We start from the raw sequence: 144,179 nt of genomic DNA on the forward strand, positions 1-144,179 counted from the left end.
AAATTACAGTACCATAATAATGACTGTGTGTGATCCATCTGGTTATTACAGGGGCAGTGTAGTCTATATATGATAAGATTATATTATACCTACTACATATAGTTGAAATTCATTAAAGGATTGTGGCCCACCTTTATGAAGAAAACTCAACAAGCCCTTTGCAGGCAGGAATTGCAAAGGAAATTGTTTTACATTTACTTTCAAACTGGACTATTTATGAGAGCATTGCTGAAAAACTCCACCTGCCTGTGTGATTGCTGATATAAAGCTTAGCCAAAGAAGAATCTTCTCCTGATGTTTGGTCATTGTTTTCTTGGAGTAACAAAAGTCTGTCCACAGTGGTAGATTGACTTTTCAATTAAATGTTACTTACTAGAAGCCACTTGCAACTTAGAGTGATTAAGGCAGATGCCACTGAGTTGGAAAGGCTAGCTGTAACTTTCCCAGAAACTCAGGACATGTCTATTGATTACACAACTCCACAAGTTATCCATATTATTGTATTTTGTGGGTAAATACACATTTATCTACAAGACAGCATTAGAAAAGCTAGTTATTGCTAGCAGCAAAGATGTTTAATGACAGAAGAGTTTGACTTGTGTAGACTCAGCATTACATATTCATTTGCAGATGTTAATGATGTGGAAAATTAAAAAAGACAACAGCATGTGGGACTTGCTAATTCCAAGAATTCAAGTAACTTATTTAACTTGTCTAGGTCTGAGATTTTCTTGGCCAAAGATCACCATGATCCTGAATTAAATCAAGCAAAGTGTGAAAGTGTAAATTATTGAATTTTGCTTTTACTTGGGGCTATATGAGTCTTCTGTGAAGATGTACAAGTTAATTATTTTTATTCAGTTAGAACAATATTGTTAATGAGATGTAAACAGACTGGAGAAGTGACACACAGCTGAAGTTAGTGTCAGATTCCCTGCTGGTAGTGCTATTTAAACTCTTCTTGAGTATAAAACAACAAATAAATACATATCAGTTAAGAAGTCAAATTACAGTTTTCCTCAGCCTGCTTCACATAAAAAATGTTTGCCATAAAGTCCTAAACTACATATTAAAAATAGCAACAAATCTGTGTTAACTGAGTACCTGCAACAAAAGAAATTATATGTATATTTGCATCTTGGTCCTATGTTCACTTTCAACATAATTTATAGAACTAATTTATGAAATTGAGGCCTTGGCTGAGCAGTTATTAGCTCAGTGAGATGAGAGGCACACACTCTGTCACTAGTTAAGTGGCTGAGAAAGTAGTACCATACACAGCCCTATGCTCCAGATTCTGAGTTCCAGTCCTGAGCCCAACACAAAATCGAGACAAGTCAAGAAAATTACATTTAACCACTCTCATGGACTCAGCTGCTTTATTTCAAGGCAGCTGAAAGGGGCTAGTGAAAAAAGTTATGTTTTACAGGTAGGATGAGCACGGCTATCAGTAGACAACGCCTTCATTCTTAAAAGCATATTATCTTCCATCATAAATAAAAGAGGAAAAAAAAAAAAGTATAACAAATCCTAATCCATTTATAGCTTATTCATGTTATCCCATGAAGCTAAAAATGAAGAAAGTTTTTATCTGGTCATATTCCATAAGATAAGTAAAATAAATGTCAGAAATTGGGGGGGTGGGGGAGGGAAGACCACACTTAACAAAATCAATACATTTTGCAGAATGAAAAAAATCTTTGTTAGCCACTAATCATTAATCAGTCAATTATTTTCCAAAGACGTTGTAAATCTATTATTTCCTGTGTAAGAAGTGGGAGTGTCTGGTGGTATAGTATCTATTGTTTTACATTCTTGTATTATTATTTTTTTTTTGTATGTTTGTGGTTTGTGTTTTTTTTTGTTTGTTTGTTTGTTTTTCCAAATGTATGTAGGTCATATGCAGCTCAGCAGTTGCTATTGGTGTAGGCACTGGGTCACAAGAACAGAACTGAAGGAGCTAAACAGGATCCAAAAAGTTACATTCACTCTTTATGTACATATTCATTTTTTAATATTTTTTTCATTTAAAAAAAATAATAAAGAAAGAAGAAATGTATGTGATTTTTTCCAGAGTCACTGTAGTCTTTCAAGTCCTACATAAGTGACACAGTTGCTATTTTTTGTCTTCCAAGCAATTGTGATCTCAATGGAAGTGACAGTAAGAGATGCTCCCACTGGGACTGTGTCTCAGGAAATAGAGCTTTAATGGAACAAATTCAACACACCTTTGACACAATGAAAACACTATTAACAGTAACTAAACTGTTCATTAAAAAAAGTTTATTTTCAAACATTAAATCCATGGTATTTACAATTTTAAAGAAAGAAAATAACACCTGTAATACTTTAAATTGACATTGTGTTCCCCTCCATGAAGCCTTGGAAGATACAATGTGACTTCAATGACACAGCTCCTATTTTGTCTCTTCTAAGCAATCTTGATCTCAGTGGAAGTGACAGTAGGAAGAGCTCTCACTGAAATCACATCTCTGAGGATGGAGATTTCATGGAACTGGTGAAAATGCTACTAAGGGTAACTCAAGCATATTCGTAGCAGTGGCTGCTTTTCAAAGGTAAAGTCTTCAATAGCTGCAACTTCAAAACAAGGATGACAAATAGCACAGCTAGAACACAGCCCTAACAAATTTTGCAAAATCACGGGTGAGCAAATAGGCTCGCCATCAGTAAGCTCATTTCATATTTTCACGGGAAAAAATATTTGGAAAATATTTCCAAAACTCAATGAAGAAGAACAAAAAAATCATTCCATTCCTAGTCTTTTTACCTGTTGCAGGACAGGTTTCAATAAACTACCTCTAATAAAAAGAAAATGTTTTTACTTTAACTTCAGAAAACAGAGGCAAAAATGTTGCAAAATGCAGCAGATGTGAGGCAGAGCCACAGAATAACAACTTGTAACTGCCTGAATCAACCACCAAGATCACACTCTGTGGTCTTAACCTCCTAGTTCAAAGATTGCTTCATGCAACCAACATAAGGGGAATGAGGGGGGAAGGACAAGACAGGCAGTAGCATTCATTTTTGTTCGTTTTGTTTCCTGCAGATAAACTGTTTAAAAGCTTAAGCAGCAATCAGCTAATGATTTTTACTGCACAGGCAGTAATGGAAATTCTGTCATGCTTATAAGAGCATCCTGAAGGATTTTCATGAAAAGATCAAAAAAAAATTGTAGTCCACAACATTATTTCTTCTGTCAAATCTCAAAATTCTGACTCAAATTTCTGTCAAATATCAACAATCTACAAACTCTTGACAGTAAACTGTATTCCTGTAATAATGTAATAATCTGGGACAACTGTCAAACAACCTTTTTCTCCCTTACTAGATGCATAAAATTTGGAATCACTTGATGAAACTTTAAACAAAATAATAATTTAAAAACTCAAGATTACTGTCAATAAAGATGAATTCAAATAATTTCAATCTGAAATGTTACAACTCAAAAACATAAAAACATCTGAAAAATACATATTAAATTAGAACTGTCAGGCAAACTTACATGGCTATTTTCACAACCCATCCTCATTCTACAATACGTGAATTTACATAAATCAGTGTGTCATATTTCTTGGGAATAAATAAATAAATAAACAAACAAACAAAAGCAATTTAACAGAAATGACATGATGTATGTTACAGACATTTTTTAGAATTATGAGTGGAACCAATCTAACTGCATTAACAATAATAAAACAAAACTAGTAAAAATTGAGTACTTAAAAAACTGTCATTACCAGCATGCAAGTAATAACTCAGAAAACAAAAGCTTACTCTCTTAAAAAAAAAAAAAAAAAAAAAAAAAAAAGAGAGAGAGAAAAAGAGTTAACTGTTGACTTTTATGTGAATGGTATTTCGTGCAGAGTAATAAACATGTATTTTCTTGAGCATTTGAGACTGACAGAAGCAGCAAAGGTTCTCAGTGGCATCTCTTCAGTATTAGTTATCAAATAAGTATGAAGAGCAAGAAAAAAAATGCTGATGACAGAAAGATAATAGACAGTAGTTATTGTTACTGATTTTCTGATTTTTATATTCATTGAAAATGATTACTGTTCTCATGTGTGAGTGACATTTCTAATCTCCAATAACTCACACTATTTGCTTTCAGTTAAACAAACAAAAAAACAACAACAATACAAAACAACAAACAAAATAAAACCAAAAACAAAACCAATCAAACACACAAAACCAGGTTCCAAACAGGAAAGGATCAGGGAATTAAATCCCTTGCCCTTAACCCTTCCAAATGCACTTAAATGCAGATCTGATAGGAACAGATGTGTTGCTACATAGGACTGTATGATGATCTTCTAAACTCTAAGGCCAGGAAGACAGTGGGGCACTCGCGGATGTTGCTCTGCTCTCAGCCTGACTGCACACAGCCCCAGCAGGCAGTTCTTATGAAAAGGCTTGGTTCACTGCACTCACCCTTTCCCCGTCACTTCCCTTCCCATTTTCTGACATGCTGATTGCTAGAATGATAATCAAGATCTTCATATTTTTCCATGTGTAAAATTCCTTGGTATATCATTTTCAAAGAGGCTTCAGAGTGATTGCTTATTTCATCAGCAGCCTTCATGTCTGAAACTCTGTACACACAAAAAAAATCATGTATTTGTACAGATCAAAAAAGCTTGCATCAATTGAGCAGTAAAGGCACTCTCTGTACTGTATACTACAGCATCATGGTTTGAAGTCCACAAAAGACCTGTTTTATGTTCGTTGTTGTAGAGTACTGAGGGGGAATTCATTGTTCTCTACTTTTTCATGCAAAGGTTTGATAGAAAAAACTGTAAAAATACAGTTTGCAGAGTACTGAAAAGTTTTATTGCTAACAGATCTGAAACAAAGATGAGTTCATATTTGCATTTCTTTTTCCTTACCTTTAAACCTCCTTCTACCCTATTTACTAAAATGCATTTTTGCATTTACATTTGACAATTGTCTTTTGGTACTGTCTAGTAACTGATTTTATGAATAAAAACAAATAGTGTGCTAGGAAGGATTTCATTAATATATATCATTACAAGTTTTGTTAATATATTTCAAAGTCTTTACCTAGTTTTTACTTTTTGACCATGAAGGGAGGGGAACAGGGGGTGGAAGCTGTACATGCACAGCAAGCATTTAGTACCTCCAAAAATGGTTGCAAGGTATTCTGCGTATGAACAAATTATCAGGCTCATGATCAGCAATGAAGCAGACAAAACCTACTGAAGTCATACTCTAACTCATTAGTCTTAGGGAATAAATAAATAAATAAATAAAATCTTTCGTGACTTTTTCACTCAATGTAGAGGATAAGATTTCTTTTGCTTGCCACAGGCTAAAGTTGTTTCCAACAAAGCAAAGTGGCCCTGAGGGTCTGTCTGTCATTAAACAGATTGACACCTCACTCGGGACTAGATCCAACAAAGCATTCAGCAGCTGTTAAACTTCAAATGTAATCTTAAATATTTGTCATACTGAGCCATGTGCAAATATTCCTAATAAAGTCAATAGAGCTGGTAGACAAGTAAGGAATTACCTACCCATTAGACTCAGAAGTATCAGAAACTGGCCAAGAAGCATTTCATGTTAAATAAACATTTTTTCACTAACTCTTTAACGTAATTTAGAAAATGTTTCCCGGTATTACCAGTGAAGAAGAAAGTTACTGAGGCCTAGGAGAAATAAATCAGAAAGTACTTAACTTCTCTTTTCTGACTTCCATACCAAGCACTTGCACCACAAGATTACCTTAATGAAATTTCCAGCTATACTTGCTACCAGTGTAGACACACCGTGTGAGCTTTATCCACAGCAAAGAGCCTCCCTCAGAGTCTGGCAGCCATGAATTTTTGTGTGCTCCTGTCTTTCAAATCAGATTGGTTTATCTATGCTTTTATTGCATCTCACATGTATATACACACATTCTACTGCTGGTGGTTTATTGAATTTATGAAATTTCTTTACCCTGATGGGCTGGCTGATGCATTTTCTACTGATAGCAAGTTTCATCCATCATTTCCTTATTTATCTCTGGGAGAGAAAGTAATAGTGATGGGGTCCTTGAAAAAAAAAAGTTTGTGACGTGACTAAAGCCTTCAATGTAAACTAATAATGAGATGATAATAATAGGCTTTTGCTTAGGAGTATGAGACCTGTCATAATGTGGGCTGGAAAGAAAGCTCTATTAAATAGCTTGCCAATGGTACAATATTGGTTGAGCTGATTATTTATCCTGCAGGAGTTATAAATCAACAGCACATGCCCAGATTCATAAAGTTCAAGGCTTTTTCTTTAAAGATGGATTATAGAAAAGCTTTTTGTTGCTGTTGAGTTTTAATTCATTATTTAATCATTTGATTTACATTAATTCTTATCATCAAGGACTGAGGAATTCCAAATCATTGCCTTTTGCATTGCAACCTGTACAGTCACATAACAAAAAGATAGATGCAGAAAGAAACAAACAGAAATTGTGGCTATCCTCAGAGAATATCACAGAGAATAATATCTAGACACAAATATACGCCATTTTAGTTGACTGCAGAAATTAACTGTAGTTTAAAAATTTCCTATGACATTTTTCATGATGAGTTTTCAAAAGGCATATTGGGTTTCTATTTTACATACATGCAAGTGTTCACCTTTTGCTAACAATGAAAAATAACTTCAAAATAATGCAAGATTAATTATCAACGAATGAATCACATGGAATGGCATGCATAAAACAGTATTTTCTGGGATATCAGAATCTTATTCTGAATGCAAGGAAAAACATTGAAATGGACTGTCCCTGCAGCATGACACTGGTCCTTCAGAACAATCTCAGCCTTCAAAAAGTTGACTACGAATAAAAATGTTTCTTCAAATCTACTTAAACAAATAAACAAACAAAGAGGTAAAACTTTGAAAAGCCTCAAACAAAGCAATGATCACAATAAGGTCTATAAAACATGAAAGAGAACAAACTAATTAAGATGTAACTAAATTACTTTTTTGATATTAGGCCAACATTTAGCCCCTGCCTTGGGGGACTGACCTATTCTGACTTCATGTTTCAGGTTAATCAGTAACCTGCAGGCAAAAGAATGCAGAATGTAGATATAGGCTCAATTCCAATCTTTCCTAATACTGAAAGTTGTAATTTCTTAAAATCCCATTTGGAGCAATCACAATTATATAATGTCTCTCTTGAGACAGGACTTGTTGATTTAATTGCACTGTTAATATTAGTCAGCTGGTCCAGAACTGATGAATTCATATAATTTCCTGTATAATGTTATATTTATTCATTAGTAATTCATACAGAGCTTTGCCTGTGTAAGATGCTGTCTTTCAATTTAAAGAGTTCTGTCTCCTTCTTGATGTTTTGCCTGTTCACCACTTCTCTTATCCTCTTAAATGAATTCTAATTGAATTTGTTTACATAAATAAATTTAGGTTATTAATTTAAATGTCCTTTAAAAAGATCAGATATAGCTTAAATGTGCTCTTCTGTTCTATTGCACTAAAATAAACAAAGCTTTTCTAGTTCCATAATAATCTTTCCACACTTACCTTATAGCATTTTCCTGAATCTCAGTTTCAATGTATCTTCCTTCATCATGACGAACAGGAAATGAACTAAATTTTTGCAGTTAAAGCAAGAGTATTACTTAGACAATGACACTACTGCTTTCCTGTCACCCTGGTGAACTCACACTGCTTGGAAGTCCATGGCACAGTCCATGACTGTGTGAGCTTGAATGAGCACAACCAAGTATGTAACAAGGTGAACTTTTAATAGAGCAATATTGACAATACTGAACATTAGAAAAAAAGAGTTTGAAGTGAAAAAGAGTTATAACTGCATGGTTGCTCTCTGTATATGGAGAACATCTTACAAACAAAGGAAGAAAAAGCTACTTATGTTTAAGGAAATGTTCCAAACAAAAAGTGCAAACAGTTTCTAAAGAGAAATTATCTTATTTTTGACTTTTCTTTTTCTGCAATCACCTTCAATTCTGCTTCAATCTGTATCATGAAGGACATGTATGAGTATGTTTGTAACTATTTGTCATTGTCTACAGATTCTCAGAAAATGTTTCTGTTTAATGTAAGCATTGCACCTTTGTGTAAAGGCATGATACTGTCTAGTTCTGAGAATTGAGAACTATTTTTGTTTTTATTTTATTCAAAACCACACAATCAGGTGTGGGTTGTTTTTTTTTGTTTGTTTTTTGTATTTTTTGTTTGTTTGCTTTTATGTTTGTTTCTGTCTTTTCCTTCCAGCATAGCAAGTAATTCTGATTTTTGTTTTGCAAACTAAGGTTTCTGCATCATTATACCCTTTTCCTGCCAAAACTTCCACACTCTCCTGCTTTGAACCAACCCATCTCTTCTGAACCCAACTTCACAGAGTTTTTTAGGGTTTTTTAGTTATTTAAGGTCTTCTGTTCCATGATAAAATCAGATTAGAAATTCAGTGAGTCTGAATGACACCTGACTTATTCTTACTCCTTTGTTTCTTGCGTAAGTTTCTCCCTTATTTTGACTTCTCCTTCAAAACTGCCTTGCTTTTTACTCCAAGAATGCATTATTCTTTATGTCTTGAAGAATGGCCTGATTTGTTTTCCAAATTTAATATAAACTGTAAAATTATCTAAGGTGTTATTCAAATCACTATTTTAAAATCATTGTTCTTATTTTAATATTTACAAAGTATCTGCTCAACCTGGGATTGCAATAAAAATCTAAAATCACACATCTTGTTGGTAATTTATTTTTTCCTGTTTGTTTCAAAACCTTTTACTTTTCTATTTCTTTCCTTCCCTCTCCCCCCACTTAATTGCTACTACTATGAGTTCTTCTTACATGGTTAAAAGCTACCCTTACACAACAGGTTTGTAGCCCTGGAGCTTAAGAGACCAGCAGCTGAGGAAGAGGTAGAAAGTCTACCCAGGAAGATGCCTAGGGTGAAGAAGTCAACTCCACGCCTCAAGACTGCCTCCACCAAGGAAGAAGAGTGATTGCTGTGGGCGACTCCCTTCTTCGGGAACAGAGGGCCCTATTTGATGGCCTGACCTTACCCGTAGGGAAGTCTGCTGCCTCCCTGGGGCCAGGGTCAGGGACATTGCCAGAAAGCTTCCCAACCTGTTTCATCCCTCTGATTATTATCCTCTTTTAATAGTCCAGGCTGGCAGTGATAACACTGAAGAGAGAAGCCTGAAGACCATCAAATGGGACTTTAGGGGACTGGGAGGGCGGGCCATTCAGGAGGACTATAAGGAGATTGCAAGGCTGTGCAGGGACAAAATCAGAAAGGCCAAAGCTCATCTGGAGCTCAATCTGGCTACTGCCGTTAAAGATAACAAAAAATCTTTTTACAAATACATCTATGCAAAACGGAGGACTAAGGAGAATCTCCATCCTTTACTAGATGCAGGGGGAAACCTTGTTACAAAAGATGAGGAAAAGGCGGAGGTGCTCAATGCCTTCTTTGCCTCAGTCTTTAGCAGCAATACCGGTTGTTCTCTGGATACTCAGTACCCTGAGCTGGTGGAAGGGGATGGGGAGCAGAATGTAGCCTTCACTATCCATGAGGAAATGGTTGGTGACCTGCTACGGCACTTGGATTTGCACAAGTCGATGGGGCCAGATGGGATCCACCCAAGGACACTGAGAGAACTGGCAGAGGAGCTGGCCAAGCCACTATCCATCATTTATCAGAAGTCCTGGTTATCGGGGGAGGTCCCAGTTGACTGGCGGCTAGCAAACGTGACGCCCATCTACAAGAAGGGCCGGAGGGCAGACCCGGGAAACTACAGGCCTGTCAGTTTGACCTCAGTGCCAAGGAAGATCATGGAGCAGATTATCTTGAGTGTCATCACACAGCACTTGCAGGGCAAGCAGGCGATCAGGCCCAATAGGCATGGGTTTATGAAAGGCAGATCCTGCTTGACGAACCTGATCTCCTTCTATGACAAAGTGACGCGCTGGGTGGATGAGGGAAAGGCTGTGGATGTGGTCTACCTTGACTTCAGCAAGGCGTTTGACACTGTTTCCCACAGCATTCTGCTCTTGGCTTGGAGTGGCGCACACTTTGTTGGGTTAAAAACTGGCTGGATAGTCGGGCCCAAAGAGTCGTGGTGAATGGAGTCAAATCTGTTGGAGGCTGGTCATTAGTGGCATTCCCCAGGGCTCAGTACTGGGGCCGGTCCTCTTTAATATCTTCATCGATGATTTGGACGAGGGCATTGAGTGCACCCTCAGTAAGTTTGCAGATGACACCAAGTTAGGTGTGTGTGTCGATCTACTTGAGGGTAGGATGTTGCCTTCAGGGGGCAGTGGCGACCTGGTTCAGGAACGGCACGGCGACCAACCCCAGGCCGCTCGGTCCATCGGCTCACAGACACCAATGTGGTGGATGGCAAATGGCGTTTATTGTCGAGTCACATGGCATTATATACCCGAGGCCCATAGCGTCACTTCCGCTTGCTTACATCACAGACCACACGCTGCTGTCCATCAAGGGACGGGCTCCACCTTTCCATACAGCACGACATCTTCCGGCCGCCAGACCCTAACTACCCACAGTAGGAAAGCTCTGCAGGAGGATCTGGATAGGCTGCACCGATGGGCTGAGGTCAACTGCATGAAGTTCAACAAGGCCAAGTGCCGGGTCCTGCACCTGGGGCGCAATAACCCCAAGTAGAGCTACAGGCTGGGAGATGAGTGGTTGGAAAGCTGCCTGGCGGAGAAGGACCTGGGAGTGATGGTGGATAGTCGGCTGAATATGAGCCAGCAGTGTGCTCAGGTAGCCAAGAAGGCCAACGGCATCCTGGCTTGTATAAGAAGCAGTGTGGCCAGCAGGGCTAGGGAAGTGATTGTCCCCCTGTACTCAGCTCTGGTGAGGCCGCACCTTGAATACTGTGTTCAGTTTTGGGCCCCTCGCTATAAGAAGGACATTGAAGTACTCAAGCAAGTCCAGAGAAGGGCGACGAAACTGGTGAGGGGTCTGGAGAACAAGTCTTACGAGGAGCGGCTGAGGGAGCTGGGCTTGTTCAGCCTGGAGAAAAGGAGGCTCGGGGGCGACCTTATCACTCTCTATAAGTACCTTAAAGGAGGCTGTAGCAAGGTGGGGGTTGGTCTGTTCTCCCACGTGCCTGGTGACAGGACGAGGGGGAATGGGCTAAAGTTGCGCCAGGGGAGTTTTAGGTTAGATATTAGGAAGAACTTCTTTACTGAGAGGGTTGTTAGGCATTGGCATGGGCTGCCCAGGGAAGTGGTGGAGTCACCATCCCTGGAGGTCTTTAAAAGACATGTAGATGTTGAACTTAGTGATATGGTTTAGTGGAGGACTGGTCAGAGGTTAAGTCAGAGGTTGGACTCGATGATCTTGAGGTCTCTTCCAACCTAGACAATTCTGTGATTCTGTGAAAAATAACCTAATAAGAATTAGGATTTCTGACACAAATTTGAGAAGAGTGCTTAATTCTACAGTAGCTAAGGACATTACAGGACAGAGCTTGAGAGAGAAGAAAGGCGCAAGCACGGTTTCATTTCAGGGCCCTTTTTCTGTACCACTGCTCCAGCCAGGCTGACTGTCTGCTCCAAGACAACTCATGACCTCTCTCACTTCCCACACATCTCCCACTACTCTGTAAATGTTCCCAATGGAAAAAAAAGGCATGCAAGAACATGCTTGCAAAAGTGCCATGCCTCCTGTGATGGCTGACTATTTACACAGAATCACAGAATTTCTAGGTTGGAAGAGACCTCAAGATCATCGAGTCCAATCTCTACCTAACGCTAACAATCCCCACTAAACTATATCCCTAAGCTCTACGTCTAAACGTCTTTTAAAGACTTCCAGGGATGGTGACTCCACCACTTCCCTGGGCAGCCCGTTCCAGTGTCCAACAACCCTTTCAGTAAAGAAGTTCTTCCTAACATCTAACCTAAAACTCCCCTGGCACAACTTAAGCCCTTTCCCCCTCGTCCTGTCACCAGGCAGGTGGGAGAACAGACCAACCCCCACCTCACTACAGCCTCCTTTAAGGTATCTGTAGAGAGCAATAAGGTCACCCCTGAGCCTCCTCTTCTCCAGGCTGAACAAGCCCAGCTCCCTCAGCTGCACCTCGTAGGACTTGTTCTCCAGGGCCCTCACCAGCTTCGTCGCCCTTCTCTGGACCCGCTCAAGCACCTCGATGTCCTTCTTGTAGCGAGGGGCCCAACACTGAACACAGTACTCGAGGTGCGGCCTCACCAGAGCTGAGTACAGGGGGACAATCACTTCCCTAGCCCTGCTGGTCACACTGTTTCTGATACAAGCCAGGATGCCGTTGGCCTTCTTGGCCACCTGAGCACACTGCTGGCTCATATTCAGCCGACTATCAACCAATACTCCCAGGTCCTTCTCCTATGGGCAGCTCTCGAACCACTCATCTCCCAGCCTGTAGCTCTGCTTGGGGTTATTGCGCCCCAGGTGCAGGACCCGGCACTCGGTCTTGTTGAACTTCATGCAGTTGACCTCAGCCCATCGGTGCAGCTTATCCAGATCCTCCTGCAGAGCTTTCCTACCCTCAAGCAGACCAACACACACGCATACCTTGGTGTCATCTGCAAACTTACTGAGGGTGCACTCAATGCCCTCATCCAAATAATCGATGAAGATATTAAAGAGGACCAGCCCCAGCACCGAGCCCTGGGGGACGCCACTAGTGACTGGCCTCCAACTGGACTTGGCTCCATTCACCATGACTCTTTGGGCCCGGCTATCCAGCCAGTTTTTAACCCAACAAAGTGTGTGCCGGTCCAAGCCAAGAGCAGCCAGTTTCTTGAGGAGAATGCTGTGGGAAACAGTGTCAAACACCTTGCTGAAGTCAAGGTAGACCACATCCACAGCCTTTCCCTCATCCACCCAGCGCGTCACTTTGTCATAGAAGGAGATCAGGTTCGTCAAGCAGGATCTGCCTTTCATAAACCCATGCCTATTGGGCCTGATCGCCTGCTTGCCCTGCAAGTGCTGTGTGATGACACTCAAGATAATCTGCTCCATGATCTTCCTTGGCACTGAGGTCAAACTGACAGGCCTGTAGTTTCCCGGGTCTGCCCTCCGGCCCTTCTTGTAGATGGGCGTCACGTTTGCTAGCCGCCAGTCAACTGGGACCTCCCCCGATAACCAGGACTTCTGATAAATGATGGATAGTGGCTTGGCCAGCTCCTCTGCCAGTTCTCTCAGTGTCCTTGGGTGGATCCCATCTGGCCCCATCGACTTGTGCAAATCCAAGTGCCGTAGCAGGTCACCAACCATTTCTTCGTGGATAGTGAAGGCCACATCCTGCTCCCCATCTCCTTCCACCAGCTCAGGGTACTGAGTATCCAGAGAACAACCGGTATTGCTGCTAAAGACTGAGGCAAAGAAGGCATTGAGCACCTCCGCCTTTTCCTCATCTCTTGTAACTAAGTTTCCCCCCGCATCCAGTAAAGGATGGAGATTCTCCTTAGTCCTCCTTTTTGTGTTGATGTATTTATAGAAACATTTTTTGTTATCTTTAACGGCAGTAGCCAGATTGAGCTCCAGATGAGCTTTGGCCTTTCTGATTTTGTCCCTGCACAGCCTCGCTACATCCTTAAAGTCCTCCCTAGTGGCCTGCCCACTTTTCCAAAGATTATAAACCCTCTTTTTTCTCCTAAGATCAAGCCACAATTCTCTGTTCAGCCAGGCTGGTCTTCTTCCCCGTCAGCTCGTCTTTGGGCACGTGGGGACAGACCGTTCCTACGCCATTAAGATTTCCCTCTTGAAGAGTGCCCGGCCTTCCTGGACCCCTCTGCCCTTCAGAACCGCCTCCCAAGGGACTCCACCAACTAGTGTCCTGAGCAGCTCAAAGTCAGCCCTCCGAAAGTCCAATACAGCGGTTTTACTGGTCCACTTCCTGGCCTCGCCAAGAATAGTGAACTCCACCATTTTGTGGTCACTCTGCCCAAGACAGCTCCCGACAATCACATCCTCCACCAGTCCTTCTCTGTTTGTGAAGAGAAGGTCTAGCGGGGCACCACCCCTGGTAGGTTCACTAACCAGCTGCGTCAGGAAGCTATCTTCCACGCTCTCCAGAAACCTCCTAGACTGCTTTCTCAGGGCTGTGTTGTGTTTCCAGGATATGTCAGGGAAGTTGAAATCCCCCACGATTACAAGAGCTGATGATTTCGCAACTTCTGCCAGCTGCCTGTAGAACTCCTCATCCGTCTCCTCATCCTCGTTTGGCGGTCTATAGCAGACCCCAACCAGGATACTAGCCTTGTTGTCCCTGCCAATCCTAACCCAAAGGGACTCGACCTTGTCATTCCCAGCCTCGAGTTCTACAACATCGAAAGACTCTCTAATATAGAGGGCTACACCACCACCCCTTCTGTGCTGCCTGTCCCTTCTGAAGAGTTTATAGCCCGTCATTGCAGCACTCCAGTCATGAGACTGGTCCCACCACGTCTCTGTGATGGCAACGAAGTTGTAGCCTGCCTGCTGCACGATGGCTTCCAGCTCCTCCTGTTTGTTACCCGTGCTGCATGCTTTGGTGTAGATGCACTTCAGCTGGGCCATTACCTTATCCCCTGGCCTTGCCATTGCTCCCCCGGCACAGCCCCAACAATCCTTGCTTCAGCCCCATCCCCCTTTCTACCTAGTTTAAAGCCCTCTACATGCAGCACAGAGGGCTAGGGGATGAAAAGGTTTATGCGAAATGAGTTCAGGGGAGTTTTACTGTCTGCTAGAGTGGAAAAACCTCTAGCAGTGGGAGAACAGTTAATAGGCACCATAGTGCAGTTATTTTGTCTCCAAAACCTATCGAAAGGGAATATTTTCAGAATAAATAAATAAATAAATAAATAAATCTTTTTCTTAGCCTGCTTGTAAAACTGTAGTGGCAAGATGTTTAATGTAACAATGCATCATGTCCCTCAGAGTCCAGGACTCTGCCAGACAAATTCAGCACAAATAACACCACAGTTAATACATTTCTCTGCTAAGGAATTTCCAGGTACCTCACTTGGGTATGTTCAACACCTTGCACTCTGAAGCCAAGCTAGTTGCCATGAACAGGCTAGTTCAAATATGTGCTCTTGGACCCATAAAAGTAGCCTGAAATGCCTGAAGAGTGTCACATAGCATACAACATACACCTTTTAGATCCAGCAAGAGTTTCTCATAACCTCCTCTTCAGCCCATTTTTTTGCCCTTTTTACAGTTCTTGTGCTCTATAACAACATTTTGCCTATTTTCTTCAGTTTATTTCAGTACTTTTTTCCATGCCCAGTAGATTTCCAGTACAGTTTACAAGTAAGCCAAACTGTTATGTACAGACCTAGAAGTCATAGAAGTCATAGAAGACTGAGGAGAAAAAAAAAAAAAAAAAAAAGAAAAAAGAAACCCATCACTATCGCAGGCTTTCTCTCCCTGTCTTTCTGTCACACCAATACCTCCTTTGTAATCCCCTCAAGCAGTACAGGGTTAATTACAGGTTTTAGACTGTATTTGGCCATGAGACAAGAGATGAAGTTTGTGCATCGTGCATAGCATACATGTCTGTGAAACTGTGACACTGCCCTAACCTCAAATGCTCTTTCCCACAGTGATCTGTTTGCTCTCTCTTGGTCTCACTAGTACCCAGCAGGCTAAGGAAGGCTGGGGTGGGTGAGCAGAGTAAGCCACATCCATGTTGGTGTGTTCATCAGCTTCAACATCAGGGGCAGAGGAGGGCTTGTTCATAGGTGGGAGCTCCAGAGCAAAGACAATCTGTCATAGGTGATGGGGGAGAGGTCAAAAGCATGGACACAAGCAGAAACCAGTATTTATTAACCATGAGTAGTAGCCTTGAGAATGACCTTTACTCCAAGGGTTCTCTCACCTAATGGGATTCAGAATTACAGGAGGTATTTACCACGTAAGGGGGATTGGTAATTCAACTCACTACACTTTCTGAAGTCTCTCTACCACTTGATATGAACTAGCAATATCCCTGGCTCCATTGTTCTTCCAACACTCTCAAGATATCCAGGGTTTCATGCTTCCATTCAAAACACTCTACACCATAACAAACTCTCTGTATTAACCTCAAATGCCCAGTTTGGGCAGGGTGCTTCTATTTGTCTAAAAAGTAATTACTACTGCATTGAGAAGTAGTCAATGTGGCCATCCACCTAGACATAGCCTTAAAATATCTGAAACCAGACATGGGAGTATCTGCCTTTGGAGAAACACAGTCCTGGGTTCCCTTCCTTGAAAGCAATGCTGTGTAAGCGCTGAAATAAGCTTTGAGTACAACCAGCTGTGGTTTGTGGAGCTTCTAGGGATCCAGCTATTTATTCTCTGCAGCATTTGGTGGACACTTTATCTGCTGTGCATCCAGAAACAGGGAAAAAGGGAAAGACACAGAAGTAGCATCTAAAGCTTACACCACAAGATCAAGTCTTTATTGGCTGCTCTTCCTGTATGCAATGCTTGGATGTCAGTCCACTTCCTCTCTAGTCTTCCTTGTTTTTTAGATTACAAAGTTTTTAAGGATCACTCCCTTGACTTGTTTGTTCAATACACAGATAGTACAGAGGGACCTTGAGAGCTTTGGGAATCTCTACATGACTGCAATTCAAACATGCAGTCATTTCAAACAGGTTTCTAAACAGCTTCTCAGCAGTCCGTGAGAGCTGCACATGGAGATGATGATGTGAGGAAAATGCACACATATGAGTGATTGCATTTCCCAGAGAGAATCCAGTTCAACAATATTGCTTAGAGACCAGCAAAGACTGAGTAGGCACAGACATAATTATACATGTGGCCTGTTGTGCATCTCTAAGATCCTGTTTATGAGCAAGGACTCATAATTATAAAAGTTAAATGCATCTTACTGCAGCACTGTCTCAGAACTTACCTTACAATTTTAAATTTAATATTCTGCCTTGTAATTAGATATGCAAATATGTTCAGAGCTGCTGCTTCCATGATTTAGGAAATGAAAACCAATAGTATACTGCTACATCACTTGCCAGACCTACCCTGGTATTCTTGCACAACACCACATTGCCAGAGAAGAGTGCCACAACCAAAGAACATTTAAGATAAGACATAGGTTGTGGAAACAGCCCTTTGTTTTCTAAGTCACTTAGCTGCTTTTAAATTTCTTGGTAACAGTGTTTAGAGGATTTTCTGCGTGACAGAGTATTTCATTTAAAGAAAACATTAGTAACGTTTATTTCAAATAATGTGGAAAAAGGCAAATGGATTATCACGAACAGAAGATGAAGAGAAAAATAAGAGGAACCATAATGGGAGGAATATGAGTTTAGCTAAGATATATTTTTAATGTAAGTCAGTAGTTATATATTTCAGAAAGTGATGCTTTTTCCTTTTTTGTTTCTTTTAAAGAAAAAGATATATGGGATATACTTGATTCTTATGGAACACCATACAGATTGTCAAGACTTAAATCTTGGGCATGAGGGATCCAGGAAAGAACTAAAAAAAAGTAACAAAATCGAGACTCCCCACAGCAGGGAGAAGGTGAGTTAGAGAACTTGTGATAAGAGGAGATGAAAAGAGAAAGCACAACTCCTGTGCAAGTCACCTCTCCTTACAAAAATAGAAGCAGCAAAAGGAACAAATTAGTGTTTTTTTTGTTTTGTTTTGTTTTGTTTTGTTTTGTTTTGTGGTGGTGGTTTTCCTCTTTAGATACAACACACAATAGTTAAAAAGAAGTATATGATATAATTGGGGTCATGGAGATTTAGCAGAAGACTGGCTAAGATAACAAACTGGGAAATAAATGAAGACACAGAAAAAGTTGAAAGAGAATGCTGGAGTAAGGGAGACTTAATACCTAAAGAAGTAAGATTCATTTTACACATTTGGTAAGAAACCAAGAACACATATTATCATTCTAATTAGAGGGCTGTGGAAATGAAAGAATGAAAGGCAGAATTATTATATATTGGGACATCATAATAAACTTATGTCCAAAAAAAAAAACACATATAAAAATATGTTTTATACATATTTTTTATACATATGTTTTATACATATTTTAATATGGCAAAATAAAACACATAATCACATATTCTCAACTGTGGTGGAGTTTGCAGCTCTGCCTGGGAATATTAACAGACCTACTTTTGGCCTACTGGAAATGGACAGGTGAAATAGAGAGAGCAGGAGGCTGGCTGAGTTATAATAGGAAACACTCCACTGGGATCTGACACCCTGCTGTAACAGTTGTGTTTTTTGTTTGTTTGTTTTTGTTGGTTGGTTTGTTTGTTCTCCTCCTTCAAGATATACGTGGATGAGATCATTAAGTTACTTTTGCAATGATGGTAGGAAGAGAGCAATGAGATACATGTGCAGAAATGCTGCCAATTGTCCAGCAATGCCTGAAAGAAACATAAGTAGTGGGACATTTAGTTTGTGACAGACTGTTCATCCAGCAGGCTGCTGAGAAAAGACAAGCCGCTGGCAGTAATTAATGAACAGCAGAATCTGGCAGCAGTCCCCTGCTTGCAACACAAATCTGAATCCATGGCTTTGGAAAGGACTGAAATTTCTAAGGGCTGCAATTCCAGAGTTTGAAAAATATCAATATTATGATGGGCCATCAAAGGCAAAAATACCAGATCGAGGAAACTACATTTTGGAAGGCCTCTCCAAAGGCTAGAAGTGATCAACTGGGAAAGCAAAACTGCTTCAAACCTCTATAATCCCTCAGAGAGATTTCTGAGGAACTTCTGTTTCATCTAATTCCCTTCCAGTCATAATGCAGATTACAGTTTTCTACAACACGTAACTTTGAAACCAGCATGAAGGTCCAAATGCCACATTTGCATGAACTGCCTGGGAGAAAGTCACATGCATCTCTCACTCCACTTTCACAAATTCCTTCCTTCCATGTTTATTACTAATTAAAATAAAGATTCAGCATAGCTATCAAACCTCAGTCAGAGTCTCCTTAATGAACCACTAAATGCAGTATGATACAATAAACTACCAACAGTGTTCCTTTCTTGTTCCCGAGTTAAAATCTTTAGTAAATATTCATAGTTAATTCAAGTTTACTGAATTCAAGTTTACTGAAAGTACTCCTGCCATGAGGCTTTTTCAAAGGAAATATATTCCAGATAATATAGTGTTTATAAAAGTCTTCTGCTTCCATTTTTGAGGAACAGTTAAAAACTACAGCTTTTGCCACATCTTTTCATGTGCAAGCAATGACTCCTGCCAGCAATGTGGAAATTCAACACTTATATATTTTATTTAATAATAACTAATAGTAATAATAACAATAAAGTGGATAAAAATGCAGATGATTTTATTCTTTCTTCAGACTCACACTGACTTTTCTTCCTTTTCCTTAAAGTTTGTGTTCTCAGCTGCTTTGCTGATCATACTTTAGATTCAGGTTTATAAAGATTATTTCAGAGAATCACAGTCAATGCTTTTCAAATTTAGTCAATTACATTTAAAATTAAATTTCTGTTCATTTCTTCATGAGGGTTTTTTTGGCTTCAACACCACAAGGGTCTAGACCTTCTAGACCTGACAAATGTGCTTGTCAACTTATTTCTACTGATCTCCAGAGCATTTTGTCCTATTCCCATTCTTTTCAGTTTCAATTTTTGTATGTATAGCTATGTTTTAATTATGGATAATATAGAAAGCACCTTGAAATCTCCTGTCTTCAGCTAATGCTTTATCATAAAACATTTATATTCTGTCACCCATCTACTTGGCACACACAAACCACCACATCTATCACATCACATCTAACAGGATATTCTACAGCCTTTGAGGAGCTGGGTACATATTTTAGAGGGATTGTTATGCAATTCTTAATTCTTTTTTTAATTCTGTTTTAAGTCTGGGTCTTTAACAACACTAGGCCATAATAGGCTTTCATATTTATTTCATTAAAGAAAGAGATCTGTCTGATACAAGTGCACAAAATGACTACTTTAATTCCAGACCGTCTCATATAGAAGAAAAATGGTTTATTTGTTTGGATAGGATAGGGGATATGACTGTCCCATGTGTAGATAGTGGGGCTGGTGGCAAAAAAGATGAACATCAGGGAAGAAGATCACTTGAGTTAAAAATAATTCTGACATATGAAATCATTAAGACTCACAATTAAAGAAATTCTAAATTACTGGCAGGCTGTGGTTTTAAAATAATCCTTCATCTGAAGAAGAGTAAGAAACTAAATACTTTAAAATATCAGTAAATTAATGAAGAGAGACAGTCTCCTGAAGTAGAATATTGTCTGAATGAACCAAGGAGTCTCTTCCTCTAGTGATCTTTTATTTGAATTATCTCTTAGTGTTCCAAAACAGCCCATGTTACTGATTGCAATCTTTGATACCTCTGATGTTCTGTGAAGCCAAGGTCCTGTTCCAATGACAGAAACAATTTTAACCTTCTAATCTGAAGGTCCCCTGAGGGGAAAAAAAAAATATATTTATTCCCAGAATTCTTCATGTTTTATGAATTTCTTATTAAGGTTTTCTTCTTAAATGTACTGACATCTTCATGAGTAAAAAGCATAGTGCATAAAAGAGAGAGTCATATTTAGGAAAAGCTCAGCAGCAAATGTTATTATCACATGAAAATAAGTTTGTCCAGAAAAAGAGGCAATGAATTAAGACAACAGAGCATGGAAATGCAGAAATAAATTAGATGGTAGATCTTCACTATAGACTGAAGAAGAATATGACGTTGCAGCACTTTATTTCTTCAGTAGACTCAGTTAAGTATAAAAGAAGGGTAAAAGATTCTTATGGAATAACTGGTGCTCCAGAACCGCATTCCACACAAACTGTACGTCTGAATTTGATCTCAATTTTAATTTCTTACTTAAGGAGCAAGAATCTACAATAATACTATGTCTGTTAGAACTCCTTTCCCACATAAAGACTGGCCAATTGCGGACAAATTGGCACAGAAGTGTGAAGCTCCTGCAAGCATTCTGGAAATCAGCAACTGTATAGCAAAGAAACAAATTAGTGCCCTAAGAGAGGGAAATACAGACAGGATTCAGCCGCTACATACTTTTTGGCAGCTGTATGTTAACAGCAGAAAGTGTTATTTCTTGCCAGTGGGACCATCACAGGAGACTTGGGAAGGAACTGGGAATAATGCAGCTGGAAGAGAAGATTTTGGAGACAAGGAACATAAATCCATTGAAGATAGGCCTCATTAATTCTGCTGTTCACAATTAAATGATGTTCTCTTTCTTAACAACTACTTTTTGCTCTATAATTGCATTTCTGAATTATTTAATATGCTTTAATACATATTCAATACCATACAGAAATGAAGTAAAGGTACATATTTTACTTCTTATTTCCTTCATCTTCAAAGAGCTGCACCTCACAGACATGCCATATTCACAAAGGGATGTTGAAATGGAAGCCTATTCAGTAAGAGGTTCATCAAAGAAAGATTGTAACAGATAAAATAGCAGGTGAAGTATATATTGAGAAGAACACTGAGAGGTAAATATTTTTCCAGGTAGGAAGAAGTCATGTAGATTCGTTTTTTTTTTTTTTTTTAGAGTAGATAGGCAGAAGAGAGGGAAACATCAGATTTCTGATTAGTAACAATGACAAGAAAAAATGTATTGATGAATTTGGCAATTTCTACATAGAAAGAAAAAAAAGACAAAAATGTAGCTGGAGAAGTAAACTACTTGGAGAAGTGCAGAATGTTAGTAAAAAGAACTGAAGATAGTGATAGATGAACCCTGACAAAACAGACTTATTTGTCATTTTGTTTTTACTTACTCTCAGCCTCTGTGTTCTCTCTTTGGAAACCCTTAAAAAAAAAAAAAAAAAAAAAAAAAAAAAAGCGGGGAGAAGAAATGACATGTTTTCTTGTAAATTTTTTTTTCACTTATTGTTCTCCAGTTCTGGAATGCTTTTTCTCCATATGTTTTCACTGAGACACAAAGCAGAACATGGAAAAGAAAAGCAATGCTATGAGCCCAGCTACTCAGGAAAGATGTGCATACAGGTGAGAAGTGCATTTTGATAATGAACTTCTAGTTTAACAGCAAATCATTACTGTTGGCATACTCTGAATTCTATCCCAAATAAGTTAAAAGCTACTTCAGACAACAGATTATTCCAGCATCTCAAAGTACCAACAGCTCTTAGTGACAGAAAAAAAGCAAATTGTATTTTTAAACTGAAGTCAGAGGATAAGTGGTAAGTCTTTAAAGAAACTGTAGTGCAGACTGAGCTATGAAACACTGGGATAATAGTCAGTTGTAAATCTCCTTGACAGCTATGTCAGCAGTTCTAAAATTGAACTACTGAAACAGAGATACAATAATAATAATAAAAACAATGCAACATAAGTCCTGGATGTACTAGATTTATGAATAGGATATTCTTTCATGAAAAGGGCATAGAAATCCCAAATAGCTAGAAAAAAAAAAAAAAAAAAAAAAAAAAAAAAAAAAGATTAATAGAATAACTATCATGCAGACAATGAATTACACATTCCTTAAACTAATGTGATTCTCCAGTAATGCCTTGTTGTTTTTTTGTTTTTGTTTTTGTTTTGTTTTTTAAAAAGTAACCATGGTAATCTGCACTTTCTTTCTGCATTTTTATATAGTAAAGAACATCACTATTAATATTTCACAGGAGTAAGGAAGAAATAGAGAAAAATAAGACAAGCTGTCTGCAAACAGACTGATCAATAGCAAATATCAATATGGCTTGTGTTTCTGTACTACTAGCTTACCAGGACAAGAGGATATTATACTAGTTTTTCTACTTTCTTCTGTGGAACATTGTTCAGGAGGTTTTTAAGAACATTTTCCACAGGACCATATAATACCAGTAATTAGATTTTTTCTGCCAATAAAGGAAACATAAGAAGCTATAGCTTTACCTTCTAGCTTAATCACAAGGATAGTTGATTGAGTAGTATTAATACAGACCTTAACGCTGTATTATATATTTGGGCACATGAACCATCCCATTGATGTAAATCAGGTAACTTGTGCTTAAATATTTTACTAACCAGCCTGTTCATTGTTGATTTAGTAAAGCAGACCAACACAAATTTGGCAAATTTGAGTCAGAAATTGATGACCTCATCCTCTTTACATGGAGGCTTCATTATCAGGCTGCAACTGGCCAAAATACAGTCTTGTGGGCTACCTTTCAAGACATAATGAGACGGTAGTGATGCTTGTGTCAAGAGGTCTTGTTTTCACTTTATGGCCAGATCTGTGGGGAATGTGAAGCAGCAAACAACAATGTGCATATCTCATACCATGAAAATGATATTTGACATGTCTGAATATACAATTATATAGAAATCCTGTTATTTAGCATAATGATAACACAGCTTCTACGGGACTTTGCATAGACATCAGGTGTGCAAAATTATTCATACAGCTCTATCAATACGTCTCAGCTATTTCTGACAGCTGTTTCCTCATAACTTGAACTCCTGACAGAAGAGAGAGGAGACTAGTTCAGACTTCACATTGTGCTATGTATAAGGGTGATTATACAATTTGTGTCAAATGCCTGCTAAATAAATCCCAGTTCTTGCTGACTGCAATGTTGATATGTCAACATGGGTCCTACTCACAAGAGGAGTGATGTTTTTCCACTCAGCTTAAAGTCTTGGCCACATCCTTCAAAGGATGTCTCAGATGAGACAGAGCTCAGTATTTGTCAGAGAGATAGGGGAATAAATCCTTTACTTTACTGTCAGTCTCAATTATTTGGGAACATAGGTCACACTCTTACATTGCAAGTTAGTGTATTTAAAATTTTATTTTATTTTTTTAAACCTGCAGATGTTGTTTAGTCTTCCAGCATAGCCTCCTTACCGCTGTCAGTGTTAGGAGAACTGGATGGCTAAGTAAGACTGGAAGCTCCATACAGAGGAGGTTGTTCAGATAGGTGGAAGAGGGCTTCAAAGATATCAAACACTGACAATTAAGAGCAGTAACTGCACCCCAAAATGACAGTGCTGAAATGGGATAGATATTGCCCTGATTGAATGAAATTATGGTTGTACAAGATAAGCATGAATTCAATATCACACCAACATTACTTAGTAGAGAGTAAAGAACAACTTCTAAAGAATTTTGCCATTATCTTGAAGAAAAAATTGTAAGTACAAACCTACTTTCATTCACCCATTGTCAGCAAGTGACATGTTTAGAAATATTCATCAAAACCTCCAGGGAAAGTACTTGTCCCAGTACAGTGAATAGAGACCCTTCCTTTTCTCAGAGTTCATTCTTTGTAACTTGCGGTCACCTCATGAAGTTAATCAGAAACTGTATGAGGAACAGCTACTTCATTTTTGCAGCAACTGTTAAAATATCAGTCTAATAGTTTCAAAATAAAGCAAATGTAAATATCAGCTAGTACTTGAAGAATATATATTTATACATATGCATATATGTACAATAGCTGGGGGTATGGATGTTTATTTTAAGTGTTGTACTTGTGAACAACATCCAGCTCATTTCAAAAGAGCTAAAGATCTAACTGTGAATGCTACCTCCACTACACTATCAAGGATGCAGGCAATGACAGCTGATTAACATACCTGTTTTCCTAGTTGTGATAATCCATCAACACAACATTTTATTGGTATCTACTATCAAGCTTCTATTTATATTTTGATAATGTAAAAAATCTGCACCACACTGTACTGTAAAAAAAAATAAAAATGATAAATGGCAATTTCAAAACAAATTGATAATGGTTATGGTGCTAAAAACATCTCTAAGTTTCACAATGAAAGTAAGGGTTTTTGATATGAATTATGTTGCCACAGAAACCAGCATCCATATAATGAGATCATTTTCTGTAGAATTAATGTGACCTTAAATTATTGTTAATTAACAGCAATGGTATTAATTTAAAAGTGGGGAAATAATAAAAACTGTTCTGCCTTTTTCTGAGAGTTAGTAATTTTACAACTGCAGAAAAGGACTGCTCTTCTTCAATAGTGTCTTTGTAGTTTGAGCTGCACTGCTGTAAATGCTATTGGACATAGTGGTGTCTTATTAACATCACTGGAATTACTCATAATTGCAAGCACAGCTGACTCATACAGCAGTAAGATTTCAGAGGGCAAAGTTTTTAAATTAAGAGAGTTTGCAAAATAGTTTATCTTTTTTTCTTGTATTTGTCAGAAGAAAAAAAAAAAAAAAAAAAAAAAAAAACGAAAAAAAAGTCCTAATTTTAGCTGTGGCACTTCAGAAATGATTGTTAATATGCTTTGGAGTGGAAGATAGGGAGATCACTCCAGTTCTCCCTCTGTAGCTTCATATTCTCTCCGCCCTGGGGAAGCTGACAGAGATTGGTTCTACCTATGAAATTTCCATAAGTGCCAAACTAAGTGCTATTAAATCCATGGAAGAGAAACTTGATGTTAAATTGGACTCTTATGCTCTACAAATGGGAAAAATTAGGGGATAAAATGGAAATGCATAGCTGAATGGTACTCATTCAGCTATGAACACGCAATATGATATTAAAAATAAGATCTAAGGACTAATGTAAGAAATCTTTCTGCTCTGTTAAAAACAATGATATTTTACACCATAAATTAGAGGCTATAGGGAACCAGTGTCAGAACAGGTATTTTAGCGAGAGTGGTGTTTTCAAATGAAACAGTGACACTGAAGTTGGCTTCTAAATATTATACTTGTGGACATGTTCCTCACTTCCAGGTGAGCATATTCAAGCTCCTTTGCTATTTCCTAAGGAAACAAACTTCTAATAATCTTATCCTTGATGAAAGAGGAAACAATTTGTTATATAATTGGTTAAAAACACAGAACATTCATGTACTGGTTGAAAGCTGAACCATTTCTAAGCTTTCTGAAATTTGTTCCTTTTGGGGAAAAGATAGTTGTGTTCATATTTATGTGTTAATCATCTACTCTGAAAGCAACAATAATTTTGCAAATCTATACAGAATGTTAAAAAATGTTCATGTTGTTATAACTTTTCAAAGTATTATTATTCCATTTCATCTGTGCTCTTTAGTTCTCACAATAAATAAATAAATAAATAAAGCCTAAATAGCTTTCTTGTTTTGAGAAAGCAGTAAAGCTAGACTGTTAACTATGAAAAGCTTATTTTGAAGCTTGTGAAGCTCTCTCTCTAAATCTAACATTCTCATTCCTTTTAATATCTTCCTCACATAAAATTTTTTTCTAAAATTCTTACAGTTGCCATCACCCTTCCCTATCCCCATATTTCTTTCCTGTTGAAATGATCTGTAGGAGAATGTCTAGAAGCGAACAAAGATTTCTAATTCATGTAAGAGTTATTTCAGCAATATCTTGTTTATTTTTTTCTATAATTGATAAATTCTTTCTTCAATTACTCAAGTATTAGTCCCTGTTTAACAAACACACTACCTTTTTTTTTTTTGTCTGTTTTGATAGTTTAAATTTATTTTGAGAGATTTGTACTATAGTCCACAAATAGAACAAATCTCAAAGAAGTTACCTGTGAATTCAACTGTTTCCCTTTATCCTCAGTTCAGTATATTGTTAATTCTGAAGAAAGCAAGCCTAGGTCATAAGCCACTGCTTCCTGAATTGTAGAATTACACACACACAAAAGGGTAATTAAAACCCCCCTATTCAGCTGTTAAGCAAAATGTTAAATTATTTCTTCTTAAGCAGATCATTTGCAAATGTAAACATATATCCCTGTTTCTACATAATTAAAATATCTTCAAATATAGCCAGATAGTTTGTGTTATTATACAGTGGGAAATATTAAAGAATTTTACATCTTTAACTACACCTTGAAATTAATTTTATGCAAGATTTTTTTCTCTGTCTTTATTGGGCAGCATATATACATGTATGTGGGTGCTCACTAAGAACCTTTCAGAACTTGTCAACCCATTTTCTTCTCTGAATAATGTAAAACCAATTGTAATTTTCCTACCATAAATATAAAACTTAAAAAACAAAATGAAAGCTTTTTTTTTTCTCTCCCTCTTCCACCTGCCCCCCCCCCCCCCCCCCCCCCCCACACACACACAAAGAAATAGACTTATATAGAAGCAAATAAATACATTTGAATTATTTGGCCTTTTGCAAGAAGCAAAACTGTCTAAAAATGTGACTCTTACAAAATGGATAAGTTTTGATGTCTAAAAGGATGATCAATGTCTATAGAATTTCTTTAAATACTGAATAGCTCTAATGGAGGTTGGGAAAGGCAAACCTTGAAACGATTTTTCACCTTTTTACAGACTCAGATCCTCCACAAAGGTAGCCAATCTGCCCATCAAGATCAATAGGAATAGCAGCCTAGACAGTATCTCACTGATAAATAAAAATATCAGAGAAGCTGAAGGGAGTACTATTTATGTCCTTCTTTTTAAATTATTTTTCAAAAATTTACTGATCACTTAATCTTCAGCTTAAGCTGCCAGTCAGCAATGCTTGTTAAAGAACAAAGATAAAACAGAGAATCTAACTCAGATATTTTGCAAATGAGGAAGGAATGAAAGCTTGTTTAATGGATAAAACATAAGGATTCATAGCTTTGGATCAGCACATTAAATTACAAGTAAAACACTGGAATACTGAAAACTGATTTTTTCAGAGGTAACGATGTCAGTGGTATGTGGTTCTCTTATTTTTTTTTTAATTTCCTTAACATTCTTTCCTTAAGCTATGGATCGGGATTATTCCCTCTAGGTCACAAAGTCATATTTGTAGCTGAAGAACAAACCTCTGCAGTCACTTGACCACTTGGCAAAAAACTTTGTTTTCATCTATACAAATGTCATCGAGGAACAGAACTAGATAAAGGAATACTGTCATTCAAAATATTTTTGAATATATAGGATCAGAGAACATTTAAAGAATGTTTTCTTTGTATAGGCAATCAGTATAAATGGCATATAATGATATTATTTTGCAAGGATGCACAAGTGAATGTAATCAAGATAGCATTTGGTAGAATCATTAAAATTATATCTAACCCTTTAGCCGATATAAACGTTAGGCAGAATACTTTTGTTTAAGACTCTTAAACTGAGGGTTAGTGCAACATATTTTAGCTCATGACAGACATTATGTCAGTCACAAAGATAATTGGGATGTCTAAGCTAGCAGGCAACAACTTGTTATGAAGCCATAACTGAGCTGCATGTGTCCATTTTCTAAAGCTAGAGTCTAAAATAATCACCTGATCCTACCCAGGGAGTGAGCCTGAAGGCTTCTAGAAATCCTGCTATGGATTTCTTTATATTCTTAAGTGCATAAGTACATTTCAAAATCTGATTATAAGAGGGTGTCTGAAGTTGAGTATCCTCATGCGAATTTATATCAGTAAGTTCCTCTTCCTCAAATAAGAAGACTAGTAATCAAAGTAAAATAATTCTGAGGGAGAAAAAAAAAAAAAAAAAAAAAAAAGAATAATTCTGCTTTTCACTTGCAAAACCAAACCTAAAAGAATCTTAAGAACTCTACAGAAACTATTTTTTTAATCCTTATATCACCTTGGGACCATATCCACAGAGCAAAAATATGACGTTTCTTACATGTATAACTTCAACAGTTTTAGAAAGTCAGCCCCCAAACCCTCTGTAGGCAGTTTCACACCTTTACCATTATACTAGGGGAATGCATCATAGGTTAGGATAACTTTATAAAAAACAGGATCTTGGTTTGCTACATAGATACTTTGAGGCAAACAACAGTCTAATTTTGGATATGAGAAGAAATTGATAAAGAGAGAAGCTTTCACAGTTATGTGAGAAATCTCACGTTTAACTAGTAAAACTCTCTCTGAAAAAATGGTTCAGATTTCAACCATGACAAGGATCAATCAACACAGCAATGACAATAAAGGCCAGCACAATTTCTCCATGTTTGCAGGATTCAGACAACTCAGATATTTGATCCAAAAGATATTTTCTGTTACATCTCAATGAATCAGGCTCACAGCAGGAGTTCTCATTCCTGACAGTAAGCTTTCTTTACCTACCTTGCCCACAACTTACTTCTTCTCTTGGTTATCTTAATAATGTGAGGTGCATTTTTTTTCCTTGCTGACTGAGAGACTGAAATAATTAAGGTAATTTGACTGGAAAATTAACTATTTTTATTGTTTCTTAGAGGCTAAAATAAGTGTTATTCTACACTGAATGTAAGAGGAAATTGAGACACAGAAGAGATACATAGGGTGGTGAGGAGAAATCCTCTTAAAACTTTTGAGTAGAAACTGCAAAAATGTAAATGTCATCCCAACGCTTTGTTAATTCACAACATTATTTACCACAGGTTATTCTTTGTAAGGCCTTTGTCTCCATGGCCATTTTTAGTGAGACTGCTCAGAATTTAATTTTAAAAACTTAGAATTAATAAAAATTGGATTGGCATTTACCTTGGTTTGCTACTTAATCCATTCGCCTATCCCAAAATAGCTTCAGATGATCTAGGGAGAGAAGATAACACCAGCACCGTTTAATTCCAATGAATATTAACCATAAGAGCATCTAAATAACTTTAGGTCCTCAGATTATTTGATGACTGAAAGTTTAAATTTCTCATTCAGCAAATTCAGTGGAAGACAGTGACTTTGAGTCTGACCAAAGATTCACAAAATTCTGCAGAAATATATTATCAAAAAACAAACAAACAAACAAACAAAAAACAGTCTTAAATGCCATCCACTGACTCTGCTCCCAAATTCAAACCAGGACCAACTATATGGAACTGTTTCTAGCAAATCTAGTAAATCCTCCAGTGACAGAAATTCCACAATCTCCAATGGAAATTCCTCCTAGTACTCAAGTGTATTTATCACTAGCAAGTTTTCCCAATATATCCAAATTTATCCCTATTGTAATCTAGGGTCTCTATAGCCTGTATATTAGCGAGAGCGAACAAAGAGAACAGTTACTTCAAATTACATAACAGAGTAATTGCATAAATAACTATCTCATGTATTTTTACTATTAATTATTTTCATTCTAAATTTTGTTTTCAAAATATCTATTTGTTTTACTTCTTAATTATAAAATTGCAATTCATTTTAGAGATAGTTCTTTCTCTTTCAGTTCAAAAATTGATAGTCTTCCTTGTACTTAATCACCATTAAGTTGTGCCCTGGGAAGAACAATCTCTATTACAATGTTTTAAGATTTCAAACACTTATTGAGCCTCCTTAAGGAAAAGTCCAGAAAATTCTAAGAAAGAAAACAGTGTTTATCTGAAAAAACTTTACTGCATGATTCAGTTGATTATGACTAGTACGACCATAGAAAAGAATACACAAGGAACAACAGTAATGACTGTAGGGTATAAACAAATCTTTACTGTAAGAGGCTTAAACAGTTCAACATCTTTAGTTTATTAGAAAGGAATGAGAACAAGATATAACTCCATTTGCAGGAAGAAAACCCACAGTGTAAGGCCTCTATAATACAGAAAAAGAAAGAGTGATGAATGAAGGAAAGCTAAAATAAGCACAGAGGGAATTAGCCACTGCAACAGTTTATCGCTAGCAATGGTGGATTCCCATCTGTCACAACCTGAAAGCCTGTTGGAATTGCATGATTCTGGCATCAAAACTGATGTATATAATTCTGGCAATGCAAAGAAGTATAATGGGTATAATATGCTACCATGTGACAGAGCTTTCTGGCCTAACAAATCTTACTGTGCTTCTACCCAAACTGAAGAAATGTCAAACCTCTACTAGAAAGGAAGGAAGGAAGGAAGGAAGGAAGGAAGGAAGGAAGGAAGGAAGGAAGGAAGGAAGGAAGGAAGGAAGGAAGGAAGGAAGGAAGGAAGGGAGGGAGGGAGGGAGGGAGGGAGGGAGGGAGGGAGAGAAAGAGAGAAAACAAGAGAGAGAGAGAGAGAGAGAGACAGAGAGAGACAGAGAGAGAGAGACAGAGAGAAAGGGAGAAAGAGAGAAAGAGAGAGAGAAAGAAAGAGAAAGAGAAAGAGAAAGAGAAAGAGAAAGAGAGAAAGAAAGAGAGACAGAGAGACAGAAAGAAAGAGAAAGAGAGAGAGAGAAAGAGAGAAAGAGAGAAAGAGAGAAAGAGAGAAAGAGAGAAAGAGAGAAAGAGAGAAAGAGAGAAAGAGAGAAAGAAAGAAGGAAAGAAAGAAAGAAGGAAAGAAAGAACGAAAGAGAAAGAGACAGAAAGAGAAAGAGAGAAAGAAAGCAAGAGAGAAAGAAAGAAAGAGAGAGAGAGAGACAGAGAGACAAAGAAAGAAAGAAAGAAAGAAAGAAAGAAAGAAAGAAAGAAAGAAAGAAAGAAAGAAAGGAACGAACAAAAGAACGAAAGAGAAAGAGACAGAAAGAAAGAGAGAGAAAGAAAGAGAGAGAGACAGAGAGACAAAGAAAGAAAGAAAGAAAGAAAGAAAGAAAGAAAGAAAGAAAGAAAGAAAGAAAGAAAGAAAGAAAGAAAGAAGGAAAGAAGGAAAGAAAGAAGGAAAGAAAGATAGAAATCTAAGGTATTCTGTGGCAAAAGGGTTGTCAGAAAAATGTTTTTTCAGATCAATCCTCTGCAACTCTGGTTTATCTTGAGAGAGAGCAAGGGAGGAGACCATCTGTAACTTAAGGTGCTTGCCAATAGATATACATACTTCGAAGAATGTGCAAATAGTAGGAGTAATGAAATAAAAACACATGATTTGTCCATGTTTGAGGACTTGTAATACCACTGTGTGAAGGAAGGAACTGTGGCGTAAGTTTTTCATCTCTTACTTGCTGTTCACAGAGCAACTGACAAGTAAAACATGCAAACATCATAACCTTAGCCTACAATGTAAAGCCTTCTGGCAGAGGATCAAAGAAGATAGAACATAAAAGCTCCAGATAAGGCCTAAAACTATAAAGCTTGAACCAAAGGCATGAGAATTGACAAGTCTGTTTGTAGAAGAAATATCTTTAATAACAAACATTGCCTCCATGGAAACGAGGCCTCAAGTCTGGTTTGGATCCAGGGAGTGACAAAGGAGAGCAATAAAATAAAACAAAACAAAACAAAACAAAACAAAACAAAACAAAACAAAACAAAATAAAATAAAATAAAATAAAATAAAATAAAATAAAATAAAATAAAATAAATGTATTGTGGTGTGCTTTCCATTCTAGTCTCTGAATAGTCTTGTAGGGATATCAGGCAATTCAATAACAACATAGAAAAGAAGGGTAACATTAACTTGTTAAATAAGAACATAGAACTTTTAAAAAGTTATTGCACAGGCCAGCATGCTAAACAGAAATGCTGCAGAGGAGGCATCCCAACTCCACAAGTGCTCAAAAGCAATTGCCTTGGAAAAAAATTGTGAGAGCTGGCAGAGATATCTGTCATCTAGCAGCTGTCCCCCTAGTAACTCACACAAGCAACTCTGCTGTCCACTCAGCAAGAGTACTGGACCTGCTTTGATGGATTTTCATGATCATATATTGATGAAGGATCTCAGTGCCTGAGCTCTAGCTGGTATACATATTATTTATGAAGTTTCAGCATGATCACACCTTGATACATATATATTATTTTTCCTTAAAGAAGTTATATTTTTCCTTACAAAATTAAAAAACATTAAGCAACACAGTCATTCTTAGTACTTCCCACTTTAAAGCAACTTATAAATTCTGTTTCTTTATTTTGTCCATTGTTTTTTCTGATGTGTGTAATTTAGTTTAACCACCATGATGATAATTTTATTTACTCTGGTGATAAGATCAGTACTCATTATATGTAAATGAGTCATAAAACTCTAAAACACTATGTTAATAGGAAGAAGGAACTAAAAAAACGTTTGACTAAAATATTTTCTCACACTTTTACTGAGAGAAATGCTCCAACCATTAATTGACACTACCCTTACCCTGAAATTTTCCCTTACCCATAAAGCAATATGAATTAATCATCCCTAAAACAAACATCTTTTATTTAAAGTTATGGAAATAATTCTTAAAAGCTTTGTGTTGATGTGAATTTAAATTAGAGGGTATTTATAGTTGAAACCTTACCGATTTTCTTTATTCACTCATTTAGTTTATTTTTAAGTAGGAATTCCCAGCTCAGTGGCTTCCCTTTTTCTAGGTTTCCTCTCTGCAAACATAACAGCCCAGTGCTTCTGACACTGCTGTGTGCCTCTGGAAGGAAAATGCAATATCCAGACATTATATTATGATTTTTCTGCATTAATAATCCAGAATCTAATGGTTAAAGTGTATTTATTATTATTATTATTATTATTATTATTTAGCACAAATAAATAGAAAACTGAATTAGAGAGACAAACACAACAGATAAGACTAAAACTTTCATCTAAAATATACAGCCCAATATTTTGTATGACTAAACATATGATGAATGAGTTCACTGTTGGAGGGGCTTCGGAAGAGGGAAGCAACTTGTTCTTTGACTGATATTACCCTCAACTTCTCAACTTCTTCCATCCCCATCACAGCATTGCTGGTCCCCTATGAGCCCTTGTGCTCACTTGTCCAGAGGAGGAAATGGAGAAGGGAAGCAATAATTTCCTGGAATGTAGCAATTAACTTTGAACAGAGAGCTTTACGGTGGAACTGGTGAAAATGTTCTACTGAAGCTACACCACAATGAAAGCTTTGTGAGAGATGTAGTATAAGTATCATGCAAAGACAATATAAAACTGTTACTTCACATTGCAAAATTGGACTTGGGAGACAAAGACAGGTCACTGGGTCTTGTGTCCTGTAATCAAAGGGGGGGGGGAGGTGAGGGGGTGCAGCTCAGAGTCCACAGGCCATCTGATCTGAACAAAAACTTCCCAACATCTGAAACTACTACATTTGGTTCCCTCCCCAAGAAACTCAATAGAAGTATCTGTCCTGTATCAGATATCTATTTATTCTTTTGTATACACCTTACACAAGTCATATATTAAATGCATCAGTAACATCTCCCCTTATGCTACCATAAGACTTGGATTTTCCAGGGCTTCAGAGAAAGACAGATTTTACATTAGCAGCTTTTTCAGATATTATTTGAAGCACACTTTGAAACCTGTGAAAATGTTTCACTTGCACGTTGAAAGAAAAAGTGCTACAACAATGCATTTTCTATTGTGAATTTCTCATACTCCATGTAGAGTGCCAGCACAGCTTCCTCTACACATGCAGCAGTTTAATTGAATAAGCCCTCATTGAGTATCTGAATGTGGTGAAAGGGCAAGAAAATGACAGCAAGTGTTTTAACCGCAGACCGGCTAGAAACACTGCAATGTCGGCTCTATAGAGCAGCCTGCTTCCCAGTCAGGATCAAACGGGGGAAAAAAATAAACTGTATGTGTAGTTTGTGTCCCACGCTGAGCAACCCCCTACTGGCAGTACAACTTTAAAATCACACGATTTTAATTTGGTAAGTCTGGTACAGACAGAGAGATGGATCTGCTGGGCTCAAAGCTTCCCAAACCCAAACAGTGCCAGCACCTGTTGCAGCAAGCTGACCATTTTAATAGGAACAATGGTCAGGCTGAAAGAGGAGGATCGAGAGCAGCATGTGAAGAGGCTTTAATAAGAGGTAGAGGCTTTCATAAACAATGCTGGTCATGGGTTTGCTTTCCAAACCTCAGGAAAAATAAATGAATGGATGAAACAAACCGTTTAGTTGCATTGTATTGGCACTGGTCTGTATATAAATTGCCAGTAATAAGTGAATAGTCCGTTTCACATGTAATGTCGGCAATCAAAAAACAACAACAAACACCTGAGTAGATATTTCCTGTTATGTACTGTGCTTTACGGCATTATTTCTTAGCAACACGTGGATCCTTTCACTTGCAGCCAGCATTGTTTCATAGTAACACTGTGTTGGCTTCTCACTAAACTTAATTTAAAATACAGTTTGAAAGCCTAACATCAACCATTTAAAAAGTTACAGCTGATAGCTGGCCTGAACAAGATGGGGGGGGGAGGGGGGAAGGGAAGGGGGTATTATTTAGTGGTTTTGTTTTTGATTAGTGATTTATTTATTTCTTTATTTGGTATCACAAGTTGAGTCTTATACCAAATACATTGTATAGAACAAAGAATCTTACTGAAAGCTATCTTTAGGTAAGGCTGGACAAAAACTTGGAGAATACACCAATGAAATGTCCAGGCAGATTTGACTGGCCTTTACCAAACATTCTGTTTATAGGTAGTCAAGTACCTTAAAAACAGAAAGCGTGCTACTCCCTAGAAATTGAGTGCACTTTTTCCTGCATACCATTCCTCAGTCCCCTGAGAGCAGAAAACAAGGCTCATGTAAAAGTCATAATGAAAAAGCAGAAGAGGAGGAGGATCATTCTGAATGATCATTCTCTTCCCTGTGTCCCTTTTTAATGTTCTGGGGAATCTGGATATGCTGATCTCTGAGTCTCTCAGATTCTTATTCTTGTTTCTATTAATATTAAAAGCACAGGCACAATTCAGCTGATATATATTCCCAGATTCATAAACAGAACTGAGAATGTTTTGGTCAAATTATTGTTCTGGAAGCATTCCCTCCAAAGGCCAGAACCTTAGCTGTCCAGATTAACAATTCTCTTTTCACTATGAAAGAGTGGCATGGAAAACTCTGTGGTATTCTTTTAAAGAAATTCAGAGACTAATTCATAAATTAAAATGTGTCTACAGAGTTATTTAAATTGGACTTTTTGCTCCATAGCAAAACCATGCTGAGGAACAAATCTCCCAAGGACCACACATTCCCCCAAACTGCAGCATCCTCCAAATCCTCCATCTGCTAAATTGAATAGGCTTCTGCTTAGTGTTCATTTTAATTTCTTCATGAGGCCTGCATTCAGACATTTGAAGTTACACAGAGAAGAACCTACAGAACTAACTCCTCAGTAAATTCCCATTGTGATGGGATAGATGCTCTTCCTATTAATTCTTATTTCAAATATTTTATTATTGCCATTATCAATTATTCCATCAGTTTAGGAACAAAAGACTGTGATTAGGCAGAATGAATGTCATTGATTGCTATTCTATTTAAGGAAAGCTTTCAGGAAATTAGGTTTGGAGCTGTTGTCCCAACATAATCTTAATGTTTTATTTTCTCCCAAATTAAATTCTCCATCAATAGAAGAGAGTCAAATTCTTTATTATTATCAACTCAATGTCAGCTGAGATTGCCCTGATAGAAGTGAAAATAAAAGTTGGCATAAAATTCCAATATATTTTCATGTAATTTCCATATTTCCAATATATTTTAATGTAAAAATCATTCACGACATTTTTGCTCATCCTGTATTCATCTCCTGAATCAAATCAGGCCACTTCTACTAATTTCAGTGGAGATGTATATTTATTTATGGGGCATATCTTAGCCCAGGTAGCTACAGCTTTAGATTCCCAGGTAGCTACAGCTTTATTGAAATGAAAGACTAAAAGGATGTGGAAAAACCTGCAAAAGTAGAGAAAAAGGCCCCAGTCTGCTGGAGAGGATTCATTCCCACCAGCACGCTGTTTAAGTTGGTTTCTTTGTTCTGCTTTAACATTGCTCAAGTGAAAAGAACTCCAGTTCTCCCAGCATGGAGCTGAAAATAAATGTTTTAGACAAATGTTGGACAGCTCTTATTCTTCTATCCCTGTTAGATATGAATTCTCAATTTAGCCCCCAAAAGTCTGTCAGTGCTTCCTGTTTATATCATTTAAGTTTTAGACTCTGACACTCTTTTCTGTAACACTATTACACACTAGCATTAATTCAATGGAGACCATCAGGTGTAAATTATATCAAAATAATTTCTATCATTATTTTAATGCCTCTTAATGTAGATTCCCCTTGACAAGCCCAGATTTATCCTCTTCTGCAAGGAATGGGAAAAGATATCAGTTGCCTATTCTTCAATTTCCCATCACCCTTTGTAAGCACAAAAAGCAGCCAAATCTTCGAAGAATTAAAAGGGTGACAGAAACTTCCTGCCCTGCAAGACAGCACAGCAAGGGAATGTCCATTTTCATCCAAGAGGCCTGGAAACTGGAGGTCTGGCTGTGCTAAAGACCACTCAAAATAAATAAATAAATAAATAAATAAATAAAAACACTGCAAATGGCCAAGGAAGAATTTCTTTAACTGTTTTTGTCTCTGATTCCCCGCTAAGCATTTAGCTGCTGAAAATGGATATGCTAGCTACAACAAACAACTCTTACCAGCTTTTTAAGTGATTTTCCTCTAATATAAATGCTGGTTTTATTAGCCATAGTTCTTCAGGTCTGGATATTTCAACAAGCAGTAAAAGCTTTTGTTAGAAGTTTCACCAAGAGGCAGATGAGGCTGTTACAGGTTGCTTTAGGACAGTTGAAACATTTCAGCTGAGTTGTTCACACTGTTATGCAAATAAAACGAAAACAAAATCTGGCCTGATACAGATGAAAGCCTCTATGCATAAGGACGTGGCTTCAGATAAGGTGATGGATATATTTAAAACAAGTCTGAGGAGATATAAACCACCTGCTGTAAACCGGAGAAACAGGTAGCACAAAGAGAAGTGGATAATACAAGTATAGAGCAAAACACATATTAAAACAGAAAGTCCTCGCTTTCTTTTCTACATTAAATTTATTTTTTTTCCTATTTCTTATTACTTTTCTACCATGACAATGATAAAAACAAGGACACGTTTGTGAAACTTAATATTGAGTTATTCTGGGGTCAGTACAAATGGGAATGGCTTTAGCACTTTATAATATTACAAGAAAAAAATGTGGATGGTTCACCTCTGCTTTTCCTTTCATATCTAACAAGTTCTCTAGCTGAATTTTGATGTTTTATTTTAATACTTAGCTCCGACAGAACAAAAGAGAGATTTTGCTCTCCAGTGTATTGATACAGATGTTCCAATAGAAGTAATGCTGTTAACCTGTTATAGCATTGCTATAACTCACAAAAGAATTTGAACCTAGCTTTAACTCATTGCACACTGTATTGAATACATTCTGAAGAAAATACAACAGAGGACTGTATAGCTCTGTTGATTAGCATAGGAGCCTTTGAAATTCCATTTTGCTTTGTCAAGGACAAGAAGTGATACACTCATCAGCTGATGGTTGTTTCACTGAACTCAAAGGAGCTGGCATTGCTCACACAAGCTGAGCATCCAACAAGAAGACACTACAGACTGAATAGTGCAAGGATCACACTCTGCTCCTTCTCTAAAATTTGCCAACAATATTTATAAAATCGGTAAAGCCTGTCAAGACACATCCAGTCCCAGAATGCAGTTAGATGGAGAAAAGTGTAAGTTTATCAGTTCATGTGATGAAGCACCTGGGATACAGCTTGACCAAGCCCAGGGACAGAAAACACCAACAGCATTCTAACTTTAAAATGTATCCATACAGCCATAGGGCTGTTTTGGAAAAAACAAACAAACAAACAAACAAACAAAAAAACCCTCTATCCCTATGGTATAAGGTAGCTTGGCATTCACACAGCTCACTAACTTCCCCATCCCCAAGTGAAGAGCTCTACTAGATTAAAAATTTATTTGGAAAGTACTGCACTAATTGCATGGCATACCAGAACCTACCACAGGCTCCTGTACTCTGAACACTATCCCACACTTTCTAGGAGGAGATGTGAATGTCAAGTGGTGCAGGTGGGATAATAAAAGGTTGCAATGCTGTTAGAAGTGCCAATATTTCTTGTTGATTGGCCTGCTGTAGAGCTACTCTAATCCAGGTTTGTGAAGGGATGAGGGGAAATCAATCAGTTTCTTGCAGCTCTAGAGCCAACAGTTTTGATGCTCCATCTACCCTGTTAGTGTTACTGTAAGAGCCCTTGAAAGATTTGCTGGCCTCTGTTTTGATCCATGAACCGGTGTAGGAATGCAATGTTTTTGTTGCTGCTTAGTTAAATACAATGCCATCAAATTAAAATTTAAGCTTCAATTCAGCTCATTCCCCAAAGAATTCATGTGAGACCTTGTCATGCTAGCTTGTAGTGAGCTTTCCAATTTTTCACTCTTTTCCAGACTCACTTGTCACCTGGCAGATTTCTGTGAGCGCCTGTATGACCATACGGGTTTACACGCATGGGGAAGCAGGAGCTGCCAGCTGCACCTATCATGGCAAACAAACCAAAGCTTTAAACCCACTCATTGCTTACTGTTTATGTTCCCATCTGATTAGAAAAGAAAACCATTACTTCAAGGTTAATTCTATTGCCAAATCAATGAATAGAGCCCAGGTTAGGGCTGAGCTGTGTGCGCAAAAAAAAATGAGTTTACAATAAGTGAACCATTTACACTCCAGCATGTGAATGCTTTCATTGCTCCTGTTTTCAAAGCAGCATATAGCCAAGATACCTGTTCCTCAGCAAGCAGCTGGGAATATCAGCTCTTTTGGTTGCTTCACTCAGATTCAAGCTGCCCTTCCTAACCTGCTCTGGAAAACAGATAAAATCCTAGTCATTAACTGAACAATTACTCCATAAAATGTTATCAGTTTTGCCATCTGAAAGGCCAGCATAGCCAGCTGCCATTTTTTTAATGTATTGCCAAAAATAAGAACCTTTACTCAGTTACAATGTACTTTGGCTTTCCTTAATAACACAGCATTCTAATTCCTTTAATATCTTATTCAAAATAACACCCATAATTTTTTTGTAGGGGAACATAGACAATATTTAAATCAGAATCCGTCAACACTTCAGATAAACCAGCATCTGTCAAGATCTCATCAGAAGGGAAAAAAAAAAAAAAAAAAGTCCTGGACAGGGCTAAATAAATAAAGCAGTAGATGAGACAATAAATTCAGAGGGGATGCCACCTGGAATATCAACCCTTATCCTTGAATCCATGTGCCTGATGCTCAAGCCATTTCATGAATGATTACAATCAAAAGCTTTCAGAAAAGCAAAGAGCTGATGTCCAAAACAACAGCACTGGACTGCTGCTTCCACTGACTTTGATCAAAACTGACAGTGGACAAGAAAGAAAAAAGAAACAACAGTCTGTTCTTTTAGGTAATGCAGTTGTGGAAGTGCTAAACATAGAAATCTTTTTTTCCTGTACCATGAAATTCCATCAGCAGTCATTTATTTCCATTCAAAATGCCTGAACATTGGTACATATTTAAACAAAAGTATGTATTATTTGAGCAATGAAAATATAATCCAGGCTGCTGTGAAAAATTACTTGTTTTTAACACAATGTCACTTATGCTTTCCTAGCTGGTGTGAAGGTTTCCTGAAACTGCCAGCCATCAACTATATAAAATTTTGGAAAGTGACTTGATAACTATAAAAACGCCTGTGCTGAAGAGCTACTTTCATTGATGTACTAAAAACAGATTATTTTTTTATGTATACTCTAACTGCATAATAAAAGCATTAGAACAATCCATCATATTTTCCTGTTATTTGCACGTACTGTTAGAATCAAAGTATTAAATTCAAGATAAAAATCAAAGACCCTTACTTTTTTATAACATTTCTTAAGTGGTAGGGGAAAGGCATTCCCTGTAAGGAAGAGAGCAAGTTGCAAAACTACTCAAGTTGCCACACTGCGTCTTTGCATGATGGAGACAATGTGGCAGTTGTCCCTTCAGCAGGGCGGGCACCTCCCAGAGCACAGCTGGGGCCCCAGCTCTCCCAGGCATCAGTCACTCCCGTCAGTGGCATTAACCTGTTTGCTCCTTACCATCATGCTCACTGTGGGGCAACCAACCAATCCTTTCAATGAGAATATAAAAATCCACGTGAGGTTCCATATGATGGCATGAGCTCTATCCATTTTCCTTTCCAAATACACCAATGAATAACATTTCAAAACACAATTTAAAGCCAAGAGGAGCATGATGCCAATGACAGCATTAAATACAAGGAATGGCATCACTCCCTATTTCAGTATTCATCGCAATGCTTTATTCACACTGTTCATTTCATATCATACACTGACAATTTCGAAAGAGGATACTTCAGGGGTAGGCAAGGTATTTTCCTCAGGGAAATCACTCTTTCTTTTAAGTCTCAGCTTTACTTTTTGCAAAATATGGGGGATAATATTTATCTGCTTTCCTCCTTGGGTAGATTGTGAGAATTTTATCAACATTTGTATTTTTTGAACTCAAGAACATCCTTTGAATAAAAGCGATTTGATTCTAGCATGATAGGTGGTTTCTATATGTAATGCATGAGAAGATACCTTGGCATTATAATCCTGAACAAGGAGGAACAGTTTCTGATCTCATTTATGTGCCTATACAGCAGCAGTAACACTTTGCTGAAGGCACTGAAATTACTCTGACCTACACCGGTGCAACAGAGAACGGAGTCTCACTCAGCTACTTCTTGTTCACGTCACCTAACTTTCCAATAGTTTTCCATCATCTCTGCATCCCTCCCCCTAATAAATCTGACAAAAACAATGCCACTTAAAACTTTAGTGAGAGACATGAAAATAGAAATATCATTGATAGATAATTCTTCCTATTACTTATATAAATAGATTTTTCTTGCAGAGTGCTAGTCTATCTAAATCTTGAGCCTGGTGTGACAGAAAAGCAGCAACCTGGTCAGATAAAGGCAAAACTGAGGCCAGAAGTACAGAGATTTATTTATTTATTGACTGAACAAACAGACATGTTTGGCTATTCATATGGTCACAGAGGAAAAGCAACCCCTGTTAAACTAGTTTCTCTGAAACAGAAAACAACCCTACACTTGTGTGACCCACAGCTGAAGAACATGGGCAAGAACAGATGTGGAAAGACATACAAATAATCCTGGAAAAGCTGAACAGAGTGTAGATTGCCACAAAGCAAATATGTGCCTGCATCCATCCACATGCGTTTGGCACCTTGTGTCTTCAGCCAATGCAAAGAGCCAAAGCAGTGGCTCTAGAAACTGCTCTGTCTTCTCCACAAAGGGGATTGGCATCCCACACACATCTCACAGGAGCTGCAAGAAGTCTCCTCAGTCCCAGTGATCTGTCACCTTTACCAGGTTTGAGCAATTACAAGTCAATAGACAAGAGATTCCTGCTGTTAGCCCAACAGTCAGCTCTAAAGCTGCTAAGTCAGCTCTAAAAGCTAAGATCTTGTATTAGTCTTCAGCAGGATCTCTCTGGTCCTGGTGATTTCCTTTAGTGCTCTTCTTGGAGACTATTGGCCCATTGACTACGGCTGCATATTGTTATCATTATAAACGACAGGTGTATTTTGTCTTTTAAACTTGACATACCTCTAAATCTTTGGAGAATTGATTTACAGTGTAGGGACAAAACTAATGAAGAAAATCACTTGAATAGAAATAGCAATGAATTCCTCTAATAATAGGTGATATATAACTACAACACATCAATAAGACTGGACTGTTATCTTAATGAATTTGTCTATATCAGCAATTCCAGTTTTCCTCTATCATATCTTTCTTGTAACCTGTACACATCAGTTTACACACATGAAGAAACTATTGATCTCTCTGGGAAAAGTGTGCTTAGATAGCACTTTTAGGAGAAAGAAAGGGAAAAAAAAAAAAAAAAAAAAAGGAAGAATACAGCCAAGCTGCCAAAACAGATAAACCACTGCATTGCATTCCCTGCACACACACACTTGATGTGTTTTAGTACTGGTTGTTGCTATCTGAAGTGTAAACATTGTTATCAGAGTGAAGAAGCAAGCTGCAATGGCTTTGAGGCACAGAAAGAAAAATACTTCCCCTAAAATCTGCATCATGTTCTTTCAAATTAATTTTGTGAAGCAGCAGTTATAAAGCACAAGGATAGTATGTATGATTGTATTACAGCCCTGGGAAGCACAGATAGATTATCTCAAAAAGGAATCTTAGTGGATTTTTCTTATGAGTTTTAAAAACAAATGAAAAAAAAAAAAAAAAAAAAAAACAAACAAACAAAAAAATCAACTAAAACATTCCCTGAAAAAAAATAGAGTTGCTGCAACTGAAAAATGGAGTCATTCCAGTGTTCAAGCAAATTGGAATTCAGAAAATTTCATAAAAATTTTTGAATCCCTTTCCCTCCAAGTTTGGTGGGGCAACAAATACCAAACAGTTTATGCAAGTTTTCTGTGTTGCTTTAAACATCTATTATGTTTAAGCAAGTCTGAGGTCTGGTTTCTACCGCTGCAACACCTGCAGAAAGCCATGGACATCTTCCCAACTGCTGAGCCTCTAGTCCTGATGGTAAAGCAGACCTGACTATTATAACATCGTTATGCATGAAAAGGTTACACTATGCAATTTTAAGGCTTTGAGACATTTATTATGTAGTTCCTGAAACTGAGTAAATGAAAATAAGTGTAACTCCAACCTTTTCAGGCAGCAGAACCATGTTTTGTTGTTTTGTGCTTGTTTTTTTCTTTAAACTCTTGAAAATCAAATTGAAGAAAATAAAACCAAAAAGCATCATTACATGTTATAAAACTTTCAAAAAGTAGCTTTTCTCCAAAAAACTGCACAAAATGCAATTCTGAAAATCTTACTGCTGGGAGTGCTGGATATTAGTCAAATTCCAAACTTGTTCTCTTCTGCTCTGCCCCTGAGAGCTGGGGCAGAGGGCCACATGCATACATGTATCTGATTGCATGCCTATAAGCCTGTGTATAATTGTTCTATTAATTATTCTTTGCCACTAAGAGAAAGGGTTCTTAAATTGTTTTTCTTTCTAAAACTATTATTGCTTATTAATGTTCAATTATCTTATCATTGCCCATTGTTTTCTCAAGTCAATTTTCCATTAGAAAAAAAATGCATGTGCATTTTTGAAGCTCAGTCAGGCCCCTTGCATGGTTTTGTGCTAATTACTGGAGCTTCTTTCATTATCAGCCTGGACTTTAATGACAAAAGAAGACAAGTGTGGAGTCTATTTGGCTTGAGCTAATTACTAACTGTTCCCCATTCAATTTATGCTCAGAGGAGTACAATAATCATGACACAGTGCATTAGCTCTGTCCCTGGCAGTACCTGCCATGCTGACTGCTAATTGACAAGGCAGATTCTGGTCAGGAATAACAGTGTCTTAGGCATGTCTGTTCATGAGCAAGCCTCCATAGCAATTTTGTCTGTGCAATGACAGAAAGAAAACCACTTTTATGTAGAGGAATACTGGAAATTTTCCTTGCTGTTGCAAGTGGCATTGCTGTCAGTGGCTCACAGTCTTTATGATTAATATTCCAACTGTTCTTAGAATGAACAAATTAATGAACCAGAAATGAGAACCAATGAACATGACACAAACAGATTCACTTACGTGGATTTTTTTTTTCCTATGCGTGTATTTTGTAAAAATAAAGCAGCACAACTAAATGAGCAGTCTACGTTGCCCCAGAAGCATAGAGATACTAGGTCTAATCACACTACTAAGCCACCTAGTATTATTATCCAGAGCCTACTGAATTTGAAAAGGTTTCAACAGACTTAGCATTACTTCAGGGTTTTTGTGATCTTGAAATTTAAGGGATTTACAGTAATTCCTCCAAAAATCATTTCACAGGCTGTAACAAATATAGATATTTCAAAGCCATTTGTCTACCTCTATCCATCTGAAAGCACAGTGATACCACTACAAATTAAAAGCACCTGTACTATAATGGTCCAGTGCATCATCAACAAAATAACTTCAAAAAGCAAACTGCAGCCACCCAATGTCAGCTCATAAAGTTCTTCAGACCTTATGTCACACAGCAAACATACATGGAACAACCAGAGGATCATGGCAACCTAAGAAATTTCAGTTGTACTTAATCTTCCTGGCTTTCACAGTCTGTCCCTCTAATAATTTCCATAAGCCACAGCAACACAAATCCCTGTAGCTTAATCTTTTAAATGTGGTATCTCCTTGTTTGATGCAGCTGAACTATGCAAGGCAGCCCCATTTTATGGCTTTAGGTATAGCACAGCAAGGAGGAATCTGATGATTCATAACAAATGAATCATCGGAGCTCTTCCAAGTGCTGAGACATCCATTTTCCTCATTTACATTTCAAAAGGGTCTACAATTTGAAGTAGTAAAGAAATTGTTACTTTGTTAGATAAGTGCTTTTCCAAGAAAGAAAAAATGCCATTTCTGAGAAGTGTTCTGATTAAAACTTATTTCTGTATTATGACAAGCACAAAAGACTTTCAGTGCCTCTCCATTAAAACATGCCCAGTATTTCTGCAATCCGTGACCATTTAAATCTCCCATGGAACAGTGTGTCAACGTGCTCAGCTGCCTTGAGTCCTTGGCAGAAACAAGGTGTTCTTTTAATATGTGCTTGTAGGTTACAATACAATGAATAGGTTGGAATAAAAACAGCTATGAGAGTCATTGCCAGAAGCAGCATGGCCATGAAACAATTATGTAAATCCCGTCTCAAGACCCATCCCAAATAGTTTTTGAGGAGCAATACTTACTGATGTCAAGCCTAAACCTCCCCTGCCTCAGCTTAACACCATTTCCACAGGTCCTATCACTGGTGTTTACAGAGAATAGGTCACCTGCCTCTCCACTCCCCCTCGCGAGGAAGCTGTAGACCGTGATGAGGTCCCCCCTCAGCCTCCTCTTCTCCAGGCTGAACAGGCCCAGTGCCCTCAGCTGCTCCTCATACAACTTGCCCTCTAGGCCCTTCACCATCTTCATTGCCCTCCTCTGGACACTCTTCAACAGTTTCATGTCCTTTTTATACTGTGGTGCCCAGAACTGCACACAGTACTCGAGGTGAGGCCGCACCAGCGCAGAGTAGAGCGGGACAATCACCTCCCTTGACCTACTAGCGATGCCGTGCTTGATGCACCCCAGGACACGGTTGGCCCTCCTGGCTGCCAGGGCACACTGCTGGCTCATATTCAACTTGCTGTCAACCACAACCCCCGGATCCCTCTCTGCAAGACTGCTCTCATCACTTAGTCTGTCTGTATAGCCAGAGTTGCACCGTCACAGGTGCAGGACCCGGCACTTGCTCTTGTTAAACTTTATGTGGTTGGTGATCGTCCAGCTCTCCAATCTGTCCAGGTCTCTCTGCAAGGCCTTTCCACCCTCACCCCAGTCCACAACTCCTCTAAGTTTGGTGTTGTCGGCAAATTTGCTCAAAACACCTTCTAGTCCTACATCCAAATCATTTACAAAAACATGGAAGAGGACTGGCCCTAAAATGGAGCCTTGAGGGACCCCACTAGTGACCATCCACCAGCCAGATGTGGCCCCATTTACCACAACCTTTTGAGCCCTGCCCGTCAGCCAATTGCTCACCCATTGTATGATGTTTTTGATTATCTGTATGCTGGACATTTTGTCCAATAGGATACTATGGAAAACCATGTCAAAAGCTTTGCTGAAATCCAAAAAGATCACATCAGCTGGTTTCCCTTGGTCAACTAGGTGGCTGATCTCATCATAAAAGGAAATCAAATTTGTTAGGCAGGACCTACCCCTCACGAACCCATGTTGGCTGGGACCAATGACAGCATTGCCCCCCAGGTGCGCTTCAATAACTTCAAGAATCATCTTCTCCATAATTTTACCAGGCACTGATGTGAGACTGACAGGCCTGTAATTGCTAGGGTCTTCTTTCTTGCCCTTCTTGAAAATTGGCACAACATTTGCCAGCTTTCAGTCTACTGGGACCTCTCCAAATTCCCAAGATCATTGAAAAATAATTGAGAGAGGTCCTGCGATGATGTCAGCCAGCTCTTTAAGCACCCTGTGATGAATCCCATCTGAACCCATGGACTTGTATGAATCTAGGCGGAGCAGCAAATCCTGCACACATTCAGGGTCAGTTGGGAGTTTGTCATTCCCACCGTTGTGGTCCTCCAGCTCAGGGCACCCTGGGTCCTGAAGCCCATCATCAGTGTTGAAGACAGAGGCGAAGAAGGCATTAATGCTTTGCCTATGTCATTGTCTGTGAGGAGACCTTCCCCATCAAGTAGCAGGCCTATTTTTTCTTTGGTTCTCCTGTTTCTGTTCACATATCTAAAAAAAAACATCTTTATTGTCTCTCACAGACATGGCCAGCTTCAACTCTAGTTGGGCTTTGGCCACACGAATTTTCTCCCTACAAACATGAACAGCATCCCTGTATTCCTTCCTCATCTCCTGACCCTTCTTCCAGCATCTGTACATTTTCATTTTTCAGCTAAGCACCAGTAGAAGATCCCTGGTCAGCCAGGCCAGCCTTCTGCCCTGACTACCTGACTTCCGATATTTTGGAATTGCCTGTGTAGTGGGTTTACGTGGCAAGGTTTTGGTAGCAGGGGGCCATAGGGGTGGTTTCTGTGAGAAGGATCTAGAAGCTGCCCCATGTTAGGTAAGGGTCCTACTGCTGACCAGAGTTGAGCCAATAAGCAATGTTGTTTCGCGCCTCTATGAGAGCATATTTAAGACAGGGAAAAAAATGCTGCACCACACACAGCAGCTGGGAGAGTGAGAGGAGTGAGGAACAGCCTTGCAGGCACCAAGGTCAGTGAAGGAGGAGGGGGAGAGGTGCTCCAGGTGCCAGAGCAGAAGCCCCTGTGGTCTGTGGTGAGGACCATGGTGAAGCAGGCTGTCCCCCTGCAGCCCATGGAGTACCACGGTGGAGCAGGGTTCCATGCTGCAGCCCTTGGAGGAGACCACAGTGGAGCAGGTGGACCTTCACTGACGGAGGCTGCCGCCTGTGGAAGACCCCTGCCTGAGCAGATTCTGGACCGGACCTGTAGTCCGTGGAAAGGAGACCACACAGGAGCAGGTGACCTGACAGGAGCTGCTGCCCGTGGGGGACCCAGGTTGGAGCAGTTTGCTCCTGAGGCATGGACCCCGTGGTACAGACCCATATCTGGAGCAGTTCTTGAAGAGCTGCTGCCTGTGGGAAGCCCACACCAGATCAGTTCATCGAGGACTGCACCCCGTGGGAGGGACCCCACAGCACAGGGGACAAGAGTGACTGAGAAGGAGTGGCAGAGAAGAAACGCTATAGACTGACCATAACCCCCATTCCCCCGTTCCCCTGCGCTGCTCAGGGGGAGGAGGTAGAAGAAGATGGATGGGGGGGAAGGTGCTTTTGGTTTCTTTCCTTTGTTTCGCACTTCTCTAGCTTGTTAGTAATAAGCAATAAATCTTACTGTCTCTCTATGCTGAGTCTGTTTTGCCCGTTACAATAATTACTGCGTGATCTCCTTGTCCTTATCTCAACCTTTGAGCCCTTTTCATCGTATTTTCTCCCTGTTCCTCTTTGAGGAGGGGGAGTGAGAGAGCAGCTGTGATGGAGTTCGGCTGCCCACTCGAGAGGAACCACCACAGCCTGATCTTGTGCTTTTAGGAGGCTGTGCTTAAAGGTTGACCAGCACTGATGGACACCAATGCCTTCAAAAGCAGCTTCCCAGGGGACCTTGCTGACTATTTCCCTGAGCAGCCTGAACTCTGCTTTCCCCATATCCAGCGCTGAAGTTTTGGTGGCAGTTTTCCTTCTGTCACCATAAATTCTAAACTCAAACACTTCATGGTCACTATGATGGAGACAGCCACCAATTGCCACGTCTCCCACAAGACCCTCTCTGTTTTCCAGCAACAGATCAAGGAGGGCACCTTTCCTAGTTGGCTCCCTTAGCACCTGCACCAAGAAGTTATCATCTAAGTGCTTTATGAACCTCCTGGACTTGCTCGTGTCAGCCGTGTAGTGACCCCAGTTGACTTCTGGCAAGTTGGAATCTCCCAAAAGGACAAGGGGAGAAAATCTCGAGGCATCTCTTAGTTCTGCAAAGAATAATTCATCGCCTTTGTCGTCCTGGCTGGGTGGTCTGTAATAGACTCCCACTGTGACATCCCCTTTATTTGTTCGTCCCTTAATCCTTACCCAGAGGCTCTCAGCTTTGCCATCCCCAACTTGAAGTTCCACACAGTCCAGCCCATGCTTCACATACATTGCCACCCCGCCACCTTGCCTACCCTGTATGTCCCTCCTGAAGAGCCTGTAACCATCTATTGCAGCACACCAGCCACAGGACTCATCCAACCAGGTTTCGCTTATGCCGATGATGTCATAGCTGTGGGACTGGGCCAAGACTTCTGGCTCATCCATTTTATTCCTCATACTGTGTGCATTTGTGTAGAAGCACTTCAAATACACCTCCATCCACACAGCACCTTGTGGAGCTGACCGAAGGACCTCACTGGCACACAGTCCCTCTGATTCTAGCACACCATCCCTTAGCTCATCACCGGCGTGCCTGGTTTTATCCCCTTCCCCCTTCAACTCTAGTTTAAAGCCCTATCTATCACCCCTGCCAATTCCTGAGCCAAAATCCTTACCCTTCTCTGAGAGAGGCACATCCCATCTGGTGCCAGCAGGCCTGGTGTCACGTAGACCTTCCCACGATCGAAGAACCCAAAGTTCTGTCAGTTGCACCAGTCCCGAAGCCATGTGTTAATGTGGTGAGCCCACTTGTCAGCATCAATCCCCCTATTGGAAGGACAGAGGCAAACACAAGCTGTGCCCCTGATCCTTTAAAGTCGCCCCAAAGCCCTAAAGTCCCTTTTGGTCACTCTTGGACTTCTTGTTGCTACCTCATCATTACCAGCCTGAAAGACCAGTAGCGGGTAGTACTTGGTGGGCTGTACCAGGCGCTTGACTTTCTTAGTGAAGCCTCTCACCCAAGCCCCAGGGAGGCAACAGACCTCTCTGTTGGTTGGGTACGGTCGGCATATTGGGCCCTCTGTCCCTTTCAAAAGGGAGTCCCCCGTGACAATAATCCTGTCTTCCTTGATAGATGATGTAGCAATGAGGAGGGTAGGTTGCCTTGCCTTAGGCACCCTCTCCAGCTAGGACAGGCTTTCGTCTACTTCATTGTTCTGACTATGGTGTTCTAGAGCCTCGTATCTGTTACATAAGGGTAGATGGGAAGGCGAGGTGGACAGTGACAGGGCTCGCCTACCACCCCAAACAGGAACCTGCCTCCATTCTTCCCTGTGGCCTAGGTTTCCTTCTGCTGCCTGGTAGGATGAGGGAATTTTGTCTTCTGTGTGGCAGGAGGCACTTGTGCTGTGGCAGGCTCGTGAGCCTGTCTTAGAGAGGGCAGAAGATGCCTCCATCAGTCAATTTCCCTCTGACTCCCTGATGCTCCTGAGCCTGATCACCTCCTCCTAAAGCTCCACAACACTGGCACTAAAGGGAAATGGAGACAGAAGATGAACTTTATTTTTTTGTCTCATTTTCTCACACACTCCCTCTCTCTGCCTTGAACATTGTATTATCACATTTGGAATGATGGTGAAATAACAGTCACTAGGGCCATCTTCCTTATTCCTTAATTCGCAGGAAGGTGCTCCATATTTGGGCAGAACTACATGGGGATCGTCATGGGTCCCAACATGATTTATAAGATTTCTGTTTTGCATTCATCTGGATGACAGAAATTGTTAAGCCTCATAAAACTGACCTTCAAACGTTCCCTCCTTGGTATGATCACTGATGTCACGTCTTCATCACAGCATGCCAGTTTATTAATGCACTTTTTTCCTACCACTGAAGCTTTACTTAGGGGAGACAAAGATGCCAAGGATTCCCATTACAGAGCACGTGGTAGAACTTTCTACCAAACATCTGGCTTTCAGCCTGTCTGCTTGCTCCTATTACAAAGCCTGTGATGAGAATAGGTAATTGCAAAACAGAATTCATTATCATAATGCCAAGAGGGATACAAAACGATGGTGGTAAACTTTAAATTGTTGCTAGTACATGTTAAAGCTCCTGTCTTGCTTTGTTCTTCAAACATTTTACCTGCCAAAAATAAAGTTTCTCATAACTGTATCCAAGTAATTATAGACTATTTGAGATGGGGAACACATGAGAGAAAAAAAAAAGAAAAGAAAAGAAGGAAAAAAAAAAACACAAAACACTCTACAGAGGCTCTTGTGGCTAGTTTGTTCACTAATTCTGGAGAAAGAAAAATTCACAAAATGAGTTCATGTTCCTACACCCGGGTGTAACAGAAAGACATTCAAAGGAGATGGCCTCTATCTGGAGGTAACTTTAAGACTTCAGCCACATTCATGCATGTGAATTTATTCTCTCTTCACTGTTTACCTGGTTCACGTAATACCTGTAATTACTTCACAATTACATATTTGCATATAATGTACATATGATGTACATAATTTGCAATGATGTACATCATTTAGGAACTCTAATTGAAGTTACCAAATAACTCAAAAATTAAGTGCCTTGTAATATTCACAGTTTAGCTTTCAGTGCCCTGAAAGCCCTAGATACACTGTGACATTACATTACATTATGAGAATGGAAAGCAATATTAAAATATAAAATATTGAAAAAAAGCTAGAAAAGCAAATTTCTCATGAAAGCAAGTCCATATGGATAATAAATTTTACATGACATTCCAATATACAAAGGAATTATACCCACTTAATGAAATTTATCAAGACAGACCATTGCAATAGATAACAATTCCTTTAAGGTGTACGCAAGAGCTTCCCTGAGAGAAGAGACGTGTCTGTAACACAATTTTTGCACTCTTGGCGGATGCAGTACTGAATTCCAAACAGAGCAGCCTGAGTTCAGCATTCGAACACCCGTTCAGAGGTTAGGAAAACCCCTTCACACAAAGAATCCACTTGGGTGGCCTGACATGAAAGCCTGAGACAGACTGCAAGAAGAAACCCAGATAATTGCTTATAATTCATTTGGAACTGGCAAGAGATACAAGATGAAGTCTGGCTTTATGCACACTTCTTTAGGAATGTCAAAAAAATCAACATCCCATTCTGAACTTTCCTACCAAGAGACAGTCTCAGGCCTAAGCTGTGAGCTTTAATAAAATTAGGTGATGAGTTTATGCATCCAAATGTTCCTATCTCTAATCATTTACTGGGAAACAATGGCAACTCTTCAGCAATCAGCACCATGCATTATCAAACGCCATCCTGCATCCACACTTAATTTGGTGTATGTAAGCAGGAGCTCAACTTGTTCTTAGTAATTAACTTAACCACTTCAGCCTTGCATTTTCACTTCCATTTCAAGATTTATTAATTGTTTCCTTTCTGTATATTTCATATGGCAAAATTCATCTCTACATTTTCACAGCTGTGTTCTAACTAATAATCAGTATTACATTATTCCAGCATTTTTGCATTTGACTGTTATGGCACTCAGGTGGCAATACAGCAGCACAAGTCATTCAGGAGACAGTCTTCGTACGAGGGCTGCTTTGTTTCTTCACAACAAAACTGAAGCCTAAACAAGTATTCTTGGAAAACCTTGATTTACATTTTTAAAAATCACATTTGAGTTTGAGAACCAGAGATTGGCTATTCTTAATGGCAGTTAACTTAACCTATGAAAGAGTCTTAATATTATCTCCACCTCAAAGCTATTTACTTGCAGGAAATTATCTTTTCTTTTTTCTTCAACAAACCATTATTTCATTCTGAGGAAGAAGAATTAGGAGCATGACCAAATCCTGACATGAAAAGATTTAAGTGTTTGATGACTTGCCATGTCTAGAGAGACTCCAATGCTCTTTATATACCACCAACAGGAAATTACAGTGCACACTACCTACATCGAAATCTTACCACTGTACAGGCATCCAAGGTCACCATGCGAACTAGATGGCTCAACAATCACAAATAAAATCTGTTGTTGCATACATAAACAGGAAAACACATCTCATGCTACAGGAACCGGAAAGCTAACTGCAAAGTTCAAGCCTAGCTTTTGTTTTTATTCTCACTAACAGTAAAACAAGGATTTGCTCTTGATGGAAGAGCAAAGGTGGTGGCATTAGCTTGATTAATAAGCTATTGGAATAATAAGCTATTGGTCCAGCCTCAGGATAACATCTGGTGTTTAACGAAGCTGGAAGCTAGCACATAATGGCAAGTCCAGCCTTTGCTTTCTGTTCTACCTCAGTCAGTGGAAAACTGCAGAACTGCTTTATGCATGCACCATATTGTAAAATCAAATCCCATAGCAGATTAGAGCTTGAAATGATTGTATATTTTGCTCTGAATTTACAATTTTGGAAGCTTTAAATAAATCTCAGCAACCAAAATTCAGCAAGGTTACAGCTGGTAGAAATGCTTTCAAGTTATTTATATGTTTTTTTAATGTACCCATAGTTTTATGAGTATGAAGCCCCCACTGCATTCATGAGCTGTCTGGTGATCCATTCTCCTCACCACAGCAACATTGCCTTGAGACTCAAGGGAAAAATTGTACTTGGAATGACGTGCACATTAGAAACAACAAAATGTTTTTGAACGCAGTTAGTGAAATGCAAGCCTCATTTATCTAGCTCCAGTGTTTCCTTGGGTCTCTGATGTCTCTTTCTCTTAAAAAGAAGTTTAATAATTTAAAGTTGGCCTCTGACATCTGTCATGTAGTTCACAAATCTTGGATCTCTTTCATTGATGGGAAACTTAGCTCAAGGCAATTAGAGCTGACTAGGTTTAAATTCAAAGTATGAAAACAAACATACTGACTTGTTTGCATTTAGCAAAGACTAGACTTTGTTTGGAAACACAGCAGAGAAATTAAAATTTCTTGGGCTTCCCTATTTGTCAAAGCAGATAATGATACTAGAATTTCAACTGACAAATATTTTTAGTAGAAAAGTTCTAAAGAAAACACAAATAGAGTGGGTCCAAATAATTTAATCTGGAAAATCTCACCAGTGAAGATCTTTTGAAAACTACATAGTTTGTCAAAGGGAAATACACATGGATTTACACTAGAACTGGACATCCATGGCTTCCGAGCAGATCTGCCAGGTTGTGTGCTCCAGGGGCAGGGAGCTGCAAAGACTCTTGGGGCAGCTGAGCTCCTGCCTTCCTCATCCATGTCCCAGGGCTGAGAGCTGCAGCTCCCCCGTCCCCCGAAACTTCTTGAAGGCAACAAGAATACAACACCTGGGAAGCACTTTTAAGTCAGAGAGTAATTTGGCTTCATCAAAGACATCAAAATAAGAACCAAACTAAATAATAATTTTATAAAATATTATTTGCAGAAACTCCAGAGCTAAGAACGGTTGAAATGAATATTCAGGTTGGGAATCTGGGAACATAGGGGTGAAAAGACCTAGCAGCAGCCAGACCATGCACAGATCAACATGTCACCTTTCTTCCCCAGATAGCCATCAGGCAACAGGAAAGTCTTCCCCACAACTGCTCATGAAAAAGCTGGCATGAGCCTATTTTGGCCATCCTAAACTACATGCAAGTTGGTTTATCTGCCTTAGCTATACAGATCATTCTAATGTGCTTCTTTAAAGGCAAATGAGAACAAGAACACTTTCTATCTTCATCCTTTTTTCAAATTATATCTAAGAAAAGGCAGGAAAAGAAACCCATTTTACTTCTTTTTCAGCAGCACCTGACTTTTTCATAACACACAGTAGTAGGATAAATTTATCCACTAAGAAGATGCACAGCTCACAGCATGCTCCCTGGTTTAAGCCTGCATTACGATCTATAGAAAAGTGATAGCTTTCATGAATAATGTCAATTCAGTCAGAAGCTTCAGCTGAAATACAAGGGTTGTTAATGAAATGCTAGTATTGCTCTGTTTTATATTGTTTGTCAATAAAGACAAGTATTTTAGACTCTGACCAAGGAATTTGGACAGTGTGGTTAGAAAGCAGTTAAAAGATTTTCCTCACTTTCCTTCCAACTATTGTTGGAATGATAAACCCAAGCTTGCTGCAATTAGTTAGGACAGGTAAAATTCAAATGACCCAGAGCAGGATGAGGGCAAGGGAAGAGAATGATTAACTGTTCCTTAATAAACTGTTCTATAGCCTTGTAACAAATCAAAACTGTTCTCACAGAAAGAGGAAGCTTTTAGATTAAATAATGATAATTTGAGCTTCAAGAATCAAGGTCCTAGGAAAATGCAGTCTCAAATATCAGTCACAGTATCTCTGATCAAAGGCCCCAAGGATATTTCTTCTCTGCTGCTCAAGGATTCCTCAGATAGTTTGGCACAGACAGAAAAGCAACCTGGTTTTGCTCTCCAAAGTTGTATAATATAGCACTAATAAGAATTTCCCAAGTGTGACATCGAGATGTCAGTGTTTCTCCAAAAAAGCTTTTATCTTTATAGGCCACAATCCTTTTCTCCTGTACAGATAAGTAGAATAAGAGTTTCAAAAGAATTCACATTAGCATGACTCAGAGAGGTACAGTAAAATGTCTAGTGATTTCAGAAGGAAGAGGCCAATAGCTACTTCTAAAAAGGCTTCCTGTAGCCTATATATTGAACAAAAACATCAGGGATGGAGGAATTCATTAAATACAGAAAAATCTCCTTAGACAAGAAGCTTCTTGAGCTAACTAGCATGCACTGTACAAGGGCAAGTACTTGTGAGAAAAGTAGGTGAAAAGCTGTCAGGTATCATAAATATACTTACCTAATATCACTGTTAAGGTGACATCCTAACAAATACCTTACAGAAGAGAAGTACAAGAAAATAGGACTTCATTTTACACTTCAGACATTTTTTTACATTCAAATAAAAGCACCCAAGATTGTACAATGATAGTACCTTCATATTCAGAACACAGCTCTTCTGGAGGTACGTGGCATTCGCTTTCAATCTGGTCAAGTCAGAATGCACTGCAGTTTGGCTGAATTATTAAATCTAAATAAAAGTGTTCATTAATAAAGACTGAGCAATTGTTTTCTGAGGGAAACCACAACAAATTACATAGGGGAAATGGAAATTTTATACTAACTGTTAAGGACAGAGTGAGAAAGATGAAGACTGCTTCATTTCTCTCTTCTAAAATTGTTAGTCAGCTGTTAATAATATTTTTGAGGTAGAATTACTTCAGATATTAGGCAGAAATCTAAAAAACAGTAAAAGATTAGTGCTTCAAAGTGTTGCTTAGAGGCAATCTTACCTTCTAACATTACATGGTAGACTAACGTAAATAAAAAATAGGGAAAATGAATCAAAAAATAGTAACATGGATGTTTTGTTGAATTGTGTAATAACCATTACAAAACTCCTAACACATTTCAGCTATAGCTTGCTTCACAAGACTTCAGTTATCCTAGCAAAGCAATAAAGAAGATGAAAAGAATGGCCAAGTCTGGGATTGTTTCTGTGGCAGGGACACTTCAAACTTTTTCCAGTGAAATCAGAAGAAGGAAAAATAGAATCTTCCTACTTTAAAATTATTATTGAGAGAATAGTTCCTATCAAATCATACGTTCAATTAATTTCATTTTTACCTGTTCACAAATTGCCTGCAAAACACTTACAATTTTCTCAAAGGTACCACTTCAATTAATTCACTATATAATTTCAGTGAATAACTTTTAGGATGCAGACTGTGACAAGTGCTCAGTATTCGTATCTTGAAAAGTGTTGATTAGTTCTGACTCATCTGGGGACTGAATCCTTGCCAAAGATGGCTGAACAAGAGTCGGTCTCACCCATAGCCCACTACAGTTATTCCTGCTGTGCTAACTTGGCACTCACAAATTCTCCAAGGCTGAACCACATCTTCTATATATTTGCCAATAGTCCATGTCCCTCTTTACAAAGAGCACAGAATCACTTCTATCTAAACTAGATTGCAGGAAACGAACTTGCTTTGATACTACAGGTAGTTCAGTACACAGCCAGTTTATACCTTAATGCCTGTTCTTTCTGGAAGGATATGAATTCAGTAGAATGAAAAGTAAGTCTAGCAAGGTTTGCTGAAATCAGAGTAGCTGATTTCTGTAACTGACATCTCTCACCAGAAAGAGCCAACAGCCCAAGTGGATTCTGGAACACAACAAGGTTTCTGTTTTGCTTCTACTGTCAGCTACCAGAGACTAGATCACTGAAAACAATAAAACCCACCAGGAGTTTGTGTAGGAACCTCATGAGCATGCCTGACCAGAAAAACAAACAAACACAAAACAACCAGGCAAGCATTTCAAAGCTGAATCCCTCATCTTGTTTAACCCCTTTCATGTACCACCAGCCATGAGCTTACCAAACAAAGCATTTCTTATGCTGTTCTGTCAGTTGATATATTTTTCCATTTTCTAACTAGCATATAATTAAGTGTTACATTTGCAAGTTGAAAAGTAGGGGATTCCACAAAACAGGCTCCAGGGAGAAAAGCAAACCCCATTGATCTCCTGCCTGAAAAACCTGCATGGCAGCACCACCAACCCCATCTCACACAGCTGTGCAGTCACCCAGCTCCTCAGCCTTTTCCTCAATTTACCACCTGCACTGCTGAGTTACCTGCTCTGAGAGCTTCTATTAAGTATCTGTCAGGTAGCTTTGGCATATTACACACCAGCTGCAGCTTTTAACAGCTGACCTTTTGTTTCTCCTTTTTCTTTCAGCTTTAGTTTTTGGTTCCCCTGTCCTCACTTTCTGCTGTTTTATATTACTTACTTTTCCTGACAACCCATTTTTCTGCACATCTCTCATATGACAGCATCAATGCAACTATCTTCAACCCTTAGCAGTCCTCCCTTTGCTCTGCTGATCCCCTATCTTGAAATTCTCACTCCACTCTTCCACCTACCCCAAAAGGGCCTTCATCCCACTATGGCTTGGCTTCACCCTTCTGCCCATACATGCCTTCTGCCTCTCCTCCTCCACCAAACTTGCTCAGGCCCAGATGAACTAACTGTATTACAGGATCTTTATACACTCTTCTACCTCACATCTCCATATAAAAGATTTCATAGATTTTCAGGTCAGAAGGCACAGTAGGATCATTTACCTATATCCTACACACTTTCTTTATGGTTTTACCATTAATATTTTCCACATATTGAATTTCTTGCCCATATATTTGCCCAGATATTGTTACTAGGCAAAATACGGTATCAAAAGGATCAAAGGTCAGAAGCCATCAATGCAAATACTCAAATTTAAATGACAAAAACCCCTGCCTTGCTGCGAGCCTTGTGAGCAGCATGACCCTGACAGCATGAGCATGACACATCCGCCAGCCTGGAGGAGTCTGTCCCAGAGAGCACTGGCACAGCTTGCTGAGCATCTGGGGTGGCCACACATGAACACTGCAGAAGGCAGCACAAGGGAAAAAAAAAAATAGGAGGCAGTCACTGTGCTGGGGTAGCTGGGAGGGGAATTTAAAAGGATGGCTTGGTGATGTTCCTTGCATTTGCAGTCTACTAAGAAGCAGGCAGACTCACTGAATATGACTCCCCTGTTAAACATCTCTGCATGCAGCCATCCTCTCTCCATATTCCACGTGCAGATAAAATGTCTTTAGAGATATTTCCCTTTGGGTTGATATACAATACAATGTCACAGAGATGCAAGAAATACCACTTTTGCATATGACACTACAAAGATATGTCATGTTGATATGATTCAATGCTGGCAAATTCAACTGATATGAAGCAAAACGTACCATTACATGTTTTTCTTTCTTTTTTTTCCCTTCAAGACACTGTGACTTCAAGAATTATCAGCAGAAATAAAATGGTTGAGCAAAAATATTTCAGACTTAGAACTTAGTGTCCTCTGGATTCTGACAATGTGGCTCACTTGGAGTAACATTTTATTTCACTGAAATTAATGAGATTGCTTGTAGACAGAACTTAGCATCAGGGCTGGCAATGGTAAGTCATCACATAACATTCTGGCCCAAACATTCTGCTACACAAGTTCTCCAGAACATAGATTGACTTTGCAGCTACAAAGGACCAAGTAATATCATGGCAAATATTCAAATGTTTTTGGAAGCTTAATTTTAAGACTTTTAAAATATATATGTATAAATAGATTTTTTAAAAGTTTCTGGTTAATGCTTTGTGAATATTAGATGGTCTGTGACGTCTCTGACAGGACACTAGGACACATATTCAGATCAGCCTGAGAGAGGAAGAAAACCAAACTTCATGCATATGTGCATTTCTATTTCCCTTTGTTCATTAAATCCTCTGACTAATCTACAAAGGATAAGGAAGGATTTTATGTATACAGCTCCTATGAAAAGCTGTGGGGCTTGAGTAACTAAATCAACACAACTTTTTTAAGTCTTAAGTTGAGAATTTAGGGATGAAATTGGCAGTGCATTTTTATCTCTTTTCTATCTCCCTTGTTAGTTCAGTGGAAAAATGGTTTGCCTGAGATTATTTATAAGAATATTTTAGACTGTAGTTTACCCTCAGAACCAGTGATTTTCTTTAAACGTCAGTTTTGAGACTTAATAGGGATGAGCAACATTAGGGATAAGGCTCAATGGAGAGTTAAGAAATGATTTCTGCCTTAGAGATTAGGGCACTTTATATATAGTTGGGTAGACAGGAACATCACAGCTAAACTGCCCCTGCTATAGTGAAAAAGCTTCTTATATAATCAACCAGGCTACATTAATGGAAGTATTTCATCACATGCCTGGACTATTCACAAAGAAAATTTTGACAGACAGTTACATATAGCATCTTCGTTTCTTGCCTAGAATCTAAATGAAGAGTGTGATTAAGCATTTAAAACTACAGCACAAGAGATTATTTATTTTTTTTGTAACAAAGACAGTATAAGATGCACTGGCTTTGCCATGGAATATTTTATTAAAAACTCTTTTATAATTAGTTTTACAGCAAACTAAGAAAACACAAATGTAATTGCTTTAATGCAATTAGGCCATCTTATATTTCAATGATGTAAAGTCTTGTCAAGTCATAATAAGATCAAAATAGATTTCTCTCCTCGTTCCTTTTGCAGTAGTGATTTTAAATCCAGAAGTTAATATTCTTCTGATGAATTTTTCCTTTACTTTACAAACTACTTTCATAAAAGCTCTGGGTTACCATCTCTTACTATACCATACCCTAAAGTTACTATGTAGTTCTGAGAGTCTGAAAAAAAAATAAACTGAAGTCTGTTGACAGATGTTAACATTACACTTAGTTATTCAAATCTACTAGGTGGTATGACAACTGATAAGAAATGAAGCTTGCTGCCTACTTAATATACATTTTACTGTCTCTCTTTCACTTTTTTCTTTTTTTTTAATTTTGAAACACCCATAATAGGAACATTTCTGCTATGTAATGTTCTTGTCTGAGGAAATATATATGCTCAGAGGCATGGTTTCTCTTCCAGTCACCCTCCAGTCACTACTGGATGCTTTGTTGTTTTAGGCTGTGTCTAATTTCAGACATCAGTCACTCTGAATGCTACCAATTAAAAGATTCTTTAAATTACCCTGATGGTTAGGGGAGATTTGCTTAGCATTTTTCATTTATACTTGTGGAAACTTTGGAGGTTTGTTTTAAGAAATAAATCAGATAAAAAATATTAATAGCTGTGAAACTTTTAATACCACTTTCACATAAAAGGGACAATTTATGTTGCAACCTATTTTTATAACTACTACCTCTAAGAAAGTAAGTGGGAAAATTCAAGATGTGGTGAAGGGACTCTCCTTAGAGGATACTTGAGATGCCCACTTTCCAGGGGTTCTCTGACCTATTGTGTATGCTCGTGTCAAAAGAATGAATTATAAAAGATCCGTTTATTTCATAGCTTATATGTACTTCCATTTCTAGTTTTGAAAAATAAATTTATTTATAAATTAATTTTATTTTTAAAAAATAAATTTATACAATTAAATAGAAAATGTTAATATTCAAACAAAAACAAAAACCCACCAAAACCAAACAAGACAACCAAAGAAACAAAAACCACCACATCCAGAAGAGGCCTTGTGGATTACAAAAAGTATTTTGCTGAATACTTTTTTAGTCAGGATAATAATCCTGCAAGGCTTACTTTGAGAAGACTAAGACAGCAATAACAGCTCACAAACCTTACCATGCATTAAAACAGAAGGAAAAAAAAAAAAAAAAAAGTAATTGCAGCTGTATCATAGTTTATTTTCTATTTATAGTTTCTCCTGATGCTTTGCTTTGGAATCTACAGTACCTCTGAGGCTTGGAACATTACCAAAAAAAAAATAAATATAAATTATACATGGACAGCTGTTCCCTGACAGTGCCATATTCTTAGGGTTGAGGCTTTGGCAGTATCTCTAGATAAGCACGTATTCATTTATTTGCCTAGGCCAGAAAAATCGGTTTTTCTGCAAATGGGAAAAATGGGAACTAAAGCTTGATCAAAATAGATGGTACTTTATTCCTCTCAGGAATAAAACTTATTTTCCTACTTTATTTTTGCAGTTGAAAGGCAGAGTTAAAACAAAACAAACTGAAAAAAAGTAAAAGGGCTTCTATACTCCACAGCAGCAGCTAAGGTCCATCTCTGATTTCAGCAGCAACAGTAATTAAAGGTATTCAGATTATCCCCTTTAATGCAGAGTTAATAGGCCCTATCCTGCCACCAGTCACACCTGTGCAACCATCTTTAACTTTATTGATTTTGAAAGGATTTTCAATGACATAACTGGAAGTACAATTGTGGTACCTATCTCCATAACATATTCTGAGTTATTTTTCCTGTTGTCAAGTCTCTGGAACTCAGTCAAACGCAAAAACTAAAATGCATTAAGATGCAAAATTGTTTTTGTTATTCTGTGTAAGCTATAGGAAGGTGGCTCATGCACTGATTTCTCTCTCCCCAGCAAAGGCATAAAATTGATCTTGAAAGAAACAAAATAGTACTCTTTTATATAGGCTTTGTTTTCTATGTAGAATTGTAGACAAATGACTATCACAGCACAACTCTTCTCTTTTCCAAAAGGGTATATAATATCCTATCACTTAAGATAACTGTCTGAAATGACAAGAACATGATGAGTTTTTTGTTTTAATAAGAAAAAATGAATTATTTGTTCAGACTCAGCAAATGAAGAAACAAGATCTGTAATCCCACCACATACTGTGGGACCTTATGCATCCATCTCTCAGGTGCTGTAAGGTCAGCGTAACAGATCTGAATCTGATTCAACACGTTAGCACTTCATGTTAGCATATACAATTGAGATACTATGGAGATACTAAGTCCAACATGACTTTCACATAACTTCAGCCACATTGATACATGTTTGAATGTCTGAAACAATTTGTGATTCTGTCATACAAGTTCCATAAACTCCTTCATTGCCTTCCTTTTTTATTTATTTTTTCCTCGTAGTATGTGTTTCAGGTCCGCCTTTCATTTCGTAAGTTGTCCTTAACCATGCTAAAACAAATTTTGGGAGTCTTAGATGAATTGTATGCTGATATTGATAGATATCTTCACATCTCAATGCCTGCATTTTAGAAGGCAGATTAAATACACCCAAGAGCCAAACTGTGCATCTGTTTTTATCAGTGCAATTTAACCTTATTTCACATAGTTGCATGGATGTTACAGCAGACAGAATTTGGACTTTAAATCATTGGCTGATGTTCCTAGAAAGTTGTTGAACATAGGTCACTAGAATCTGAAAAAAATGATCTCTGTCTCTTTTTACTGAATTTATGGTAATGGTCTAACTTGTATATAAATAACAGACAGAGATCTGGATTAACCCAAATCCTTACAACATAATGGTTTTTGCATCCTACTTTATGATATATTTTAACAGAAAAATCTCACTGTCTCTCTTCTTCAACTTTAAAGGGAGTAAATACTGGGAATTACCTCCCAGAATGAGAGAAGAAATCTGTCCTGCTTAAGTTTAGTGCTTTATACTGTAATCCTTGCATATGTAAAGTCCCACCATCTTTCAGCATTTAAATCTTGAGATAAATTCAACTTGCATGAAGCTAGACTCTTCTAGGCTAGCAGTGAAATTGAACCAGTGGGAATTTTGTCTCTTTATAAAGATTTCACAGTGAATTCCTCAATTAATTTCTAATGAATTGCACTGTGGTCTTGCTGAGTACTTGTTGGTAATTGTGAATTTTCTTGGTTCATAGTACAGCTGTTGTGTCCCTTTGACATATACTATATATACAAAGGCATAAAGGCAAGTCTGGAAGTCTCTGGTTTAAATATGTTTAGATATGCAATAAGATTGGTTTCCTAATATTCATTATTACTGGTGCACACTTGCACCAGATATGTAATCTCAACCAAATAAAGTAAAACATAAAATTATCTCAGAGACTTTTCAAACTACATCAAAGCATTGCCCTAAGGAACTAATCATTTTCAGAGTTATAATCAAGAGAATTATAATGACTATGTTCACAATGGAAGTCACGTCAGAATTAAACCCCATTCTGCTCTCAAGAAGATGCAAAATTAATAATAATAATAAATATATATCTTAGGTCCTTGACTCATTTGAAAGCACAATTTACAAGTACTCCTTAGGAAACTACTTACTACCTAACTTCACCATTCTTAGATTGTGCTCTGACAGGACAGTGACTTTCTTAAGAGTTTTTGTAGTATGAGTTCATTTCTCTTCTGAATCCTTAAACAGCCTGTTGGTTGTAATTTGATGCTGTACTCTATAGGGGACAGCACAATCTTGTCTTTTTCCTTCCTTCCAAATACTTGCCTTTCCTAGTGCAAAATAAAAGAAACACAATTTGCTTCCAACCAGGTATCTTTACTTGCTAGAGATCCAATACTAACACCAGCACCATTGTTTGTGGTGAACTGCAGGCATGGAACCAGAACTTTACCCATTCAGTTTGAATTAACAAAATTTGGCCAATTTGCAATGCCAGCAATCCAAAAAAACTGACTCTGTCTGTGGATGCTCTATTAAATAAAAATAATTATTAAAAAAAATAAATGAAACTAACTGCCATTGAAGCTAGTATCTTAAGACCCACAATGGGGCTGTGAGCTGCAATAGTTTTGTAGCTTTGGCACTACTGTAAAGCTATGAGAAGAGGAAAGTGGTTCCAGTCTTTGACTGTTAAATGACACTGACACAGAAGATTGAAAATAACACCAGCCATTCCCATTGGTTTAAGCCATTTTATTCCTGATATGCTAGAAAAACAAAATTATTTTCATATTTCACTCATATAACAGATGAGATGTGAAATGAGCATCATGGATGATCAACACAACAATGGCTTGTAAGTCTTATGCTATGTAAACAAAAACTTCTCTGCTCGCTGCTACACAAAATTAACAATAAAAATTACTGTGGAAACTGTACATAAAAACAAGCACATCTTCAGAAAGAGAAGGGTCATTACAGAGGAGATGAGTTGGTGACAACAGCTCCCTTGCCAGCTGAAGGAAGTTACCCACTGACTTCCATAGGAAACCTAGCCTGTGCATAAAACATTGCTTCAAATACTCCTGTTCCTACCAAGTTGTTAGAGGTGATGAGACTAGTGACAGCACTATGTAAATGAAGTGATTTGGGGGGTTGTGTTTGCTTTAGCAGGCTCTCAGAAGTGCACTAGTCATGCTGTACTCCCACATGACTATAATACAGCTTGATTAGTGTGCTCAGTAAAAAGAAATAAATAATAATAATAATAATAAAGAACAATTGCAACAACAGGAGAGTGCATTGTTAACAGTGAATTCCCCTCCCAAGCCTTCCTGCTATGGAGAGCATCTGCTATGAACAAGAACTAACCTGTTAGTAACCAAATTCCAGTATTGCTTTATGCATGATTAATACATTCCCTCAAGCACAGTATTAGCCCCTTAAATGGAGCAGAAATAATAACTGAAAATGCTCAAGTATGCTCTGCAACAGGTGGATATTGTTTCAGCTTTCTCTAAAAGCAATACAGTACTGAATTACACTTCCATCTGGGCTTCACTCTCCCTAAATATTGCTACTGCATGGGTAAGTTAAATAGGGCACTCCTCAGATTATCATCAAAATCAGCCTACAGACCGCTGGGTGTTATGTGCTGGGCTCTGCAGACAATTTATGTTCAGGGTTAGGCTTGCAGAAGACAAAGCCAAATTACCTCCACTTCTGTAGGTGTTTGGGTAACCAAGCCATCCCAGAGCAGTACACTGCTCAGACAGGAAGGGTGCAGCAGCCTGACTGCTCTGGGGCTGCCTCCTAAAGGGTGCTCTGCAATGGACAGCCTGCAATGCAAAAACAAATTCTCTCAGTGCCGTAGGCCAGCATGCTATGACATGTACTTCCATAACTTTGTAAAAAGTTTCTCCGTATACAGAAGTACATCCTACAGGTTTGTTAAGCTTAGTAGCTTTATATTTACATATTCTCTAATTGAACCAGTAAGAGTATAGAAATAGTTTGCTCATAAAAAATAAAAACAAAAACATAAATACAACCTTCACTTTTTCCCTATAAATCAAACACTACAGTGACATGACTGTAGATACAGATACATGTAATGATTTAGGAGCTACAGGACCCAAACAGAACATAGAGACATTCTATAAGAAACAGAAAGAATTAAAAACAGACATCAGAAATAAGGGAAAATAAAAAGTAAAAGCTTCTGCTTGAGAAATGTGTATTTAGCAGCTCTTCAAATTTACATGCATTTTCTAAACTCTGCCATCAATTTGGGAGTGGACATTTCATGAAAACAACTCTGCAGGGTGACAGAAAATCTCCTGTTTTATCCCTGTCAAATGCAGAATTCCCATCATTCATAAACGTGAAGTAGGTCACCAGGCTGTGAGTGCAGCACGGGGAACACGTTCTATGTGCGTATGTATATATACACATACACATAGACAGTACATATTCGTGTCTACATAGAAAAGACTTTTGAAAGGTTTTGTGGTTGAATGTAAAGAAAAGTATTGAAGCAGGTGCTTTTTAAAAAACTGTGATTGAAGGACACTGCAATCAGAGAATAGTTCCCATTAAACAGTGTAGAAAGAGGTACTGCATGAAGTAATGAATGAACCATTGTTGGTTTGTGGGACGGAGATCAAGGGGCTGGTGTCAGATACTTTGTCTGCTCATTATAATGGTTTTCTACATTATATAAATGCAAAGGAAGAAGTGCCCACTGGATTAGCTTCAGGTTTTCTGTGGTTAGAAAAAAAAAAAAAAAAAAAAAAAAAAAACAGTTTTCTTAGATGTGCTTGCTGCTTGGATTTGCTGGCTTGTGCCGTCCTAAAACTTAGTTTCAAAGTACTAGAGTTTTTCTGACGAATGCACTCTTTAGGCAGCTTAAGACAGGTACTCAGTTTCTTCTGCAACATTTAAAGAATAGTCATGAAATCCTCTCCCATAAAAATGTTTTGAGATACCTTCCTTTTCAATATGTTTTCCTTTCCCTCTACTTTTAACTGTCTAAATACACACATCTTACTTATAAGCAGGAATCTACTTGTAGTATGCTCAACCTGCTGAACCTGAATTTTACAATACATAATGATGATAGGTGGATAGATTATGTAAGCAGAGTCAGGTACATTTCAATACAGCAATTTTTTTTGGTGTTCTAATGAAAACTTTTGAAGTCATGAAAAACTGGCATCAGATGACATCTCCCTTCAGTAGCAGCAGTGTTCAGTTAAGCTTGTTAATGCCGTTCATGGCAAACATTTTATTTCCTTTTCATCTTAAATTTTTCTGTGGTCAGTCAGTACCCATGAAACGACTCAGACAGGCAGTCCTGAAAATAAAACTTCCCCCTGCCTAGAAAGTGATTGGTGATGCTGTACATTGTGTCTTAACAAGGACCCCAGGAATCCCTAGTATGAGCAGAAGGATAACACAGGTCTCACAAACTTCTGAAATTTAACCTTTCCTCCAATGCTGTCAGTGAGTCAGAGTAAGAAGTCAGTCTGTCCGTTCCCAACACACCCACTTCTGTAATCAGCAGGTGATGGGCAGAAAGAAGAGGTAGCTGTGGGATTTCCAAAAGGATCTAAGCACTCAACAAACACACTTCCATGTACTTGAGTGCACCTTCAAATCTTGTGGGACCTATGGACATCTCCCTTTCAGGGTCTCCATGCTTTTGCATCTGTTGGTATCACTAATATACAGAGACAACAAGTGACCTAGGTGACACACTGAAATGGTTATTTCTTCTCTCAAGAAGCAGACCCAATTACTTGTGCCAACAGTGTGAAGTAGATTGGAAAGAGGTAATTGCCCAAACAAGCAAGAAGCCTGGTCTGGTGAATGTAAAATATAAAAAATATAAATTGTCTTCTTATGTGAGAGCTCTCTAAGTCTGCGAGTTGAAAACTGGGCATCTAAATTAGCTTTTCCAGGACACACAAAGTCATTTATAAGTCATTATTAACAATTATTCCATTGACGTCAGTAGGACTGGAGTATATAGCTCTTAAAAAAAAAAAAAAAAAGGAAATCAGGACACCGTACTCTGGTGTCTGCAAAAGTGTTTGTCACAACGTTTGGGCCCTATTAAGCCCACACAGACTACTTAGAGATAAGAGGTTCTGTATCCTATTAAGCAGTCCTTTGAGCCATGCAGTTTTACATTACTACCTTGTCATTTGCTCAGGCCCCTGAAACTGAGCTTGATAGCAAAATTCAAATACATACAGTAGCCTTTATTGGCTAATATAATACAACAATCTGTCTTTGTTTAACTGCAAATTGATTCTGGGACTGAATGGTTTGTTTCACTACGTGTAAAATAGGGAAATTCACATATGCTTCAAAAGAACTGGGCACTCCTCAAAAGATGAAAAAGCATCATCCCACCATGGTTTACCTGATCTCAACTTTTTATCTTTCCAGACTCCCTTACTTTCCCATACTTTCCCAGAGAATGGTTGATGCTGTTGCTAGACAGACAAGAGAGTCTGAGAGTTTAAATAGTTTGTTTAAAGAAACTCTATTCAGTTTTGTAGTGACATTTCCATCTGACTGCTGAGAACATGTTGTATGTGAATCAGCTGGAATTTTCAAAGTTCCTGTTGAACTAAAAGAAATAGACAAACATATCCAAAACATATTTCATATGTACCCTGAATATATTTAGATAATGTATCCCGAATATATTCAGACAAAATACATTGATACAATTTTTTTTTTTTTTCTGGGATTGTTCCATCACACCAACTACTGCATAGTTTTTCTCTTTCCCCAAGTTTGCCAAGTCAATGAAGTTAAACTTTTAATTAAATATATTTTCCATTTTGAAAGCAACTCATGCTAGCAGCTTGAATTTATCTCGGCAGGTCTTAACTGTATAACCAAGCATCAGTACTTAAATACTTTCACCTTAAATGTTCCCCTATTGATCATTTTAGCAGACACATTAAACCAGTGATTATCAAAAGCTTACACTATTATTTGACATAAGTGGAGATATTATGATAAGAGCTAATTCCATTCAGTTTTGCAGTAGTGAGACATGATAAGGTACAGCCTTTGAATTTCATTTTATAAGTGTGCCTCCCCAACAGAAGAGAGAGGGGAAATGTCTCCTCACCCACGTACTAGCACTTGCCTTTGCCACCTGCATGTCAAACATGAAACTGACGCTAAAATCCTTGTATGCCAAAAGCCTCCCCTAATGAGTCGTCGAAGCCTGCCTTCTCTCTCCCTTTCTTTTCTGCCACAACAGTTTGCATTTCACATTTGCTATGCAACTTCAGAAACAAGAAATAAAAACTTGCTAAACTATAATGGTATTGGTAGTCCTGGAAAGGCCATCTACAGGAGCAGCATGACACAATGCTGGGACACATGCAGAATTTGGCTGTTATAAGAAACATGGATCCTCTCCTTCCTTTGGAAGGTATTTGAGAAAGGTATTACCCTTCCTTCCCTGACATCCCAGTCAAGCATACTCTGTGTTCCCACATGAAGAAACACCACCCTGTCTTATGCAAGAGTGAAGAGAAAAAGCTTGATTTTTAGCACATAGGAAAAAGAACAAACATTAAATGAAACAGCCTCCAGTGACATAATTCAAGAAAGTTTTGTCAGGTGATAATCTTTCTCACCCTTTTTATGACATTCCTGCAGCACATTAGTGTTCAAAAGAGTTCAGAAACATTCAGAAATGTGAGAGCAGTAGCTGTCCTCCTGTGCAACTCTGACAAAGATTAGAATTCCCAGTATAGCTGCTAGTTGCAAAAGTGCTTTTAAGCTGCTATTTCTCTGGGTATACATCTGAGTGCCACTAATCAAATTAACTGTGATGGCTGCAGTAAGCTGTTTATAGAGATGAAAGACCTACCAAAAGATGTTTCTATTACAGCTTATGAAGCTGAATACTATTAAGCATATAAACACCTAGCACGCAGAAAATCTTGACTTTTATTCTTCCTGCAGTTCCTCACTAGAAGGTCAAGAGTACTTCAGTATTCTTTTTCAAGCATATACACAAGCCCAAAATCCCTCTTCCCATCGTAGAACTGTTTTGTTTGTTTGTTTGTTTTTTCCCTGAAAAAAAAGGGCATAGTTTACATTTGCACTCTCTCTTTAAAATAATAAATTAAATGAAAGCTAATGCAAGCAGTAAAAATAGTGATTTAATGAAATATATATTATTATAGCTTGATGGCCACCTCAAGCTGCAAGGTATTATCTATGGCACAGTTAAAAGCAGGAAAAGCAGTCAGGAGACTGCTCCAAAACAGGAAACTGCACCATCAGCACTTTTTGGCTGTCAGATCCTTGTGACTGTGAAAATGAATAGCAGGCTGTGGGCGTTTGTGGAAAGGATCACTGGGCCACAGAGGGAAAGAAAGAAAAAAAAAAGAAAAAAAAAAAAGAGTAATGGAGCAGCTACTGAGACTACACAGAAGGGCCTTCACACAGGAGGGACTACCTGGAACTAGGGGAAGGTGGGGAGGCAAGGGACATGAGCAGACAGCATTGTTGGCACCAACAGGGATGGACTCAGCTCTTTACCAGGCTCCAGAGCAAGGACCAGGGAGGCTGGTGAGCTCCCCAGCCCACGGGGAGCTCTGCACACCCATCACAGGGCATCTACAACAGAGGCCTTCCAGGAATATGGAGCTATCTCAGCTCACATTAACCCATTTATCTTACTTCCTCATAAACGCCTTCAGTGTTAGCTGAGGAAAGTAACACAAACAAAAACTGCTGAAATAAGATGTCTATTTTACACATAAATGCCTAGGAAATCTTTTTAAAAGAAAACTCTGTCTTCCACTCCATGTTCTCATTAATACATTAGAAAGTCATTAAAGCAGTTTTATTTTCAAAAATTTGTTACCAATATATCTGTTTTTCATTTGTACAGGTCAGGCTAGGTACAAATGGAGAGAATGACTCAGACCAGCATTGGATCCTGCAGCCCTTGCTAAACAAGTACAAGATGACACTGCCACCACTGAGCACCCAGCCCAGCTGCGCAGACAGGCATGGTGCTAGCAAATCCTAGAAGTCCGTCTAAATTAGTTTTGAGAACCCTCTTGACAGGAAAATTTAATTAGTAGCATTAACAATGTAATAGGTCTCTGCCTTTGAAAGTACTCCAGTTCTCCTAAACAAATACACAGCATAAGGTTCCTCAGCATTTGCAGACAAAGTCATGTTTTTAAGCCTTTTTTTTTTTCTCTTTCTCTTTAGTAACCATTTATGTACCCACCAGATGAAAGAAAACTGAGTCGTTTTGTTTGGAGAAATCTTTTAGATTTTTACAAAGTTTAGAGCACTTATACTCCCAACCAGAGAGATAGGGAAAATGGGTGGTAGGATTTTGTGCCATCATTATCCCTAATTATAACATTTTGTCAGTCAGCTAACTACCAAGTTTCACTTTTATGATCCAACAATGAAGAAAACATTTCATCTCACAACTCTGGCATCTGACATCCTGATATTGCCTCTGTTTTATTCTCTCCAGTTTTACCTTTTATGATTACTAGTGATAGATTAATTCACGTTTAAAAATGGTTCTCTGTAGACTTCACAAATGTGCAGATTTATTTGTTTAAGCTCAGCAAGAATTTCTATCAACAGATACATCTTTACCAGAAGCTTTCCCTTGATCATTTTGTTGCATAAAATAATTCTGTTCCTATCATTCATCTCAGAGCCATACCTTTCCTGTATTTCAAGGCAGCGTACTTATCTTATATTTTACTTTATGGCTTTTGGAAGAAGTAATCTGTGATTAAAATACTACAAACAGTTGCATTAGGAGATTAGGATGACTTAAATACAAGTTTCCAGCTTGTACATAACAAATACAGAAATACTAATAAGCCTTCTTTTAGCCAGCTCAACTTCTATTTTAGAATTCAAATTAGGATAAAAATGGATAGCACGAAAATATTTTCACTTCATACATTATGCACCAGACTAGTCTTCAGTGGTCAAATTATAAACATTGCAAAAGCATAAACACATAAAGAGGGACAAAATGGTATGAGAGCTTAGCATGAAACAAAAATTTTCTTGATACAGCTTCCTAGAAACTGAACATATTAATTTGGCCAGATAACTTTCAGAGGCACAATTAGTTTTATTCAGTGTAAATATTCTCTGCTGTTAAGAGAGAAAAACCTTTCTCTTAGATAAGAGCTGACTTTAAATAAAGCATACCTTAGGTATGCACTAGCGCCATTTTATAATTTGCTTTGAAATGCGGTGTGCTGGTGGCATTGAATGCATCACCCTGATGACACATCAAGACAGGGAATCCTGAAATTGTAACCAAGTTAGTAAAAACTACTTTTAAGGACCAGCATTTGCATTCATATGCAGCTGTCAAACAGCTGTCTTAATACTTGAGCCACTATTATAAGTACAGGCAAAAGACATTTTATGCATGTAAAATTAGATGTTTTGCAACAATAGTCATATCTGTACAGAAACCACAGATATTACATTTGGTGCTGTAATATTCATCCAGCTGCTGCTCTGCCCCTGGGATGTCTGTGGACCCTGTCTGGGAAAAGCCCTGTGCTGGGGGCCATGGAGGTAGATGCACACCACCCCCAGTAGAGGAGGGGTGCCGTGTGCAGGCTCATCACCCACTGAGCCACAAAAGCCTCACACTCTCTATGAAGATCAGATAACTGCAGCTACACCAGAGCTGATGGGGACTCTGCCTGCCTCATAGTGGGGACTGACATGACCTATCATGAAAAAACACTTTTGCAACTTTACCAACCAACAATGAAGTCCTACTAGAATTTTTGGGAAGTGGTGAGATCCCCACAGGTGTTAACAATAATTGATTTCTTGCCAGCAGCAAAGTGAATCTTACCAGGCAAGCCTGCAGCCATAAAGAAACCTTGTTTCCACACATCTCCTAAGGCCTATAAAAGACCCAGGGGATATTTCAAAATGCAGGGCCACCCTTGCCCTCACCTCAGCAGCCAGATGGGTCAGGTGCTTCCACTGCCCTCGGCACTGCCTTTTCTACTTACCTGGCAGTGTCCGCAGGTCTGTGACCCTTCCTGTGACAGAGGGCATTGGGGGTGCAAAGGGTGTGCTGACAGGTCCCACAGATATGGGGCAGGGAGAGGAGCTGCTCCCTCTGCTCATTCCTCACTGCCATCATACAAGGCCTGGTGGCAGACTGCACAGCTGCAGAGATATTTTACCCATCCGAGACAGGATGCTTCTCATTAAACTTGTTTGTGTTTGGGATTTGTCTGTGCATCACCAGCAATCCTGCAGCTGTTTCCAGGACATCAGCACTTGCCTGATTTTATGTCTTTGTGTATTTGTGATAGTTCCTTTCCCCACGACAGCCTCCGCACCTTTAGGATAACAGGGATTGGTCAAGGCCCTGCCAAAGCCCAGCAGCCTCCTTCCATTTCTGTGAGACTTGGTGTCTGTTTCTTAACATACAGCTGATGAACTTCATCTTTCTCTAGCTTATTCAATATAGGTTGTATTTCTTTTTATCTGTAAATATAAGTTATTGTGCTGCTTGTGGGGTTTTGGAAGTCCTTGCTGCATGTAGAAAAGCTGTTTCGTTTACCAAAAGACATGAATATTTGTCTTGCTAGGTGGACAGTCACCCATTGCCAGAGACACCAGTTCCATTTTTTTGTTAGGAATATATATATTAATAGTACTACACCAGTTTTACTACACCAGTCACACGGGAAACAAACAATATATTAATGGTCCTGCTGAGCAATGTAAATGGCACAGAGTGTTTCGATTTTCAGTGCCCTCGAGAAATGACTCTGCTATTATGCTAACGACACTCTGGTGAGTATTCATTTTCAGTTGGTAACAACCCTTGGAAATAACTCTTTCACACTAATTATACTGCCATGCAAAAGAAAGCTTTCCAGTGAAGTTTATGGGCCAGATCCTTAGTCACTGCAAACAGCTGTAACTTCACAGGTTTCAGGAGGACTAATCCGATTCATATACTGGGTCTATCCTGTAAACCTTCCGTTGATAGTTACATAATAGCCACTTGATTCAGGGAATGACTTTGTACTTACTGAAAGGAGGATGAACAGAATCAAGCTTCGTGATATTAGTTATAACTAGGAGATTAGTTTCGTGTAATAAGGCACACTTAACCTAACACGGAGAACTCTTCAATGCATCTTGGAATAATGTGCTTTAAATCTGCCAGTTGCCTCTGAAGTTCCCAATCCTGCAAAGCTCACTCATGATTTAACTTCATGTACTATAAATAATCCCACTGAAATCAATAAGACTATTCACAGTGCAGACAGGCAAGCAGAGCTTAAGTGCTGGAAAAAATAGGGACCTAGCCAGTGGAAAGTTCTGTAGCTTCCATGTCTCCTTCAGATTTGACCTATAAATAAACAAGAAAATGTTTGGCATTTTGCTGAGTAGAAATAGCCCTGTTTTTCACTGCTTTTGGGTCTGCTTCAGAGAAAATCCTCTATTCTTTCTCAAACGAATGTGATTTTCACAAGAAACCACATAAAAGTCTCATTCTCTATAGATTTATGTTTTTAATGCTTCTCCCAAATGGGAAAAAAGCTATTTACATAAAACTACACCCAAAAATGAGGAAGAATAAATATTTTTCATCAATTCTGCTATAATTTTTGCCTATGAAATTATTAGAAACCTGTATTCTAGATCAACACTAGAGAGTTAGTGCTGGATTAAGGTATGGAGTGTCACATACCAACGGGAAAAACCTATGACACGATGAAGTTGCTGCCTTGCTCCAGCAACAAAAATATTTTTCTCAGCATGAATATAGACGATTAAGAAAGGACTGGTGCTTTCAGCTGAAGTGTGTTTTAGAAGAAACACGCTAACCTCAGCCAGGGCACGAAGCTAGCAGCTACTAGTTCAAGAACGTGAAATTTACATTTAATCAACCTCAAATAGGGACAAGAAATCAATTTAACACACTGTTTGCAGAACATTTACTGTGGAATCATCTTGTATGATGCATCACTGCTAAAAATTACCCCCAGAAAAATCAGCTGTTATATGGAAAGTGCAATGGCCAAAGAAAATATGGCACAGAAGGTATATTTTAGAACAAGGAATAGATAGAACAAGGATTTTTTTTTTTTATTTTGTTTCCTAAAACTTCAAACATAACCTTTGATAAGTTGAACGTTTGATCTTTTAGCTACCAGCACAATTTCCTAGTTACTTTTATAAACCAGAGCTTCAAAACTCCTACCTCCTCCCAGTGATCTCTGCATACTGGCTTATTAAATATTCCCTCATCTTATCTCAAGTCTCAGTGCAGCAAGGCTTTTTAGTTGCTATGGCCCTAAGCATGGAACATGAAAGAAAAGGATATCTGGGAGTCTCTTTCTACATTTTTCACTTAAAAACAAGGCCTAGGAGCCTGAGGCATGTCCCCAGTCATTTTTAGTTCCTTTGGAGTTCCCTTTTATACCTGGAGCATTCCATCTTCATAGGGCACTTCTTCAGAAATATTTAGTGAGACATTCAGAAACACCAAGGCTGTATCAGATCTGTAACGGTGTTTACAGTAAGTAATAGGATGCCTCTTAGCATTTTAGTCCTTTTTCCTGTGCATGCATAAGGGGACTTGCCCAAAATCTTGTGTTCTAGTTTCCTATTAGGCATTCTGGTACTGTCTTCCTAATCCCAGTATGTGTACAAAAATATGGTGTACTTTCCACAGCCCAAATCATTTGCAGATCCCCCAATACAGCATCATTATGCTCGTTAATCTAGTTGTTGTCAGAAGCCACATAAGAGCTGATAAGCTCAGTATGTTGCAATAAGTATAATCATGCAGTATGGAGCATTACATTCAGACTGCTTGCTTTGTCATTTCTAATATAAAAAGTATATCTTCATGAGCACCCTTAAATTAACATATCTGTATTATTTTAGGTGCACAGTAAAGGTAAAATATCTTTAAGAGCTAAGAAATTTCCAGCTAGTAAAAGCCCAAAATATCTCAGAATAGCTGTTCTCATCAGTTTGTATCAACAACAGAGCCGGACTCTCAGCTCCAAAGCTGACACTAGCTTTTATATCGGAGACTGAGTTAATGCAGAAAGTTAACTAATTTACCATTTAAATACACCACCAGGTGGATCAGCAATGCAAAGCGACAAAGCCCACAGACTCACCCAGATTTGGGCATTGACAATTCTTCAGGGTGACAGAAGCTCCTGTGACAAAGACAGCAGAGGCAAATGAAGTATCCATCCTGTATCGCTCCCTGCTGCAGATAGGGTACCATCACAGCACACTCAGTTCTACAAGCTTGTACACCACGTGGTGACTGTCTGAGGCTGTGGGGCTGCTCTCGCTGATGCAACACAACCATGAGGAGAAGTTACCTTTTCCCTCTAACCATTAGGCATGTGCTAAATTTATTGTCCTTGGACTCTAGGATTTCTTGCTTGAGGCAATAGCAACACTTCAATGTCTCAGTCAGAATAACCATGTTATGATAATGTAACCACTATGTCAATAACCAATATGTTAATCATAAAAACAGTTCCGCCAACTTTGGAGGAAAAACTTCAAAACTTAAGGCTCTTAAGTTTTGAATGCCTGAAGCCTAATGTTGCTGTGCTTGAACTCCTGTTGCTATTGTTCTAATCTGGCTCACCTATGCCTAATTTACACTGCAATATACTTGAACTCAGTTTGTTCATTTGTGAACAGCTCGATGCAAGTAAATTCTTATTATCAAGGCCAAGGGCCTTTACCTAGGAAAGCAAATATTTGCTACTACCTTTTGAGGTCCTCTGACATCAGCAAGAATTTGACCCTGCATCTTTCTCTAAGTCCCCTATTCTTTGACAAAGAATGTAGTACCTATGAATCAACACCAAAAATTAAAACAGTATTTCACACACAACTTACAGAATTTTGTAGCTTTCTCTGAGAGTTTTTAAGAGAGCACTAGTTATAGAGACATGGATATGAGACCAGTGAAATCTACAAGAAATTATACATGTGATCAAGGAAAATAATCTCTACCAAGTTTACAATATGCTACAAACTTATATTTTCATTCTCTCCTTTATTGTAAAGACAGCTTGCCAAACAGGGATAGTAATATAGCAAAGAAATCAGGAGCCCTTTACTGCTGGGAGCACGCAGAGGGTGATGGATAAGGGTGGAAGTCAGCTCTCAGCCATTCACAGCTCTCCCCTTACCTTTCAAAAAATGCTGTAAATTTAGAAACACAGGAAGGCTGGCACACAAGATGGCTACGGTAAAAATCTCCAAAGAAGCAGAAAATTTGCAGTTAAAGTCTTTAAAGGTGAAGATTTATACACGGAGAAAGAAAATATGGCCTAAACAGATAATTTCCATTTCCAATTTCTAACTGCTTGAACATCTGTAAAGCTAACTGATGGTTACATAGTATGCATGAACTGTGTTGTAGAAAGCAATTGTGTTTTAAAAGATTGCTTTTTCAAGCAATTTTGTTGACATTAACATACAGAGAGAGTAATTTTGTAATCTCTTTGTAAAACCTATTTTTGTTCAGTTAGATTAAGAAAGTAAAAGCCTGTCCTCAGAACGATTTTGGATAAAAGCAGGAAAAAAAATACTATTACCATCTTTTGTAAACTCATTGTGACTTATATGTACTTGGTGTTGTTTGTTAAAGTTTCATAAAAAATAATGATTCATCAGTAGAAGATGCAGCTTTGCTACAGGGTAAATTTTTAGTTTTTCAGCTTAACTTCTCAAAGAAACTTACCTAAATAATATTGATTTTAAGTCAGCAATAACTGTGACATAGATACAAAGCATATGGCAGATATTGCTGAGTGCTGTGGAACATGATTCAAAAATAATATAGAACTTAATTCAGTAGATATTGCTAGTATGTCAAATATACTGGAAGGACTCAGGAAGCTTCAGATTCTTCTCCACTGAGAATTCCTACTAGCCATGTGCCTGAGCAATGAAATGAAATAAGTATTTTATTAATGCTGTGAGAAAGAGGAAGATTACAATGAGAAGGGAAAAGTTATAACCACCCCCAAAAGCTGTAAATTGGGTCCTGGTGCAGGGGAGTGCTATTTCCTGGAATACATTAGGGATATTTAGAGGCTTTAGTGGCACTTTAGGGGGTCCCTTTCTAATCACAGTTTCTTTCCCACAAATCCTGTGCATTTTTGACCCCAGAAGTCTGTAGACTCAAAGAGTCACTGTGATTGAATTGTGTTCACAAACCATCTATGTCAGAAAGAATGTTCTTTCTTCCTCACACCATTCTACACTAAGTACAGCAAGCATGACCATGCATACACATACTGGAAACACTCATTACTGTTATATTCCTCCATACTAACTATTGCAATAGTCTTAGAACAGAAGAATGTACAGACAGCAAGTAAAAGGAAAATCATCATAACTTGCAGCTACAAATCACCACTGCAACTCTGTGCACAAACATCACAAATTCTGCTCTGACTTTAATGAGAGTATTTCAAGATAACTGAATCTCATTTTAAAGCCTTCAAACAATGAGCTCACTTCTCCAAATAATTTGTTCCAGTGTTTTTTAAAACCAAATTTCTAAATTCTATTTCAGCATCTAGTCATCAGAATCTATAGCAACTTTGTTGGAAAAATTACCCAGTCATTAGAAGATATTCTTTCCCTTATAATATGGTACCAGTGGATAGAGCCTAAGTGTAAAGTATAGAGTATGACACCTCCAAATGGAATGCAAACTGTTGTCAATTTAAGCAGGAAGATATCTAAAGTCAGCAGGAAGCTTCCTAGAATTAATAGTGGGCAACAGTAAACACATATTATTGTTTAAGCCTCAATTTAAGATGAGAACATGCTAATCCATAAGAGTATTTCAATTAAAGTATGTTCAAACTACTTGCCCGTGCCAAGTGACGAAGATGTTGAGTGAGACACTACCAAAACCTACAGATACTATTACTGCTAATAGCTATTACTCTGCATTTGGATTATTAAAATCTTTCACCATTAGTTTATGGGGCCCCTCTTCCAAAATTAAATCAAATTTCAGAAGACGAAGCCTGTTTGCAAAGCTTCTAACACTTTTCAGTCTTTATGAGAATTCTCAGACTGAGAATACAATATGTTTGTTTTTTTCATCCTGACTGGCAAAAAAACATCCAGAGCCACCTACAGTTTCTTTGAAGAGATCATTATTTCATTTTACTAATAAAACAGTCTTCAATCTAAAAGCTGAAGCATCAAATGAATGTGTTTAATGAGCTTTGTGACCCACTTGCATCCAGTGTTTCTTACTGAGCAGCATTGCAGGCCTGCTATTCCTTAATCCCTCCACTTATTTTGTTTGTTCTGAACCTCACCCATCCTGGCTTAATCTGATACCCTCCAGTTACTGTGCTGGAGAATACAGCAACAAGTCTTCATCTATTCATTCTGTGCTTCTAATGATTTTATAGACATATTTCATATGTCTGCTTGTAGAGTTTAGAGAGCTTAACCTCCTCATTTAGACATGGAAGCTAAGCACCTTAACAGTGGTGCTTTAAATACATCATGCCTATACCTTTCCCCACTTTTTTTTTTTTTTTTTTTAAATTTGCATGTGGAAAATTGAAAAACTTTCCCACAATCTGCATTTGCCTGTTATAAAAAGACTACCATTACCTGTAAGTGAAAAATGGCAAGATCAGAGGAGGAAAAGAAAAAATAATGTAATGCCTATGCACTGTGGACAGACTTTGCAACACCTTCAGACATCTCCAACACTGATGTGGGAAACCCACTACAGGAGGCTACTTCTAGATCTGGTATGCTATTTCCTTCCTTCCCTTGCCCATCTTACGTTTATTTTCATTCCTTCTGTCACTCTTGGTTGTTGTATGTTCTCTGGAGGATATATATGATCTCTCCCTTGGTTTGATGTTTAAAAAAACTACTACTTGTTTGTTTCATAAATGGAAGGGGCAAGAGATACTGAATGTGGATATGATACACGTGGCATTACTTGGCAGGAAGACTCTTAAAACTGACAGAGGTCATAGGCAGCATGTTTGCTTATTTGACTGTATTTTGTCTTCCAGTAAAACAAATTTCAATTTGGAAATTATCTTTAGTTGCCTTTTCAAGCTCACAGTCAGGGGAAAGTCTCCATCCCAATAGCAGACTAATTATCCCCATGGCCAAAGATTTCAGAACTTGAAAGAAAAACAGGAAGAAAAAAAAAAAAAAAAAAAAGAGAGAGAGAGACTGGCTGTTCATAATTTCTATTTTCAGTGTATATTTGATTAGATGGTTTAAAAACTTTGAAGTGAAAGATCTAAATAATCACAATGGCTGTTGCAGTTAGGCTGTTTATGGTGGAGGGGGGTGTCAGAGGCACTTCTTACCCCCAGGAGAGAAATCAACTCACCTGAAAGAAATACCATCCCTTTTATTCTTATCATTACACCAACTGCTAACTCTCAGAGGTAATTGACAAAATGGTTTATAATATTTCCAAAACAAGAAACATGATTACATAGTGCAGGACATAGTCAGAATCAGAGTGACTTAAACTTGTTCTTAACATCCACAGAAAAAGACAATAAAGAAAAGGATCCTGCTAAAAGCTTCAAACGGATTCAGTTAATAATGTGAAGTCCCTCGAGTAATTCCTGATCAAATGATAAGCATAACACAAATGACAGTTTCATTGCTGCTGCTTGGCTGTATTAATTAATACATTGCAGGCATCAGCTAGATAATTGTCAGTTCCCACTTTGTGAACAATTGCTTAAATTCCCAGGACATTGTGAAAAAAAAAAAAAAAAAAAAAAAGTTATTGTTGTGTTTACCGCAGTAAGCATAGAGTTTAATGTAATTATATAATACAAAATCATTTGCATTTCTACTGATTTAGTTCTTTTATTTGTTGTTGATAATGATTTGTTGTTTTGTGTTTTGTTGTTGTTGTTCTTGTTGTTCTTGTTCTTTAGACTATCTGCAACTACATTTTTAACTATCGTGATCAGTCAGAGGATTATTTCAAAGATAAAGCAGAATGGAAAATACAAACCAACCTGAGAAACATTCATGGACAATGAGTGTCTTTCATTACGTTTGGTAGCATACAGCTCAGTGTGTTCTTTAAACCACAGTAAGAAATGCTTACATTGTGTATGTTAATCAGGCTGGGAAAAGATATAGAAAATGGATGAGTTAGGGGTTTAAACTGCATGGCTGAATAATTACATCAGAAGATGTGCCATTTACTGAGGGTTTCTGTTTTCCTAAGTGAAAAACATTAAAGAAAATACACTTTTTTTTTTTTTTCTTTTCTTGGAGGATGAAAACCTTTATACTGACATGAAAAAGGGTGGAACAGTATATCCATTCTAGTATATATAGTAGATTGATAGGCAAGGAGAACAGTATACAGTATTTCACAATACTTCACAAAAGAAGGAAAATCAAAACAATTCTGCATGTAGGTATATAGCAGCTAAGGTTTTCAAGAGACTCCTTTCTATCTTACAGGATTGAGCACAGAAAAATTCAGAGGCCTTCAAAGACAGAGAAGGCATCAGTACATAATTCCCCCTGGACGCAGAGCCCTCAGTCCTATTGATTCTGATGAGACTTATGTACTGAAATTAATGCTGTTTGATTTAATGACACTTTTTAAAGACTCAGAGTGCTCTCTTTAATTGTAATGAGTAGCATGTAGGTAAGAGAATAGTATTGGATCCTCACTCTGATTGTGTATGGAATGTATTTCCTGAGCTGCAGGACTGATCCTGATCCACCAGGGAGATGGGAGCAAGACACAGACTGCAAAACTGTAGTCATTAAATAGACAAAAGATGATTGTAACTACCATAAACAATATTTCACCTTTGCACTGATTAGACTTTGGTCTTTCTTTTCACACAAAAAAATTTGTATGTACATCTAGAAATGTTTGTATTTGTTAGAAAACATCCTCTAATGTAAGATCAGAAACATTCTTTCACATTCTACCTTTTTGTTTGTCTGTTTTTGCCTAATATTTATTGCTGAACAAAATGTGTTTCATCTATTTAAAAAAAAAAAAAATACATGCAACAGTCTTGGTGATACATCTTTTAGTTATTCCTGCAAAAGTGTTTAAACACCATTACCACCTGGCCTGAGCCCACTGAAGTTGATGAAAAAATTTAGGCTTGTGATCAAGCCTGTATGCTTTTTTTTTTTTTTTTTTTTTATCTCTACTCCCAAACCTTAGTTTGATACAAGACCATGGTAGAATTATAGCAACTTCAGGAGGAAAAAAAAAAAAAAAAAAAAAACTGAGATTAAACTGCATGATACTCTTAATGTGAATTTTAGAGGCACTGACTACTCAAAATCACAGTTGAAGTTGGCTATTTGTTTAGAATAAACAAATACACAAATGAACCTTAACAGGTATTCAAACTATAAACTCAAAAACGTACCAGTATTTAAAGCCTGTTGACCTGGGTATGAAATGGGAATGAGAACACAAATGTTAAGCAATTACCCATGGAGAACATACAAGGTATTTCCTGTCCATATGTTAGAAGTGAGAAGCAACACATGGGTAGATTGGAGGAGGTAACTCTGTGAGGATGATTCAGTAAATACTGAAAGTGTTCATTCTTCTTTCTACACCGCTACTACAATCAGCAAGTACTACTGCATATTAGCCATTTAGCCAAGGTTTTTTTAACCTTGGTGTTTAACATATCCTTCTCCATGCAAAGTAATTTCATGACATATTATTCTAACTTATACTGAAAAAAAAAATCACAGCAATATCATTATGTTAGCAGAATTCCATCAGTGTAAGAGAGCCGCTTCTATGCCTACTGTAATAGAAGTTCATTCAGTGATTTCTTCAATGACCTTCACATTTCTTGTGAAAGTGAGTTCAGATTTTCACTGCTTCTTAAAAAATAAATAAATAAATAATAAAAAAAAAATTCTCAGCACAGTTCTTAAAATATTTAGACAAAAAACATATTGGTTAATTTACTTCAATGTACTACAAATATTATGGGATCCATTCTGATATTGCATCTTAAATTGACCAAACTTGATGAAACATCTAAGGCAAACCACTAATTTTTACCATTCCTACTGGGCTTCTGCAAATGAAATACATTCTGACAGACAAATTACCATCTCAGCTTTCTACAAGCTTCTTTTGGGTGAAGCAATTGAGAGTATTAATTGCTTAAATAACCAGAGTCAAACTACTTAGTATGTAACACAACTCCAAAGTTGCAAACGACATGAAATTCAAGTTAAAAATGCATTTCCTCTCCTTCTAGAATTGTGTAAGAAATCACATATCCCATTGAGTAAAGAATACAGAATACAGTACATATGTTTTCAACAGCCACTGTATGAAGAGAATAAGTTAATAATAGATCATTTAAATTCAGGAAGACAGAATAACCCTTTTAAGCCATTACTCAGAAAGGAATTACTTGAAATGGTGAGAAGAAATGGAACTGCTTCAATTTTTTTCACTAACCAGGTGAACTCTTACAGTTAAAAGATTAATTAGGCATTTGGTGCACAACTAACTGAACTTCCTCCCAACAACAATTAACAGCAGCTGCCTGAGACAGCTTTGAGCTACTAGAATAAGGATGAACTCCCATTGCATACAGAAAGCAAACCACAAAACCAGAACCTGAAAAATCAAAAAGAAAACAGATGAGAAGTAGTGGTAGGTGTATGCTTGGGAGCTTGCTCAACAGAAAGGAAGCCTTCCAGATCTACAACATACACTTGGTCTACATTATAAGACAAAAGATTTTTACAATACCTATAATATCTGAACACCTATAACAACTGAATAGCTGAATAACTGAGTCCTCCAGGTGTCCCAAGTCCTCACTGAGCAGCACACTGTGTTCCCTAACACACTTGCAGGTACAGATCCGACACCATAGACAGATAATAGCCTAGAAGATAGGAAGCAGCAAGAGCCTTGTGGCAAAAGCCACTAACAAATGCTATCCCACCTCACAGGCCAAAAAATCCCTTCATCATCAACGGTATCTAATGGGAAGCCTCTCCCTCCTTGTCCTTTTTCTCCCAGTGCTTCTCTGACTACTTCCCCCCCCTCCTCCCCCCCCCCCCCCTCACATTTGTTATTTTGTGCAATACAGGGCAGGTAGGGCAACTTCAGTATTCCAATGCTTTGTCATTCAGAAGGACCTGTAATTGTACATCTTTCTATTCACATGAAGGATTTCATGAGTTTCCAGGAAAATTTGCTATCAAAACCACATATGCAAGCCATAAAGACAAAAAGAATGTGTTGCCTCAGCTGAACTGAGGACCTACCTGAGCTTTCATTATTATCTGACTTTTAATCTGCCTGAGAGAGCATAATACATAAAAATGAACCAATTAAAATTTAATTGTATTTGGTAAAGTCTGGTTCATCCAATCCAGACAAACTAAACTGCAGAGTACTGTGGGAACAGTACCTGATGTAGAATAAATATCCTTGATTTATGCTGAAGAAAAACAAGCGTTATAACAAAAACAATAAAAAGAGATGAAGTTCCCACCTATTTTTGTGCCATTCATTCATCTTTTTCAACTGCTTATTTGCTACCATTTTGTTTTGCCAGATAATGATCTTTCACAGTTTAGAAAGCATCACAGAAGAACATGTTTCTTTTGGGCCCAGTGAATTTTACAAAACTTGGATAAGAGGAATGACTAAGGAATGTTCTTACTAGAAGGGTAAGCAACAGGAAGCTGTGCTGTAGGAAGTCTCCAGTGCACTGCATTAACTGCTCTGATCAGAATGAGTGTTGTTTTCTCTTGGGGTGAAACTGGCAGAACAGATGATGCAGAGACATTTTCTGGCTCCTACTTAGGAAGGTTTCAACTGCAGCACAGTGAGGCAGCTGTAGTGGGCTATGGTCTATCCACTTAAGTGACAGCTAAATCACTTAGTAGCCAAATTCCCTGTAAAAGTTGAAATAAAAATGAAATGCTACTACAGGCACCCACACAACAATTAACCCCTCAGTGTGCTTTGGTGTTGAGTAGTGTCAGAATTCTGAAGCATTCCAGATGTGTAGAAAGAACAGGCTTTTCATACAAATGGGAAAATCTGGCCAGAATTAGGATCGATGCATTTTGGCAGACTACTTGGGGTCTTCTGGCTTTATGGGTTTGTATATAGCAGATATATTAATATATCTGCTAAACATTTTATCTGTCTTTCACACTAAATTACAGTACTTCAGGTAGTTTAACCTCCATCTCACCCATAAACATACCTGATAAATCTGAGGCAATCTAACCAATGACACCAGAAAAAAAAAAAATATATATATATATATATTTGCATAAGGCTACATGGAAAGAAAAATATTGCAGAACATAGTACAGTTCAATGCAGCTTGATTGTCATACTGTGACCAGGCAGCTGTGTTCTACATGGCACTATACAATCATTTCCACCCAGACATTATTCATATCCTATATGTATACACTAGCAACCTGGAAAGGCTCTTTTCTTCTTGGAGATTTACCTTTTTTAAAAAAAAACTGAGTTTGTGATGAAAGTTTAATTTTTTTTTCTCATTGCTAATATAGTTTTTAAAATAGCAATAATAATAATTAGAAGTAATCAATATTAAACAAAAAAAAAAAAGTCCTCAACTCCTAAGGGAAGCAGTATGCAAGCTACAGATGGTATCTGGTTGACCTCAAATTCTGCTTTGGTGGCTTTTCATTTATAATCACACTGTGATTTGGCATCTAAAATCAATGATTTACACTTTCTGTGTGTTATTCCTAGATTGCCTCTCTCTTGTTTTTCCATATTGCACGGAACAGAAAATAAACACATTTCAAGTTCTTCAGGATTCCAGTTTCACTGGCAGTAAAATCGATGTGATTTTATAAAGACAAATTTGACAGTTTTCCACCATTCCCAGCTTTAAGGATCTGGGATAAATATATTGGAAGGGAGTTATCACTAATGGCACAGTCTCACTTACAACCTCACAGCACTGCTGAGATGTCTAATCTGCTAAAGGCACAAATTGAAACACTTTATAAAAATCCAATGAGAGCAGACTTATTTGTCAATAAAATGAGTAATACAACACGTGCTCCTTGGAAAACATATCAATCTCACTGTACTCATTTATACCTTAGAAGACAAAAGGAAAACCTAACAATAATTTTACATGGTTAAACATTAATACCTTCGCTAATCCCAACGACACTGGTGATTTACAGTTTAAAAACTCTAGGTCATAAATATTCTTATCTAACACAGGCTGATAACTTTCAGTGTGTACAAATGACTATATCAGCCCCTTCCAGATGAGAAGGAAAGTTTTGCCACTAGTAGTCTTCCAATTATTTTTACCACAAATGAAGAAATGCCTTTTTTTTTTTCTTGTTTTGTAACATGCATACACTTCTCAGTGTTCAGGTGGACCTTTGTATTTAGGTCTTTGCAACAGGGAGACAAATTCTAAAACTGAACTTTTGGGCAGGCTCAAATGCTCCTTAAACATAAGAGAGAAAATTTCATGCATATATTATTACCTATATGAAAAACAAAACAAAACAAAACAAAACAAAAAAAACCTGCAACCAAAGTGCAGAATAGGTAACTCATTTGGGCCTTAAAACTATCAAAGACTAGGTACACATATGTCAAAATACCAAGAACTACATCCTCTGTTCCAGAAACTGAATTAATCTCTATGGGAAGTCACAAAATGGAGAAAGAAAATTTGGAAGAAAACTCTGTAATTGTCTTGCTGAAGAACCTTACCCCTTTAATCTTCAAAACTGCAAAGCTTTAGTACTACATTCCAAATTATTTTGTTTCTTCACAAAAGTATTTTTCTTATTAGCTTTTGTTCATGACTTGAGAGGATCACATGCTAAGAAAAAGAAATGGCAGAATATGCTAATTTATAAGAGCTAACACTTAGAGAGTTATTCAGCAACTCAACATGTTTTGCTTGTGTACAACTGTGGATTTATTCTAGAATATGAAGTCCCCGTACTATGCATTCTACATAGTTTTATAGAACCATGCTTCCACAAGAATGTTTTATTGTAACCATAAAGAATTATTTTTAGAATACCAGAGATAAATGATGTTGGCTGTAACTCGCTTAATAACAGCTACCTTCAATGTTCTAAATAATATATATTTATGGCCACACAGGAACTTTATAATACACAGTATACACAGCAGCACAGACATCAAAAACTGATTAAACAAATGATGTTTCATTTGCATGTAAACATAATAAACATCCTCGCATTACTAAATTTGTATGCACCTTACATCCCTCTCTAGCTCCTCAGCAGCACTTAAGTTTCTACATTCATAGGAGAATTCTAGCATTTCCTGACTCTTCAGCACTTTGCCTGTCCTCACGATTTTACTTCTCCCATACTTGCCCCATCTTATTTACTAGTATTCCTGTACCTATTCTCACTACTGTCTCTTTGGTATAACACAATCTGTTACCAGCCTTTAAGTTTGTCTAAAACCCTAGCTACAACACATATTAACTTTCTTTATCTTAGGATTAGTGAAGCCAGAAGTTTGCTTTCCATTAAAAATAGGTTCACTCACAGATTACAAATAGTTAATTAAGTTGAGATAAGGATTAAATACTTTTACAGGTGTCAGTGCAACACCGTCATTAGCAAAGGTCTTCAAATATAGGTGTACAAAGTACTGTACACAAGCACCTTACTAGGTCCAAATATTAACAGCTAATTTCTGAGTTAAAATGTAATAGGTAAGATGTTTAGCTAATGTATGTGGTTACAACTTTATAAGCTATATTTAAATACAATTCTTGTCATATGAAATATGAATTTACTTTCAATATTTACTAGTCATGGATATTTATTTTAAGTCCGAACTACATCTCTGAGATTCAACAATCTGAAAATAAAATACCTCTACTCATTCCATGTGGCTTGTACTTCATACAGGATCTCTGCACTGAAGCCACACAACCTTATTCATATTTTCAAGTCTGACTCTTACACTCACTAAAACCCATTCAGCTATCAGTCAATGATCTTACTGCTATGCTGAAAAGCAACTCTGCTTGGGGAAGATTTCACTTTTTCTCTACACCTAGATATCACATTTTTCTTCTCCACATACACCTTCTACTTAATTTACCCCATTTACAACTCTTATAGTTATTATACTTCATACTTTTATAGCTCTCTGTTCAGGAAATTCTAGTTAATTCACGAAGCTAACCTGGAGCTAGAGCCAGAGCTAAAGAACAGCTGATAGAGTTCTGACTACAAATAATCTTATAAGCTTTCAATAGAGTATCAAAGAACTTCATGTACCTTGCAAAAAAGTAATGCTACTCACTTGTAGGTGATGTTCTAAGGTCATGTTTGCACTGGGAAATTAAATGACTTTAAAGAATGGTGTAAATGCGAAGGCAGATTGCTACTCTGAACAGACTCCTTATGCAAACACTCATTCTGAAAAGAAAATGTTTCATACTGAGATGAGCAAAGAGATATTAATCAAAAGCAGATATTGTGGAATTGCTTCCCTTATATCCAAGTTCAAGTGAGCATCCCCAGAAGCCAGTACAGGTCTTAGGTTTCTTGGTAAGTTCCTCATATTTTCTGGCTGGCTTATTTTTATTCAGAATCCTCTAGCTGCAATAAATGCCAGCAGTTTGGATCATCAGGCTACATTAAACATCGCTGCAGCAGCTTATGCCACGCACTGACAGTATGCAGCTTCCCATCACCTTTTCTCCAGCTACACTGCCAGCATGAGGGGTGTTGTGCCAGAGGTGCTGTGTCTCCCCCTCTACCTGCTTGCTCTTTCAGCACCCACTCAACAATGTCAGTGGGGCTGTTCCTAGAACTACTGAAATCTGGATCAGAAGGTTTCTCTTAGTTAAAAGAGGCCTACAAAAGGGAGAGCAGGAACAAGTAAGCATAGACAGCAGAGGGCAGAAACCTCTTGTGAAGCAGCAGCCAGAAAGCAGTGTTCTACCAAGGATCTGACATCTCTGTGCCTCTCTTATGTCCTCTCCAAATCTCACTGAATCCAGTTAATTTCTTACCAGACTTAAGAGCACAACTATCTTTATTTTGCTTTAAAAACACAGAGATCACATTTAGCTATAAAAATGTCTTTTATGAGGTTCTTCCATCCAGAGTCACAGAGCGATGAAGCCTTTAAAGAGAATACCAGTGTCCACTTAAATGTCAGCCAGTGCTCTAGCACTACAGGAGGTGTCCTTTCCCAAATTAGAGGTTGAGGGAGAACTTCTTAATGAAGCAAGGGTGCAAGATTGCTGAGCCACTGGCAAGCAGGCACCACAGCCCAAGCAGTGCCTGCCAGCCCCAGCCAGTAAACTCGTGCACACATGGCCCTGGAGGCATGTTCCCTTCCAGCAGTGTGCTCAAAGCTGGCTTTTGCAGATGTATTGAGGATGAAAAATTGTGCATAGAAAAAAGAAAAGTGTCTTGGACCTTGACTTTTGACTGCTAGTTATGTTTCAAAACTAGAATGATTTTTCAATCCTTCTTAGATTTTTTGCATTATTTGCTTTTCAGAAACCCATTCATCTAAGTTGCTCAAGTGAGATTGTTTTTCCACAGCTTCAAACATGACTTTTCTTTTTTTTTTTTTTTTTTTTTTGAATGCATCTTGCTACTGTCATGTTCTCTGATCTCTGGTTATTTCAAAGGCTTAAGTAATTACATGTTTTTCTTCTAAGTTTCCTAATATTTCCTCTTTCCCTTCCATCTGCTCTTTATCTGCACCCATCTACTCTGTTCAATATGAAGGTGACTAACAGGCTGAGGCATGAATTTGATGCATGTTGCCTAGATACAATTAAACTAACAGTCTCTGCGAAATTACATCAAACAATATAGGGCCTAGGGGTTTACCATTAAAAAAAATGTTACAAATTCTCCATATTTGTATGTGTGTTTTCCTATTATTTCCAAACAGATGTCTATTTATGGTGTGTAATCTGGAATCTGTGTTACCAATAGAAGGCCAGAGATGAAAAAGATATAATATTATGCGAGAAACCATCAGGGTCAAAATTATGGCTAGGACCTGAGAATGATCCAAGGAGAACTAGCTAGCTCTTTGGATAAATAGACTTACTAACCAAAGAGGGATGACTCATTCTCATTGTTTCCATCTCTTAAATCCCACTGAAAAAAGCTAACACAGCACTGAGGCTTTTCCCAAGATTGCAACCTTTCAAAAGCACTGTGACGCATTGCTGAGAGCTGCAACTGGGACAAGGAAAGGAAACCGACTCCATATGCAATGTGATAAACACATGCTTTATAAACATGCATATACAACAAACATATAAGCTGGACAGATTTTCAGGTTCACTTTGTGCACAAGTGCCAAACTGACATCAGGAAAAAGGAAAACTGTGTTTACCAATGTAATCAGGAGACCAAATAGCAATATCCTCATAAAATACACACCAAGCAAAGAATCAAGAATTGCTTCTTTCACGGAGGGAAAAAAAAAAAAAAAAAAAAAAAAACTCAAGATTTCTAAACAGCAGTAAGCAAACATTTTATCTCCAGATTTTGGCTTAAAGTTCTAAGACGACACTGAGAAAAAACACACACTCCTCTATCGATAAGCCTTGGAGACAGCTCTGGTTTGGAAAAACCACCACACCAGAATTGTTTCCCATTCTTGGAATCACACCATGGTAATTAAATTATTCAAAAGAAAGTAATATTGTCTTAAACCTTACATCAACTTCAAAGCTTGTCAGTTCACATCAATTTGTGGCAATTCTGAGTGAAGTTTACAATATAAATTGTAGATTTGATTGGATCCACAAATGACTTGTCTCTTCTTATCCATCCAAGGAAAAGCAGAGTTGTAACCTATTCAAGAAAGAAATAAGGAGAGCCTTTTCTTCTGAAAAACAAAGCTTAGGTGAACTACTCTACAGTCTCAGAGAAAACAAAGGTTAGGTTAAGAAAATATCGTGTGATCTCAGAGCAAAGCAATTTGGCAAACAAGTTCCCAGGAATCTCACCCCTTATTTCAGTCCACATACTGGAAACATGCTTCAAGTATTTTTTCAGTATCAGCTGAAATAATCTTTTGCACAAAAGCAAGGGAGTATTTTCTACACAGAAATAGGAAAAGCACCCTATCTCTGTTTACAAGCTCCTCCCTGAACCTAGCAAAGGCAAGAGGCACTGACACAAAGGCTTGTTTGGTCTGCTTGCCTGTTTGCACTTGGCAGTGGAAACTTGTCTACGGTTTTCAAGAGCCTTCGCACACCATGTTAGAGAGGTCACAAGCCCTTGGTGGGCCCACCAGGACCATGTTATGGAGCTGGGCTGCATGAGGAACAAAGCTGCTCTGCCCCCTCGTGCTGCCCTTCAGGACTTGGCAAGAAGAGGCTGCTCCATCAAAGCTAATGGCTGTAAACCCCTTCACGTCACGCTCATCTGCAAATGATGAGCGAGGGGAAAGGCTACAGCATGCCCCTTACTCAGAATCTGCTCCCTTTGTATTTTTTAACAGCTCTTAGCTACAACTGTCAACAAATCTTTCCAAGCCTCTCCTGATCTTATTTTCAGGTACACGAGGGAAATCCCCTCACAGTGACAGCCTTCTTTTTTCACACATTTACTCTGGGGACCTAAGAGCAGCCCACATTTTCCATCACTGGCCTGGGGGCAGGGGGAAGATGTTTTAAAAAAGCATTAGCTCTACATTTCACTGTTAGGAGACCCAGAGAGAGCCTGACAAAAACACAGGCAGCCAAAGTATCTTAGAAATCAAATCCAGAACTCAGGACATAAAGAGAAACAATTACATCTCTTCATGAGGATATGGTATATTTATTTTCATCCTAGTTTATTTTCATATCAATTTGCAGAATAGTTAAGAGTCATTCCCTATCTCTTCCTGTAGACACCGCAATATATGATTACATTACATTCCCCCCCCCCGTGCGGGAACGGGGTTAAGCTGAGGCAGGGGAAATTTAGGCTGGACGTCAGGAGGGGGTTCTTCACAGAGAGGGTGGTTGCACACTGGAACAGGCTCCCCAGGGAAGTGGTCACTGCACTGAGCCTGTCTGAATTTAAGAAGAGATTGGACTGTGAACTTAGGCACATGGTCTGAACTTTTGGGTAGACCTGTGCGGTGTCAAGAGTTGGACTTGATGATCCTTAAGGGTCCCTTCCAACCCAGGATATTCTATGATTCTATGACTCTATGACATTTCCAGATCAGCCATATTTAAAATGTCTCCTCTAGATATAGTTAGATTAATTTCTCGCAGTTTTAAAACAATGAGGTAATATGTTTTCCAGCAGCCAAGTCATTTTATGCGGTGCATGGTTATCATTTTACTTAAATAATTCTAACATTTTATTAACTCTCAGTCCATTGGGGGAAAAGAAAAAAAAAAAAAAAAAAAAAAAAAAAAAAAAAAAAAAACCTACTACTGTGATACAGATTAGCTTTGAGTGTATTTTTGGCTGTAATATGAAATTCCTCTAAAAAGAAAGTGTACAAATATAAAAATGTCTGTGTGCGCAAACACACACACACACACAGGCAGATAGATTTCCATAGAGCTTCTATTTAATGTGTGAAAGCTGACTTTGAATTAACCAAAACTCAATAGCTCAAGTCCAAGCAGGGGGTAGCATACAGCATTGGTTTGTGTCTTTTGCACCAGCACTGTTGATTTGGTATAAAAGACCTAAATAGCTTTCAGATACTACAGTTTAAGCAGTACAGAATTCTGAGAAATATATTTCCAGCTATGTTTTTCACATTTTTCCTGTATCATCCAGGATTTTTTTGTACATTTGGGACAAAGGGGTGGTGGTCAAGGCCTTATTAGTCTTTCTTATCTAGTCTTATCTATATATTTGGGAAGCAGACACGGTTAAATATCATGGAAGTGTTCAGCTTTCAAACCCAATTGACTTATCATGTATCGTACTCCAGAAAGCACCATACAGTTAAACTTGATGTTACACAAAAAACCCTGGAGTTTCAGAATTTTCAAAGAAATATGGCTGTGGTCAAATTACAGCTGGTTTTCCTCCCTCAAATGTACACGTTTCAGTTGTTCTCTAAAGCTAATTCCTTTCTAACTGAATGCAATGTATGCAATTGATTCTATCAGATTGTTCATTCCACTGTTTACCTGTAAGCACAATCTCGTATCGACTTCTTTATTTCTAATTAGTGAACTCCAAAACTGTTTAGAGTTACCACTACAATGCAAGTAGTCCACACTCTCCTTCCTTCCAGTCACTTCAGAAGATTTTCCTTTTGAACAAAAAATAAATACAAACAACAGTTTCTGCTTCACAAATGTCACTCCTCTGGAAATAAATTAAATCACAAAACAATTAACAATATGTTAATGAACTAAACCAGAAGTTTATTGGATATGAAAAAAACATTTCTAGCAGTTATGAGTGCATTATTTTGAACAAAGGCTTCCTGCAGCTAAATGCATTGCATAAACAATAAATTTCAGTTTGATTACAAAAATGGATTTTTATTTGCAACAATTTGCACATTTAGCAATAGGCAGAGGCAACAAACATGTAACACTCTGCAATGAATAACATGGCAATTTTACCTTGTGAAAAAAAATGCACATACACATTTTTGGCAAGTGATCACCACACCTCATATTAAGAGGAAAAAAGGCAAGATCTTCACAGAATATTTAGCTGTCTCATACTGAAGTTAATGAAGTTGCCTGGTTTCAGCAGAACCTCAGTTTATGTTAAGCAATACAGGGAGGTCTGAAGTTATGAGATAAAAATATGCCTGATATAACAAGAAATGGATAGCTTACACCCGTTAAACAAGTTGCTAGTATGAATCTCCATTTTGAAATACACATTTTACTTCTCTCCCATTTGCTGGGTTGAAAGCCTTAAATTATTTACAAGGAGAAATATTACCCTAAGGAAAGTTATGTCAGAAATAACCAAAACAGTTTTGTAAGTGTATTTTCATCGTCCCAGAATTCTTTCAATAGAATCTAATATTAAAACTCAAAAAATATTACCAAGAGAAGAAATGTTTCAGCTTCAGAAACATTCAATCAAGCTACTACCTTGATTGGTTTTTTTGACCTATCTACTACTGTTTCTCATCACTCCTTCATCCTCTGTGAATCCCAGAAATAACCAGCAATGGTGTGCACAGCACGCAGGGTGACTCTGGGTGACATCTACCTGGGGAGGTTTGTGTACTTGGAATTCAGAAGAGAAATTAAATTCACCTTTTCTTAAGTGGAAGCTTCCCACACTGTGGCAATATGCTGACTTCCTGTGACACACATAGAAAAAGGACTTGAGTAACATGTGGGGCTTATTCCTGGGTACCAAACACATTCTGCATTTCCCTACCAATACCTAATAGAGACATCAGTTTTCCTCACTCTCCAAATAACTTTGTTTTCTTGCTAGAGACAAAACAATTTCAGCCATTAATCTAATTTCTGTTGTTCAATAATAGATGCAATACCATCTAGAACTCTTTACAAATGCTTTTCTTAATCTAGCCAATTCATTTAGCTGGCACAGACCTATTCTGTTTTTCTATTGTTCATATGCTCATCAAAAACAATGTATAATAGACTGCATAGTCTTATTTGCATGTCTTCCCATCTGTCCTTGTCAAGCAAACTTTGTTTTATTATTTACTACTGGGAAATTAACCTTCTGTGCTCTTGAAAGTGATTCAGTCACCTACAGAAGCTAATTTATTGTTCTATAGAATTTATCAGACAGATGCCTCTTTGCAAAGGAGGGCCCTATTATTAGTGCATAATAAGAGAGGAGAACAAGCACATGGGCTGTCCCACTTCCCAGCAGGAACAGTGGAAGATTACATAACAGCTTGTGAATTTTTCAGATCCAGAAACTTCCAAAATGGCAAATGGCAGAGATAACATGCCTTTCCTGTTCAGCTGTGTGAGACAAATAAGGGGATTTTAAAAATAAAATAAAATCATTCAAGTAAACAGAATTAGGTGCGTTATACACTCCTGATTTGTGATTTTTCATAGCTAATGTAGATTTGTTTTTGTTGTGTTATATAGTTTAATCTGCCACTAGAATCTCCATGAGATACTCCACTGTAATTTCCTAATTCAGACTAAGAAAAAAATATATCTTTTATAGCACAGAAAATGTAACTTCACAGTGTTATAAAGTCATTCGTGGAACAATGGCCACGGTTCACGGTAACACCAGCTTAATAGGTACTGAAATGCACCTCCTGTCTATACATATATTGAATATTGAAACTCCCATGACTACTAACATTTAAGACATACTAAAATCAGATATAAAAATTAAAAGGAAATTCATATTGTTTTATAATTACACAGCAAGTAGAATTTGCTCATTTTAGATCATGTACACCAGTTGCAGTTGTAATCCCAACTCCGTTACCTCTGTACACGTCCAAGACAACAGAGACATGCATACACACACATTCATTTTTATATCTGATTTTAGTATGTTATATTTTCTACAGAAGCAAGTTCCTTAGTGTGAGACATAATGCACTATTTTCCTCTGAGCAACGTCAGAGGCATAAATTCTGGAACTGCTTTCATAAGTAGACTGCAAAGCAGCTTAGCTTTGCCTACATGTGTGTTTTTTGTTTTTGTTTGTTTTGGTTTGTTTGTTTGTTTGTTTCGGTTTTTAATGGAAATTGAATTAATTATCTCTACATTTGAAGGATACTTCTATAAACCAGTCACAAGGAGCTAATTCAACTTCCAATTCTCCCAACAAAAAACAGGACATTGAGGTGCATTCACTTTGCACTGAAGTGAAGGCTAGGTTTTGTTACTGTCCCTCAAGTGCTACTACAGATAAAAGTTTTCTCATTTGCTTTGCAAGGCAAAGCTATCTTGCCTAACAAAGCTATTTGCATAAACACAGTTTATTACCTGCTTCAGCTGAGCAAAACACTCACATAAAATGTGTTTGTACAAACACACACACACACACATACACACACAAACCAACAGCAGTAATACACACTTTTCTGCTATAAATTAAAACAAAGTTTGTTATGATACTGGAGCTGACTAGCATTTCTTTTGATTGATATTGGAGTTTTGATCACACTCCTTAGCAGTACCTCTAGTACCAATCAAGAGGTTTGAACGTATAAAAGGAAAGTTATAAATGTATACAGGCATTAACAGGAAATGGAGTATATACACACACACACACAGAGTTTGACACTGCTGGTAGAAGTTCTCAGGTCTGACAATGTAGCCTGAGAGTACCCTGGGTATTCAAATGCCAAATGCAGGTTTTCTTCATCAACTGAAATTAAAGAACACTTTGGCCCATCATAACTCCTTTCTTAACACCACAGGAGAGCTTGGTGGAAGGAACCACTCTCAGCATTTTGCTATATCTTCTTCTCATAGTTCTGGAGTGGGATACAAGCTTGAAAGGGGCTTACTTTGAAAACTCGTGATGAGAGCCAGTTATTTGGCCACATGTTTTGAAGCAACACTGGGCTGCTTCCATTCCTGAAGTAGCACAGAAAGAGGAAGAAAGTATGGGTGCATAGCTCCAGTACTTCATAACCCAGAGGAACACTGTATGAGGAGGGCTACTACTGTACAATAGCACAGAAGAACCAATGTTACCAGTGTAATTTTTGGCACACATTTCCGATTTTCTAAAAAGTTCAAATTTAAACCTAGCTGAGTGTTTCTTGGCTTTCAGTGTCTATTGACAATGGTGTATGAAATAAGTGAAATGAAATACAAATCAATGTAGACATGTTATACCAGTATGCCTTCTACTTTTATGAACACTCAGCTCCCATAGACTTCTGTAGGAGTTCTGTGTGAGCAGTGACTAAACAAAGACTTTGCAATCTACCTTTACGAGGTTGTGTGCATCACAACTTATAAATACACAGTATAAACATAAAATATGCTCATAAGGACTCCAACTGTCCAGAAAAATATAGTTATAATTTCTATTACTTCATTTAAAAAAAAAAAAAAAACCTGCAGTATTACTGGCATATTGGCCTAAAATTTCAGAAATTCAATTAAAATATTTTCTATTGTTCCTAGATTTTTTCTATTGTTCCTAGATTTAGTAAACCTCCTTCTTTGGAATGCTGGCTATTGTAAATGGAAGTATTTCAGGAGTACTTAAGACCCCTGAGCACATTTTAAAATAAAAACATCCTACCATCAGTGCTATCAGCAGTCCGAGCCCCAGCAGCATCCTGTAGTCCTCTGCTGAGACTGTGCAAAACAATTCAAATTCAATCCTGATTTATTTAATCCAGATCATTTCTGTCTCTAGAGCATTGGTGTGCGGTTTCATAATCTGCCTTTGCGTTGATCTGTGTTGCTCCCCTGTGCCCATCTCAGTAATGTGTCTGGCAGTTGCCTCCTGGTTGAAAGGTCCCTGGGAGCTCTCTGGCTCTGTGCACAGGATGCTCCCATGTGCTATCACAATGCAAGTAGTAAATCACAACTGATAATCCAGCTCTGCAACAGCCGCCCCCCAGAACAATTAGCAGTTTGTAAACTTGAAGCACAGGTCTAAAGCTAGTGGTTTATGCTAAATCCAGTATGAAACAGTTTGGGGGATTACATTCATAGACCATTAGCAAGTTTCACATTGCCAGAATATACAAAAGCTAAAAATCACAAAAGAGGTAAATTCCACATGATGCTCTAATCAAGGGAGTTTACATAACCTACTCGTGAATATATGAGACATTGAATTGTTTAATCAAAATGAAATTTAAGTGTTTGAAAGGAAATTGTGGCTTTATTATCTGCAGGTAATTGTTTGGTTGAAGTGTACTCCTTCACTATCTGGGGGAACTGAGATATGATTCATGAATACATTCTGCTGCCAATACCATGTGGTGTAAATGCCTGAAGTAACTAGGAAAATAAAACTAACATTCACATTTTTAAGGAAAAGGTACAGCATTGAAGAGGCTTTCAGGGTAGGGCATAACTGCTTTATCTGAGCGTTCCCTAGGCTCCCAGCCTTAGATGCTATCGCGCTGGGGAAACTTGGTGTGCTAGCTCTAAGGAACAGCACAGAGCATAGAGTGGAGTGGAGACACCACGGCTAGGCTCTGTAATCAGATGGGACCTCGATTGTTCTTGTGCACAAAGCTGCACTTTTTGCCACCCTAAGCCAAAGACCTGTCATGTTTTGACAAATGCTGTACCCTAGTGTACTTTTTGCTCATTATAATATCATTATAATACCAAAACACACCTCCATCCCAAAAGCTACCCGCCTCCAAGGTGCGACCACCCCTCACTGAGCATGCGCTCTGAATTCCTCGGAGCCTATTACTTTAAACGGAGACGGGAAAACTTTACACCAATCATAACTAAGATATGCTTGACTAGAGCCACTCAAGCTCCACCTAAAAGATAGAAAATAATATAAATTGGCCCAAGAGAAAGGGGATGTTAGGGAAGATACCACCGTCAGGGGAGATACCATCCCGAGGACAACATCCTTAGGACCTCCTGACTCCTGGGATCAGTCGACGGGCTGAGCCTCTCTTCCCCCCCCATTGGGACGCCTTTGGGTGAGATCTGAATACTTGCTTATAAATCTCTATAGAGTCTTTGATCCTTTTAACGCGTTTATTTCTAGGCTGCGCACCTGTAACATCTGTAAACACCTGTAACACCTGAAACACCTGAAACACCTGAAACACCTGAAACACCTGAAACACCTGAAACACCTGAAACACCTGAAACACCTGAAACACCTGTGTATTTTATGCATACTAACTTGCTTTTGCAGACAGTCACTATCGCCGGCAATCCAAAAGAACCTGATTATCTGTTGCTGTAATAAACCATACTTGATTGCATTGTGATAACTCTCATTGAGTGCAACGAGGGTGAGGGTGGTTATCCGTGATAGTTCAGTGTTCTGAATCTAACCAGACCCCCAGGCGGTTAATGCATTTTTGGTGAATGTCCGAACGGACCCCCAGGCCGTTAATGCGTTTTTGGTGAATGTCTGACTGGACCCCCAGCCAGTTAATGTGTTTTTGGTGAATGTCCGACTGGTTCAGTAACCTGAATCTGACCGGGCCCGTAACGGTTAATCAGCTACACCCCTTAACGCGACATACCACTACAGACACAAGTTAACTGCTGAAATCTCAGAACAATTTTTATTTTAATCCCACTTAACTACAATATCTTCTGTCACTGTAAAACATGAATTATCCAGTCGGAATCAATCACAAAATAGAGAATGTATTGAAATTGAAATCAGACTTCAAAATTTCCATGCTGCTTACACGTTTTCCTCATGTTAAAGGTGACAGACTTCAGCCAATAGTCCAATAAGAAGATAAGGAAAATTAGGCCCTGCATGTATGATAAATGAAAGGACTGAGGAAAGATGTGCTTTTTATTTAGCTTTGTGACACTAGCAGCACAGGGTGAAGAAACAGGTGAAAGTAAGGAAAAAAGGGAAAGAAGGAAGGAAAAAAGTTCAGAGAAGTGTACAACAGACACCTGATAAGCCTGTCAGAGAAACATATCTGTTTTATCTGAAACCATCAGTGCAAGGATATGGAGTAACTGGGTATCAGACATGAGACTCACCACTGGAGTGACTTCTGACTGTTAGGAATGCTCTCTCAGCCCATTAGACACATTCCAGCAGCCTACACAGCATCCGAATGTAAGCCACCACATTTACACCTTCTCTAGCTGCATCTGCAAAGCTCCATTTGCTTCAGTAGTTGCGAAATGCAGCCAAATGATCAACCTTGCACAGTATGGTTCAGTGACAATTGACTGGTGCCATCCAGCAAACGGTGTCATTCTGCTTCCCCACAGACTGGAACCCAACAATAAATTAAGTTAAAGAACTTATTTCCAGGGCATGTCTAGAGGTAAATTGGGAAAGAATGCATCCCCTGCCTCCTTACAGAATAGGGTTTGTTTGCAGAGGATTTTCATGGACTATATTCATTCAGATTCCACCAAAATACCACAGGTTTTCCCAAATTTTAAACTCCACACTTGTCTGAAATTCACTGATTGATTCCTTGTCAGGAAGTGTAGGGTTCAGATGTCTGTAGTCCCACCAAGTAGCTTTTCCTGACAGGAATAGCTAGTCTGTATGTATCCAGTTTCAGACATATTTTGTTTCCATATATTAAATTTCTGCGCCTTTTTTTTTTTTTTTTTTGGTCAGCATTATTTTTTATCAAAAATCCTTCAGCGTTTGCTCACATACTCAATTTAGGTTTGACTTTGACTCTGGAGTAATCATTGGCCTCCTTTCACAGTCCATTATGTTAAACCAAAGCTGCAGGAACAGGTTTATTTCAGTCTCAGAGTGGTTCATAGACATTAAATATTTAATAAGTTTTCCTTTTAGCTGCTGAGTGACTCTTAAATAGCTTTTTCTTCCCCTCTAAAAATCACCATCTGACAGATGCAGTTGCAAAAATTCATTGGAATATGAAAATATTTGTTTATTTTGCACTCAGTTGCTATCCTCTTTTGGCAGCAGTGAAGTGACAAATAAAAGGGAAGAAATGAAGCACCTGAACTCTGGTATCACAAACACAGATGTTAGATCCAGTGAATTATGTGGATCAGGTCAAGTGTACCCGGTCTTTGCTGCCCCTAGAGAGAATGCATGGCATATCTACAGCTGTTAGGGCAGAGGTTTCCAAATGTAGCAGTATGACCTACATTTAAGTTGCACATATCCTTTACATTTTCAGTAAACTAGTAACCTGGAATTAACATTTCAAATGCAAAATATAATGCAAAAGGGTGGTGCTGCTCAACCTTCCCTGTCAAAAATAATCATCATTTCCCATTCTCTACACCACCACAGAAGATACGTAGAACTTTTTTTTTTTATCTGCCAGCATCTTCAGATTTCTGCCATCTTGCTACATCGAGCATCACAGTGACAAAGTGGAACTGCTGACAATGTAAGTATAAACAAACATCTCAAGAAAAATAATATGAGCACGAAGACCTAAACTCAGGTCTTGGTGCAGGAAAAGGGAAACATACAGGAATAGGAAAAAATTGACACTTTGTGCAGAGAGCAGATACTGAATTTTTTAGAAGACTACTTTCATTCCCCATGTTACCCCTGCAGCACTGAAAGATCACACACTGAACAGACAACACCCTCTGCGTTAAGGTACTTTCTGGTAGCATAAAGCAAAAAAAAAAGCACTTTACTTCACGGGCCAGCTGCTCAACATCCTTGGCTACTGGTAGGACCAGAAGCAGAGCAAATCAGAGGCACTGCAAAATTAGTCAGGAAACAGACTGTTCTCATCTTCATCTTGCATATAAGTGCTCAGTCTATTTGGGAACAATTCTGTTTGTGTTGCTGTCAGTGAAAAATTACCTGACTGCCTATCAAAGCGTAAAGATCTAACGTGACTTCCAGATGGCGTTCAGTATTTCCCTTTCAAACATCCACTTCCCTCTCTATCCTAATTACTCTGAGTGTTCACAGTTACTCAAGCATTTCTTCTCCAGATCCTTGCATGTCCAGGAACTGTGGGAACACTTCTTGAGCAAGCTAGTTGCTTCTACTACATCAGCCTGACAGCCTACGGGCAGTCTCCTTGATAGCCCCAGACAGGTGTGGGAGCACAAGCTGAGGATGCAACATGTAAGTAAAAGGGAACACAATGTTAAAGTCAAAGACATTGAAAATCCTTAAACCCCTCAAAAAGCATCTAGTTAGTTATTGTAAGAAGCCAAAGCTGAAGGCAAAGTGAAAGTAGCTACCAGTGTTAGTAACATAATAATACAAATCAATATCTATTGTCACTTTTTATATCTATCAAATCTATATCTATCAAATCAATATCTATTATCACTTTTTCTAAGAAGAAATTTCTCAGTAACACTAGAGCTGCATGCTTGTATATGACGTGTCGAGCTGAGGCTGTTCTTCATTCAGATATTCACACTCACACAGTATTCACTGAAGATCTTAGGGAGGCCAGAGAAATAATGTACTTTAGAAAACAGAATAACGAAAAATTGCTAACCAGAAAGTTTAACAAAGGATTGGCAGCTAAGCAAAGAGTAAAAAAAAATCAGGTGAGCAAAAGCTGGCCTAGTTCAAACATCACCTTGGGGATCTGTGCTATTTTGTTACATGATTTCTGTGATACATCACAAGTGAGCAATGCTTCAAAAGAAAAAAGTACACTGGGTCAGATCCTGATTATAGTGAAGAATGCTGGCTGCACCCCCAGAAGTAAAATACTGAGGTGAAATACACTCCAAGTCTTTTATACATGTATGTTTCAATTTCTCCCATTACAAATGATAGCAGCAGGCCACAGTCCAATAACACACCATTGCTGCTGTGTAGGCAAAGTCAAACCTCTCAGCCCCAGGCACAAGCAGAGCTGCACTGCACTGTTGAGAGCCTGATCCACTTGCTAAGAACCACTTGTTAGATGCAGAGCTGTATAAAGGGGCTCTAGCACAGATCTTATCTACTGGGAGGAAACGTTACTCACATCACAGATGGAAAAATATTCTGCCACCCGTCTGGAAAGACTGTCTCAAGTGTGTGCAGACTTGGTGTTTTAAGCACTTCTATGAAGGAGGAATAACGTGCTTCCTCAGCATAAAGATACAGAAAACTGAACAAAAAGTGATACTCTATCACTGCAGTAACTTCTCTTATACAGCTACAGTTAAATGACAGAATGTGTAAAGTCTCTGGATATTTATTAAACAGCATGTTTGACAGAACTTGGTTTCTTTATATGCATGATTATCAGAATTTTGCAAATGTAAATAGGAGCAAAATTTAACAACTTTCATCCCCTTGAAAAGGTTAGCATTTCATTGCATGAATTCATGCAATATAAACAGCTGGAATCAAAAAATTACAGTAGTAGTGAAGCTAAAGGTTAAAATTCTGCAGAACAGTTGAGGTAACCCTGTCAGTAGCAAGAACAAGCATAATGAGACACTGGACAAAGCAAGCATCTGTCCCAGTAGTGCGAGAACTCATTATCTATATAAATGTATATATGCTGTTGCAACATGTGTACCAATTCAAGGATCATCAAAAGAAGCTGAAGAAAAGAGTTCGTTTGAAAAGCAAATTTGAAACATCTTTAGCAAAGTGATATTACTTTATCATCAGTAAAGTTTTATTTTATATACATATATGTATGTAAGGATTCAAATAAATAACAAACATCATCTTCCCTTAGCTTACAGGAGAAAAGATAGATAACTCCAATTTTCTGTATTTCAAACTCAAAATAGGTTTCACTAACTCACCTCAGACTTTCAATTCCCTCTATGTAATGAGCACCACTTTGGATTAGGATCTTTTTTTTTGTTGTTGTTGACAACCCATTTAGACATTAAGATCTACTGAGTTATCTTTGGTAATGCCTGATAAATGAAACGTATCTGCCCCAGCTCAGAATCACAGCAGGATGTTGGAGCAACCTTTGGGATGCCTGCACAAGCCACATTGTAAATGAGCTGGTGTTACACTGGTCATTAAGCAAGACAGTTTTGAAGGAAACATGTTAAGCAATTTTGAGGAAAAACCATTATAATTTTATGGCCTACTCACATGCATAAAATAATTAACGTTTTACCAAAACTGGGTCAGAAAACTCTGAATGTTGCAGGATTTGTGCAGAAAATATAAAATGTGGACTATAAAGGGAATGGGGAGGGGGGAGGAGACTGCTTTTGTGTGATGTTCATAACTTTTTTATTTTTTTAATATCCAGTGTTTTAGAGTGATCAATTAATTCTATAGACAATTTACACTTTTTTTTTCCCCTTGAGATACAAAGTATTAATTTATTGAAACTGTTCAGGCATGTTGAGATTAAATTAGGAAACAGCTGGAGTTGAGATATAGAAAGACACCAAGGGCTATAAGAAGAGCTTCCATGGCTCCATTAGTAATAAAAGGCTGACCTCATAGCTGACCCTGCTTGGGCTGGAGATTGGACTGAGATTCCTTTAAATGTGAATTATCCCATGATCTTAATAGCAGTTTTAATACTGAATATTGCATTTACTCTAGCTATATTACATATACTTTAGCTACATTAGTATTAGTACATTGGTAACTTAGTTATATTAACTTATGTGAGGTTGAATTATACAGAAAAAACACGTGTGATACAGTAATGAAGTAAAAAATACGCATGATTGAAACTGGTTTTATGGGAACATACAAAACCACAAGTTCAAAAATTGCTTTTCATAAGTATTCTCTAGAATTTGTCTAAACTTCACCATAGCTACAATCTTTGCACTTATTTATATTCCATGAATATCCTAGTGATTGGATTCATCCAATATTCATTTGCCATTTTTGCATACATTCACAGTGACAGCTACAAACACAGAAGTCCATTTGGGTCTGTTAGAGTCCCATAAATTGGTGTAAATTTACACCATGGTTCAGAAGGTTCACTGTCCCAGAAGACACATCATAAAGCATTTCAATACATAAGGTAAATTTTTTGTCCTACAGTATTCTGTGATAAAAGTGACATTACTGCATCTGCATTTTATTCCAAGTCAATGGCCAGATACAAACCACTGAAAACAACCATTTTCCTACAAAGTACCTAACTTCAGCCAAAATATAGTTAGGGGAATAAAAAATGAATTAAAGTAAAATTAAAATAAATTAAAAAAAAAAAAAAAAAAAAAAAAAAGCACAACCCTTGCTTGCCCCTCTACCCTTAACCTGTCATGTGTTTTTTCCACTCATAGTTACCTTGTGCTCTTTCCCCCAGCATACCAATATTTTAGAATGGGAATTATTACACAGCAGTAATTAATTTCTGCTTCTCTCCACTTAATGTTTTAAGTCGTGTAGAAATTTCCATTTTACAGTTATATTGTCATCATTACTTTCCGCTAAAATATATTTTACATGCAAATTTTCAAAACACTCATTATAACCTGGCAATAACTTTTAAAAATACAAATATCCTCACTATCTCTATACTTAGGAAAGTCAACACCCATGGGTAAAAACTGTAATATATACATATATAAATAAAATATATTATCAGGGATACAGTCAGCTGTCAGAAATGAAAATTCCTGATTATTATTTCCTGTTGTCTGAAAGCCACACTGGCACATGTGCCAATAGTTCCATTTTGTTTTTTCTGGACCGTCCCACTAGAGTTTTTTTTAAATTCAAAAAATTCCTCCATTTCAATAAAGCTTAATTTAAAATTAAGCCTTGAGTTCTATAAAACTGTATTGTCTTTCTTTCATGAAGGAGAAAAAAAAAAAAAAAAAGTATATTTCAGCTATTTTAAATGCAGGAGGCTTGGTTCCTTATGTAAAAGCTTTTAGAAAAGCCAAAGCCAAATCTGTGCCAAATATTCTCATGAGATCAGGTACCAGAAGCAAAGCATTTAACCACAATTCAGCAAAGAAGGTGTTAACATTTTAAAATACTCTTTTTTTTTTAATAATAAAAAAAAAAAAAAAGTGCAAGTAAGAAGCGAGGTCTTGCATTTCTTAAAAACTGAAACATTGGAGTTTAATTTCTCAGGAATGCACTAGAGACTTTAAATATGTGTTTCTTCAGATAATCAGTACTAGAATAGTCTAGTTTACTTCAAGCAGACAAATTTTTATGATAAGTTTACAGACAGTTGGCCTTTCTTTCCACAGAAACTCCCAAGACATGGCTATGGATCTCTGAAATAACAAACACGATTAGCTGCACACAAAGCAGCTGCATAGGCATTTGCATACCAACTCTAGCAAACAAGTTCTGTTTGTAAATTTTACAAGCTTTCAATGACTACTGTGAAGCACAAGACTTATTTTCTTAAGACTTCTTGTTATTTTTGACCAGAAAGTATTTTTTCCTCTAAGGTCTTTATGCCACCAAAGTCACTAGTTGGTCTTCTAGTGCAGACTGTGCACTGTATCAGGCAGAGCCCAGACTTAATGGTGTTCACAGAAGGGAGAATTGAGAATTCAGTATCCTTGGCTAGCATGAAATACATCAGGCTTTTCATTTGATTTACAGGCTACAGCTCAGACAGTTCAAAAATGAAACATAAGACAAATACACACATTCCTACCGTGCAGCACATGGAAAAGGAAGCTACAATTTGAGCACAAACTGATAATCTGGTATTCCCCTGATGAGGTCTTTGTTTTACTTCTAGAATATTCTGAGGCTTTCAAACCGGAAAGGGAAAGCCTATGGCCAACTCTTCATAAATATATCAGTTGCCTTCAGTCTGGGTAGGTCCATTCCTCTAAATGTCATTAAACATATTGCAGGAACTCATCAGACCCTGCTTAATTTACTAGTGTTTACCAAACTGCCAAAACCTTTCCAGCAATGCATTTTTCTCTTTTGGCTCTAAACAAGAAATTCCACATTGTTACCAATTTCCATTGTCTCAGGGGTACGGGGAAGAGTGCCATGCTTCCTGACAGCACAGGTACACACCACAATCTAGTTGCCTTGCTCAGCACTGGCATCCTATTCAGACTATGGGAAAGATTAAAAAAAAAAATAACACCCCACAGTAGCATCAGAATTGTTTTGCTGAAGAGATTTTTATCTTGGATTTCACGTCAAATTTTCAGTGTTACTACCTTCTTCACTGCTCTAGACTACTGACTCTACAAAAAAAGAGAGGCTTGCTTCAGGATGAAAACCTAACTTCCAGTCTGCTGTCAAACTGGGAAATGCAATTGGCTGACCAGACCCATACACAAATAAATGGCCTTAGCAATTTGGAACTGACATGCCTAATAGGTCTGGCACCTTCGAAGCAGTTCTACTAAAAATCTTTAATAAATAACTATCAGTTATCAGGGTCACTGACATTCGACTCTAAATATTTTAGATTATATCAGTATGCAGCATTTTCATACATCTTCTTTACACAACTTTTTTAAAAAACACATATACTGTATAGAAAGAAAAAAAAAAAAAAAAAAGAACAATTTTCTGTGGAAGTCTGCCACGATAGTTTTGTGCTTGTTTGCGAAAGTTGCTGATGAATGACTGACACGTGAACACTGATCTAAGTTGAACAAGAAATTGCCTGAACCAAGAACAACATGAAATAATCCTACTAGAGGGAACTCTAATCACTGTGTTTCTGACACTGATGTAATAAACAAAGTATGCAAGCAGACAGACACCTATTTAACCCATTTTAAGGGAAAAATATACGTTTTCTGACAGCTGTAGTCAACTCCCTGCAAGTGAGCAAGTTGCTGATGCTAGCTTTTAAGCACATGGAAACTAAGCAAAATAGGAGAGGAGATGGAGTCTGCCTGCTACACATTCTCAGACAATTTTATGTAGTTCAAAAGGAAAATACTGGGAAGGAACACAGCACTACGTACAGTTTTCTTATGGCTAGAACTACTTGCTTTCTGCAAGCCCTGTGCTAACAACAGTGTCTGAGGTAACAAAATTCTCACAGAAAGCACAAAGGGTTTGTAACACATACCATCTCTTTAACGTTTCAGCAAGATGTAGAGAGTTAGAAAAACCTCGGTTCTGAAGTGAGGCAGACATACACAGACTAGATTAGCTTTAAAATCTCTTGATCCAGTTAAGAGAAAATACAACCACATGATAACATCCATGCGAAAGGTGCTGCTAAGTAATAGTTTCAGGATGCTTGCCTGCTGCTTAAAAATATTTAATTGCCCTTCTCAAGAGCTGAGATTTCAGGTTCCTACTATGCCTTCCTGCAGTTCTGGAGCCTTCTATGTAACTTAAACATGGAACCTCTTCAAAGACTGCACAGTAAGAGCAGCAAACACTTGATAATGAGACTGCATTAAATCTGTAAAACTGGCTTTACAACAACTCGTAAATCATCATTAATATTTAGTCTTGCAGGAGAGTTATGGAAACTTGTGTGATCAATCCCTGATATTAAGCCAATTAAAAAACATTGCCCCAAGTGGGATGATTTTTCTCTTGAGAGCATAATTCCAAGGTATTTAAAGTACTTTACTTAAAAATACACACTTAATCTTCAAGTTGATACAGTATTTTGTGGCTCTGATTTTAAAGTATTGTTTTCTACCAGAAGTCTACCTACTGCAAGCAGAATTGAGTGAAAAGAGTGATTGGAGAGTAGGGCAAGAGTATAGATAGAAAACAGAAAAGAAACCCTTTCCTAAACAATCATTCTTTAAATCAATCTAAGATTGTTCTATTCATATGAATTAATACGGAGTGGCCCTTTCCATATTAGGAGAAACATCTGCCAGGGATTTTTCAAAAAGTAAATGCGATACAAAAAAAAAGTATACTTTTTTCAGACATGAAAAAACGTATTCATACATATTTTTTCAGACACAGGTCTGTGACAGAATTTCTGAAGCTTGATGGTAACAACAGAGATCAAAAAACAGAGATTAAATTTCATTGAGAACTTTAAATTATGTTCTTCCCATTTGTAAAGAATGTGTCAGGCAGTCAGAAGGAGTATTTAAGTTGAATAGCTAATCATCAGGTTAGGCAGCCTCTTTTGCACAGGATTATTATCAAGCAGGCTCAGTAATATGCTGCATTGATCTCTCTTCTTAGTAGGAAAATCAACAGGATCCTATGCAGACTATCAACAACTAGTCTCACTTATGATCAAAAGCAAATATGAATTTGCACTCCAGTTTTAAGATCTCTTTAGAATACTCATTTTTCTTGGGCTCCTGAGCCAGACAGAAAGACACCTACAACACACACATATCACACATCAAACAAGTTTAATTTTTCTCTAGTGGCCCTTCTCTACAATCAGGAATTAAGGTTCCTTTCACCTGCAGAATAGCTCAGAAGCTCAGAAACTCAACCTGTGCACTTCAAAAGTTCAGACTTAACACATGAAGGTAGTCCAGGCATCTGAGATCTCATGCTCTACACATCTCTGTGCTGGAACTTTAAAACATAACACAGCACTACCCATTTCCTAATGAGTATCAGGACAGGAGAATAACATAATTTTACCCAGCCCATGTTCGTCAAAATGGCAATATTTTCTTTATAATCCCCTTAAAGTGTGAATGCTAGTGACCCTAAAGGGTGGAAAGAAGAAGAAAGCTTAAGAGCAGAAAGAAGAAAGATCAGAACAAACATTTAACAAGACAAAAACTGAATGTCTGAAGAGCAGTGCGGCAAGGAGAGTGGTGATCAAACAGAGATACAAACTTCAATTTAATAACTAATCATTAACTTTCCAGTTTATATGGTATATCTGTCTCTATCCAATTAGTACAATTTCAGTCATTAGTTTTCTACTTTTTGCCTTGTATTTTGGTCTCAGCATGATTCCACCTTCTCAGGTATTAGGGATACAAATTTATTTATGAACAAGAAATCTTTTAATTTCACACTATACAATCTCATATTTATTTGATTGCAACATCATCAAAATAAAACAATAGGTATTCATCTGGAAAAGTACTCCAAAGCCTGATCCTAGAGTGATAATTCCAGATATTATTCTAATGATTTATCCATAATCTTTAACCAAATCACTAGAAAGCTACTTGTAGATTATGAAAAGGTCATCAGAACCAGACTCAGGAAATCTAGACTGAATTCCCAAAGATGTGTTGGTCCAGAGAGGTTTTTTCCTTAGACCAAGAAAGAAGCACTTCTCTAACAGTTACGATCCTGAATTTCCCAAACCTTACCTTTAGAATCCTGCTTGGTTTAATTCTGAGCTTGGTGGGTGGCATATGTTCAAGATTCTCTCTCCAGCAGCAGATGTTCACCAGCTGAAGAATACACCAAGCTGCTGCTCTTTCCCGTTCCTCCTTGAAGGCTCTACAGATTCCCAGGACAGCCCAGAAATATGGTCCCTATAGAGGAAAGAGGGACAAACTCTTGATTAAGTGGAAAAATAAATTTTAACACAAATTTAAAAGCAAAATATAACACCAACAATTTATAAGGAATAACAGCAAGCAAAAACTTGGATCAAATTAATTAGGGTAAACTGACTCTTGCCAACATTTTTCTGCCTGGCTTCTATTTTTCTTCCTCTGCTGCTAGCCTTTTCAAATCATCAAGGGCTTTCTGCTCACATATACAAAATAACTTAAAAAAAAAATCTTCAGTGCACTCTGCTTACACAAACTGTTGCTATCTCATATCTACTGCTAATAAAATTCTCCTGATCTTGAGACTGTTATATCACATATACCTCCAAAAGTGAGGAATAGGCAGCACTTTGACAAAACACTCGTGTAAGAGAAATTGTGGATGAGAGGAAGGCAAGCAGTATATTTTCTTAGCCAGTAATATAGCCTGAGAGCATGAACTATCAAGAAATTTACCATCTCCATATATTCCAGTTACAGCTACATTTTATGCACATCTTTCAATTCCAGGCTGTGCAAGATTAAGAGAAATAACTGTAATGAGAACAGGAGCACTAATATTTTTTCACATCTTACTAGAAAACACTGAGCTTTTGACTCCAACACCTAAATAAAAAAGTGAGTTCACAGAATCACAGAATTTTCTAGGTTGGAAGAGACCTCAAGGTCATCGAGTCCAACCTCTGACCTAACGCTAACAGTCCCCACTAAACCATTTCCCTAAGCTCTACATCTAAACGTCTTTTGAAGACTTCCAGGGATGGTGACTCCACCACTTCCCTGGGCAGCCTGTTCCAATGCCTCACAACCCTTTCAGTGAAGAAGTTCTTGCTAACATCTAACCTAAAACTCCCCTGGCTCAACTTAAGCCCATTCCCCCTCGTCCTGTCACCAGGCACGTGGGAGAACAGGCCAACCCCCACCTCGCTACAGCCTCCCTTGAGGTACCCATAGAGAGCGATAAGGTCGCCCCTGAGCCTCCTCTTCTCCAGGCTGAACAAGCCCAGCTCCCTCAGCCGCTCCTCATAGGACTTGTTCTCCAGGCCCCTCACCAGCTTTGTCGCCCTTCTCTGCACCCGCTCGAGCACCTCGATGTCCTTCTTGTAGCGAGGGGCCCAGAACTGAACACAGTACTCGAGGTGCGGCCTCACCAGAGCCAAGTACAGGGGGACGATCACCTCCCTAGCCCTGCTGGCCACACTGTTCCTGATACAAGCCAGGACGCCGTTGGCCTTCCTGGTCACCTGAGCACACTACTGGCTCATATTCAGCCGACTATCCACCATCACTCCCAGGTCCTTCTCTGCCTGGCAGCTCTCCAACCATTCCTCTCCCAGCCTGTAGCTCTGCTTGGGGTTATTGCGCCCCAGGTGCAGGACCCGGCACTTGGCCTTGTTAAACTTCATGCAGTTGACCTCAGCCCATCGGTGCAGCCTATCCAGATCCTCCTGCAGAGCTTTCCTACCCTCAAGCAGATCGACACATGCACCTAACTTGGTGTCATCTGCAAACTTACTGAGGGTGCACTCGACGCCCTCGTCCAGATCATCGATGAAGATATTAAAGAGGACCAGCCCCAGCACCGAGCCCTGGGGGACGCCACTAGTGACTGGCCTCCAACTGGACTTGGCTCCATTCACCATGACTCTTTGGGCCCGGCTATCCAGCCAGTTTCTAACCCAACGAAGCGTGCGCCAGTCCAAGCCAAGAGCAGCCAGTTTCTTGAGGAGAATGCTGTGGGAGATGGTGTCAAAAGCCTTGCTGAAGTCAAGGTAGACCACATCCACAGCCTTTCCCTCGTCCACCCAGCACGTCACTTTGTCATAGAAGGAGATCAGGTTCGTCAGGCATGACCTGCCTTTCATAAAGCCATGCTGACTGGGCCTGATCACCTGCTTCCCCTGCAAATGCTGCATGATGACTCTCAGGAGGATCTGCTCCATGAGCTTCCCTGGCACTGAGGTCAAACTGACAGGCCTGTAGTTTCCCGGGTCTGCCCTCCAGCCCTTCTTGTAGATGGGCGTCACGTTTGCTAGCCGCCAGTCAACTGGGACCTCCCCCGATAGCCAGGACTGTTGATAAATGATGGATAGTGGCTTGGCCAGCTCCTCTGCCAGTTCCCTCAGTGTCCTTGGGTGGATCCCATCCGGCCCCATCGACTTGTGCACATCCAAGTGCCGTAGCAGGTCACCAACCAGTTCTTCATGGATAATGAGGGCCACATCCTGCTCCCCATCCCCTTCCACCAGCTCAGGGTACTGAGTATCCAGAGAACATCCGGTATTGCCGCTAAAGACTGAGGCAAAGAAGGCATTGAGCACCTCCGCCTTTTCCTCATCTCTTGTAACTAAGTTTCCCCCCGCATCCAGTAAAGGATGGAGATTCTCCTTAGTCCTCCTTTTTGTGTTGATGTATTTATAGAAACGTTTTTTGTTATCTTTAACGACGGTAGCCAGATTGAGCTCCAGATGAGCTTTGGCCTTCCTAATTTTGTCCCTGCACAGCCTCGCTACTTCTTTAAAGTCCTCCTTAGTGGCCTGCCCACTTTTCCAAAGCTTATAAACCCTCTTTTTCCTCCTAAGATCAAGCCACAATTCTCTGTTGAGCCAGGCCGGTCTTCTTCCCCGCCAGCTCGTCTTTGGGCACGTGGGGACAGACCGTTCCTGCGCCATTAAGACTTCCCTCTTGAAGAGCACCCAGCCTTCCTGGACCCCTCTGCCCTTCAGAACCACCTCCCAAGGGACTCCACCAACTAGTGTCCTGAGCAGCTCAAAGTCAGCCCTCCGAAAGTCCAATACAGCGGTTTTACTGGTCCCCTTCCTGGCCTCGCCAAGAATAGTGAACTCCACCATTGCGTGGTCACTCTGCCCAAGACAGCTCCCAACAATCACGTCCTCCACCAGTCCTTCTCTGTTTGTGAAGAGAAGGTCTAGCGGGGCACCACCCCTGGTAGGTTCACTAACCAGCTGCGTCAGGAAGCTATCTTCCACGCTCTCCAGAAACCTCCTAGACTGCTTTCTCAGGGCTGTGTTGTGCTTCCAGGATATGTCAGGGAAGTTGAAGTCCCCGACGAGTACAAGAGCTGATGATTTTGCAACCTCTGTCAGCTGCCTGTAGAATTCCTCATCCGTCTCCTCATCCTGGTTCGGCGGTCTATAGCAGACCCCGACCAGGACACTAGCCTTGTTGTCCCTGCCGATCCTAACCCAAAGGGACTCGACCTTGTCATTCCCAACCTCGAGTTCTACAACCTCGAAAGACTCTCTAATATAGAGAGCCACACCACCACCCCTTCTATGCTGCCTGTCCCTTCTATAGAGCTTATAGCCAGGCATTGCAGCACTCCAGTCATGAGACTGGTCCCACCACGTCTCCGTGATGGCAACCAAGTCGTAGCTTGCCTGCTGCATGATGGCTTCCAGCTTCTCCTGTTTGTTACCCATGTTGCGTGCATTGGTGTAGATGCACTTCAGCTGGGCCATTGCCTTATCCTCCTGCCTTGCCATTGTTCCCCCTGGCACAGCTCCAACAATCCTAGCCTCAGCCCCATCCCCCTTCCTACCTAGTTTAAAGCCCTCTCAATGAGCCCTGCCAGCTCCTGGCCCAGGATCCTTTTTCCCCTAAAAGATAGGGACCCATCTGCGGCCATCAGGCCAGGTGCTGAGTAAAGTGCCCCATGATCAAAAAACCCAAGATTTCTGCGTTGGCACCAGTCCCGGAGCCATGTGTTTAACAGGTGGGCTTTCCGTGTCCTCTCTGAACCCCTCCCTGCCACCGTAGGGATGGACGAAAACACCACCTGCACTCCCGCTCCAACCACTAACCGACCCAGTCCCCTAAAGTCCCTTTTGATAGCCTTGAGGCTTCTCTCTTCGATGTTATCACTGCCTGCCTGGACTATCAAAAGGGGGTAATAGTCAGAGGGGCGTACCAGGTTAGGAAGCTTCCTGGCAACGTCCCTGACCCTGGCCCCAGGGAGACAGCAGACTTCCCTACGGGTAGGGTCAGGCCGACAAATAGGGCCCTCTGTTCCGCTAAGAATCGAGTCACCAACAACAATAACCCTCCTGTCTTTCTTGGTGGAGGCAGTCCTGAGGCGCGGAGTTGACCTCCTCGCCCCAGGCATCCTCCTGGGAACATTTGCTACCTCTTCCTCACACCGGCCTCTCAATCTCTAGGGCCTCAAACCTGTTGCATAAGGGCACCTGGGAAGGTGGGGCCGGAAGGGGAGGGCATCGCCTGCGGTGTCGAGCAGGGACCTGTTTCCATTCCTCCTCAGCTCCCAGATCCCCTCCCTCTGCCCGACGGGGACAGGGCGGGGGGTCCGCCCCCATTTGAGGAGTCTCACCTCGGCACCTCCCCTTGAGGCCCTGCAGGGAGTTACTCCAGAAGTCTATCTCCCGCTCACACTCCCTGATGGCCCTCAACCTCTCCAACTCCTCCTTGAGCTTTGCCACCATGCGGACCAGATCATCCACCTGCTCGCACCTCACGCACGCAGTTTCTCTGCCTCCCGCCGATGGCAGCAGCAGGCTCAGACACTCCCTGCATCCGGTGACCTGAACTGCGGCATTTTTTAACGGGTAGTCGGTCTGCGTGTGTACCGACTTTCTGGAGAGCGCGCCGTGCCTGGTGGCGACCATTATCACCTAGTTACGGCTGTTGTTAACGAGGTGTTGTTTGTGTGTAGGGGGAGCGCTCTGCCCTTCCTGCGCGAACTGCCGCGCCACTCCCTTCTGACGCGCCACGCCCTGTTTGCCCGCCCTGGTCGCCGCGCTCCCTAGGGGCAGCTTTTGAACGGCTGGGGAGGGGACGCTGCTGGCTCCGCCTTCGCCTCGTCAGCCTCCCTCACGAGGGCTGCCGGGTCCTGGCGGCTCCCTCAAGTAGGCTCGATGCCGGAAAAAATGAGCCCTGCCTGGCCCGATCCCCCGCTCCGCTGCAGAACGCGTCTGCCCCGGAGCCGATCGCCTCGGCAAATCAAAGTTCGACTAATGCACTCTGATACTGAGTCTGCCTTAAGTGTAATGCATGCAGCAACCACAAAAGCTGAACATGACCCACAAATAATGAATTTATGAAGATTTATGCACAACTAGGTTTGTTTTTAACATTTTATAGAGCTTTGTGGACACCATGGAAGGCATTTATGCAGGAGGTTGTATGCTAGTTACTAAGAGATAGAGGCACAACCTTAAGGATGAGTCTCCAGAGCAGATATTAGGGATGAGTCTCCAGAGCAGATATTAGGGATATATTTTTGTTTCATCAAGAAAAAAAAAAAAAAAAAAAAAAAAAAAAAAAAAACTAGAAGTAGGTAAGGACAGAAAATTATCTGTTTTCAGAGAAAAAGAAAGTTCTCTAGCAGCCATCAATCAGTGTATGAGAAGATATGTGGATTTCCAGTTCCCACACTGGTTTTAACACTAGTTTCAATGAAAGAATGAATGAATGAACACTGGTACAATGAAAGAATTAAGATTGCTTTAGCTGCTTCACTGTCTTCATAGCTACATCATACTAAAAAAAAAATTAAAAAGCTGTCATGTGCTCTGTAACCATTTTAGTTTTACCTGTCGTAATTGTTTCTATTTTCATAAGAAGAAATTTTAACTACAATGTTACTGCAATAAGCTTGCACGTTATTTTTCATCCTTCATTTCATTTAGTGATATTAAGATAAAAATTTACACAAATGGCCTGTACACTAAACTGTTGAAGTTTTCCTCTTGAATTCTTCTTCTCACTACCCCCTGCACCAGTCAGAGTTACTCTAATAGATACAGAAGCTAGATTTTCCACACTGTGCTATAGATCTGTCAAGCACGCCGTGGAACACATAGTCAAGTAAAATATAGGAAACTGGACTGGAATTATTTTCAGAGCAGCAGCTTATTCTCCTGGTCAACCTCCACAGGTCAGCGGAGACAATGAAATAATGACTGATTGCCACTACAGCATACTCAGGCACCAGCTGTCTGTACAAAACCTGCACTCAGCATAGTTTAGGATACAACAATACCGGCAGAGAAGATTGCAATTCACACTTAAATAAGCAAAAGCAGGTGGTCTGTTCAGCTGTTTCTGTGCTTAACAATGGAACTTCATTTGTCCAGGCCTTGGGTTCCTTTCATTGTCAGTGAGGAAAGGAGACCAAAAAGGATACATGTTATTTCTGAAGGTAGGCTTGCAGAGGAGGGAGAGAACACCTGTCATGCAAACAATAGGAGGCCAATATGATATAATGTAGGATATGCCACCTAAATAGCCCTAGAAAGCCTCAATTCCAGTTCTCTTACTTCTAACCAAGGTTTCCTAAGATAACATTTTTACTTAAACATCAACAGCCCTGTTGCAGGTACAAGATGACTCTGTTTCTGAAACCATTTCAGAACAGTCCCTTTAAAGACCTGGCTGAGGGATTGTTATATAAATACGGAATTTTATTGTATTATTACTCCTTAAGAGGTTGCATCATCTGATGGCTGTCTAGTGGGTAGTGTGAAATGACCACATGATGTCAAGCTGCTCTCTGGAAGAGAAGCCCATAAATCAGATTAACTACGCCAGTCCCTCCTCACATTCTCCTTTGAGTTTCATCATCACCACAGTTATAATTGAACCAGGAAACTAATTAGAGCATTACTATTCCTTGCTACAGGGTTGACTATTGTAGTACAGATGGGATCTTATTATTTGCCATGTGATTTAAAGATCAAAGCCGGAATTTCCTTAAGTGGTATATTCTTTATTGCAGCGCTGGATGCACGGGGGATCTTTCCGCCTATCATGCATGTTCGAAGTGACAAACTATCTCATATTTATACAGTGAAACAATGAATATTCTATTGGCGCCTATACATATTCATTACCTAACCCCGCCTACTCCTACTTCGTATGCTAATTAGGTTATCAGTACTTGCGCTTACGCAAAGCCTTCCAAGAATTGTGGGCCAGAGTCTTCGGGATGTGGGCAGTGGTCTTTGGGAGGAAGGCCGTAGGTCTTCCTCGTGATGCACTTTTCACCTTTTGTTTAATCAGTTGTTTTCCAAGCTGTAAAAATGCTGAGTTGGTTTTCGGTTTAACTGGGGGTCGGCAGATAACAGGATGTCTCAGTTAACAAGACATAACGGACAGTTGAATCAAGTTATCTCAAGTCTCAGCCTGACTGAGGGTTAACAGATAACGGTATGTTTTCAAACAACAAGATGCCTCAACATAACAGAAGGTCAACAGATAACAAGATGTCGTTTACTTTGTTTTCGCTAACTTTTAACCACAAGTTTTATTCTATCCTAAAGTGAGTTTATACAATATCACATGTACACTGAAGTGTTAAACAGTGACCAGCTCAGGTGAGATCAAAATAGATAACAGACAACACATTGATGAAGACAAAGGCTAAATTATGGCTTTATGGGTATGAGTCATTTAGAAGAGGTCTGCAAAGTCAATGCCAACATATGTAAGGAAAAAGTATGGAGTGACAAACACTGTATCTGCATCTCCTCCAGGAATGCCTGTGCAGTCTCTTTCCTGCGTAGTGGCATGTAAAGCCTTTATGAAAAAAGGATGGGCAATTTTTCATAATTACAAGAAAATTGAAATTATTTCACTTACTGTCATTTTAATGATTGTATATTACTAAGTGGCTATATATCATTAGGTTCTAATAAAAATGTTGGTTTAATTTACATTTTCTGTTGCCTATATAACTAGTGTCACAACCCTCATGAGGATCCTACAAAAAACAGTGCATGCAATGCAGTTCTGTACAAGGAACAGCTCCAGAAGACAGGGTAATATTATGCCCCACATGCAAGGAAAACAATTTAATATAACACTACTTTTGATTTGTGGACACAGTTAAAAGAACTACTATTTAGATTACCTAGCCATTAATGAAAACAAAGTGTATTCTGGTATTTTGGAGACTACACAAGCTACACAGAGCTCAAAAATGGATTTTAACCTGCAGTAGGCTTTTGAAACAGCCACTGCACCAGACTGCTTTTCTTTTCATTCACATCCCCTCACTAATCTTTATTTTATTTTATTTTATTTTATTTTATTTTATTTTATTTTATTTTATTTTTTTACTGGTGGTGGTTTATTTTCCTGATACAATTTTTTTTACACTGGTCTGTTTCAATTGACTGTAATTTTGAGCACAGCTCTTTCCTATTGCCACCAGAATAAGGGGTGGGAGGAAAAGATGAGGCACAGTGGTTTTCCTTAATAGATTTTCTTTATGGTGTTTCACTGTTATTCCAGTTAAAGTTAAATTACTATTATGTATTTAATTTGTCAAATCTTCCTCAGCTATAGTCACAATATGTTGTTTAAGGAACACAGCAAATCTAGGGTTCATACACATATTCTGGAGGTACAAATCTACCACAGCAAAACAGCTCTGTTTTGTGAATTTATTTGAAGACATTTACCAGCATGTAGGATAAATGATGAAAGTAATCATGCTCAAATAGAAGAACATTTCACAGACAGCTGTAATTTTTCACACATTGTTTCAAATTTTCTGTTTCTTCAAGTGCTGCCTCCTTTGCTACTCTCTTCTATCACATGAACAAGATCATTTACATATGCATTAAAAAAGCTGTGGACAATTGAAGCCAAGAGATGAAATAAATCTCAAAGTAAAGTACTTTTCTAGATTCTGGCAGACATCACCATCAGCTGGTCTAAGAAAAAAATACATCTCTTGACAAACATTGCCTCTTTGGATGATGAAGTATTTGTAACATTTATCAAATTAAATCTAATTGACACCAAGCTGGGAGCAAAAACTTGCAAGCTAGAACTGCTTTCAAATCTTTGTGGAGAGAAGAACATTTTAGCCTTAAGAATAGAACTCCTGAGGGTGACCTGCTTCTGCAGGTGTGACAAGTAACGTTCAGCCGTAAAACACTGAACTGAGTAACTTCCTTGCTGGAAGCCAGGCTGGCACACTACCTCAGCTGACGGAAATACACAAAGTTTACATTTGATGAATTGCTCTTATTTGGAATTTACTCTGAGTGAACACCAATAAAAATAAATTAGAAGCATTGTTCTACCTATACTGAGTTGCACATAATTATCTATCCAGCATCATATTTTCAATTTAAAGAGGTTAAGTTACAGTAAACCTATTAAAATATATTTTTTACACTTCTAGAGTGAACAAATGTACAAGCTGTAAAAAGAAATAGGTAGAAATCACCGCAAGCCTAAAGCACATAACCCAAGTTAAGGCCTCAGTTTTGCTGAGAAAGTCAATTTCTAACGGACTTCTCTGACATGGTTTCTGTTCACTTAAATTCTGAAATACTGCTGCTCTTAGCATCCTCACCCCTCAAGCAATTCTGATAGTTTCAAGAGGAAACTGAATGACTGCAGGCTGACTGATCCATCTCAGGAGAGTGAAAGGGATTGTATCAGTCTCTACTAGCATGGGTCGTGGGGGGTGGGAAGGTCTTCTCTAAATAACTGGAAAACCTGCTGAGTAGGATGATCTTTTTATACTGCATAATGTTCTGGGCATGGACTGGCTTTTCCAGCCAGTCCATGAAGATAACTATTCATCTGTTCAACCTCAAGAATGTATTACAATGCTCTTGGATCTGCAATCTGACCTGACAGCGTCACAAAATCCAGATAAAACAAGCAATTGTTCCAAGTGCTTCATGCTGGCTCGCATGAGACCCATACCTTTCCAAACAGCAATAGATGAGCTAAGGGATATTATTGTACTGACTAAAAGCAGACAAAGTAAGAAAAGGAACAGATTTTTCAAAACTTCAGAAGGCATAAAAAATGCTCCCTTTCACAATCCTGTGCCAGAGAAACAAACTGAGCCCATCTTTTGGAGTCCCAGAGGAAGAAGGCAGCAAAGTAATGCCACTCAATAAATGCCTGTCCCTCTCCCAGGATTAAGCAGCAACAGAAGCACAGACTTCCAAAGCACAGAAGCACAGAAGCTTCCAAAGCAGCACTGCTAGATTTGAAGCATTTGGAACCTCTTCTTCCCTCAGTCTTCCTTGTACAGCTGCCCTGCTTTAGGAAGGTGCAGATTGATTTAGTTAAGGTATCTTTGATCTGGGCTAGCTCTCAATAGCAGTAAAGTTGTGAGGGGGTTTGGGTTTCAGCAGAGAATCATTACCCAATCACTCTGTCAGCCTTTGCTGATAACCCTACTTGTGTTCAACTTTAGCCCATGTGGTCTGCAGTCATAGCTTCTGCTGCAGTGCAGTTCTGCTCAACCCAGTTATTAATAAAGAACTTACTCATGCCTGAAATAAACTTCCTAAAGTTTCTGAAACTGGTGAACTTGAAAAAAAAAAAAAAGGAAAGGGAAGCAGTCCAGAAGGTTGCATCTTTCTACAGTTGCTCTTTTCAGACTTCTCTTCCCCAATTATAAACAGTCACTACATAAAATTGCTAACTCTAGCACAGCTGTAACCTCAAAGTATTCCTTTCTGGCCACTTCAGGCCCTAACATGCTTTTTTTTTTTTTTTTTTTCCCTTTATTTTCCTGTCTGCTCTGAGGCACAGGTCAGAAAAAAAAAAAAAAAAAAAAAAAACTATCTATTTGAAACTTAGTGTTATTGCATCTGTCTCATTTCCAGGGAACTGAACCCAGTTTTCAGCTCCAATTTGTAGATGAAACTCTACAAAAGAAAGTGACTGGCTTCAGTTGTCAAACTCTCTGATCTTTGATTTTACATAAAGGTACTCCAACAGTATAATTTTCAGAGGAAAAGATTATATACAAACTTTTTTTTCAGATCTTCCCAAACAGGTTTGTCCTTGGTAATGGTAAGTTGGACATATTTGATCAGCTTTGCCAGCTGGCCTATTTTGGGTATAGGTCCCTGCTACACATCAACACTCAAAGATTTCCAATCGTTGGAAAAAGTAGATAATTATTATTGTGAAGCATCACCTTTTCCCAAACATAACCAACTCAGATGCTTTTCACTAGGAATTACATGAAACAGAAAAAGGCCCACTTAAATCAATTACAGGCTAAAAAACTCAGACCAGTGCATTGCGGATGGGTGGGGAGAAGCAGGAGGACCATCAGACATTTGGCACAATTTGTGTATTTCTTCATTTGAAGAAGCAAAATGCATTCTATACCTGCAGGTTAGAGTACTTACAGGTTATCAGTTCAATGAATAATACACTTTCTTTACAAAATAAAAACAAATAAATTTATTAATAAAAAATATAAATAAATAAATTTAATAAATTTTAAAAACAGCTCAATAAGTCTTGCTTAAGTCACTCCTAGAACATTACTGTTGACAAATCCCTCTGACCTCAAGGTATTCTGGAAATCTTTGTTTTTCTTCAAGGGGAAAAAAAAATCTTATCAAGATTATGGTTTTGGGACTTGGTTCTGCTCACTAGCTAAAAACCCACTGATGATCCTATAATAAAAAAAAGAAATTTTATTTCATAGATTTCTCTTGATACCAATACATTGTTCAGAATATTCATTTTCTTTTCCAAATTTGGAGCATTTAGATTAGAAGGCCATGTGCTCTTCCTCTACTCCGACACTTCTACACGAGAGCCCCTGCCTATAGCGACCTGAAGTTGACTGATATGATGCTGCTAACATGTATCCTCTGTAACTGGATTGGTTAAAATTTGCAGAGCAGAAGTATTCTGAGGTAGCTACAGGAGACACCTGCTTTGTACACTTAAACTGCTGTTCATCCTGCTTAGTCATTCTAATTTACTAAAAGTATCTTAGCTAGTAGCATCTTAAGAACAACTTTATTAGCTTAACTGTCTAGTAAGAAGTATAGCCTGGGACACGACTAGAGCACAAAATTATAAACATTCAAGTACATACATGTATTTATAGGCTGGTATGTGGGCCCAGGCACAAAGAGTGACAAAATAGCATTAACCGACCCTCAAAGTAAACCCCTCCCTTTTAGAAGAATGCATCTTCATAGAAGTACAGTACATCCGTTGATGGCTCTTACTGGATCTTTATTAAGATTTTAAAAAGCATAATGATGCATCTTAGACTTACCTGTGATGTAAATCATAATTCATCTTACTCCAACCAGCAATTTCTAGGGATTTCTTTATGGCAACATTTTTAAAGCTGTTTCCAAATGAGAAGAGATTTTCTCTCAAAGCCTCTTCTTAGTTTGCCTTATGAAATAAGTTGCCCTCCAGTGAAATATCTCTTAAAATCTAAAATGCTATACCATCACAGATGGAAGTAGGCATCTGCTTTGGTTTATTTCTTATATTCAGCCCCTCATGTAATGTACAGACATACTAAGACGATTAGGTAAATAGATTCAATTTGCTACATGCTAATCAATATTACAGACGGTAATGTGCTATTTATAATCATAAATAGAAAATAGCACGTTAATTACAAAACCAAGTATCACAAATTACTACAAATCTGCTTTAACTGTTTCTATTTCTCATTATTTCACAATGGCTGAAAAAAACTTTACATTGATTGTACTGAACCAAAAAATCTGATTAGTTAAGCACATGGAGGAACAATTCCTGGGAGCTGATCACGTGCATTTTTCTTAGAGAGGATCTACAGATAGTCTTCCTCATTTCTCTTCAGAATACCAGTTGTCAGTGCACTGGAAATATTTCATTGTTTTTATCCAAAATATAAACAAAATGAATCATCCCTGTTATAAATATGTAGGATACATATTTAAATACATGTAGGATATTTACTTATAATTTATTTTATTTATAATATATGCTACATATTTAAATATGTAGGATATTTCTAGGGCAACATCATCACCACAACAATTCGACTTAAAGATGCAGAAAGATGTAACGTTTAAATAATTTAAATGAGGGACTGACCTTCTCAGCTGTACAGCCTTTAATGAAAACAGTCTTATGACCAAATATTTTGTTCCATAGATGCAGAGGACACAGATGGAATGAATGTAACAGGTGCTCTTTACAACTGCAAAGATCTTGTGTACCTCATGGTCTTGATTCTATATTGCATCAGTGTTTGGAAAGGAACTTAAAGTAGTCAGATCAGTCAGAGTGAAAACTGACAAGTGTCATAGAATCATAAATGTTGGAAGAGACCTTCAAGAAGATCTGGTCCAACCATCACCCTACTATCAACATCACCCACTCATTCATTCATTGGTCATTTATTTTGCAACAGGAATTCAATAACAAATCAAAGAAAACCAGGAAAACCAGGGCATTTGTGGGTGGATGGAATGAATAGATCACTACTAGTGTGAAACTCCTGGAAATCTAGAATCACAGAATCACAGAATTTCTAGGTTGGAAGAGACCTCAAGATCATTGAGTCCAACCTCTAACCTAACGCTAGCAGTCCCCACTAAACCATATCCCTAAGCTCTACATCTAAACGTCTTTTAAAGACTTCCAGGGATGGTGACTCCACCACTTCCCTGGGCAGCCTGTTCCAATGCCTAACAACCCTTTTGGTAAAGAAGTTCTTCCTAACATCCAGCCTAAAACTCCCCTGGCGCAACTTAAGCCCATTCCCCCTCGTCCTGTCACCAAGCATGTGGGAGAATAGACCAACCCCCACCTCGCTACAGCCTCCCTTGAGGTACCTATAGAGAGCAATAAGGTCACCCCTGAGCCTCCTTTTCTCCAGGCTGAACAAGCCCAGCTCCCTCAGCCGCTCCTCATAGGACTTGTTCTCCAGGCCCCTCACCAGCTTCGTCGCCCTTCTCTGCACCCGCTCAAGCACCTCAATGTCCTTCTTGTAGCGAGGGGCCCAGAACTGAACACAGTACTCGAGGTGCGGCCTCACCAGAGCCGAGTACAGGGGGACGATCACCTCCCTAGCCCTGCTGATGAGATGACACTTAAACAAAAAAATAACTCTACACACACACACACACACATAATGAAAAGTTAGTCCTATTCAGAAAAGCTAGACAAGCACAAACACCCACAGAGGCATCCAGATCCTTTGTCTTCAGGGCACCAAGATGCATGACTTTCTGAAATTAAACAATTACTAAGGGCTTTTCACAATTTTTAAGACAGATTAGGTAACTAAGAAACATTGTAGAAATCTTTTCATGAATATAATCTTCCTCTAATCTCTCAACACAAATATTTGCATTTTTTAACAACACTTTCCAAGTATCGCAATCAGAACCATTCCTCTTGGGATAAACCAAGTCCTACTACACTTCAACTGTGAAATACAACAATATCAATATTTCTCTTATATTGCTTTCTCTGTTCTCCTAAGACACTCCCTGGCAGGCCTAACCAGCCTGTATTGAAAGGAGAAACTAACAGAAACTAGACCTGCCAGGAAGACTTCCCAGCATTATTTTCAGTAGTAGGTAAAATTTTCCTTCTCAGTTCAGCCTGGAGAAGAAGAGGCTGAGGGGAGACCTCATCACAGTCTACAACTTCCTCGTAAGGGGGTGTCGAGAGGCAGGAGACCTTTTCTCCATTAACACCAGTGACAGGACCCGCGGGAACGGGGTTAAGCTGAGGCAGGGGAAATTTAGGCTTGACATCAGGAGGGGGTTCTTCACAGAGAGGGTGGTTGCACACTGGAACAGGCTCCCCAGGGAAGTGGTCACTGCACCGAGCCTGTCTGTATTTAAGAAGAGATTGGACTGTGAACTTAGGCACATGGTCTGAACTTTTGGGTAGACCTGTGCGGTGTCAAGAGTTGGACTTGATGATCCTTAAGGGTCCCTTCCAACTCAGGATATTCTATGATTCTATGATTCTATGATTCACAAGAGCGTACTTTAACTTGGATAATCAAGGTCTTGAAGTTCTAATTATTCTTTTGCTTATTGCTCTGAACAAGCATAGTAATTTTAAACATTTGCTTACAATTGCAATTGGTTAGAACTTTCTGCTGAAGAAGCCACAAACTCTGTAAGCTTTCTAGATGTCAATTCAATCTCATCTTAATGAAACTTTCACATATCTTTCCCTTGCAGATATAAATTTTACGGTATGCAATATCATGGATGACTCCTGGAGCCTTTCTAGGCATGAAGTGCTGTGGTTACTGCTACCCCATTTCCTTACAACAGCAACCACTTCTTTTGGGGGGCTCCAAACTTAGGTTAGGTCCATGTGATCACTTACAAACAAGCTATTATTTTCCTATGTCTAAAATCTTAAGGGATAAGTCCTGAACATCTCTGGACACTGAAGCAGCTGGCATGAAGCTACTCACTTTTGCCTTCCAGAAGTCAAGATGGTTTAGACGTGTCCACAGTCTTGATTCCTACAAGCAAACTGCCTTTATCTTATACAGAAATTATATAAATAATAATAATAATAATAATAAAGCTATTAAACAGACTGTGCCAAACAAATTCAAGAAATACATGTTACACTATATAATCCTGACAAGGTCTACGATATTCTTCCTCCAAGATCTGTAACTTTGCCAGTCCAGAATAAAGGAAGTAAATGAAAAAGAGGGAGATTGAACCACTACCCATATAAGCTCTAATTAAATGTATATTAGTTTCATTGTTTAGACTCATCTTTAGAGTCCTGAAGGTCTTGGTATGACACTCAGTATAGTCTGGAACATAATGTACTCAGAGCAAAAATTCTGAGGTCCTCACTCTACAATCACCAGATATCTAGAAGAAATAAAGGATATCTTAAAGTTCTAACTCTTATGATGTCTCTGTAGCATGATTTCTTGACATCTCTTAACAGTGATGAAACCATTGAAAGATGTTATTTCCTAAATTCTGGAGTTGACAGCTAGTTTCTCGTGGCAATATAGTCATGCTTCCTATTCACCACCACCCCCACATTCAACTAAAGCTCTCAACCAGGCTTTGTGGTTTGGAAGTCAAAAGAAAAAAAAAATGCAGAGAAGCAGAGTAAGTGAGAGGTGACAGGAAGACAGAGAGCTGAGGAGGGAAAAAAACAGAAAGGAAATAACAGCAAGAGAAATTCAGGCTGAAAGCAAGCAATGGAAAATATTGAGCTCCAAGGAAGGGGAAACAAAACAAAACAAAACAAAACAAAACAAAACAAAACAAAAACAAACAAAAAAATGGTTACAAAGAAGAATGGCGGTAGGGTTTTTGTTTTGTTTTGCGTGTTTGTTTTGGTGGTTGGTTGGTTGCTTGCTTTTGTTTGTTTGTTTGTTTGAAGTTTAACATTTACATTTTTTAATGCTTATGACTGACAACTGTCTTCAATACTGCAGAAACTTGCATAAGGCATTTCTTTCTTGCACAAGATTTGCTGGACTTGGAAGGAAGACAGATTTGTCTTATCTAAGATTCTTATAATATACAAAATAATTCACATAATTACATCATACAGCTACTACAGACTTCAGAAAATTTCTAAGTATTCGTACTTTTTCAACTGTAGCACTTAAGGTTTCTGCTAAATATTCCATTGTTTAACATCCAAAGAACCAGTGTGTTTAAGCTAACAGAGGACCAACAACAAAAAGAAATAAATGTTTAGCAATCCACCCTTTTTGAGCAATTACAGTACAAGCACCTACATGCTTTGTGTCTTTCTAATTAAGTTTCCTAAAATACCTTTCCTACTAATGTAATTTGGATGTTTCGTAGAACATTTAGAAGTTGTTGCAATTGTTCAAGTTAATGTGCTGTTGAACAACTGGCATGATAGACAGGTCAGGGAAAGCAGTCTGTTTACATTGCATGGTTTCCAATGTTAATGGTTTACGTTAGTAATAATAAATATGCTAAATAGCCTTTATGATTCTCTAGCTTGGAAAAATTATACTAATTTATGGCTCTCCAAACATGTTGCAATAAGCGGTGTATTCTTGCACTACATAAGTGAAAGCTTTATCTGTGGTAAGTATGAGTAGATTACTGGCATTTATTTGCATTACCTTGCCATCTGTGGCTACTTGTATAACATTGATACACTCCCAACACTTTCATGTTTGTTGAAAAGTCCAGCTTTGAAAGCATGCTTACATTTTTGAAGTATAAAGATGGGCATGGTAGGACCTACTGTTTCCTCATTCCATACCCACCCATCCCATGCAATTCTCATTGACCAAGACAGACCTGCTTCGATCCTGCCTCCCCAGAAAATCAGCAGAAGTTGCATACCCCTCAGAGAGATTCTGACATCCCATAACTTCTTGGGAGCTTTTAAACCTCATGTCCTGTGGGACAGAAAGAGTTATTTACCACATTTTTCCTCAGATGTGGCTGAGGCCTTTTGACACCATGGCAATGCTGAACCACAAACTACAGCAATCGGTAGCACAGCCATCCTGACTCCTTGCCCAAGACTGGGGACTCCAAGCCTGCAATTACTGTGCCATTTTTTTGCTTTTGGAAGCATTCTTGGACTCATTTATCTGATTCCTAAATCATGAACAGAACTCATGTAGGACACTTTCCCCCCTCCCCCATTTATTTTGCTTTTCCCAATTCCTTATAGGAGAGCAGAAATTAAGAGCTAGAATTTCACTGACTTGCAGCTTAGTTTATTCTTTTGTCTTGTCAAACTTATTGCAGCTACAAAATTCCCCTACTAGATTAAGAAACCTCAGAGGCTATTGCTCAGATTAAGCAGTACTTCTTACTGTAAGCTTCTTATTCTCAGTGGTTCCATCTTCTACTCTACCCACATGATTAAACAATAAGGATATTATATCTTTCAGTACATCTGTCACTTCAGGTCCTATCACTTTCAGCCCACTTCTTACACAGTCCACTGCAAGGAGCCTTGGTATCTGTCCTTCCTATTGGCAGTGCATTTAGTCTGATTTCCAAGTGTTCTAGGAAACTGTCATATTCAATGATGCCTATGTTATTTCATACACAGCTTGTAAAAACAATGGCACTTGCTGCCACTCTGTGACATCTTTCAGCACAAAAGGTCCACAAGGCACACAAGATACCAGGCAATTCCATTACAAAATTACAAGTGACATTAGGTGGGTCCATTCACCCAAGAATACCCTACCTTAAGAGATAATTGCATCAATTTTCTTTTGAAGTATTCATGTAATGTGACCATTAATTTTAAGGTGATTTTCTGCCATGGGAACTAGACATGATCCCATCCACAAACTTTCAATAGCTGCCCTAAAAAGGCTAGATTGATGGAACACTACTATAGATTCTACTGAAAGACCATTCAGTGCCTAGATAATGAGGAAAACAAAATAATGCAAGCATGATGCATTTCTGGTTTTTTCCTTCATGGCTGAAACCTTAGCATCTGGATCAGTAAGTTAAATAAGGACTGATACAAAGCAGCATACCCAGGGAATGCTTTATTATGAAAATTTATTGATAGACTAGGAAGATTTGTTTTTCATTTGGAATGCATCTATATGAAAACAATAAAGATTTCTTCTTATTATATTTCAGGCATTTTATCTTGGTGTTTATTGCATAAAAAATAAACAAGACACCTTGAGACAAAAGGATATGCTAGAATCCCAAAACTTGAAGCAACTTCAGTAATAACCTCCTTCTGGCCTGATTTTACCAAGTTCAGGCACAGACCCAGAACTTAGAGGCTATCTTTGGGCCTGGTGACCAGAAATAGGATGCCAATAAATAATAATAAATAAATTTTAAAAGATCAGAAGTGGACCAAAATATTTATTATAGCAAGTAAAACTCCAGTAAGTAGAATTTGGCCACTACTCCTCTGGCTCTGAGAAGGGCTCACCCCACCATTGCTGTTGCTGAGTACAGCCAGAAGCTGGGCAGCACTTTACATCAAAGAAGGAATGGAAGGATCTGGAGGGGTGGAAAAATGGACCTTAGTACTTGGGCTTGACAACAGCATCCGAAAGTATGTATTCAACTAAACCAGCTGAGTAATATTTAAAGTGGAAACAGTAAATTTTGTTATAGAGAGTCATACAAGGGTAGCGTACAAACTTCTCTGTTAAGAAGAGACCTATAGCAACCAACTAGAACTTTGTAGAATTCTAATTTCCAGTAGAAGAAACAGAAAAAGTTAAATACAAAACTTCTCAGTTCAGTAAAACCTTTGTTAAAGGAGGTGAGTAGGCGGAGATGTAGCAACCATGCTTTTGTTCTGTGGTTATTTGCCCAAAGTACAATCTTAGTTTATGGGTAGAGCTCCTGAACAAAATATAGCGATGAAGACCACATCTTACCAAGTCTACAAGAACTAAAAGATCTAAGAAAATAATCCCATTAGAAAAGCCCTGAAAAAGAACCTTAAGCAGTTGTTGGATATTTCACAAAAAGCAACATTCCAGACCTCCGACACAATGAACAAAAATACAGTGTGCAAAAAAGAAACCAAATATTAAACACAACCTTCTGCAGCACAACTGCAGCCAACCAATAAAAACATTTTCCTTATCTGTCTTTTGTCTTATTTTTTTCCTGTGTCAGATAACTGCATTACCAAGAGACATTTTTTTATTTCCGTTTAAACTTCTGATCATTTAAACCAAATGCATGAACACATTTTTTCCATTTGAAGTCATCCTACTGTCTGCTTTTCTAGACACAGTGTAGAAGCCACTGCTTGGCCTTTTGTCTAAGGCAAATTGGAACAGCATAACAATACTATAAATACCCAATAAGTCAGTTACTCCAGCCACAGCTCTTCACAGTGTGCAGTTCCCACAGTCATTGCCCCAGATGATCATTGCTCCTACTGTCCCATCAGAGAGCTGCTGCTCTTCTTCACCTCTTCTGCTCCCAGCTCTCCCACCCTGTCACCCCCAGGCACATGCTACCCATTTGAGTCTCTCCATGTCTGCCTCTGAAAGCAGAGGGCTGGGGAACACGGAGGGACAGGAAGAAGAGGAGAATGACATTATACAAGACACTATCAGTGTTGTTTTTCTATTTTTTGTTTGTGTGGTTTGGACTTTTTTGGTTGGTTGGTGGTGTTTATCCTTAAAAATTTTAGAACATTGCACATCTGAGTTTGTACTGCTTCGTGATTTCATAATTCTACATTTCTCTAGGGGGTAAAAGTTGCTTTTGCTTTAAAGTGAAAACTAAAATCACAATCCCATAATCAAATGAACTTGAATGTTCAGGCAAAAATCAGAAGAGGTGAACTGAAAATCTCAGGATCTGGCACTGCTCTGCAGGAAGCCATGCAACACATGAGAGCTGGTGGGAAAAGCACAGCCGCTTCCCAAAGGAAGCCAGGAACAAGCCTGTCCAGAGGACAGCTGGACTCAGTTCCTGGTGTAATTTGCTGCAGGACCTCAGCTACAGAGGACCCAGGAGAAGGACATCCATAGACCAAGGGCAGAGCATTGTCCTCACTTACATGGGAACGTTAGCCCTCTATGCCACCTCTCACTACCATCTCTGTGGGCAGGGGGTCATTCGAAGAAATTACAAGCAGCTTTGGCAGACTAAGAGGTGGCGAGGTCACTTCTTTCCACTTACCCATAGTACAGAGATTAGATCTAATACTGCTGCATTGAATTCCAGCATTTATAAGATTAAAGTACAGTCATTTGGTTCCTTGCTGAGGAAGTTTGCTGTTAGGCTAAGACCTGATGTTATGGATCATGTCATGTATGCAGATGATTATGCATATTCATTAATATGCAAATACAAGCATAAAACCAAATTAATCACAAAGCCTAAAATCTCCAAATACCATGACCTAACAGGTTTAAATACTGTATGTATGAGTACTTTTTCATCACTGTGACTTTGGCTTGTTTCATGATTAACTACAAATCAGCTGCATACATGTAGTTTTTCTACATAAATATTTTTCCATTTTAAATTAGAAAACATCTATTGGTCAAGACTTAGCCTGCCAACTGCCATTCAAAGCATGGACAAGTATCTCCAGATTTGCCAGTCTACTGCAGCCACTTAAGTATTTAAGAGCAGCAGGTTTCCTTTTCCTTTTTAACCCCTCATTAAATGGAATGAGCTGTCAATGCCATAACTCATTACTTAGTTTTGGATTGATTTTTCTGAATAGTTATACAGCTACAAGAACTCCTGAGGCATGGTCAGCTGAATGGGGACATCATGTCCAGAATAATCTCTGGCACTCAATAATACAGGAAAATCAACTTCCAACACACTTTCCCTGTTAAACCACCAAAGATATGTCTATTCAGATTCTGAGTAATTGCGTTTAGCCATGATGGCTTGAATTAATTATTCAACTTAAAATTTGTGAACTTCTAGAAGTCATTCCACCAGCAAACTTCTACTCTGATGGGTCCCTAAAACGAGGGCAGACAGAAAAGTCACTCTAACTGAAAGCAGTCATGACTTGCATTTTGCTCCAAACTATATCAAACTTATTTTCATAACTCCAGATATGTTTTAACTGGACTGGCACAGAATTAAGTTTTGAAATGGTAACTGACTCCTGAAGAGCATAGATGATTAAGATAATTTTGATCTTCCTATTTACCTTATTTAAGTGAGAACATAAGGTTGTACAGCAAAAACATTTCTTGTTCAAACATGGATTTAGTACTCCTTTCATAGGTGCCAATTCTACTATGAAACAAGTTTTCATCATACCATATGTTTTGATAAGGAGCTTCCCATGCTTTAAGGTGCACTTAATGGACACTGAGTCCTTCATCAATACTTTATATTCCATACTTTATATTCCTTAGATTAAAAGCCACTAAGGAAATTAAGGTGGAAAGTTTGAGAGAATCCTGTTTTTCTGAATTTTTAGATATAGATGCAGAGCCAGAAATTCTTCAGCTCTGAAGTATTCTTCCCTTGTTTTAGTTCTGCAATTCTTTCTTGCTGCTATTTTTTTAGACACTTTATATATTTAAACATTTGCAGTTGCCAGACCTCAGTCATTGGTTCAAAGAGTAGCCATAGATCTCTTCAGTATGGGCGTCACTGGGTGTAGTCAGTGGAAAAATTGTAATGACTAACTACATGCTTATTCATTCACAAACTATGATAATTTAAGAATGACTTTGATAAAAATATTTATACTTCAGTTTTTGCACTTACAAGTGCTTGTTAGCAATTGACAAATTCACAGTTACGGATGGATACTCTGAAATGTGAGTTAACTACTGAAAAAAGAAAAGGAATTTGGAGAAAGTTCGCAACACTAATTAAATATAGAACAATTATCTTACTTCCCATTTCTGTGTTAGGCTTGAGTGAAAAGTTAAATATTAAGTATGTATTTCACTAGTTGCTTAACTGATTTATGTTTCTAGAATGAGAAATTCAGAAAACATAAGAAAAAAAATCAGTATGAAATTTTAACTCAAGCCAACAAGCATTGGCCCACACAACTTAGCTTCAAGCATTTCAGCAGGTTTTGTTGTTGTTGTTGTTGTTGTTTGAACATTTCAGATGATGAACTTACCAAAAAGCAGTAGGAGATCTGGGCTGAATTTTTTCTTAACACTGAAGAATTTTCTGAAATTTTTCTTAAAATTCTTAATTTATAGGAACATCAAGTTTTATCTGGATGGGTCAAGGGCACATCACTTCAACCCTACGTTCAGGAGTTTGTACCATAATGCCTCCTACCACAGGGTGACCAGCAGTCAGATGACAAGCAGTCAGTGACAAGTACAAAAGCTGGCTAACAGGATATACACCATAATAATAAAATCTATCTAGTAAAAACACAATATTTGCTTTCTGTAACCTAGGTGCTTATTAAACATGGTTGTCCCACATCAGTGAATATTTTGAACTGATGCAAATTGCTGCAACCCTAGCAGAAGAACAGATGTATCTGAAAGCTGCTGCTCATATACCACCCATCTCACATGTATGCAAGTCTGTGATGCAGCACATACTGGCAGTTTCCTCTCCCCTTTTTGCTCCAGCTGAAATGTCAACAACTCCTGCTTTCTTCCTCTTTCTAGAAGCAGGAAAGAACACTGAACATGAATTGTCCAGTCTCATCTCACTCTTCAAACCCTTACAAAAGTGAGGTTTAGAAGACTAATCTGGAATCCCAATATGCTTAAGATCACCCCACCATGTTTTCCAATTCTGATTCTAATATAAGGAGGGGAAAAAAAAATAAAAAAATAAAAAAATCACAAGATCCCTGTCCAGGCTTATAAAGCTAGAATAGTATGGTTTAGATCTTGGATTAACACAGGCATTTTTTGAAAATTCTTTCCTTTAAATCCTAGCAACTCCACCATCATTTCATTTCATCAAGTACTGAAGTGGAAATCGTGTACTCATTAAGACAACTTCATGTTTCAATACACTGTCACGTTTTAGAAAAAAAGGCTGACTAAGGAGCATGATTCTTATTCCCTTTTATAATGCTTCTAATACCCCCTTACCTACTATTATGCTCCAGATGAAGACTGTTTCAAACCATTTACCAATGACTGTTGTAAGCTCCCACACAACCATACCCACATCTTGATGCACAACCAAAGATTGACTTCATCTGAAGAGCGACGGCTGCTCTTGTAATTACTAATGTACACTGGCAGCATTTCTAGCTACCAATATAGACAATGGAGATTTTTTACAAATGTAACAAACTATTTATCACATAAATATATGTGATTAAGTAAATAAATAAATAAATAAAAATAAATGCAAAATCTGTTACCATACTTCAGGAGCTTTACAATTTTCAAAAATATTTGATGCACAGCCTTAACTTGGTTGTGATAACCACATAATTTTCTTTCTGTGAGAGGAGGAAGATGAGAAGGGAGACAAAAAAGCATTACTGTTATCCTTGGCTCTGGGTCAGATGGTCTGGCTTATTCTGCTGAGTGCAAAGGCAAGTGGAAAACTACTTACAGCTCAACAAAACAGCATTAACAAAGATAGATTATTTTCTCTGTTAGGGACCTTGCCACATCCAGTTTTCAAGGGCCAAGTGGGAAAAAAAAAATGGATGTTTAAGCACACAGAGCCTGAATTTCTGAAGATAAAGGTAGGTGACAGCAAAGTAGCTGCAGATATTATTGTCATCAGCTCCTCTGCCAGGAATAGCTGCCCCACAGCACCATGTGCATGCCTCAGGCACTGCCAGAGGGAGTCTGGCATGCCAGCACCAGCACCAGCATGTGCTTTGCCTCCAGCCCATGCTCCATGCTGGAGCCCCCAGAGATAGGGTGGGCATGCGCCAGGAGGGAGAACGTCTTTACCTCGCATTGCTAACTCTGCTGTAGTTTATTTGTCCAAATCCTTTTTTTTTTTTCTCCTCCCAAAGAAAATGCAAATCACAACATACAGAGTTGAGTTCAGACTTGGCAAAAAACAGGTTCAAATGCAAGGACAGAGGAATCTCCTTTACTTATGCCAAGGCCACAGTTATGCATAAAAAGATATTAACCATATGTCCAAGCAGAAGAGGAATTACAAAGCTTTTTCACGTTAAACTAGGGGGGAAAATAAATAAATAAATAAAAATAAAGTAATTATGTGACCAAGAGATTATTCCAGACAAAATTGCATACAAAAACCCATACAGAAATTAAGCAAAGGCTTAAGAAATCCAAACGCTACAGAAGGAATATATAAATTTCTAAATCTCCTTCTAGAACTGGATATTTCATTTTTTGCAAACCAGAGTGACTTCAGAGTTAGCATTAAAGGGAAAAAAAAGGTCCCCTCCCCTCAACCCACCACAAAACAAACACAAACAAAATTCTTTGCTTCACATGTACAGATAAACATATATATTCCATGCCATCTGGTCTACATTTCCAAAGCTACAGAGTGGTGCTCATCCAGCAAGTCACTAAGCACAGCCAAGCTTAACAGCTTTTCTGCCTTCAGGTGTGTGTGTATACAAACAGAGTAGCCCTAAGAAACCTCTCCCTTGTATAGCCTCCAATCACTCTGCTCAGCAGTGCAATTAATCTCAGTGCAGCATAACTAAGACTTGATCACTGCAAATACTGGCCGAGGCCAGTTAACAAGGGTAAATACCTTTGTGAGTTAACAAAGGTAAATACCTTTGTGGTCTTGTTCTTCAGCAATATGGTTTTATACTTCACCCCATCCATACTCTAGGGATTTATAGAGAACAGAGTAAGGCTGCTCAAGACAGGGCTAGAAGAAGCAAATTACAGTCGAAGAAGCTGGTTCACCACAGACCAAGCAGGCATCATGAGTGCTGCAATTGCTCCTGAGCTCTAGTACCAGCCAGAAATCAGAAGCTCCCTAAGAATTTCATGCAAAAAGACACTCTTGCATGTCTTCTACACCTCCCCTTCAAGTCACCCTTCTCCCTTTTAAGGACTCTCTTGATTATAAGGGCCTCTTCACACAAGGTTACACCAACTCCCGCACCAGGGCTTCTCATGTTCTTGCTTCCTGGGAGTGACTGAATTGTGTCCTTCAGAGCCGGGGTCACCCTACTGCATGGCACTAGCCCAGGATCAGAGTTCAGCAAACAAAAAAATAATCTAACCAGACTCATTACATCTTATGAAGAGGTGAATCAGACTGCTTAATCTAGGTATTTGCAAGTTTCTAACTTGTAAAAGCTCTATTAAACACCAAGTTCTGAATGCCCTTTGCTCCAGAGAAAGTCAGTTCTAAAGTTTTCATATCTGTGAACTGAAAAAAAAAAAAAAAAAAAAAAAAAAAAAAGATTACTAACTATCCTACAGAAATAAAGTAAAAAGTAAATAAAGTAAAAATGATAAAGTAGAAATGGAAAAAGCTGGAGAGCCTTTTAATGTTACCTGTGCTTTGGCTACAAAAGCTTTTAGAGTGAAATAAAAAACATAAAAAAATAAAAAAAGTTACTTGTTTCTATAAAGGATAGAAACAACAACTATGACAACAACTAAGATTAACAGCATCTTATACTACAACTTGTATAGATGAAACTAAGTAACACAAAAATTTGGGAAACATCGATATTGGATGCCTTAGAGTTTAAAAATTTCACTTACCAGCCACCAACAGCCCAGATCTACCTAGACTAAATATTGTTCTTCTACATGTACATGACAGGGTTGCTTTAAAATATATATACAATAACAACAATAATCTGATGATAGGCAAGACCACAAAAATCAAAAATCTGTTTGCTTATGTTTCACCAGGGCCAAAAATTATTTGGGAAATGAAGCAGCCAAATTTAGTTGTCACCACATCTTCCCAATCACAGCAGTTCCAAAAACCTTTCTGCAGCAGGAAGCTGGAAGAAATGCCCATCAGGTCAGCCAGCACCTCAGGAGAGGGCAATGGCTCCCTCGGAGTGCCTGCGCCAGACAGCAGCAGAGAACCAGGCCAGCCAGGCCCTTTGCCTCCTTTCACAGCTAAGCCAGTGAATTAGCCAGCACCCACCTCTGCTACATTCTAGGACAGTATCTTGTGATCCTGAAAATGCAATTGAATTCAAGGGATTACATGTAGTTCGTAGTACTTATTTCACAGGGCAAATTAATAATATAGCTTCGCTCCTGACAAGTTGCCATCTTGGGAACCCATTGTTATCCCGTCTTTTTAAAAGGACCGTGCAGATTAACAAGTAAATAAGGTTTTTGGTTTGGTTTGGTTTGGTTTGGTTTTATTATTTTTTGTTTGTTTGTTTGTTTTACTGGACACCATAGTTCAGCTGAAAAAGTAGTAGTTAAATCTCATAGCAAACAAACCAAATGTTCTTTGGCATTTGCGAAAATGTACAGATGCTCAGCAATCCTGAATCAAAGAGGAATCCAGACCAATTTGCTTTCCACTACATGTAGGTTAAATATTGAACTGCATAAATTGTCTGCGCTAATTACAAGTAGTGTAATAGTTAAATTGATATGCTTGCATTCCCAGCAAGTTTGCTTTCATGGAGGTTGTACTAGTTACCAGGCCAGATCACCACTGCATGTTCATGAGAACAAAGAGTCTCTAAAACTTCATTGCTTTTAAACACAAATGCTTATTCAATTAACTCAAGAAGAAAATTAAGTATAAATTTGTGTTCACAGCTCTTCCATGCTGTCCTGGTTTCAGTTAGGACAGAGTTAATTTTCTTCCTAGTAGCTGGTAGAATGCTATGTTTTGGCTTAGGATGAGAAGAGTGCTGATAACACCCCTATGTTTTAATTGTTGCAGAGCAGTGCTTACACCAAGCCAAGGACGTCTCAGCTTCTTGCTTTGTCCTCCAACGGGCAGGCTGGGGGTGCAGCAAGAGCTGGGAGGGGACAGACCCAGGACAGCTGGCCCAAACTAGCCAAAGGGGTATTCACAGAATCACAGAATCACAGAATTTCTAGGTTGGAAGAGACCTCAAGATCATTGAGTCCAACCTCTAACCTAACGCTAGCAGTCCCCACTAAACCATATCCCTAAGCTCTACATCTAAACGTCTTTTAAAGACTTCCAGGGATGGTGATTCCACCACTTCCCTGGGCAGCCTGTTCCAATGCCTAACAACCCTTTTGGTAAAGAAGTTCTTCCTAACATTTAACCTAAAACTCCCCTGGCTCAGCTTAAGCCCATTCCCCCTCGTCCTGTCACCAGGCACGTGGGAGAACAGACCAACCCCCACCTCGCTACAGCCTCCCTTGAGGTACCTATAGAGAGCGATAAGGTCGCCCCTGAGCCTCCTTTTCTCCAGGCTGAACAAGCCCAGCTCCCTCAGCCGCTCCTCGTAGGACTTGTTCTCCAGGCCCCTCACCAGCTTCGTCGCCCTTCTCTGCACCCGCTCAAGCACCTCAATGTCCTTCTTGTAGCGAGGGGCCCAAAACTGAACACAGTACTCGAGGTGCGGCCTCACCAGAGCCGAGTACAGGGGGACGATCACCTCCCTAGCCCTGCTGGTCACACTGTTTCTGATACAAGCCAGGATGCCGTTGGCCTTCTTGGCCACCTGAGCACACTGCTGGCTCATATTCAACCAACTATCCACCATCACTCCCAGGTCCTTCTCTCCCTGGCAGCTCTCCAACCATTCCTCTCCCAGCCTGTAGCTCTGCTTGGGGTTATTGCACCCCAGGTGCAGGACCCGGCACTTGGCCTTGTTGAACTTCATACAGTTGGCCTCAGCCCATCGGTGCAGCCTATCCAGATCCTCCTGCAGAGCTTTCCTACTCTCAAGCAGATCAACACACGTACATAACTTGGTGTCATCTGCAAACTTACTGAGGGTGCACTCGATGCCCTCATCCAGATCATCAATGAAGATATTAAAGAGGACCAGCCCCAGCACCGAGCCCTGGGGGACGCCACTAGTGACTGGCCTCCAACTGGACTTGGCTCCATTCACCACGACTCTTTGGGCCCGGCTATCCAGCCAGTTTCTAACCCAACGAAGCGTGCGCCAGTCCAAGCCAAGAGCAGCCAGTTTCTTGAGGAGAATGCTGTGGGAAATGGTGTCAAAAGCCTTGCTGAAGTCAAGGTAGACCACATCCACAGCCTTTCCCTCGTCCACCCAGCGCATCACTTTGTCATAGAAGGAGATCAGGTTCGTCAAGCATGATCTGCCTTTCATTATCCCATGCTGACTGGGCCTGATCGCCTGCTTGCCCTGCAAGTGCTGCGTGATGACTCTCAGGAGGATCTGCTCCATGAGCTTCCCTGGTACTGAGGTCAAACTGACAGGCCTGTAGTTTCCCGGGTCTGCCCTTTGGCCCTTCTTGTAGATGGGCGTCACATTTGCTAGCCGCCAGTGTAGATGGGCATCACATTTGCTAGCCGCCAGACCATCTGACGTCATGCTAAACAATATATAGGGGTGGCTAGCCGGGGGAGGGGGGCCGGACTGCTCAGGGTTAGGCTGGGCATCGGTCAGCGGGTGGTGAGCAATTGCATTGTGCATCACTTGTCTGTGCACATTATTAGTAGTAGTAATATTATCATCATTGTTATTATTATTATTATTATTGTTGTTATTGTTATTGTTATTATTATTATTGTTATTATTATTTTCCTGTCTTATTAAACTGTCTTTATCTCAACTCACGGGCTTCATTTTCCTGTTTCTCTCCCCCATCCCACAGAGGGAAGGGGGAGGGGGAGCGAACAGCTGTATGGTGTTTAGCTGCCGGCCGGGTTAAACCACGACACATGCCAAACAATTATTTGCTGTTTCTTCTCATCTTCATTGACTTTATTGCTGTGTTTTCCAGAAAGATATCACAAAACAAACCCTTAAATAAATAAAGCCTTTGCTACTTATGTCACCTGTGCCTTTGTTGTGGATGATGACTCCCATTTGATTTCCATAAACAAACAAAAATATACCCACAGATGCTTTCTAGGAAGACTTTCTATATTGCAGTCCCCCTTGGAATAACTTATACCAACCTGTAAACAAAACACAAGCCTCAGAAGGCCATCAGTATAACAAGGCACATATTAGAGCATTCATTGGAGCAGCTACATCTTTGTGTTATTATTTAGGTGAAGAATGGAGACCCTGACAGCACACGTATGTACACACTTGAAATAAATCATACTAGCTAGCAAAAAAAATTAGGATTAATTAGATTTAGAAGACTAAGACAAACTGGCAGAGTTCACTATTCAAAAGCACATCAATGTATATATGTATTTATTTTTAAATTAAGCATATGTAGATATTCATTTAAAAGAACTAGAAAAAAATGGGGGTTACTGGTGGGATCAAGTAGCCCCAGCATGAAACTACCACAGGTGTAGTTCTGTAAGCACTTATTCCAGCAGCTATGCCACCTCGAGTAGTTCATGTTATTTGATCAGTTGTGCCATGCATTGATTAAGATTAACTTGCACATGGTCAATGTGCAACTGCATGAAAAGGTGTCATCATGGGCCATGGTGATTCCCTGTGCCATAAACACAGGGAAAGGGGCTGCTTAAACAAATGGAATTGGTAGCAAGTGTCTAGCATTAAACTGAACAGGCCAAGGCACAGCTTGGAACTCATATTTGAGGCAGTTCTACGCAGACCAGGCCAGAAAGAAGATGCTGAGGAAAGTGATGGAGCCAGGCTTCGCAAGGTCTGTAAAGAAAGGGTTTAGGTCTGCATGTTTTCTTGCTCTTTGGTTAGAGTGTGTTTTGTTTCATTTCTTTTTTTTTTTTTACATTAAACCTACTGAAACTGTGAAAAAGCACCCAGCTTTGTGATTTCATGCTTTCATGAGTTCTGACAAAACAGCACCAGATCTCTAATAACTAAGGACCTGCTTTAGTAGCAAGGGGAGCCAGGGCCTTTCCTTCCTCTCTCCCTTTCCACTCTGCCATTTGCTGTCACTGTCTGCGTGTGCCAGAACAACCATTTGCAAACCTCCACAGTGGACTGATATGGGCTTTAAAAAAAAAAAAATCAGGAAAGATTCTCTGACTGACATGAACCCAGCTACAGCATGCTGCAGCAGTGAAAACATTGGGGGAAGCAGGAAGAACAAGCAGAGGAACTGCTCAAAAGAGAAAGGACTGCCGAGAAAGCACCATGATTTAACCTCATTAAATTAATTAACTGGGAAAAAAAAAAAAAAAAAGTAACTAGAGAAAGTAACTGATTTGGGGCAGGGGCTGTTAGGAGGAGGGTAGATAACAGATGATCAGCACCTGTAGTACAGAGAGCTGCAAAGAGAAAGATCTGAAAATTTTGCAGGGGTCTGATGGACAAACAAATGTGTTCACCCAAACTGAGTTAGAAGTTATACATGCAGAGGAACCAGCTCCTCTATCACATAGGCAGGAAATGAAATAGAGAGATTTGATCTGGACTTCACATGTGAGCAAATGGAAAGAACACACCATTTCCTGGTAATATCACAGTAAAACTATTTTTATTAAGAACAATTTTCACTTAAAATTATTTTAAATGTGCTGAGCTCCGTACTCCATCCAAACTTGATCTTTAAATACTTAACTTCTTTCTTTGCAGCCATCACATGAGATTTAAGCACCAAAGTAAATCTCCTATATACATGTAAAATTTGAACTGTTGAAAAGGTGATCTTAGTGAAATACAAAGACAGCTTCTGAATAATATTCTCAGTGCATGGATTCTCAGTCAGGGAATCCTCAAATGCACAAAGACTTTAATAGAATTTATTTTTAAAATCTCATTTTGTGGAATACCAGTAAGACAAGTTTTCAGCACAAATAAGTTACTCAGAAAATTACTTCCATCTCAGAAAAGGGCTTTTAAACAAACTGACTTTACCACCCCAATTACAGGAGAATAACAATTCAACCATCACCACAACTGCATGCTGTTGCAAGGCTATAATTAAAAAGCTAGAATCAAAACACTTAAAATCAGTCAGAAAATTATTTGAAGAGATACTATACACAGAACACACAGGCAGAATTAATGTCTCGAGGGACGTAAATGGCAGCAAAGAACATCTACCCAGTGATGGCACGTCCTCCTACAGGTTTCATTAATTGTCACTAGATAAGGCACATTAGTTCAGTAACCAATGAGCTCTCCCTCCTCAAACAAAGTACTTTTACATTTTAGGTTAGAAGGAAGCTGTCTTTCCCTGCAAGGTCTTATAATGACAAAAATGGCCACTTACAGATATTATCAAGTCCAGTGACAAAGTTTATGAAAACAGAAAGATGGCTCATCCTGAAATAGGAAAAAGGGTATGGTACATTAGAGTATGAGCCTAGCTTTGATTATAAATAACTCCAAATACATTACCTATACCTTTAGGAAGCCACAAGATTAGAACTCAGAAGCTTTAGATACCGAGGCAGTAAGGGAATTTTGTATTTCTTTCTCAGACCTCAGTGATAAGATATGTACAACAGCACTGTGGTATGTGCAGTGCAGAAATAACATGTTACTTCTTGCAGAAATACATGAACAGTGTGACCAGTGCCATTCCTGCAGGATCACTTGTGTGATAGCCATCTTAAGAGAGCAAAATAGGATTTGCTGTAAAAACATCTGAAATAAACAGGAGCCTGTTCATGAACATCATAACTTAAAATATCATGACTTTCTTACAGTATTGTTAGTATTCTAGGAAAAAGCCTTCTGTCACTATTATCTTAGTGTTTATATGTTCTTTTTGGCTTGAATTACCTACATAAATCCAAATTAGGGGGGGAAAGTATGTAGAGTTTACACTATTTCCTTTGAAACATAGTTTTTAGTCATGACAAGTAAAGGATAAAGAAGTCAGTCAACTTTGAACATGTATCTTCAAATATCTCTCCTACTTCATTCTATTCCTGTTTTCTCTACAGAAGCCCAAGAGACTCACCAATACAGTTAAACTACCCGTGTTCGGTGACAGCAACTGAAATTTCCTCCTCTAGTGGGTTTCCAAAGCAGAAAGAGCACCTTATAACAGAGCACGTGTGAAACCAGGCTTCACACTCAACTAAAGCTCATTAAAAACATTTTTGATTGCTTTTATAGCGACATGCTTAACTCCATTAACCTACTGAGGCTTAAAATCACTGTGCTCACTGTCCTCATCACTAAAGGATAATAAAGATATCATAGCATATTATTTTCAAAAGTTGCCATTAAACAGGCAAAGAAGTAATTGATGTAGTAGAGCACTGTACATACATTCATGATAGCATTTAAGGGAAGCTTTTATTTTAAAACAAAAAACTTCATACATTCCAACACAAGTTCTCCTACACATTTGCAGAGATGGAATAAGAAGTACGGCTTCAAGCAAAGGTTGAATACAAATACAGCAGAACACAGAATTTGCTTGCAGAAAACACAACATGGTCTGGTCCAGTCAATGATGATGTGCATGTAGATGTCCACAAGGATGAGTTGGGCTGACGAACGAATAAAGGGGATGTCGTTGTGGGAGTCTATTACAGACCGCCTGGCCAGGACGATAGCGCCGATAAATTATTCTTTACAGAACTAAGAGAGGCCTCGAGATTAACTCCCCTTGTCCTTATGGGGGACTTCAATTTGCTGGATGTTAACTGGGAGTGCCACACGGCTGACACGAGCAAGTCCAGGAGGTTCATGAAGCACTTAGATGATAACTTCTTGGTGCAGGTGCTAACGGAGCCAACTAGGAAAAATGTCTTCCTAGACCTGTTGCTAGAAAACAGAGAGGGTCTGGTGGGAGATGTGGTGATTGGTGGCCGCCTTGGTCATAGCGACCATGAAGTGGTTGAGTTCAAAATTTACGGTGACAGAAGGAAAAGTGCCACCAAAACCTCATCCCTAGATATGGGGAAAGCGGACTTCAGGCTGCTCAGGGAACTAGTCAGTAAGGTCCCCTGGGAAACTGCTCTTGAAGGCCTCGATGTCCACCAGTGCTGGTCATTCTTTAAGCGATGCCTCCTAGAAGCACAAGATCAGGCAATTCCTAAATATCGCAAGTCAGGCAGGCGGGGCAGGAGGCCGGCGTGGCTGACCAGGAACATTCTAATGGAGATTAGGCGGAAACAGAGAGTGTTTCGCTACTGGAAGGAGGGCCAGGTGTCATGGAAAGAATACAGGGATGCTGTTCGTGTTTGTAGGGAGAAAGTTCGAGTGGCCAAAGCACAGCTAGAGTTGAAGCTGGCTGTGTCTGTGAGAGAAAATAAAAAGGGTTTTTTTAGATATGTGAACAGAAAAAGGAGAACTAAAGAATACATAGGGCCGCTCCTTGATAGGGAAGGTCTCCTCACAGACAATGACATAGGCAAAGCAGAGACGCTTAACGCCTTCTTTGCCTCTGTCTTCAATGCCGATGATGGGCTTCGGGACCCAGGGTGCCCTGAGCTGGAGGACCGGGACGGTGGGGATGACAAACTCCCAACCGACCCTGAACGTGTGCGGGATTTGCTACTCCACCTGGATCCCTACAAGTCCATGGATCCGGATGGGATTCATCCCCGGGTGCTGAAAGAGCTGGCGGACATCATCGCGGAACCTCTCTCAATTATTTTTCAATGATCCTGGGAATTTGGAGAGGTCCCGGTAGACTGGAAGCTGGCAAATGTTGTGCCGATTTTCAAGAAGGGTCAGAAAGAAGACCCTAGCAATTACAGGCCTGTCAGTCTCACGTCAGTGCCTGGTAAAATCATGGAGAAGATGGTTCTCGAACTTATTGAGGCGCACCTGGGGGACAAAGCAGTCATTGGTCCCAGCCAGCACGGGTTTGTGAAGGGTAGGTCCTGCCTAACTAACCTGATTTCCTTTTATGATAAGATCACCCGTATGGTGGACCAAGGGAAACCAGCTGATGTGATTTTTTTGGACTTCAACAAGGCTTTTGACACAGTTTCCCATAGGATCCTACTGGATAAAATGTCCACCATACAGCTAAATAAAAACATCATACGATGGGTGAGCAATTGGCTAACGGGCAGGGACCAAAGGGTTATGGTAAATGGGGCTGCGTCAGGCTGGTGGGCGGTCACCAGTGGGGTCCCTCAAGGCTCCATTTTAGGGCCGGTACTTTTCAATATTTTTATAAACGATCTGGATGTAGGAATAAAAGGTATTTTGAGCAAGTTTGCTGATGACACCAAACTTGGAGGAGTTGTGGACTCGAATGAGGGTGGAAAGGCCTTGCAGAGGGATCTGGATAGGTTGGAGAGCTGGACGATCACCAACCGCATGAAGTTCAGTAAGAGCAAGTGCCGGGTCCTGCACCTGGGACGGGGAAACCCTGGCTGCATGTACAGACTGGGCGATGAGACGCTGGAGAGCAGCCTAGAAGAGAGGGATCTGGGGGTCATGGTAGACAGCAAGTTGAATATGAGCCAGCAGTGTGCCCTGGCAGCCAGGAGGGCCAACTGTGTCCTGGGGTGCATCAAGCACGGCATCGCTAGTAGGTCAAGGGAGGTGATTGTCCCGCTCTACTCTGCGCTGGTGCGGCCTCACCTCGAGTACTGTGTGCAGTTCTGGGCACCACAGTATAAAAAGGACATGAAACTGTTGGAGAGTGTCCAGAGGAGGGCTACGAAGATGGTGAAAGGCCTGGAGGGGAAGACGTACAAAGAACGGCTGAGGTCACTGGGCCTGTTCAGCCTGGAGAAGAGGAGGCTGAGGGGAGACCTCATCACAGTCTACAACTTCCTCGTAAGGGGGTGTCGAGAGGCAGGAGACCTTTTCTCCATTAACACCAGTGACAGGACCCGCGGGAACGGGGTTAAGCTGAGGCAGGGGAAATTTAGGCTTGACA

The 144,179-nt window shown here is 38.9% G+C and overlaps 1 protein-coding gene across 1 annotated transcript; it reads right to left on the reverse strand.

The window, feature by feature from the left end:
* Positions 1–18,282: 18,282 nt before the first annotated feature.
* LOC311441772 (uncharacterized protein) lies at positions 18,283–113,851 on the reverse strand. Its single transcript, XM_084530269.1, has 4 exons — positions 113,639–113,851; positions 108,962–109,129; positions 21,811–21,841; positions 18,283–18,408 (listed from the first exon to the last, which is right to left on the reverse strand). The coding sequence occupies exons 1-4, from the start codon at positions 113,699–113,701 to the stop codon at positions 18,335–18,337; spliced, it is 336 nt and encodes a 111-aa protein (XP_084386395.1). The 5' UTR covers positions 113,702–113,851; the 3' UTR covers positions 18,283–18,334.
* Between the last annotated feature and the right edge of the window lie 30,328 nt (positions 113,852–144,179).

This window comes from Aythya ferina (genome assembly GCF_964211825.1).
Source record: "Aythya ferina genome assembly, chromosome: 9".
NCBI classification, from domain to species: domain Eukaryota; kingdom Metazoa; phylum Chordata; class Aves; order Anseriformes; family Anatidae; genus Aythya; species Aythya ferina.

Bases quoted from the DNA above. Each gene is read 5' to 3' on its own strand.
- LOC311441772 (XM_084530269.1), bottom strand. From the start codon at position 113,701: ATGCAGGGAGTGTCTGAGCCTGCTGCTGCCATCGGCGGGAGGCAGAGA. The intron at 109,130-113,638 runs GTGCGAGCAGGT...TTTCCTCTATAG, and splicing joins AGAGAAACTGCGTGCGTGAG to GGACCATATTTCTGGGCTGT. The intron at 18,409-21,810 runs GTAAGTAAAAAC...TGTTTCTTTCAG, and splicing joins AGAGAACACAGAGGCTGAGA to GCATTGCTGGACAATTGGCA.